General features: G+C 38.9%; 2 protein-coding genes across 2 annotated transcripts; one reads left to right on the top strand and one right to left on the bottom strand.

Annotated features, from left to right (window-relative positions):
- Positions 1-23,444: 23,444 nt before the first annotated feature.
- On the top strand, positions 23,445-133,550 carry nav2b (neuron navigator 2b). Its single transcript, XM_053631322.1, has 38 exons — positions 23,445-23,771; positions 32,765-32,882; positions 34,683-34,735; positions 35,195-35,267; positions 35,589-35,853; positions 39,578-39,634; positions 40,162-40,271; positions 48,027-48,999; positions 49,499-49,608; positions 54,303-54,414; positions 60,147-60,404; positions 73,423-73,518; positions 98,139-98,268; positions 102,035-102,332; positions 102,870-103,461; positions 104,739-105,026; positions 107,131-107,288; positions 108,410-108,592; positions 111,557-111,609; positions 113,593-113,616; positions 115,019-115,093; positions 117,967-118,050; positions 118,696-118,807; positions 119,081-119,226; positions 120,244-120,416; positions 121,245-121,325; positions 122,187-122,340; positions 122,955-123,102; positions 123,411-123,508; positions 124,341-124,436; positions 124,620-124,788; positions 125,948-126,183; positions 126,434-126,588; positions 127,533-127,610; positions 128,108-128,304; positions 128,530-128,648; positions 128,795-128,995; positions 130,443-133,550. Exons 1-38 carry the CDS (start codon positions 23,445-23,447, stop codon positions 130,524-130,526), a joined length of 6,684 nt encoding a protein of 2,227 aa, XP_053487297.1. The 3' UTR covers positions 130,527-133,550.
- A 2,468-nt stretch (positions 133,551-136,018) lies between these two features.
- On the bottom strand, positions 136,019-140,905 carry dbx1b (developing brain homeobox 1b). The gene is made up of 4 exons (XM_053630927.1): positions 140,059-140,905; positions 139,225-139,326; positions 136,720-136,922; positions 136,019-136,619 (listed from the first exon to the last, which is right to left on the bottom strand). Exons 1-4 carry the CDS (start codon positions 140,399-140,401, stop codon positions 136,323-136,325), a joined length of 945 nt encoding a protein of 314 aa, XP_053486902.1. The 5' UTR covers positions 140,402-140,905; the 3' UTR covers positions 136,019-136,322.
- Positions 140,906-144,179: the final 3,274 nt, after the last annotated feature.

Below are 144,179 nucleotides of genomic sequence, written 5' to 3'. Positions count from 1 at the left end.
ATAGTTTGTAGTTCTGGAAAGCTGGTACTGATGCAGATGATAATGCAGTCACAGTTTGAACTTAATTTCTATATTAAGTTCGGAATAAAATACCCTGGTGACATGCAGTTAGAGAGCACTTATCAACAACGGGGTGGTTGTCAAGTGGAGTTAAGCGAAGTTACTGTTACCACCCCAAAGGTATTACATTTTTGTCCCATAACAGCATGTCCTGAAGTGTTTATAGCTCAGTATTTGTTAAAGCATGACATGGCATACTTTTTTTCCATTTATAGATACATTTAGTATTGCAGAATGCCTGCGAAAGGAGTTATTTCCTCTTCGTAGTAGATCCTCTATTTAGTTTCAACACAGTAGATAGTGATACTGTAGGAATGCGCCAACATGCGGACACGTACTGTATTTATAGGTATGATGAATTAAGAGCGGCTGTGCATGGCCATGTTCACACACGTTTATCGTGTTGGTAAGGAAGTAGAGTGTTTGTGCAGTTCTCCTGTGGTTCAGAAGCACATTCATAATAACTGCAGGAGGGCCATGTCCTGGCGTTTACACAAAGAACAGGCTGTTCTCGCCATTCCCACTAACCCATGACTTATACTTTGTTCTCTGCATTTCACTTTTATTTTTATTCCTTGTATTCTGTGTATGTGTGTGTGCTCATACTGTATATCGCATATCCATGTGCGTGCTCTAGCTGGACTTACATTTAGAGGTGTTAATGCTCCTGTGAACGTTGTACAATAATGAATAGATGTCGAGATGATCAGGAGTTAGTCCTGTCAGCAGCGTTTTCTGTACTGTCTGACATTGAGTCTAATCTTTTTATCTGCACTGGAGAACCGAAGAGCTCTACATTTCTGTCGAAAATAGACTGTCATTGCACATCAAGCCCTTTTTTTCACATGACTCTCAAAGACAGCTGAGATTCTTAGGAGAAGCGTCATCAAACTCCAGCACGAGAACGGCATGCCGACAGTTCTAGGTTGAGTTTCCCGAAAGCATCGCAGCACAAAGATCATCTTCAAATGATAGAGGCAGCATCACATTGAACACACTCTTTCTCTCTCAGTTAAGCTGTTCTTAACTTTGCAGTGCTTTGGGGAGTTTTTGAGTTTTCCTTGCGTGACGACTTGGCACACAGTTTGAAGGCTCGGCGCAAAAAGCTGAGCAGTATAAGGTAGAACCCTGGAATTACTATTTTTTCAGGTTTCTTCAGCCTGTAATTAAAGGATATTCTGAAGCTATTCTGATATTTCTGAAGAAACATACGTCGATTGTGGGTCATTTGAAAATTTTACCGTTAGTTTGTGGTCCAAAACCTCACCATAAATTCAAACCAAACACCCCTGCTGTCTTAGTAAAAGGATATAAGCTATAAAAAAAATACTACCTTTTATAAGCCCAGCCTAAAATAATAGTTAAGGAGAGGAAAAAAAAAGTACACTATTTTCCTCTTACCCCAAAAGTAGTCAATCAGCCAATTCATCTGCTGTCATTCTTATGCTTTATGAGCAAATGTATTTAACCAATAATATACTTTTATCTGAGCCAAAATCATTTATTCAAATATCTGCCACTCAGTGATTTAGGACACAGTGTGAATTACTGTAATCCATAAACCTGAACACTGTGTGGAACACCGTAATGTTATGGGGGCGGCCATCTTGAAATCCAGAATCTCTTTTTTTCCCCTTAGTGTAATTTGGTGTCATTTAAGACACCCATTTTCCGTAACGCTTATCCTACACAGGGCTGCTGGGGAGTCTGGAGCATATCCCAGGGAACTCGGGGCACTTGAGTACTTTTATGCAGATTGATGTTGAAAATGCGTAATAGCAAATTAAACATAGCTCCAAATTGAATGATTTGCTTTCTCTCACCTTTGAATCCTTTCAATCCTCTGTTCAAACATCACAAAAATTATTAATGAAGATGTCTAATATAAATTCAGATGACCTTTTGAAAACATTTTTTTGTCAGCCAAGTACATTATTTATTCATTCGGTTGATTTAACAGTGGGGAAAAAGAGATGTGGTAACAGGCCCCTTGGCCACCTTGGCAGTTACACTGTTGGATTTGTCAGTGGAAATCACCATCTGGAAACCCCCAAACCAACCCCTGACTCGTTTGTGTCTCTAGGATCCAAAATGTCTAGGAGAAATATAAAAAAAGTGGGTACACTATGTTTGTGTGGTTACGATCCATCAGTTAAATGTTATATAATCACAAAGCAATACTCTATTTAATACTGTACTTGTGACACACATGAGGTCAAACCAAGGTGAACATCGCTGGCTTGGTCTCAGTCCTGATTTGATCTACTGTTGAACTAAAAAAAGATCTCTGATTCAGACAAGAATAATCTTGACAGAAATGCCATGCTAAATGAAGGTGTTATGTACCTGCTTGGGTGGCAAAGTGGGTATGCTGCCAGCTCACAGCTTCTGAGGCACTAGTTTGATTCTGACCTTGAGTTACTGTCTGTGTGGAGTTTTCTATGTTCTCCATGTGTCCACATGGGTTTCTTCCAGGTGTGTGAATGTGTGAATTTGTGTGTACATGGTGCCTTGTGATAGACTGGTGTCCCATCCATGGTGTATTCCCACCTTGTGCCCAGTATTCCCAGGATAGGCTCTGGAACTGTGTGACCCTGACCCGGGTAAAGCAGTTAGTGAAAAGGTATGTATGAATGAATGAATGAATGAATGTCTCTGGTCCTGCTGTAGGTATCAGATGCAGTAAGTAAAATATTCGAGTGTAGGTTAATATATTCCTGTCTAAGTTAATATCAAGGAATGGAATCTAATAGAATAATTGAGTCTCTGGTGCTTTCACACTTGCTGTTCTTTCTTCAATGCCAGCATGTTTTACACGTCATCTTGCAGGAAATCACTGCAAGGCAGGTGGAATGTTGCTGCTTTTATAAACCAGATTTATGACATGTTGAAAATTGCCAATATTCCAGCGTTGCAACATAACTAAAAATAACAACTTGGCTATATTTGGGCTGTTCGCTGGTTTGCGATATGAGCCAAGTTAAGTCAAGTCAGCTCAAATTCTCTTGATTTTCTGCCTCCAAAGCTACAGCAAACCCAAACATTGCCAGAGTTACACCAATCTTTATTTCAACTTATTATTGATAATAATAAATCTATATAATAGATGGAAAATAGGCTAGTTAGTTAGTTGATACTAGGTAGGATTGATAAGAGCGTTGGTATGGTTACAATGTGAGCGTACAATGTGAACGCTTTTTTCATATTAGCACAACAACTAGTGTTTTAACTGAAAATAACATTTAAAAAACATTTTCTTAAGTTCTTTTGGCTCACAGGTTATTTAAGTTTAGTTTATTTAAGACTTACATAGAGACTTTTCAAAACACTAAACTTTCTATAATAGCAACACAACACACACTTGCACAAAGCCAAGATATATATCTTTTAATAGATTATTAAAATGTATGTAGTTATATATAACTAGATAACTATATGTAGATGTAGTTATATATAACTAGAATCAGTCCCTCCAGGATTTTGCAATCACAGAAATGAATGCAAAATCAAGCACACTCCACAATATTCAGAGGAGTTTACAATTTTTCAAAATGACAGCAGATTTTCCACAGATTTGGGCCAAGATGTGGCATGTGACATCATTCAAAGCCCTCTTTGATTCACATGCGTGGAACACGAGTACAGCTAAAAGGTCTCATTTACCAACAAACATCATTGCAAAAGATTGTGCAGAACAAATTTGTGCAATTGCAAGTTTCCCAACTCAGGTAAAAACTCCTCAAGTTGCATGAAAAAAAAGCAGCAGAAAAATCAAGCATTTTTGGCCACAACAATCACAAAAAAACTCTGCGAAATCCTGTACGGACTGTATAATATAAATTGTAAAAATCTTGTCAAGGATGGCTAGCTGCAAACCATGGGCACTGCTGCCTGACGTTGGATGAGCAGCAGTTTGGAAAGATGTGGTCGATTGGCTTCACGTGTCTCAGAGGAAGCATGTGCTACCCTTTGCCCTCCCTGGTTGGTAGCTATCATGTGATAAGGGAGAGCTGCCTGATGGGAGGAAATTGGCCATGATTAAATTAAGAAGAAAATGGAGGGTGGAATAATGATAATTAAAAAAAAAGGATGGCTTGCTGACCAGTGTTGAACATTTAAATGAAGTTCTTGATTTGTGTGTTAAGGCTACACTCACTCATTTCAGACGTTCATAAAACTCTGTCCTCACATATCTGAATACTGTTATGAAAGACCAATGTTAGTCTTTTATTTGTTCAAACATAGAATCCAAAAAGGATTTGTGCTAGCATAGCCAAATAGTTAACGGAAGAAGGGAAAAAGGGCTTTTTGATGAGACAGCACTCCTCCCTGTGGGAAGCGACGGCTGTGGGTGTGTGGTTTTTCACACGTTAGCCATGATCCCCATTCTGAGTCTTTATCCCTGGGGTCAAGCTGAGGATTTCATTATAACCTTCTACATTTATCACTGAGCCGATTTGACTTTGTGAAGGGGTGTGGCTCTGTATCCATCCTCAGCTAATGTAGACACTTTTCTAAGCAGATGCATATCAACACAATGTCATGATACAAGTTTTCCTTGTTTCTTAGTGGATTTTTTCTTATACTACTGTGTGTGTGTGTGTGTGTGTGTGTGTGTGTGTGTGTTAGCTACATTTTAGAAAAGTTAAAAGTGTCCATGTGATCAAAGGACAATTGGGTTTTTGTTCAGTTAAAATATTAATAGTTTATGTCTGATTGTTTGATCTAGTTTTGTATGTGTGTATTGGCTTGCTCAGTCTGTGAGATCCCCCACTCTGTTGTGGTGGTTGTTACCCTCTCACCAGGGCACCATTGTGATTTCAGTCCCTCGCTCTTCTTGTCATGCAAATTCAGATCATTTTTCTTCATCTTTTTTTTCTACATCAGCTGAAGTGGAAGGAGGTGAAAGGCCTTTGCAGTTTTGGCCATTTGGATCTTATCAAATGTTATCATTATGCTTATCACTACATCTCAATAAACACTTCTACAATATTAAATATGTAAAGTATATTTAGAAAAGTGGTATATTGTTGTAGGGCAACACACTGGATGTATAATATAAACTTCTATTGCGGATATATAGAGTTATCTTTTTTTTTTACTGTTCACAATAATAACATAGGTAACTATTCTGTTTTGTTATGCTTGTTCTTTATGTTCTTTGTTTTAAATTTACTGTGAATTAACTTATGTGGCTCACCATTTAAAGACTACTCATTTAACGACAATTATTTTCTGGTCATTCAAGTTATGAAACATTACAGATTCTCCAATGTTACAGCTTCATCAGGAGTTACTGAACAGAGTTACTGAACAACATCTGAATAACCAACTGTAGCACATGGCATCACAGTTACCATGGCGACACTATGTATCCATTTAAACATTTAATTTTACTACTGATCATTATTTTATATTGATGCGTAAGGTCAGTGTTTAGTACTTAGCTCTTTCAGGCTTGATATTTTAAAAATTATTATTCTATAATGAGTTGGACTTTCCTTTATGTGGTTAAGACCTGAGCGGAACAACTTTTGTTGTGCATTTACTAAAAAAATAATTGCACACCTCAGAACGTCTGTCAGCCAATCCGAATAGAGAATTCAACTGCGCTGTGGTATAAGCAATCATTACTACTAATGACTCACCCAGTCAGGTGTAACAGTCATTCCGTCGGCCCTGAATGACCATCCATGCCCTCTGAAGGTACAGCAATGGGGAGTGACACAGTAACCTGTTCTACATCATTAATCAGCTGCAGGCATTTCTATAAAATTACAGCACCTCTGAAACATTTCCTAGGCACATATTTTCCAAATGCAAATATTTTATGGTCTTTATGGTCTTTATGGTCCTTGGATAAAAATTGCAAGTTTCAGATCGTCTTGAAGAAACCATGATCCAAGGCTGTAACCACATCCTGAACATTGGGGGGGGACCAAACCATTTGGTGGGGGTGAGGTAACAAATGTAATGGTCCTTTTTAGTTCTCTATGTAACAGATATGGAAACTGGAGTATGCGATTTGGACTCGAGTCGCGCTCAAAAAAAAGACTTGTGATTTGACTGAACAACTGATTCGCGACTTGACTTGGACTTGAAGAAAGACATTTTGGTTTGGCTTTCCAGATTATGTTCTCTCTTTACTGTTCATCACCCATTGAAAAAGTACCGTTATATAAATGAACAACAAACAATAACAATATAGCCAAGACTTTATGGCTATATAAATTGCTTTATGTCAATATAGCCAAGACTGCTATGTAATAAAGGCCCAAATATTTATATATACATTATTTATATATACAATGCAAGACCTTTATATTTAGGACCAAAAATAACTATAGTAAGAGTCCAGAAAAAAGATTTTGATTTCCCTGCTCAAAGATACTTGATACAACTCGCCAAATTACCAATCATAACAGTGTGTTAGAGCGAGGAAATCACCAAAATAATCCAGGACTGGAACTGGCCTTCTGTGACTTAACTTTTGCTTTAGCCACGAATAATGGAACTAACATTTGCAAGATGGTTTAGATGCTACTTCAACTTGGAAATTAGAGTGCATGCTCAGTGAGTTGTGTTTTAGGATAGCATTACCTCTTCTGAAGATCTTGAACCTAGCATCTAAGGGGGATTTAAATACTGTCATTGCAGTTAGTTGAAAACAGTGGACATAATAGCACTATTAGTCTGAGTTTTTCATCGGATGTGACTTGTGAGCTCAAATCACAGGACTGTTAGAGTCACTGTTGAATACGACCCTTAACCCTCAGCTTTCTGCTTGGATTGGACTTGAAAGAAACTAATAAAAGTATCTGCCAGATTTATAAATGCAAAATTAGAATAGTCCTGTTTGTTGTAATAATATAATGCATAGTTATTCATATGCAGTTTTTTCCTAATACAGAAACTTAAAGATACACATAAGAGTAAAAAGTCTCCGATGTTGCTTGAACTGTAACTAATAAGCTCCAAGTCCCTGTCCAAACCAGTAGAGTCTTTCAAGTTCCACTTGCTGGCTCGTCTGCTTTGATCAGTCACTGGGTCCCCACATGAGCAGGACATGACTACTCAGGCATGCAGGGCACACTTGATCACTGTACTTGCACTGAAAATGTCTAGGTTTGAAGATTTTCCAAACTTCTCAAGCTAATCTTTGCAGGACTAGTTCATTCTGGTATGATGGTTCAGAATCGACTGATGGATGGTGTCACCCAGACTGACCCAAATGTTGTGGAGATTGCAGGGGCCAGTTATCATTATTGGGTGATTTTGCATTAAGTGATGATGTGCAAGATGATGAGTTAATTAGACACGCTGGCCAAATTCCAAAAATAACCATTAATACTTTTGTTGGAACCATGGTGACGCAGAGGTATCTAGTGCAAGATTGAACACTAGTAGAACCTCCCTACCTGATGTTGAATCTTGATGATGGAAGTTTATTTTGGGAGAAGATTTAGAAAGCTTTAGAAGGAGAAGATTTATGGAGGAAGTGTTTGATTTTTTAAATTAATTTTTGCTAGCTAAAGTTTTCAACTCGCTAAAGTTGAAGGATCACATCTGATCTCAGATCTGATAATACGTATTTTGTTATCTTGTTCTGTCACACACCTGTGTTCAAACAAATCTCTCCTCGTATATTGTGAGTGGTTAGTAGTTTAGTGATTGGCGAGTAATATTTAGTGTTATACCAATTAGGGCTGTGTGATATGGTGATACATATCATAGGACGATAGAAAACTGTCCATTGATAGATTTTGATTTATCATCTACTGTATAATCACCATATATATATATATATATATATATATATATATATATATATGTATATGTATGTGTGTGTGTGTGTGTGTATATATATATATATATGTATATATGTATATATATATATATATAAACATATATAATGTCTTGTACAATGTCAGCAGTCATGAATGCATGCGGTTATTTGGTATAGATAATTCTTTCACAGTTTTATAGAAAATGTAATATATATTGTGATATGTATTATTTAAAGATATAAAATTATAAATTATGTATAATTTTGTCCATAATAACCAGCCCTAATACCAATGATTGTTTGCTCACTTCCCAATGATTGCATTGTCAGGACTGAAAATTGATGGACTTGCACAACAATACAAATCTAACAATACAAAGTTGACTAACAATACAAAATTGTGATATCTGCCAAAAACACAGAGGCTGGGAGATGTAATAATGTGCTATAGAAAATGTTTAACTGGTCAGGAATATGTAAGGAATAATACGGCACGATGTGTGATGTTATAAGAAAGTAATAAGTGATGAGGTGATGTTTGGAGGACTATTACCACCCCAAATAACTCCAACAACTGCATGCCATGGTATTTTATTTACCAATGCTAGCAATTTTTTTATTTATAGTATGTTTAATAAATGTAAATATCAACACCATCTTTTGTTGTTGTCGTTGTTGTTGTTGTTTTTGTTTTTGGTGGAGCGTCTGCTATGCAAGTCCCTTAGTAAGTTACTATAAAGATGATTACATAATTAATATAAACAGCCGGAACTGATATTAGAGCTGCTGTTATAGCAAATGACTTTCTGACCAATCAGATTTGAGAATTCATTAGTGCCTTTAAGAGCATGCTGTTATTCTAGAACTATGAGGAAGTGCTGGTATTGATCTAGGATTAATTTACTCTTGTCATTGGTTTTGTAAATTTTTTCTCAGAACATGAACTGTTCAACTTAATTTCTAATCCTCTATATTTAATTTATAATCCTCTAATTTGGGTACAATTTTTAAGAGATGTTTCTGAAAACAGCACTTGTCTATGAAATGAAGTGCACTGAATTTTGACTCGTAATTTTCCACCCTCTCTTCGGGAGTAGAGTGACAATAGCAGAACAGGCCTGGTTAATAAATAAGAGACTCTTGGTTTGGAGGAGGGGGTTTAAGAGTGAGTTTTTGTGAGATGATCACCTCGGTGGTGCTTGGTTTTAAAGAACAGCCCCTCCCTACATGGCTTTCCTTCTCTAAATAATAGATGAAGCCTCAGGAATGTCTGACAGTCCGATTAAAGGAAGCAGAGATTAGTTTAATCTGTCTCAGAATGTGTGGTGCAAGTATTGTAGTGTGTAAAATAGCAAGGATATTTAATTAATGACCTTTGAAACAAAACCAGCTTGAATCATTATCCTGATTTAAAAATCCCAACTAAGCAAACTTACGATGGATCCTGAGGTTCACATTTAGAGTATCTGCTTCCTCATCACGTGCTTCATTAGGGGTCTATTTGTAATCTTAAAACTTTGGCAGACATGAAACAAGTGAGGAAATCCTGCCTGTAGATGGCACTAGAGTAGCAATTGAACTCAGGAAGTGGACTGTGTTTATATTGTGCATATTTGTTGTTATTTTTTTCCTCTTTTTTTACGTCTTGATCCCAAAACCAGCAACTTACCTTTTCTAACTCGAGTTATGCCTGATATCAGATTATGTGAATCCATTAGTATAGAATAGACTGCAAATTCACCAAATCAAAACTGGATATATTTGGCCATAAAATGTTAATTACTATTTATTATAGAAATGCTATAAAATGACTTTCCTTTGACTTTTTTTTCTCCACTATGGAAAGAACATGGCCTCTGTACTTCTGTTCCAGTAAAGTAGGCATGGCTATTATGTCTTAGTCCCAGTGAATGAGGTGTGGCCTTTGTGCTTCAGTGCCAGTGAATGAGGTGTGGCCTTTGTGCCTTAGTCCCAGTGAATGAGGTGTGGCCTTTGTGCCTTAGTCCCAGTGAATGAGGTGTGGCCTTTGTGCCTTAGTCCCAGTGAAGGAGGCATAGCCTTTTTGCCTCAGTCCTAGCGAAAGAGGTGTGGCCTCTGTGCTTCAGTCCTAGTGAAGGAGGTGTGGCCTATGTGCTTCAGTCCTAGTGAAGGAGATGTGGCCTCAGTGCTTCAGTCTTAGTGAAGGAGGTGTGGCCTTGGTGCTTATCAGTCCCAGTGAAGGAGGCATAGCCTTTTTGTCTCAGTCCTAGAGAAAGAGGTGTGGCCTCTGTGCTTCAGTTCCAGGGAAAGAGGTGGGGCCTGTGTGCTTGTCAGTCTCACTGAAGGTGTGGCGGCCTCTGTATTTTTCAGACCTCTGTACCTTATGGTCTCTGTACCTTATTTTCAGTGAAGTAGGTGTGGCCTCTGTGCCTTATTCTCTGTGAAGGAGGTGTGGCCTCTGTGCCTTATTCTCTATGAAGGAGGTATATCCTCTGTGCCTTATTCTCAATGGAGGTGTGGCCTCTGTGCCTTATTCCCAGTGAAGGTGTGGCCTCTGTGCCTTATTCCCAATGGAGGTGTGGCCTCTGTGCCTTATTCTCAGTGAAGGTGTGGCCTCTGTGCCTTATTCTCTTTGAAGGAGGTGTGGCCTCTGTTCCTGTCATTCCCTCACACTCTCTTAAAGATGTTTATAAATGCCATAACATCTTAACCATAAACCTCAGAACAAAGAGTTCGTTGTTAGCAGCACACTGCAGCAACCAACATAAATAGAGTTAAATAAAATGCTCCATGACTCCCCTGACTGATTAATACTAAACAGGTTACACATTTCAGTATCAGTACCAGTACTAGTATCAACAAATACCAACAAATGTACTTGTACTCCTACTGGGTCTGAGTAAAAGGTGTCGATGCAGCCCTAGGTTTATGTTTGTGGATTTACGAGACCAGTTTGAACCTGTAGTTTTATGCTCTGTGTAAACGTTTGATCTTTTCTGTACTTTACTTTATAAGCATTACATTTTCTACGAACAGTATAAAACACGTCTAATCTGCGGGAAATTTTTTAGAAATACTTAAAAATGTTCCTTTACATGTCAGTTATAATGTTAAGGAGGAACATTATAATAAATACGGTGTAAAAAGTTTATGATCGTATTTAAATTTCCTCACAAAATGTGGTAATGTGCGTTGTTCCACTTACCCTGGCATTCTTTCATGTCCTGACTGTAATACACAATGTGATTATCAGCTAATTTTATTGCATCACTCACCACCCTTTGAACATTTGGCTACAACACACACACTCTGCATAAATCTGTTCCCTGTTTGGCCCACACAACTCAAGTAATGACTTCCTAGAGCTTCCTAAAGTGTACATTTGTATACTACACTTTTGTGTGTTTCGGTTGATCCACTGCCAATGAGGTAAGTAGCTCTCGGGCATGACATCATTCGTTGATGGTATTTGAATTTTGTGTGTTTCCTGCAATTAGGTTTTAAGAGCATTGCTGAGCTCAGAATTAGCCATGTGTCTTAGTCAATATCAAAAGCCTTGAGCGTTTGGCAGTGTTGAAGCCTACAATCGACAAACCCAGAACTCGACATTAATCGGACGGTTTGTTTTTATATTGCCGTGCTCACCGGATTAGCTGGAGATCGATTTAACATGTGTGCTTTTCTCTTTTCCACCAAGACTTAATTCAGCTTTCACTGGCAGAGACAGTAGTGCTATTCACAACTACTTTGGATTCTGGCTCCTCCTTTTTAATGATTTTTTTTTTGTCTGTTTTTAAGCACTTCGCCCAGCAGGTCTGCTGTTTCTCGAGGATAAGTGGCAGGTTGCCCTTGAAATATTGTTCCAGACAGCATCAGGAATTCCAGCTCAATGGGTGTTTTTAAATCCAGATTTGAAATATAATTGTTTAACTCTGCCTCTTCTATTGCTTGTGAAATGCCGTATTGGTTGCTCATTCAAGATGGACATAAAGAAAAATGGCCTTTTAAAGCCATTTTTCATTCGCGTGTACACGCACAGTCCAGTGAAATGCATTTCTTTGAATATCTCGTCTGGGCAGGAAGTTGAGTTTAGAGTTCAAGGTCAGCCATGTTACAGCACCCCTGGAGTTGTTGGAGGTCAAGAGATTCACTCCAGAGCCCAAAAATAGCAGCTTGGAGGAATTGCTTGGATTTGATCTTTCATCGTTCTGATCGATCCTGAATTTTTAACCTCAAAACCTCCACTTTACTTTTTACGAGATATGATTGGCAGCGTACTTTAAGAAGATCAAAACGTAGTGTGGATTTCTTATACGTTTGGACTAAATGACTGGATAATGAAAGATTTGTCATATTTATAATCATGTATCAAACTGGAATGAAATCAAAACATCCTAAGAGTAATATTATATAGTCGGAGAAACAGGTACTTACTTGTGTCCTTCTGTTTTAATTGTTGAATTTCATATGACCTTCTCTCAGACGTACAGTCTAGTGCACTACTTATCTTCCACAATGCCATTCCCATGTTATATCCCATGTCGTGAGCATTATACTGTATACTGAATATGATTTCATGTGGAATTGGGTCTCGCTGTGTGTTGGAGGAGCGGCAATTAAAGACAAATAAATTGATGTGTGGAGACAAGTTGAAGAGGGCAGATGTTTTTTGGATCCCTGTTAGAAACTAGATATTAGCAGCAAAAACATACTATGGCTAAATGCGGGAAATTTAACACAACTTCTGTGCATTCTGCTTATGGAAATCTAAAATAACTTGCATTAAATCAGGTTATTTTTATAACTTGCATTGAACCCCAAATCGCAGACTACGGCACTCACAGTGTAATCTGTTAACTGTTCCACAAACACGCTTAAAATCTATGGGTGGCAGGGCTTTTTCTGCCTACGCTCCTTCCCTTTGGAACTCTCTTCCTATCGAACTTAGGGAAGCTCAGACCTTTGCCATTTTTAAAGCTCAACTCAAGACATACTTTTTTAAACTTGCATTTGACTGTTGATGTCTACTTTTTTTATTATTATTATTATTATTATTATTATTATTATTATTATTATTGTTGTTGTTGTTATTCTTATTAACTTTTATAATTTTTTTTTCTCTACTGCTTATTTTGTGTACAGCGCTTTGAGAAGCTGCTTTTAAAGGCGCTTTATAAAATAAAGGTGTTTATTGTTATTATTATTATTATTATTATTATTATTATTATTATTATTAAAACTCTAATGCATGTTTTTCAGTGACTTTGACAGCACTAATTTAAAGTGGATAAGGTTTCTATGGGTTTGCAGGGTGACTCATTACACATAGTTACTTTATTAACTACATAAGGAGAGAGAGAGCGTTATCCTGTCTGTACTTGACACTGAGAACGAGTGAAGTGTAGCCTTCTTTTCAGGGACTGCTTGTCTAATCTCTTCAACAGAGCTCATGAACTGTGTGTGTGTGTGTGTGTGAGTGTGTGTGTGTGTGTGTGTGTATTTTTTTGCACATCTATTTCCTGTGGGCCAATGCCTCCTCACGTGCCGCTGGGCTTTGCTCAGTTATCTTCTCCTATTTATATATTCTCTCTATCGATGGCACTTCACTTCCTCTGACGCAGACACTAAAAGTACAAGTCCCTCAATAGACTGCAATTCATTTAGATCCAAGATCCTGCTTTACTTAGATACTGCAACGTTTTCAAGTCTAACTTATCATTTAGCCATTGTTGCTATAGCGATATGAAGACAAAGAATACTCACTAAGCTAGTGTGATATCGGAATACTTTGAGTATATTGATTACCACTCAGGTGACCCGAATAACCTTTTCAGGCTAGAGATCGTAGGCTCGGCTGTAAGGGTTGGGAATGTGGTGGCGAACTTCCATGTCACGTCCATGTGTGTGAATTTGTTAGCTAAACTAAGCTTTTTTGTCCTTTCTTCTGCTTCTTTTTTCTGTCGTACTTTATTTTTAGTCTAAAAGGAAAACAGAAATGTAATTTGACTTTTATGTTCTGCTAATAAATAGTCGTGTATGTTCATTATTATACTGTTGTTATGCTTTTATTATAAAAATGGCATTAAACCAACAGACATTTAAATCAATAATCAATCAAGAATGATGCTTATCATATCATATGTCATTCAGCCAAAATGTCAGTAACACCTCTTGAATCCTCCTTGCATATTTTTCTTTCCTGCATCTATTTCTTGGTAATAACTTGACGCACGTAACAATCTTTCGCATTTAGACAGAGCTCCACTGATCTCTTTGACACTAATAGCTCTGTTGAGATACAGTATCTCTCTCTGTCTCTCTCTCTCAGGCTGCATCCTGAAGCACTGTAGGCTGTCACTAACAGCGTTCACCTGATCAAGAGGCCTGCTTATTGCTGGACATACGGACAGCATGTGCCAGTGGTGCTGCAGGGTTCTGTCACGTAATACACACAAGAAGAGTTAACAAGCATCCAACCAACCCACTGCCCCAGTCATGTTTCCATACACACACACACACACACACACACACACACACACACACACACACACAGTGACATGAACGGCTTGGATTCACACTGTCAGAAAATCATTAAACCAAGCAGGGCAGAATCTGGGTCACTATCGACATGTCCAGTTTTATCAGAAAACTTGATTTCGGTATTGTCCAACATCATCTATATTGCTGCTTTGTATGGAAACTAGTGGTGCAGCCAGGACTTCATTTCAACAAGGGATGAGGAAATATACTAACTAAGATCATCATGTGACTGTCAGACAGCAGTAGGAGCGGTGATAGCACCAATTTTATTTGACCATTTAAGAAACGATCTGCTGTCAGTCACTCTTGCCATATTAATAACATTGCCAGATACCTTTATGACAGTTCCCACTGGAAATGATTCAAATAAGATGCTAGTAATAGAGGAAAATGGCATTTTCTTTTTCTACTCCTACACCAAACCTGCAGTACTTCACAGGGTGTCAGAATAACGGATGCGTTCATTTGATGTTTGAGAGTGGTTAAATATGGAATCTTAATCATGACACAGTTGTTTGTGAACAGCGTTAAAGCTACATTACTGTGCAAAAATGTTATTTGGTGTGTGTATACTCAGCTGTGCTGTATGTGTGTTATGTAACAACCCATGAATAAGGATAGTCATAAGATCGTTTCGGGGGTGGATGGGGGTGTTCACACCCACAGCTATGCCGCTTGTTGCTGGTTGCTAGCTGGTGCAAAAAAAAAATCTTTAAAGAAGTGGCATCACTGAGGGTGACACTAAAGTCACCATTAAACTATTAGAGACACACCACTGACTCCTATTGGAACACCAACAGATGAGCTAGGATCAGTCTCACACACACACACACACGCACACACATATGTACATATATATATATATATATATATATATATATATATATATATATATATATATATATATATATATTCATTTAAGTCCTATTCATAAATCCTCACTGCTAAGACGACTCAACAAGCTAACATTATAAACTGGCAGGATTCTTGAGCCGTATATAAGTCATACTCATGAATCTTCACTGTGACTAGCCAACAAGCTAGCCTGCACTAACCTGAGAGGATTTCTGAGTCATATTCATAAATCTTCACTGCTAAGACTACTCAACATGCTAATGTGCTAAATTGACAGGATTCCTGAGATGTATATAAATCATATTCATACATTTTCACTGATTTTCACTAATGCTAGGCAACTACCTAATTTGTGGTAACCTGACTGAATTCCTGAGAGGAAATTAAGTTGGACAATATTAGAATCACACTATTAATATAAACTGGTGGCTTGATGGACCATTTAACACAAACATTTCAGCACATTTAGGTCACACATGGTTTGCTAGGTGGTTGCTGATGTACATGTTACATGTTGCTATTTTGGTTTATAACACTAATATATAAAAATGTGCTTTCCTCAGAGGGTGTTTATTATATGGTTTATGCCACTAAACCCATTCTATTAACATCATTTGACATGCTTGGTCAAATTGATTCCACATTGCATATTGTGTTTATTTGAAGCGTTAACTTAGCAACCTACACCTACCTCCCACAGTTATCATTATGGTACGTTTTTATTACTCTATCCTTTGCCATATTTGCTCATAACCTTATTTTTACGATCTAAACGCCACCTTGTTTATTTCGAGTTTGGAGGTCTTATTTGGAGGGTAGATTTAGATTTGGATTACACCACAGTTTTGGGTGTTGATGGAATAATTCTTCTATCATGGTTGGGTGGTCTGAAGGATGTACTCCATGTGGTTTGAACTATTCTGTATTTGTCAAAGGTCTCAAGAAATATAACATTTACTGTATAATCTACTTTATAGCATCCTCTGTTGGGCTGAAATCATGTCATGTTATTATTAGCCTGCTACTGGTGGCATCCAGCTGGTACGTGTCCTGGAATGGGTGCCAAGCTGAAACTGTGCAAAGTATTGATTACCTATAGTGAATTTAGGTATAAAAATATCAATATGGAGGACAATGAGTGTATACTACACCTACAAACTGCAGAGAGAACACAGTACATTAAAATTATGGAGTCACTCTGATGTATTTAAATGCCTTTGAATGCCAAATGTCTGTCATTCATTATTATACTGCGTTCATGTCATGTTGGAATTATAGTAATTACAAGTTTGTGACTTATAAAATCCATTCATGTCTTTGACAAACTTGTAATTACCATTTGCAAATTCTGAAATCCCACTTGACAGTTGTGACATTATACACAAACACAACCTAAAAATTGCAGTGGTTTTCACCTGTTTTACAAAAGTCCACTATAATTTTCTAGAACGTTTAGTTTTCACCTTGAAAAACTAGCTATTCTATTTTATTCTATTTTAAACCAAACCAATGAAAGAACCTTATTGTCTAGCTTATTGCTAGCTAGTACTGTATACTGGACATTGTATCTGTTTTTGGTGTGATGTCCATTGCCATAGAAATGTACATTGTACATAATGAACAGTTCAGAAGACAATCTATTTATAGTGTTAGCTTGCTTTATTTATGTACTGGTGATGCATTGTTAAAAACATTCTGAGGCCCATATATTACATAATTAACATTAAAATGTGCACACTTATTTTCTAACAGGGTCTATGGAACATTTTACCCAGTTCATGTTTTAGCTATCAAGAACAATTTACATGTAGCCTAATTTATGTAATTACTTTTTGTAAATCACCTGCAATACTCAAATTAGCAAATTTGTACTCTGTACAGTTCCTTGCATAAGTATTCACCCCCTTGAACTTTTCCACATTTTATAGTGTTATAGCCTGGAACTACTCTGGTTACTTCACTGAATAGTCTTCTCTTTACCCAGCCACTGAGTTTTCTTGGACAGCCGCCTTTAGGCAGGTGTTTCACAGTTGTGCTATACAGTTTCCATTTGATAAATAATTGATTTAATGGCGCTGTTCAGGATTTTCCAAGTTTGGGATTTTATTTTTAACCAAAGCCTGAGTTTGTTTTGATAGCTCCTTGGTTTTTATTAAGCTGCTTGTTTAGGTATGTTTTCTAACAAACTCTGTGGTATTCCTGGAACAGGTGTATTCATATTGAGATCACGTGACACTTTATTTGCACACGGGTTGACTTCATTTACTTTGTTCAATTATGTCAATATTGATGGAAAGTTGTTACACCAGCATTTCACAGCAATTGGGGTAAATACGTATACAGTCACAACTTTTATTATTTATTAGTAAATAATTTTGCAAACTATATTGATAACCCCCCCCCCCCACCACCACCACCACCACCATGCTTGACTGTAGGCAAGACGCATTGTCTTTGTACTCCTCACCTGGTTGCCGCCACACACGCTTGACACCATCTGAACCAAATAAGTTTATCTTGTGCTGCCAGCATTGCTGCAGAGGTTGAAGGGGTGGGGGGTCAGCCTGTCAATGCTCAGACCATGCGCCGCACACTGCATCAAATTGGTCTGCATGGCTGTCGTCCCAGAAGGAAGCTTCTTCTAAAGATGATGCACAAGGAAGCCCACAAACAGTTTGCTGAAGACGAGCAGACTAAGGACATGGATTACTGGAACCATGTCCTGTGGTCTGATGAGAGCAAGATAAACTTTGGTTCAGATGGTGTCAAGCGTGTGTGGCAGCAACCAGGTGAGGAGTACAAGTGTGTCTTGCCTACAGTCAAGCATGGTGGTGGGAGTGTCATGGTCTGGGGCTGCATGAGTGCTGCCGGCACTGGGGAGCTAATGTTCATTGAGGGAACCATGAATGCCAACATGTACTGTGACATACTGAAGCAGAGCATGATCAGTATGCAGTATTCCAGCATGACAGTGACCCCAAACACACCTCCAAGACAACCACTGCTTTGCTAAATAAGCTGAGGGTGAAGGTGATGGACCGGCCAAGCATGTCTCCAGACCTAAACCCTATTGAGCATCTGTGGGGCATCCTCAAACAGAAGGTGGAGGAGCACAAGGTCTCTAACATCCATCAGCTCCGTGATGTCGTCATGGAGGAGTGGAAGAGGACTCCAGTGGCAACCTGTGAAGCTCTGGTGAACTCCATGCCCAAGAGGGTCAAGGCAGTGCTGGAAAATAATGGTGGCCACACAAAATATTGACACTTTGGGCCCAATTTGGACATTTTCACTTAGGGGTGTACTCACTTTTGTTGCCAGCGGTTTAGACATTAATGGCTGTGTGTTGAGTTATTTTGAGGGGACAGCAAATTTACACTGTTACACAAGCTGTACACTCACTACTTTACATTGTAGCAAAGTGTCATTTCTTCTGTGTTGTCATATGAAAAGATATAATCAAATATTTACAAAAATATGAGGGGGGTACTCAATTATGTGAGATACTGTAATCCTAAGGTCCATTTCACTTATTTGTTGTCATATCACAGCAAACCCGTGACTACATTTCCCATCTTGCACTGCGGCCTACAAACATGGCCGCCATGGACTGCAATTCCCAGAACACTCACATTCCTTCTACTCACGCACACCTGCATCAAATTCACAGCACTCACAACCACAGGATAAAGAGACTGTTTGAACACAATGACTTTGCGAAGTATTGAGTGTTATCACCGTACCAAGCGTTTGTACCCTGTTCCTCGTTTTGTTTCATGTTCATTGATCTTGCATCTTGTTTCTCGTTCTCGATTCATGCCTTGCCTAGTTTATGCCTGTTTACCAATGGCCTGACCCATTGTCTGTTTCTTGACCTCACTATTGTCTCATGTTTTGGATTTGTCAGCCTGTGTCTCTCTAAATAAACTCTTATCTGCATTTGCATCCGTTCTAACCTCCATTATGTGGATCTCGTGACATGTGTTGTAACATAGAAAATGTGGAAAAGTTCCAGGGGTATGAAAACGTATGCAACGCACCATATCTGTACAGTATTAATGGGCAGGTTTTTTTTGCATAGTTACTCTAATTGCAAGTACCATCTTTATATGGTTCTTTATAGATTATATAAACTTTGAGGTCAGACGTCATTTGAGAGAGAATGTGTAATCGGACTTTAATATAGGACTGAGAGTTTTGTAAATTTTAGATCAAGCAAAATTGTTCTAGTTTATGGACACTGAGAACACATCTACCATTTATTAATGCATGGTTGGTTTGACTCTCAGAGTAGATTCTGACATACTTCTGAGGACAGCATTGACAGCCTGAGGTGATTTTCTCTGTGACTGGATGATACACACTTGGGAAATTATCCATGAGTGCAGCGTGTCCTTCAGCTCACACACACTCTCACCTAAAAGCTACCATTGTTTGCCACCACTGACAGCTCTACAGCTCTGGTTCGAGCAAATCACTGGTATTGATGGAAATGACCAGTCATATATATTATCTAAAATAGACAAATAAGGAAAATGAATGAAAAGGCTTTCACACCTGAAAGAGTGTGTGTGCATGTGTGTATGTTTGTGCTTTCACTTTTTCTTTTGTCTCAGAATCTCTGTGTACTCTGGTTTCCTCCCCTAGTCCAAAGACTTGCATTGTACAGTAGGTTGAATGACATTTCCAAATTGTCCGTAGTGTGTGAATGTGTGTGAGATTGTGCCCTGCGATGGGTTGGAACCCTGTCCAGGGTGTCCCCTGCCTTGTGCCCCGAGTTCCCCAGGGATAGACTCCAGGCTCCCCCATGATATTGAAATAAATGATCCGTCTGCCTCCATGTCTACACTTTTGCTGACTTGCAGAGCTCTTTCTTGAATAGCTATGCCAGTCTAGTTGCTTTAACTGAACATTTTTTAAAAGGTTCAAGCAGGAGGACATGATGACGGCACTACTCCTCAACTCAGTAGGGGTTATTTATTTCAAATCCACAGCCACAAAAAAAAAAAAAAAATGCTGCTTAGGCTCAATTTTATTCTCCCAAAGCTCCAGAGAAGGTTATCAGGGCATGAACAAGCACTGTCTCGCTCAGTGTGTTAAAGAAAGTGTGATAAGGCACAGGAATTCGCCAACATTCTTCCTTAAATTCAGAGAAAGAAAGAAGTAATTCAGGCCCATATTGTACATCCTAAACACATACATCCTTCCCCTTGAAAGTTTAAATTTGTTATCGTGGATTATAAAGTGCGGTGTGAGTGCGTTCACTCGCATCAAAACTCTATTACTATAAAACGTTGGAAGACTTGTGAGGCAACTACAAAGAACTGTTGTATCAAATTTTCTATTTCAAAAATGATTCCATCATTTTTGCGCTCAAGAGATTGTGGGATTGAGAGGAGTGAAAACTTGTTTGAGCTGGATTCAACTTTATGCAAATCATAAGCAACAGCCTTGTAGTGATCAATCGTGACTCAGGAGTTTAGTTGCTGTTGCCATACTGCAAATAATGTGCCATGTAGATAAACAAATCATGCATAAAAAGTTATTCATAGTATTTAAGTTCTATGTAATGTGTGACCCCAATTGGCTCAATTGTAAAAGTAAACAAATAAAAAAGACATCACCTGGTAGAAGGTTTACCAAACCATCAGTGCTCTTGCTGAGGTTATTTTTCTTCCATTTTTGCTCTCTAATTTGTTCACCTGTAAATCCCCACCCAGATCTCCTCATCAGATGACAACTACAGATGGAAATTGTGAAGGCTAACATGCTTTCTCCAACACACTCAGACAGCGCTTTCCACCCTCTTCCACATACAGTACATGAGCTCACAGAAGGCTATGATTGGCTAGTATGCTGTGATTGACAGGCGGAGAGACATTATTCCACACCCAGTTTTGCGCTCTTGGTTCCTGGCCAGGGATGGTTGCGGCATCATCAGGATATGATTGTCAGGGGCATGGTGGCTTTGTAGTTAGTAAGTTTGCCTCGCATCTCCAGGGTTGGGGGTCTGAACCCTACCTCCACTATCTGTGTGATGAATTTGCATGTTCTCCCCGTGCGCCTTGGGTTTCCTCCGTGTACTCTGGTTTCCTCCCCTAGTCCAAAGTCTTGCACTGTATGTTGACTGACATATTCCAAATTGTCCGTAGTGTGTGAATGTGTGTGAGATTGTGCCATGCGATGGGTTGGCACCCTCATCCAGGGTGTCCCCTGCCTTGTGCCCCGAGTTCCGTGGTATAGACTCTGTGTAGGATAAGCGGTATTGAAATAAATGATCCGTCTGCCTCCGTGTCTACAATTTTGCTGACTGAGAAGGCTGTTGCAGATCTTGATGCCCATGCCTCATCAGGTTGTCACTTAATTTTCCCCCTAAGACACATTCTCTGCTTCACTAATGCCCACGTCTGAGCGTATGGTATGTTTCCATCCAAACAGGCAAAAGCTAATCGGATTCATATTCTGAGACGAAGCAACAAGATGACATCATCAAAAGAGCGCCAGCCAAACACACACAGTCATGGGGAGACTGGAACACACACTTATTCCATCAGTGTTTTATCAGATCATCTCTTTATCCATACGCCAGCTTTCCCACCTCTGATACTTAGCCATAATTTATAGTGTCAGGGTTTCTTAGTGTCAGGGATTTGCAAGTTTGAATATCCATCAGCAGTGATGGAAATCCCTCTTGGGTAGATCTTTGAAACATAAACAAGGTAGCAGTGTTGGTTCCAGATCTGACTAATCCTAACCATTTTGTGCTTCTTTTCTTTTTTTTTTTCACCACAAAAAATGCAGTTCTTGGCCAGTGATATCGATTCAGTTCCAGCATGAAAAATGTTGCTGGTCTGGAACCAAGAACAAGTAATGTTTGATTTAGCTCACAAGATCAGAGGTGACAATTTCATCTGGCTGTGCAAAGAACGCTTTGTATAAGGTTATAGCAGGAAGAAAAAAAAAAGACTAACTAACTTGTTTTGTAGTGTAATTGTAATGTAATTATAAATGGATGCGTCATTCATGATGCATTGTTCTGGGAAGAATTAAAATTGTAATCATTAGCAAATTTCTGTGGTATGAGTGGAATAAATGATGTGGCATGCGTTTATAGGAAAATAATCAATGATGGTGTGATGCAGCTGTTACCACCCGATCATGCTTTATTTCTTACTTATCACACAGATTAGTTCAATGGATTTTAAGATTTGTTCAAAATGATTTCTATTAAATTATAGTACACATTGGGCATTGAGCATTGCTGCCTCACAGCTCAGGTGTCCCATGTCCTCCCTTTGGGTTTTCTCTGGTTTCTCCAGTTTCTTCCTACTGTCCAAAAACATGTCAGTAGCTGGATTGAATATGATAAATTGCCTCTACGTGTGAATGTGTGTGTGTGTGTGTGTGCATGGTGCCCAACAATGACTGGCATCACATCCAGGGTGTATTCCCGCCTCATGCCCAGTGTTATTAGGATAAGCTGCGGATCCACTGTGACAAGGTCACAAATATAAAGTGGTTAAGTGATTGATTAAGGTAAAACCGCTCTGAAAAATGTAGCTTATGCGAAGTAAGTTGTATTAAGATTACCAGAGATGAATCTCTAAGAAATCACTAAGAAAGGCAGAGATTATCAGCAAGGGAACCGTGATGAACCCTTTATACTTGCTATTGATGCTAATAGAAACTGAGCTACAAAATCCTTCACTTGCGCAGGTTGCTCAGGTTTTACACCTTTAAATGATTACAGACTGGTGCAAAAGGGCATATAATAGATGGTAAGATCTTGCTGAACAGTCTTTCATCTAACAAGTGTTGCACTTGTCACTCCCGGGTTCTCACACTCTCTTTGAGAAGTGAATTCCTCTCGAGAGCTCTTTGGGATCTGAACAGAGGCTGAACATTATCATTTCAATGATATGCTGTCTAATCCAGCGAGAGCAGGTGCTGCAGAGCTGCAGCACTCGACCTGTACAGAAAACACAACTAGCTGAGGAACTCCGAGCTCGATTTAGCAAGCTGTGGTGATCTTTGTAGAGGTCAAGACTGTGTGTGAAAGAGTGTGGCTTCCCTGCGTCGCGTCTGTCTGTGTGTGTGAGTGATTGAGCGTCTAGGGGCAGTCCACTGACTCGCACCAGCTGTTGAGGCAGCACGCGAATGTTCCGTGTCCCACTCCTACTCCTACTCAAGTAGGAGAGTGTGTGTGCTCGTGTGTGTGCTCGTGTGCATGTGTGTATTGGTGAGTGCTTGTGCCACTGTAGAAGCACAGCACAGCTCTTCCAGTCCTGTCTGCAGTTGGACAGCAGAAGACAAGACAAGTGGACAAGAGCAGAAGAAGATGCCAGCCATTTTGGTCAACCCCAAGATGAAGTCAGGATTGCCCAAGCCTGTGCACAGCGCTCTGCCCATTCCTCAGGCTCACGTTCCGACACGGATGACTCAGAGCAGCGGTGCGAAGCTCACACACTACTCCAGTCTGAGGAAAAGCAGCCAGAGCACCGGCGCACTGCAGAGAAAGAGGCTCACGGATAACAAAACGTCTACAGATCCACAGGTTTGAGCGACGTGATCCTCCTGCTTCTGTCTCAGAGGTTTAATTGACTGTTTTGTTACAGAGTGTGTGTGTGTGTGTGATGAAAGAACTTAGATTAAAAATCAGAGCAGCATGTTTTGCGTTAAAAGGCGTCAGTGCTCCTTACTTACTGCAGTTTTCTCAAAAATATAGAAAAGTGCAAAAGTAAGGAGCCACAAATGTGGTAATGGAAGCGTAAACTCAGCAGTGTCTGCTGATTAACTCGCACCTGCAGGCAGTTGAGGTCTTGGTTAAGCGTTGTAAAGTTTTAATGAGGCTCTTAGGTTTTTCCTGTGTGTATATGTCTGTATATGTCTTTTATTTTAATCAAATATGACAAGTAAGGAATCACTTCTTATAATTGTAGTGAACTCATTCTGGATGTCGGAGTATCATTGTCAAATCGTTGTCAAAGTTCATTTACTCATAGTGTAATCTGTTTTCACATTACGGCAGTCACATGAATTATTACAGCACTGTAGTAGTTCCATTATTTTACATGTGGTGTAGAATCGGATGTAATTTCCCATCGAATGTTGTTGTCCCTACGAAGGTCAGTCTGATCATTTCAGTCCTATTCAAATAGGAGCCAATCGTTTCCAAAAAAAAAAGGTAAAAAATGAAGGTTTTTAAAATGTACACGTTTATATAGCAATTATGAAAGGAGTCTCCAGTGTCAGCACTTTGTTAAAGTCTGAAGTTCCTTTAGTTTTCCAACATGGGAAAGTCTTCAGGACAGATGGCTTTGTGATTTCTTAGTAACGTGACTTTTTTTTATATTAAAAACATACAGAGAGGTTTTTTTTATTTTTAAATGAGAGGATGGTGAGGGAATGACTGTTTATAGCTACTACAGTGTAAGTAATAACAGGAACTTGATTTAGTTTTGGGGACGTTCCATGAGATTAAAAACTGTAAAAGTGTACGACTTAAAAAAACACTTTAGGACATGCTGTTATAGGAAAATACTCAACCTCAACCTCACATTGCACCACCGTGTTTTTGATTATTTTCCGACAAAAGCACACCTCGTGTGTTTTATAATAATGAGTCTTTATTTATCACATATACATTACAGCACAGTGAAATTGTTTTCTTTGCCTACCCCAGCATGTCAGTAAGCCGGGGTCAGAGCGCAGGGTCAGCCATGATACAGCACCCCTGGAGCAGAGAGGGTTAAGGGCCTTGCTCAAAGGCCCAACAGTGGCAGCCTGGCAGTGCTGGGACTTGAACCCCCGACCTGCTGATCAGTAACCCAGAGCTTTAACCGCCAAGCCACCACTGCAATATGTGCTGTTAGTGAACACTCGTGGCCTGCCTAGGAATAATGGCCAAATAACGGTAAAGTAATGAATGAATCTGGGTAAATTTATCACAGTAGAACTATCCATTTGATTTTAAAAATGTAGTGAAGTAAATAAATGTTTAAGTTGGAAGAAACCTTTCTTATTGATGAATCAGGTATATCCTCAAAACACACTTAAGCACAGTAGCAAAGAATTTCTTCTTTTGTACTATGGACCACTGCGTAAAATTACGCTCTTTGGTGATGCAACTTTTGCCTTGTTGAGAAAATCTTGAGAAGAAAGTGTCCTGACAACTCACTCGAGACAGCATAATGAAATAAATATAGACAAATAATTTCTAGGGGTATAACGATTTTGACACAAAATTCAAATTCAATATGAGTTTGATATGATGGTGAATGTCAGAGCTAGTATGCTAGCATGCTAGTGTGCTGTCACGTGAAAACAGTGTGTATAGGAGAAACATGTTTTAAACCCATGAGGAAGGATTAAGCTTAAGTGTTTCTTACACCTCACGTAATACAAACAGTGTTTTCTAATGAGCGGTCTACTTTATTATGCAGCGTGTATTGTATTCTTCGATACCTTTGATGTATCTAATCGAGAGCCTGATATCAAACGAAATGATACGATAAGTCGTATCGTTGCGGCCATAATAACGACTATTGTAATTGTACTTTACAAATAAGTTGTGTTTACATGTTTCCACAAATGTTTAGCGCCCTCTGGTGCCTTACTTGTTGAAAAAGGCTTCACGTTCATACAGTACATTCAGTTTACTATAAACCATTTACAGAGACATAATTGACATGCTTTCGACCTAAGCTGATCCGATAAGTCCTTTAATATTGGACGACTTGCTACATGATAACAGACTCTAGTTCAGATAAACATCTCTGTGATTCTACAAGCAGGTTTGATTTATTTATGTGTTTATTTTGTGTCACACTAAGGGGAGTTCTTATCATGGTCTACCGCTATGCGTAACATAATGAAAGGTCTATTTTGTGTAAAAATGCAGGGGTGGAAACTAAACATGGATTTATCAGATTTTGTACAACATATCACATCACCACATCATGCTCAATGAGGCTTGTTTCTTCCTCTTAAAGCCACTTGATCTTTAAAAGTTTGTTTGTGCTGGAAGACTAAGACCTGACTATTTTCGTGGCCACTGAATAGTTCTAGTAGAAAGTGTCTTTTTTTAGGACTAGAGGAGGCAGCCCTGGTCAGATGTGATGTTCTGTCTCATTGCACACCAAGTCTGCAGCTGCATTGTGAGTGTGAGTGTGTGTGAGTGTGAGGAAGAGTGCATGTGTGTTTATTTTACCCTGCGCTCCTGCTGCAGTGAAGAACTTCGTTCTTCATGTGGTAAGGAGGATGATGAAACACTACACCACTTGCCCTGTCATTATAGGATTACAAAACACACAAGCGCACATGGCGGTGGAGAATTTACTACAGCGCTGTATTAGTAGCGGCCCGCCACACTGCAGGTGGGCACACGGCCATGTGGGATCCATAGTAGGGAATGTCACTGGGGTTGGTATGTGGAAGCAAATATCATCCGTTAACCCTTTTGAGCCCTACAATAAGGATCTAGACCATGGGTTTCATTTAATACACTAGATATGAACTAATTTATTTGTAAATTGTTCGCAGGAGCATTTACATACGAAATGTGGTTCGTGAAAACCCAGTTAGTTCAGAACAACTTTCATATCCTGTGAGAACTCCTTAGTTTGTGTAAATTTACATACAGTATAAGGAGAATCACCAATATGAACGTCAATTGTAAGGCCTCAGTTTGTATAATTGGCGTGAGGTGCTGCAAATTTATATATAGATTGTGTGTGAAGTTTAAATAGCATATTTATTTCCGTTGCACAAACACTTTTAAATGTTGTCAAATAATTCAACTGTAGTCAACATTCAATTAGGCCAAAAGAAATGGCGCCGTATAAAAAAGAAGGAGGGGTTAGTAGGACTGTGCTAGCTGAAGCACTGCATTGGCCGAGCTACATTATTGGAAGGTTTAGATGCTGGGGTGTCCAATCTTATCCGGAAAGGGCCGGTGTGGGTGCGGGTTTTCATTCCAACCAAGCAGAAGCTACACCTGAGTCTATTGAAAGCCAAGATCAACTGATTAAACAGGCCCTTTGCGAATAAGATTGGACACCCCTGGTTTAAAGTATACAGAATTATAGAGGGGTTTTTTTGGATGTTTTTAGTCATTTACAGCTGGCTGGTGTTTATCAACGTACGCAACATACGAGTATGAAGAAAATCAACGATACTGAAACTATTGGTAATCTTACATGCATATTTTTGTGCGAAAACATTTACACACGTTACTAAAACATTGATAACGGAGGCCCTATGTGTGTAACTTGCAGGTAGACTGCATCAAAGTTTGAGCCTCTGATTCACTACTAGTGCTGATAAAATACACACATGGTTTTGGTACTTATGAATAAGATGCTTGGATTGGCTGTGGTGGAAGTAAGAAAAAAAAGTACATTTAAAACCGCTTCTAAATAGTCACCTGTACATCTCCAGCCAACACGGTGGATGAAAATGGATCTATATACAAAATAATCAAACCAGCAATGAACCAAGCAGAAGGACAAACTACAAAAGGACAATCAATTTTTAATCCCACTGGAATGATCGTTGTGTGATCAGGTATACTGATCCGGGAAAAATGTGAGACTAGTTGAAGTTTGTGAGCATCAGTGAGCAAAAAAAGCCCCCCAAAACTAGAAAGGCAGCATGTGTGTTTTCTGTTAAATGTTACTCATCTCAAAACTGTTGAGTAAGATGTCTCAATGGAACAAAATTGGGTGTTTCTTCCATAGTCGGATGTGACTGGCTTGAAACTAGGGCAGAAGTCAGAGAGAGATTTGTTTACATGGGAATTTAAGGGGTTAGTGTGAACACCTAAGAGTTGAAATCCTGATAAATCCTATCAAGATGTGAAATTGTTGGGAGAGATAATGTGCTATCAGGTCTGATTTCTCAACAAAAAAATGTGCTTAGTCACAAAGTGCTTTAAAGTGCACCTATTATGGTTTTGAAACGTGCCTAATTTTGTTTTAAAAGTCTCATACAATAGATTTACATGCATCCAAGGTCAAACAACACTTTAATGTGCTCATAATTTAAATTGCAGCATTACCTTTTTCCCCCCAGTGTCACAAACGATTCGTTCAATGATCCGTTCTAAAGGATTCATTCTAAACTCCTCCTTTCAGAGAGCATACTCTGCTCTGATTGGTCAGATGTCCCAGTCTGTTGTGATTGGTCTCATGCTGTCAGCATGTTTCAAAAAGGAAACGCCCACTACCATGACGAGTTTCAGCTCCGTCTGTTCGCGAGCAGCCAATGAAGACCAGAGGCGGGGCTTTTTATTACAAACCTACGTAGGTTAATACGGGAAGTGAGTCTGGAATTACTAACGACTCGTTTCAGCTGTTCAGAATCGATTCCTTCTTTTGGGAGTCAATAACTCCGTTTGTCGTGTGCTTTGATTTTTGGAACTTTGCAGACTTTTACATTCACAAACAGCTCTATAACACACTACATGAAAGGTAAAATTTGAAAAACCATAATAGGTGCACTTTAAGATAACGCCCACTAAACTTTGATTACATTAGGCTGTTTAAAATAAGCACAAAAAGCAGATCATTTCTTTTGTCAATTCGGTTTTGATTTGTGGAGACCAAATTGTCTATAAAAATATATATACCATGTTGTCCAAAATTGTGGGAATTTTATGATATAAAATAAATTCTGGCTGGATCACTACACTCTGCCAATCTCCAGTGGAAACCTGACCTCACACAGGGCCTTTTATTTTCCAGCATAAACTCGATTTGATCTCATATATATATATACTCCAACACAAACCCGTACACTATATATAGCTCTGAGTTTTGCACTTCTGTCCCCTTTTATGCTGGCACAAGTAGCTGGAAAACTTGAGGCTGTAAAAAAGTGGTGTAGAATTTGTTTTGGTGGGAGACGGCTTTTAAGCTCAGAGCTGCACTTTTTTAGAGCCAGCTGCTTTCCCTGTAAATAAAAGGCAATAATTAGTTAAATATCATATCATCTGTCCTTATTGGAACTAAACAAACTGGGTGTTTGTTAGGGTTGTCTTCATTCATGACATATTTGGACTTTAGTAAAGATACTGAAAAAAAAAAACCCAGCCTGCTAATACTGATGTGTGGCCACCATTTCTTTCGCTAAGGTGTTAAACCCGAGCTTAGTACATTTTCAGAGCTTATGTTTACAGGTTTGAATCCATGTGTTCACTGATTTCTGTGCATGTAAACGACACACACAGCCACAACCTACCACAGGCTTGAGGCACGGATCTGGAGATTATTAGAAGCACCGCAGGGGAGAGTCGATGCCAGGCCGCGGGTTTTTCTTTCAGAGGATGGGTGGAGTATTCCAGAGCCTCAGAGCTCAGAAATAAACAGAAATAAACTGTTTCCCCCACAGAGACTGACTGTATATATGTGTGTATATATATGTATATGTACATGCTTGCTTATGTGCAGTGTAAATGGTTAAAACTCTTGAGAAACAATTGAATTAGTTCATATGGTTATGTTATGTGTAGGTAATAAATGTTATAAATATGTTATAACCAATAATCCAGGGTTATATGGATCATAGATGGTTGTAAGGTAAAATCCTATTGATATAGTTGTTATAGAAGCATCAACAGTATTTATTTTGTCACATATACATTACAGCACAGTAAAATTCTTTTTTTTCCTCATATCCTAACTTGTTAGGAAGCTGGGATCAGAGTGCAGAGTCAGCCATGATACAGTGCCCCTGGATCAGATAGGGTTAAGGGCCTTGCTCAAGGACCCAACAGTGGCAGCTTGGTGGTGCTGGGGCATGAACCCCCAACCTTCTGGGGGCGACTGTGGTGTACACTCAGGTGGTAGAGTGGGTTGTCCACTAATCATAGGGTTGGTGGTTCGATTCCCAGCCCACATGACTCCATATACCAAAGTGTCCTTGGGCAAGACACTGAACCCCAAGTTGCTCCCGATGACAAGTTAGTGCCTTGCATGGCAGCTCTGCTACCATTGGCGTGTGAGTGTGTGTGTGAATGGGTGAATGAGACACAGTGTAAAGCGCTTTGGATAAAATAAGTGCACCATTTACCAATAACCCAGCTGAGCCACTACTGCCCAGGCTTTTTGCATATCCCAGCTTGTTAGGAAGCTTGATACACCGCCCCTTGAGTCACCACCGCCTAGGGTCAATAAGGTAAATAGGACCTCAATAAGGTCAATTAAATTTAATGTGTTTAAAATTATGTCAATCACACTTAATTTATTCTAATGTGCATGTTTTGGAATAAATACAGTATAAATGCCGTCAACTTGAATCTAGCTTTCATTTCAAGGATTTTAGTATGCTGACCTTCCGGCTTGTTTTCTACATTCAAAGGTTTTCCACCGTCACGTAATGGAAGTTGAGTTGGATGCAAGTGCAGAATTTTCCAGTTTAATAAAGAACAAAAAGAAAATACAAAAGACACTATGACCTTGAGGCAAAACACTATGGCAAAACTAAACATAAACCAGAGACATAAACACAGCAGCAAGAACTACGCCAAAGAAAGACAAATGTGAGACAGAGTGCAGTGCAAACTGTGGCTATATACACGAGTGCTCGATTAACAGGAACATGATTCAAGTGCAGGTGGTCATGTGACTGTGATGCAGTGGCTGCTGGGAACTGTAGTTCAGAGTTCCTTCTCTGATTACATGACATGCGCACACCCCTATCATTACAATTTTCCTCCTTGCAGGGAGAAAATGTGTGCTGGACCAACACCTCAGGATTACTACTACAAGCACACATTAGCCAGGTGCTGAACAGGCAACCCAACAATGCAACGGCCTGCAGCGCAACATACCCTGTTTCACTACTATTGAGTTGCAATTCCCAACCAATGTGGCAATGTGGGGTTGCAATTTCATGACTATATCCGTAATTGAGATGGCTCTATCTTCCGTCAATTAAGCTTGTGTGACACGCGTGTTCTGCCTCATGTCACTGAACAAAATGCGATAGAGTCGAGTGACTCTTTTCCTGATTGTCTTATGTCCTGATATCATATGTGGAAGCACTAGGGCTCATGTCTGGCCCATCACTTGCTGTTGGGAGTGTCCAGCCAGCAGACAGTTTTCCTGATAAAGAAAAGACCCTGGCCTTGCAGAGGCTCTGAGGCAACTCACATACACTTTGCGAATATCCTGGGTGCCTAAGCTCACCTAAAGCGAAGTTTTCGGGGCAGATGTAAAAGCAGATTCTGTGCTATGGTCACCACCAATCACTTTTGTTCACCGCCCACACTACAGATGCTTTTTAGACTCACAGTGGACTGGATTCTATCTATTTGTGTTTGTTGGGGGTTGACAATGGTAATTTTAGATTGTAATTTTAAGATGCTTCGGTACCGAATCGTACTCTGGAAGCAAGGCCACACTTTTTGGGCAAACAGAATAAGTCATTTACTTAATTCTCACAATACTTAAAACTCCATTGACTCATCACTGTATAGACCCGAGCATTTCAACTTTAGTGACTGCAGACCGTCCTATCCAGATTATTTCCATCCTGCATCTTTGTCCATTCATCCATCCATGTGTCCGATCGAGATCCTTGTTAACGTGATATCTCAGGAGCAAGTGGTTGAATGCTGAAGGATTCATATGGACATATCACTTTAAAAGGCAACTGAACTGATCAGATTATGGAATTAATTCAAACAGGGTCAAGGTTACAGCAAGGGCAAATATCTGAGAAATATTCTTAAATAGTTTCCTTCCTGATAGTCATACAGAGATGTTACTTACACGTTCATGCTCAGGAACTCAAGGCCCATATTTTTTAGGCTATCTAGGATTGGTCAGATTGGTCTATCCGTCTGTCTGTCTGTGCATCTGAGATTCTCGTAAGCACGATATCTCAAGAACGAGTTTTTTAAAGCTTTGTAGGACTTATATGGAATTATCATTGCAACCAGCAGATGAACCGATTTGATTCTGGAATTGATACAAACAGAGTCAAGGTCAAAGCAAGGTCAAATGTCAGAAATAGTTTTTCTTCAATAGCATCCTACCTGTTTGAAGTATATTTTAAAGATATTTGAGTCACACAAATTAGTAACAAGAAGGAGTAGACTTGTCGGCAGCTGGAGAATCCCTCTCGAACACCACTGGCGTCAAGTTCAACTTGTTTTTCTTATCGAGTGATATGGTTTAATATCACATGATAGATTATTCTAGCATTATGTATCTTTTAACATCACATCTAGCCAGCTTGTTTCTTACTTGTGCACCAGAGTACATCTTCATGTTATTTGGACAGGGTAATGAGACAGTTTAGCCACTGAAAAACCTTTCTGTCTGTTTGTGTGATGTCATGCACTTTGAGAAATGAGTGCTCTTATTGACTGACTCCACAGGAAGGTTAATAATAATGCCAGTCTTTGGAGGAAGGACTGTGGTTTGCATTTTCTTATCCTTTCATCCCGGGTGCTTGTGATCATCTTGTACCAGTGTGCTAGTCTAGAAAAAAAGAGAGTATTACTCATGTCTGGCTGGCTTTCTCTTTTTCTTGAATGGACAGATTTACACAGACTGGGCAAACCACTACCTGGCAAAGTCGGGTCATAAGCGTTTGATCAGAGACCTTCAGCAGGACATAGCAGACGGAGTACTTCTGGCTGAGATCATCCAGGTTGTAGGTAAAGAAATAGTCTGAATTCGATTTTTTTGTTGTTGTTGAACTATCCATTTAAAGAATATATATCCAAATTCCTAGAGTCAGATATTTGTCCTCTCGATGTTCAGTTCATTTGCGTGCTCTGAGGAGGGTGTGATGCCACAGACACATTCATCGTGTCTATTATGTTATTTAATGTAACTAACAGAGAACAGCTTCATTTGGGTGAAAACGCTGCTGCTTTGGTTTATTTATGAACAATTTGGTTTTGGTTTATTTTTGAATCTGGTTTGGAAGCACTACAGTCAGCATGTTAGGTCTTTTATGACATTTTGACATGTTTGGTCTGATTTATAAAGCACCTTTTTACATTTACAATGCGGCTTGAAGAGTTTTAAACTTCTTTGATGTTGCAGATTTAAAAATAACAAAATTAGCAAGAAACAAAGGATTAGCATGCTAAGCGTCCTTAATTATCGATTTATAGCACCTTTTACATATTTATAATGTGGCTCAAAGTTCTTCATATGTTATGCAAAGAACAAGGCATGGAAAACAGGAAGAATAATTCAAATAAAATAAATAGAATCTCCACAATACTGCATTTAGTCTGAAGTAGAATACATGATGCAATAACTAAAGTGGTACAATAATAACAGTGTGATTACATTACAAGTATTCCTGTGTATTTTTTATTTTTTTTTACATTTATTAGATCATAAGCATAAAAACAAAGTAACATTTATGTAATAACGCTATTGTTAAGTGTTTAACCTTTTGCGATGTTCAGTTCTTAAAACTGATCTTAAAACAGATCTTAAAACTCAATTTGGAACACAAAGTTCAGTGATGTATAAAGTTATTAACCCATTCTGAGCTTTTGAATCCATCCATACATCCATCTATCCATTCATCCATCCATCCATCCATCCAGTTGAGTTTTCTATTAAGATGTCAATCTAGTTTTCCACCAGTCCTCTCATCTATCATCTTTCATCTTTCCATTTATCTATATATACACTCCCATTTTCAATCCATTCTCCCATCCATCCATCTGTTCATTTACATATTAATCAATCCATCTGTACTGTAGATCCTATAATTTTTTAGTCTATTCTTCTATCCATTAGTGCATCCACCCATCCACTCACCTATCCATCTGTTCATCTTCTATCTATCTATCTATCTATCTATCTATCTATCTATCTATCTATCTATCTGTCTATCTATCTATCTGTGCCAGCCCTTCATCCATCCATCCATTCATTTGTTCTTCCATTTATCTATCTATCCATCCATTTATTTACCCACCTATAGTATTTCCTTTTATCTCTATTCACTATTAGATATTTTGATCCAGTAATCCACCCATTCATTCATCCACGTATTTATTTGTACACCTATCCTTCCATTTTCTATCTATTCATTATTCATCCATCTATTTGCCCACCTATCCTTTCACTCATCATCAATGCTGTGATCAATTCATTGGTCATCAGTCTAACAACCCATCCATTCATTCATCCATCTTTTATTCATCATTTATTTTGTGATCCATTAATCTGTTCATCATTTCACTGACCCATCCATCCATCTATCCATCCATCCATTTACCCACCCATCCTTACATTAATCCACGTTATGATCCATTAATATTTCCATCAGTCTACCAATCTATCCATCTATCCGTCTATTCATCCACATATAGTCCACATACTATATATATTTCTGTATTGAAAATCTTTACTTTAAAAATTCCAGTATAAATCTATCCAAGTTCGTTTGTCACAATAACTCACCCTGACTCTGTGTCTCTTCCAAGCTAATGAGAAGATTGCTGATATCAACGGCTACCCTGAAAACCGCTCTCAAATGGTAAGCTTCGATTTTATGCTGTGTATTTAACTACAAAGAAGGGAATAAAACTATAAATATAAATATTCCCAGATTCTGTGATTAGATACCAATCATCCTACCATACATAGAGCTCCCTCTAAAGAGGGGACAACTTTTAAAAGTGATCTTAAAGGCCTTGGTATTAAAGGAACACACAGGCATCTGTATTCCTAAGGGAAAGAGGGATTTATGTCGTACTGTCACACAAACACACACTCACTCACAGTAGGAGAGGGCTAAGTAAGAGTCATAAAAGCAGAGGCGTCCCATTGAGGTCCATCTGCCCTTGACTTCAGACTGGCAGTTACGGTGTGTTATATTTTAACACACATGGCTGTATTGGTGGATGAAGCTTTCTGAGGTCTTTCTGCTTGACGACTGCAGATTCATAGCACTTGTTTAATGGTGTGTGTGTGTGTGTGTGTGTGTGTGTTGCAGATTGAGAACATAGATGCCTGTCTTGGCTTTTTGGCAGCGAAAGGAGTGAATATAAAGGGACTCTGTGCTGAAGGTAAGTGAATGTATGTATGTGTGTGAGTGAAAAAGTCGAAAAAAGCTTGAAAATGTTGTGCTAATGCTAATTTCACTTTTACAAGCTTACAAGCAAGATTTGCAGTCATGTTAATGCCTTGCTATGCAAATGCTAGTAAATTAACATTAGATATATATTTTAATATGATGACAAACCTGCAACAGACCGGCGTCTCATCCAGTGTGTATTCCTGCGTTCACAGAATAGGCTCAGGATCCGCCACCAGGATAAATGAATTAATGTAGCTGCCAAACTGCTCCTTTATTGATTCCTATATTTATTTATTTATTTTCCTCCCAGAAATCCGCAGTGGCAATCTGAAAGCCATCCTGGGCCTGTTTTTCAGCCTATCACGCTACAAACAGCAACAACATGCATCACTAAAGCAAGCCAACGAAGAGACCCACATCCTGCAGGCAGCCCGTGTCCGGAGTGCCAGTCCTGCCCAGGCACACTCCCCTTGGTGCACTCCCCATGCACCCCCTTGCCTGGTCCATATCCATGAGAATGAGCAGAACAATACCAGTGAATCTGTGCTCAAGATTCAAGAGGACATGCAGTCCAGGTGTGTAGGGATTAAACACACTGCACAGGACCACACACACACACACACACACACACACACACACACTGCATTTCTAATTCAGTATTTTAGGATAAGTATCCAGCACTTATACAGCAAAGGTATGCATTTACACAAGTAGGTCCTGAGATTATTTTAATTTGTAATTAGATTAAAAATCATGCATGCATGTTAGTTCTTGTCTAAGGGTATTTTAAAGTATGACCTTTGGTAACATCATGACTCCAACTTAATGTATCATCTGGAGGGAACATGGGGCCATGGGAACATGCGGCCTTAGCAAAATAGGACCCTTGAAACTTCTGGCCCTGGGTACATAGGGTCTAAACAGATTCCATAGCATGGGTCCAGACACAGGTAGGCAAAGTTAAACAAGGATAGAAGTTTAAAGTTCATGGAGGAACACGCTAAAAGAGTTAAACAATCTTACACTGTTTTGTTGTCATTGATTTTTAAATGTTTAACAGTCAAGCATGTGATGGTTAAAAGGCTAAAAGGTTATAATGGTTAATGGTTAAAATGTTAAAACATTATGTTTAAAATGTTACAAACCTTAAAACATTATGTTTAATGGTTAAAATGTTAAAACGTTAAAAGATTACAGTGTTAAAGAGAATTCAAACAATTGTTATTATTAGAAGAAGATATTATTATTATTATTATTGTTATTATTATTATTATTATTATTATTATTATTATTCCATCCATCCATCCATCTTCTATACTACTTATCCTTCCTTCAGGGTCACGGGGAAACCTGGAGCCTATCCCAGGGAGCATCGGGCACAAGGCGGGGTACACCCTGGACAGGGTGCCAATCCATCGCAGGGCATATAATAATTATTATTATTATTATTATTATTATTATTATTATTATTATTATTAGAAAAAGCCAACAGTATATTGGCTCTGTCAAGCCAAGATAATTAAAATGCGAGGGAGCGGTCTAAACCAGGAAAATATGGAGCAAGGAAATATTTCTGAGGGCGTTTTCAGACCCTTAGATCTGTGCTTTGTTCCGAAACGGGGACTTCAATTGTTACAGTTACATTTTCTCTTTGGCTCAGTTCGCTTTCACAAGGCAACATTTAAAAGCGTACCGAATTCTGTTTATGCAAGTCACATGTGAGTAAACTGTCCTCTAATTGGTCAGAGTGCACCTGTTTATGTTCCGGGGGTACGCTCATAGCGGTCATCCATCAAGACGGATAGACAGCAGCTCCGTGAGCTTATTATGGCTTTCTTTTTAGCTGTACTTATTATAATTGATCTCATTTATATGTTCTACGGAGCGATTAAAGCCCATCTCCTTGAGAAGCTCGCTAAACTCCTTGTAAACCTCAGTGTTTTTATCTGTTTTTGAAAGTTGTTCAGAAATATATTTTAACTCGTCTTTGGTCCAAGTTAAACCGTGATTTATGTTGCGAGCCATTAGCAAAACAAACACGCTTTTTATGTAACGCAGTTCCCATCATGCATTGCTATACAGGGTGGTTTGTTGGTCCGTTGGGTCGGATTGCTTTCTCGCCACAAGCGAACCACTCCAGAGTTCGTTTGCAATCGGGCCGATTGTTTTGGTGCAGATCCGAGCATGATCGGCGTGTTCATATACGTCTAAACGAACCGAAACAAGGGAGAAAATGTAGCAGGTTCTGCCACAAATGCTCCAAACGAGCCAGGTGTGAAAACACCCTTAGATGGGAAACAAAGATAGGTCTTAATGACAATAATGCATAGTATCAGACTTTGCAACAAAACAATGACACATATACTGTAAGATCTAAAACTAATCAAGAATTAACACAGAACAGGTGAACACAATCAAACAACAGGCCAAGACCAATGAGAGACAGGACCATAACAGAAACCAAAATCATACAAAAGCACATGGAGTTTGTCACGATTCAAATGGAGAAACCGTGACCATCAATTATCAGTAAAAAGACAAATGTAATACAGTAAAATAAATACACAGGGGCAAATGTGTATCTTCACAGTACACAATAACAACACTTAACAAGATGAGTGTGAGATTGTGGAAGATGAAACGAATTTCATTGAGTATCATGATCATGATTATCAGATGGCATTATTACTATAGGCATTCAATTATCCTGTTCATTTTGTTATATAGTATATATACAGTATATTGGCCAAAAGTTTGTGCACAGATGACCATCACACCCATATGTGGTTTTTCCTTAAACCGTTGGCACAAAGATGTAAACACAAAATTTCCCCTCACTGGAACTAAGAGGACCAAACCTGGTTCGCCAAGGTTGGAGTGGAAGAACTCGAGTATCCTGCACAGAGCCCTGACCTCAACCCCACTGAACACCTTTGGGATGAACTGGAACGCCGACTGTACCCCAGGCCTCCTTGCTTGACCTCAGTGCCTGACCTCAGTAATGCTCTTGTGGCTGAATGAGCACAAATCCACACAGCCACGCTCCAAAATCTAGAGGAAAACCTTCCTAGTAGAGTGGTTGTTAATATAACAGTAAATGGGGAATAAATCTGGGATGTAATGTTCAGAAAGCACATATAACTGTGATGGTCAGGTGTCCACATACTTTTGCCATATAGTGTACATGTGTGTGGCGGCAAGGAAGAACCCTCTGCACTCCGTATAAATGACAGCAAATAAAGCTTTCAAATAGTTAAATTACCTAATAAAAATATGACGAGAAATATAGCCAAAAGAATGGACTGAATAAATTCGTGAATATTTCAGCACTGGTGTTATCCTGAACAGGGATCAGTAGAGATGACGATGGGGCTCCAGGTGATGAGACAGAGACTGATGTGGTTCATGCTGATAATCAGAATGATAACTCAGTTCTCAATGTAAACTCATAATTCTTTGAGAAAGAATTACTTATTAGTTATTGACTACTAAGTTAGTTAGTAATTAGTAGTTACTAAGTTACTAATGTCGCTTATTAGGTTGTTAATGTCAAGGTAGCCTGTCAGCTGAGGATAATATTAAAATCAGGTTAAGTTCATTTCAGCAGAGATAATCCTGTATAGAGATTGCATCAAAGCTTTTAAAGACTCTTAGACTAGTTAGTGATGTAAATATAATGATTTCTTATATAAAAATAAATGACACAGTCATTTAATATGGGATGAATGAAATACTGGCATGGCACGTCTGAATTGCCTGTCAGTCTGTTGGCTATGAATAGAGATTGCTGTAAAAATAGTAATGGTCATTATAATAATTTATATAATTTGGGGGCAGTGGTGGCTTGGTGGTTAATGCTCTGGGTTACTGATTAGAAGGTCAGGGGTTCAAGCCCCAGCGCTGCCACTTTTGGGACCTTGAGCAAGGCCCTTAACCCTCTTTGCTCCTGGCATGCTGTATCATGTACCCTGCGCTCTGACCCCAACCTCCTGACATGCTGAATTATGCAAAGAAAAGAATTTCACTGTCCATATGTATATGTGATCAATAAAGACTCATTATCATAATCTTGTGCATTACTTGTTAAATAATATTTTAAATCTCACCATATGAAGGGTTTCCCAGGCCGCCACACATACATATTAACATTAGATTTGTATCTACCATTGCTTTTCGTGAGCTCTCTTTTCTCATTTCTAACTTCTTATCACATAAAACAATTTTTTTTTCATGCTGGGTTGATCTCTTCTGATCTCTTTCTTCTCTCCCTATTTCCATCTTTATATGTCATCCATCCAGAGACTCATCGCTGAGTAAATCTCACAAGCTGTGTGCTGCTCCAAAAAAGTCCAATAGGTCAGCTCCACAGTGTTCAGTAAACACCACAGTGCCAAATAATGCACGACCTCCTGCACTTGTACAAATGCTGCATGTAAGCAAGATCAGTGTGTGTGTGCTCAAGTGTGTGTGTGTGTGTGTGTGTGTATGTGTGTGTGTTTCCAAGTGACTGCTATGCCCCTGCAATTCCTGGTACACTACCTCCCTCTAGCTGTGATGCCGTGCTACTGTAATGCCTTCAGGTCCAGAGAAGCATGCGGAACTTCTGAATGGTCGATTTGTTCATGTTCATATTATCAGAAGGTGACTTAGAATATGATTCAGAAAAATAAAGCTGCTGAGGTTCTTTTCTATGATTAGTAAGCTAGTCTAATGTCATTACAGAGGAGTAGCCAGAAGGTTAGCGTCAGCGAGAGGTGATTTTGCAAAGAAAAGTAGAAGAACAGTGTGGTTTTGTAGCTCTGAAGCTAAGGTGATTGTGTGTTTGGCTGTTTTGGTTTGTGTGTGTGTGTGTGTGTGTGTGTGTGTGTGTATGGGTGTTGTAGACTACCAGGTCCATCGATCCAGCCCAGGAGATCCAGCAGCAGACGCAGCCAGAGCTTCATACATCGTGACGAGTCTAAAACCCCGATGTTAACCTGCACGCAGCGCACAGGTACACCAAATTCTCCACTCAACCTCGTACTAAGTGAAATATCAGTGCTCGTTTATTTTGCTCAAGCTTTACAGCTGTTGGAACCTGAAGAGTTACAAAAAAATGTAAAAGGGCCTTCCTAAATGTACTGAATGTACCAAATTTTATTTTCCCTTGTTCAAGATCTACAAAATAAAACTGTCAATAAATTCACTGTTAATTCTAAGTGAAATAAAGATGGGCATGGCATTTGTACTGTACGTGAATTTGAGTTCTCATATAATCATGTGTCAAGTTCAAGTAGGAACCTTATAAATGATACACAGCAAATTAGATCACATCACTTAGCCAAGATTTTTATCCAGACCCCTCTCACTTTAGTGTTCAAACTTTAGCATGGAGTGATCACATGGACCAATATTATGGCTACAATGATTCATGGTATATAAGTAGGGTTTGCACCTCTATTTGTTTTTATTTGTTTTTCCATAGTTAAAGCAAAAAAAAAAAAAAAAAAAAACTCAAGACATTACAATTTTTAGGCTGTTTTATTTGTGTAGCCAAGAGATACATCAAACCACACTTTAACTAACAACCATACCCAAGTTTCTAATTACATTTCCAGCTTCAGTGCTTATTAGGCTGCATATAAACAAATAAAATAGTGCAAGAAATGTGCAAAATAATGAATCTATATATATATCATATAATACTATTTAAGACCGTTCCAGTTCTTTCAAGTGCACCTATTATGGTTTTTCAGGTATTACCTTTCATGTAGTGTGTTATAGAGCTGTTTGTGAATGTAAAAAAGTTTCAAAAATCAAAGCGCACAACAAACGGAGTCATTGACTCCCAAAAGAAGGAACCAATTCTGAACAGCTGAAACGATTAATTAGTAATTCCACACTTACTTCCTGTACTAATCTACGTAGGTTTGTAACAAAAGCCCCGCCTCTGGTCTTCATCGGAAGCTCGCGAACTGACAGAGCAGACGGTTTCCTTTTTGAAACACGCTGACAGCGGTAGACCAGTCACAACAGACTGGGACATCTGACCAATCAGAGCAGAGTATGCCCTCTGAAAGGAGGAGTTTAGACTGAATCCTTTAGAACGGATAATTGAACGAGTCGTTTGTGACACTGGGGAAAAAAGGTAATGTTGCAGTTTAGATTATGTGCACATTAAAGTGTTTTTTGACCTTAGATGCATGTAAACCTATTGTATGAGACCTTTAAAACAAAATTAGGCACGTTTCAAAACCATAATAGGTGCACTTTAAATAGCGTAATTGGACGTACCAATGGACCTGGCAGTTCATCTGAATTCGCTGATTCTGGAAATAAAAGCACACAGAATGTTAGCTCATGTCCATCACAGAGCCCTCCTTAAACCTCAGTGACCAGTCTTCCTTGAATGGAGGATGTGCTGCCCAGGAGGTTTTTCCACCACGTTCAATTCCAGCCTCGGTAGTATCCAAAAATATCTTTAGATCGGCATCTTTGAGCTGGCATGGGCTGCTGATCTGACTCTGAATGAGCTGAGTGGGATTGGATAGTGACTCTGAAAGTGCTCTTTCACACAATGCAGCTTATGACAGAATTCACTGTGCTACAGTGTGAGGGATTTCTTTACGATTATATTTAGCTTTTAAGAACACCACAAATAACTGTGGGAGGAATTCATTCAAAAGCAGCTGCGAGTGAGATTTAAAAAAAAAACAGCCTTGAGCACATACTTTGCACAAAGTTGGGGGTTTGAATCCCACCTCCGCCCTATGTGCCTATGGTTTGGGGGTTTCCTCCGGGTACTCCAGTTTCCTCCCCCCGTCCAAAGACACGCGTTGTAGGCTGATAGGCATTTCAAAATTGTCCGCAGTGTGTGAATGTGTGTGTGATTATGCCCTATGACAGGTTGGTAACTTATCCAGGGTGTCCCCCACCTTGTGCCCTGAATTCCCTGGGATAGGATCCAGGATACCTGCGACCCTGTGTAGGATAAGCAGTGTGGAAAATGGATGGATAGATGGATGGATGGACTACTCCCAGACTTACACAATGTGCAGTTGATTGTAGAATTTGGCTACATCTAGTCTGAAATATTTTCAGACAAGCAAATGACTGCTTTCCTTCCTGTCTGCCTTGCTGTTTTTTCCCAGTCGACAGCTCCCCACTAGAGGCGACTAGTGAACGTATTAGTCGACTAGTCTATGCAACCTGTAGTATGTAGCTGGACTGAAGAAACGCCAGTATGAGAATGCAATTTATCCATAATGACTAAACAATCAGCATTGTATTGTTAATGCTATGCTGACATCCAGCACCTGGTGTGTGTGTGTAGCTCTGTGTTGTGTTGTTTCTGATCCCATGTACTTTTCAGTAGCACCTGGTTGGCCCTCCATTTGAAGGCTTTGATTTGGAAGTTGTGCATTGTGTGTGTTTGTGTGTGTGTGGTCATGATATTTGCCTCACACTTTTTTTTTTAAGTATGTTAAATGTCAGGGTTGTTCAGAGTCACTCTTTCGTTTCGCATTCTCTTTTTCAACCTAAAAATTACAGACTGTAAATGAAAGTTGCTTTCTTGTGTGCATGTGTGTGTGTGTGTGTGTGTGTGTGTGTGTGTGTGTGTGGGTATGTGTGAAAGAGCACGTTCTCTCAGCTGCAGCTGGTTGTGGTATGCACTCCTTCACTGTCCTTTGATTCAGCTTTAATTAAAGAGCGAGAGAGATAAAGAAAAAGGAGAGAGAGAGAGAGAGGGGAGCTGGGATAATGAGAGCGCATAATGGAAAAAAAAGAAGGGAGTGAATGAGGTTGGAGAAAGTGCATTCATACTCTTGGACTAATTTATGGAAGGATACAATGGTGCTATAATATAAACTGGGACTTTAGCCCGAAATACACCATGGTCAGTGTCCTCTAAACTACACAGAGGAAACTACACAACGATGTCAACCAGTACACACACGACATCACGGCTGCTCTGACACAGGGTAGACAGTTATTCATTGATTTTCCAATGCTGAATCAGGACCTGATTTATTGTGTGTGTGTGTGTGTGTGTGTGTGTGTGTGTGTGTGTGTAAGAGAGAGCACAGTGGCACGCTAAGTTAAAAATAAGTGAAATTCAGCATGAGTGATAACCACAGGTAAGACCACACCTGACTTCCAGCAGACTGTAAAACTCCTGCTCGGGCCTTGTGCTTGTCTTAGTTTGGATTATAGGCTTGTAAATTTCCCCGTTGAAATGATATTGGGTTTATTCCATGTCCTGAGTGATGATGTGCCTCATATGTAATTTGGACATTTTTCACAACCCCTTGAGGGTGAACCTCAAAGGCACTGTGTGCTCTTTAGCTTTTGGCTCTAAGAGCTCTAAGATGCTCCAGGTGTTCACTAACTTGCCCAGATCTGTGTGGAATTTAACCGTATGATTTATCCTGCAATGGACTGTGCCCGGGATTTCTTCCCTTTTATTTTGTTTGGCTCACATATTGGCTTTATTGGCTGGTGGTTTTTTCGTGTTCTGCATAATGCGAACAATTGTTTGTTTCTTTCTTTTATGATATGTGTTTTTATGCAGTATATCTGTCTGCAGTCATCTGACCTTATCCTTAGTAAGGAATAAAACACTTAGGGGCATGCAGTTATAGGAAAATAATCAATGACTCTGTGGTGTGATGCAGTCTGATTTTATTGCTGTTATACAGCAGCAAGTTGCCAACAATTATAAATGTTCTAGGTTTATAGTTGCATATAATGTTGTATAAACTAATTAATTCCTGTTATCACTTATGTACATTATAATATCTATAAACGTAAGTTAACAAGAAATGCAGGTAGTTACTGAGAAAACACAAAGTGCTCCATCCTGAAGACATTCACATGGTGGAAAACCTCCTAGTGTTAATAATGAAAACAAATAAATGTACGTTTTTCTTTAGTTGTTAAATAGCCTTTTAAAAATATATAAAATCCATGTAGTATTAGTTGAAGTTGATGTGGAGTGTCCTGTGGATTTGCTGTTACTCTAGAAAGATAACATATTACAGCTGGAGCATTAACATAAAAACGTGATTTGTCTTGCAGCCAGAAAATTAGTTTCCCCTTCTGACCAATCAGATTTGAGTATTCAACAGAACTGTGGTACAAAGCTGATTAGCCTACATACTTATAGCATTTATAGGTGAAGCGCTTCAAATGGAACTTTTTCAAAGTTATTCATGTTGAAAACTGACGACTGAAATCTGTAAACGTTTTGGATTTGAGAATAGATTCGGTGTGTTAATGGCTTCGAGTAACATTACTAAACAAAATCGATTCTCAGCTAATCGTTTAGGCTAGGTTTAGGTTAGCAAAATGTTTTCTGAACGTTGTGGAGGAACTTTTGTTCATGAACCATTTTGAGGCATTCCTACAAGTGTTGTATATTTAGCTATAAAAAAAATAAAAAAAAACATTAACAGAACACTTCTGTAACGTTATTGCTGAAACTGTTTAATGACATATTTGAATTACATTTTGAATCAGACTCATTGAATCATGTCTTAGCGGTTACGGCTCTGGGTTACTGATTGAAAGGTCAGGGGTTCAAGCCCTAGCACTGCCAAGCTGCCACTGTTGGGCCCTTAACCCTCTGCTCCAGGGGCGCATCATGGCTGACCCTGCGCTCTGACCCCAGCTTCCTGACAGGCTGGGGTATGCGAAGAAAACAATTTCACTGTATAAGTATATGTGACCAATAAAGACTCATTATCATTATTATGTTTTCAGAACGTTGTTTTTCTAACCTTTTTAGAACCTGTTGGATTTGTTATATTTGTAAATATTCTGATAACAGTCGATGTTAAAGCGCACCTATTATGGTTTTGAAATGAGCCTAATTCTGTTTAAGCAGTCTCCATATAATAGGTTTACATGCATCCAAGGTCAAAAAACACTTTAATGTGCTTATAATTTAAATTGCAGCATTATCTTTTTCAACCCAGTGTCACAAACGATCAGTTCTATAGGATTCATTCTAAACTCCTCCATTCAGAGAGCATACTCTGTTCTGATTGGTCAGATGTCCCAGTCTGTTGTGATTGGTCTACCGCTGTCAGCAAGCAGCCAATGAAGACCAGAGGCGGGGCTTTTTGTTACAAACCTACGTAGGTTAGTACGGGAAGTGAGTCTGGAATTACTAAGGACTCGTTTCAGCTGTTCAGAATCGGTTCCTTCTTTTGGGAGTCAATAACTCTGTTTGTCGTGTGCTTTGATTTTTGAAACTTTGCAGTTTCGCAACTTTTGCAACTTTTTACCTTCACAAACAGCTCTATAACACACTACATGAAAGGTAATATTTGAAAAACCATAATAGGTGCACTTTAATGTTGGTGGGAATTTTAGTTTTTTTTTCCCCCAACATAACACTGTAAGCCAAATCGTCATTACTTTACACATGAATTTTTTTTTCATGAATAGTATATGTTTATAATATATTATATAGTCTAAACTTCATAGAATCTGACAAATATATTATCAAGTATGCTGATTATATTCTTTGATAGCTGGTTGTGTTTATTGCCTTCTGATGCTATTCTGACTGATTTTTATTTATTTTTTTCTGGCTTTTTAATGATGTTGCTCTTTATGGTCAGTTGGACAATGTAGAGGAAAAGCAGTGCTAGTTCCACCTCCTCGGTGCTTGATCCTGATTCATGCTTTTGGGTCCATTTACTCGCTGAAGTTTTCTTTTCTCAATGGTTCAGTAAACACTACATTTTCTTCACCAACATCTTCTGGTGTGTTCAACGTATCACCACATTCTCAAACCCTTAAAGGTGCCTTTGAGCATTTTAACTCCCATATAGTTAAGCAGTGCTTTTGAACTCCAATAGAGAGCAGCTTTCATGCCCTTGTTAACATTTGAAAGTGGGCATTTGACCCACTTTCTCTGTGTGTGAATGGGCTACCCATACAGCAGCTGCCAAAGTGTCCTTTTACAGTAGCCGAACATCCAAATGTGAGCACTTAACATTCCTTTCTAGTCCATCTTATCAAACACTTTAGGTCCATTGTGGATTCTGTGTCTTCTCATTACAAAGGTAAGAAAAAATCATGAATATTATAATCAACATCTATTGGATGTTTCATGATTGAAAAGGCTGGACAGTATACCATCTTTAATTTTTAAAGAATGCATTTGTCAGGTTGTACTACGTTTTAGTGGTGATGTTACAAAAATAAAATGTTTGCAGTGTTCTGAAAACGTGATTGTAGTTCACGTCACAAAGTGGTTCTTGTTTGGAACAATATGAGATTTTAACATTATGGAAAATTTTTAATGGTAGAAGGTTAAAGGTGGTTAAAATTCAAGTTATTGTTGTTAAAACGTTTCAAAATGCCACAAAGAAACTCTCAAAATATCCTGAAAACTTGCCTTGAAGTGTTAAAGGGTCCAAAACAACCATAATGTTCAAATAAACATTCTGCTAACCAAAATCTATTTGGTGGGTTGATAGATTCAATTAATAAATATTTCTAAACTTATGATAATACTTTTTTTTTTTTTTTTTGCAGAGAGTGTGCCAGAGCCACACCAATAGTTTTGTTTATTTTTCCTGACGTTCACATGAACACAACGCTTTTTTTCCAATTAAATTAAATAGACCACCTCATTTATTCCCTAAACTGACCCATGAGTCATCTGCGTTCTGTGAGCGCTCTTTCACTTGAGGAACTGAAAAAAAAAAACCCTCGCAAAAACAAACACACTCCTGCTTGCTGTTTGGGTTTGAATTTGGACTACTTGGCTTATATACTGTACATTTCCTCTAACTGCCTCACTCGTGTGAGAATAATAAGTACGTAGTGGGCTGAGGAGTTTGCCAATCTTCAAGGAAAATACTGGGTTGTTACCAGATGTGTGATTTATTAAGCTCAGAAACAGGTCTGGATGGCTGTGAGGTGAGTTTAAAGTATTAAATTATTGATGAATGTGTTTTAAGTTTAATTTTATGTTACCACGACCACTAGAGTGGCCCGTGTCTATCAATAGTGATTATAATTGTTATTAGTAATTGCTCTATCTGCAAATTGTTAGATACTTGTCAATGTGCAAGTGTGAAAATTATCGAGTATTAAGTCCTGGTAATGCTGAGCACTGTACAGTTTAAAAGATCTGTATCTCTCTGTAAATGCGAGAATAGAAATCTAACCTACTGGGATCCTCTCTGCTGGCTGTGTGTACATTTATATTTTTAATTTTTAACTTTTAATAGTACGTAAAGAGGGACATGTTTTTCAGTTGCCTTTATTAGTCACTCATTGGGCACATTCCAGTGCAGGTGATTCCAGGAAGACTTATAGGAACTCAAGAACCTTTATTTTGTAGTTCCAAGAACATGTATAGTTCCTGCTCCAGGGTTTTATACTATTTTCTATAAAACATGAATTATTGGGGTTGGAGTTTGCTGTATTGAGTCTTGTAGTCTGGTTAAATGTTTCACAGTTTGATAGAATCACAAACCCACCTTTTCGTAAAAATATTTCATGTGTAATTACTGAAGTTTAGTTTGTATCAGAACGTGAGTCCCACTGAGGTTCTGGAACCTTTTGAGGAACTCCCCTGTACTAGAGTTCTTGGATACCGTTAACTCCTTTACTTCCTCAAATGGTTCTCGAAGCTTGGTGAAAACACATGTTATCCCTATAATAATATAATCCTATAATCATCATGATCATCATCTTCATCCAGAAGTCAGTTCAATTGTACCAAATATCCCATTTCCTCCTACAGATAAATCAGGTTCATCTCCAATAATGGTTGATGAAGGACCTCCCAGTTCTCCTGTTCTTCCATCTAGCAGCACCACTTGCACCACCAACACCAAAGGATGGAGGAGCAAGTCTCTCAATGCCAAGCACAGTGCCACCTCCTCTATTCTTTCCATCAAACCGCCCTCCTCAGCTTCCCTGGAGGTTCCTCCCAAAGTCATCGCCCAAAAGTCCATGCTAGACAAGCTGAAGCTCTTTAACAGCAGACCCTCTTCTCGAGCATCCAGCGTCGCATCTCTAGAAGATCCTGAAGCTTTAAATCCAGATCTGAATGAAGCAAACATTTGTCCTTTCCACCCTGAAGCCCATTTGGGAAACCAGCAACCTAACATGGCAAGTGACTCCAGTCCTAAGTTGGCTCTGAAAGGTATCGCACAAAGAACGCTGGGCAGGACTTTCGTGCCCAAGGTCAAGACTGCTGAGAAGGACAAAGACAAAGTAAAGACAAAAAGTAAAGCAGATAAAGATAAAACAACAAAACGATCTTCTGGCATTGAGCAAGACCGGATTATGGAAGTACATCAAGAAACCAGGGCTGAACCTCCAACATTGGCTGATGGTAAAAAATCCAGTTTGATTCCCAAAGGAACCAAGGGCCATAGCAACGCTAAGAAAGAAGGGTCATCACAGAGCGGTATACCCAAACCGGGGCAAACCAGTAAGGCCTCAGGGATGGTAAAGAACTCAGTTGCAACCCCTGGTGGAAAAGTAGAACATTCACGTGGTTTCAGGGCCGGAGGTCCTGCATTGGCGCATAAATGTCTGATGGAGAACAAGAACACGAACTCGGCCTCTAGTTTGGTGTCGACAGAAGGACGATGCAGTCAGAACAGCTCGAGTAGTATCACTCAGACCAGCAATAACAACAACATTCAGCTTCCTCAAACACAGCACAGCCATCCCAACACGGCTACAGTCGCCCCCTTCATGTACAGGTCAGATGTTAGAGTTATGGTGTCTACAGCTTCACACTGCTAATCAGAATCTGTGTACAGATGGGGTAATAGATTTATTTGAGTGTGTGTTTGTTTGTGTTCAGACGTGCATAGAGTTTCCAAGAAATTAAACAACAAAATAATGACTCGAGTAGAAGCAACAGTTATTGGCACCCTTTTACTCAATACTTTGTGCTACCTCCCTTTGCCAAGATAACAGCTCTGTCTTGTGCTAAAATGTTTGCTAACATGAGCTAAGTCCAATTCATAATATGTTTTGAAATGAATTGAGAAATGGGCTAACTTGACAGAATATCGGTGAAAATCTGCCCATCTAGAATTCATAGAAATGACAAAAAAGGAATATGATGTTGAAATATTTCATCATGAACACTACTAAAAGCAAAGACAAAACCTAAAAGCAGTTTTTGAACAATGTCTTAAATTTGCTAACAGTGCATGCTGAATAAATTTGTTATTTGCTTCTTGTGCACTGTAGGTCTCAAACAGACGTGGATAAGACCAGCATGACTGAAGGAGGAGAAGGAAAGAAAGAGAGATCAGTCCTTCACAGCAAATCCATCCACACGTCTCTGGAAAGCCTGAGAGGTACAAGGCCTTTAGCTCACACTGATCAGATGTTTATGCGTAGACTAGACAGAGATCTCAAACTCTAGCACCACAATACATGAGGTCAGTCAGGTGTGTACTGCTGAACTCTGAGTTGTTTATCTGAACTGAGTAAAAATGAAGCCACGTCACGATGGACTAGGTTGTGAGATCACGTGTTTTTTTACCTATATGTCAGGTGGTATCACATTATGTCCTAGACTGAAATAAATTTAGCTAGCTGTGATAAACAACGCTAGCTCGCAATGACTAGTTTGTGTTGCAGTTATGGGGTGCTGTAGTACTTTAGTTAAATGTACATAGCTAGCTTGGGGAAAGCACCATAAAAGTTATGTCGGTATCTGTTTAACATAACACCAAGAGGTGGTCACTGGACAAAATGTAGCTGAAGATAAATAGCTAAATAGCCGGCTAGCTTTGTAGGTAGCTACTATCGCTATATATAATATGTTGGTACATCAATTGGTACGCTCACTCATACATACATTTTATTGCTGCAAGTCGCCAGTAGGCATTCCTACCACTGGTTGCCATAATAACATTTATCAGTGGGTGGCGCAACTAGCATTCAACTTTAGTCAACAAACCAGTTTTCCTGGCACTAAAATGAAACATTCTGGAGGGAGAGTGTTTATATATAATATTCACCAAGGTATATATGCATCATATCCTATGAGATGAAACAGAAGCAGTGTGAGCTCTTTGTGAAATGTTGCGGCCATCTACCTGCGGCAAAAGCGCAAGCACTGGACTGTCTGGGTCCACAAAACATTTCGGACTCGCAAGCAGCATGGCGGATTACAGATCACGTGCGCTCTACTGACTTCCCTGCACCAAGTTGCTCGGAATTTGCATAAAGTTAAACTTTTCTCAACTTTGTCACATCACTGGACACGCCTACATCTAGTCGCCAATGGTCGCTGTTGCTCATGTCACCGGAAGTCGCCGTGTCTGTCTGAAAACGAACGGTCTCCGGTCGTGTGAACGTACCTCATCACTACAGTAGCTGTAGATTACCTTTGTAAAGTGGATAGCTAGGTAACTCCACACTGATGAGATCCTCAAGGGGTATAAATAGAAGATACAGCAGAACTAAGTCTTTAGCCATGTAGATTTCACATATGGGACAGAGAACGATGTTAACGTTTTACAAGCTGCAGTCTGGTCAAGTGACCCGTCTGATCTAAATTCTGCAGGACAAACATGGACTTTAGTTCTTTGCGTGTCCTGCATCTACAGTAGCTGAGCGAATCCTACAGCGCTGGTGTCTCACTGGACACAGAGAGAAAAGGAGCTCATCTGCATGATAAAGGCTGTGGATGTCAAGGAGTTGCCAAGGCCGATCTGTGTGTGTGTGTGTGTGTGTGTGTGTGTGTGTGTGTGTGTGTCCTGGGATCATGTGAGGTCATGTTTGAGAGATGAAATGCACGCACAGTTTATATATGTGTAATAATTTGACTGAATCCAAGTGTTAATTAGTGTGAGGCTTGGCTTGTACTGTATATGAGGTAGTGTGTGAGTGTGGGTTTGGAGGCGTGGAGGTCTCTTCTCAGACTGACAGTCTTCTGTGAGAAGAGAAAGTCACCCTGCAGGGGAAGTGTGCTGGCGCGGAAACTGGAACGCCACTTAGTTTGGCTTTTCCCCTCTCCCTCTCTCTCTCCCTCTCTCTCTCTCTCTCTCTCTCTCTCTTTTCCATGGAGGAAAGGAAAAGGGAGGACCATCCTTGCAAGTGCTTTTCCTACTGATCCCTCGTTTTCTTTGGAAAAAGCAAGCAAATGTGTCAGAAAACCCATCCGTTCCTACCGGATATAGAAGGGACATAGAAGAGTGGAGTCAGAAGACAGAAGACGCCTCAGCCAAACAATACTCACACACTGAGAAGATCACTGACTGTACCAAGATGGAGTCTGAAATCCACAGAAAACCTGATCCTGAAGATCCAGGAACCAGAGACAGCGTCTCGTTGAGTCGTGCATCTCCGAGCCAACCTGGGAGTCGCAGCACGTCTGAGATCTCAAAAGAAAGTTTTAAGGATGAAGCCCCGGAATGGAGTATCTCAACAGGAGCAGAAGAAAGTTCCTGCAGAAGTCCATCAGATGAGAAGAACCTGTCTGAGAAAGCTCAGAAAGAAGACAGGGAGTGTGAGGCCATGCACACACACGGCCACACGTACCAGCTGCATCTAAGCCAACACACAGGTGCATGGGAGAGCATTGCACGTGTTAATGAGGAGATCCTTCTGACCATGCTGGATATTTACGAGAAATACAAGAGTAAGACGATACGATAGTGTGTACGACCACACAGTCTGTGTGTATATTTCTGTAAGAACTTGTGGTTGCTGTAGACATGTCAAGACTTATCTTGTTTGGTTTAATTTTAAACTGGTTTATGTTTGTTCTCCATTACTTCAAGTTAACAATTTGAGAAATTAAGGAACCTTCAAGTGGGATCTGTGCCAATGACCAAGGCTAGGAAAAAAGCTCTCAAGTATCAGTTTCTACTTAAAGTTAAGAGGGAAGTATATAAAAACAACACTTCTTAATATCTCACCCTGTAATTCCAAACTAAATGTGCAAATAATTGTTGATAAATTCTCAAATCTGATTGGTCAGAAGTTATTGATTAATATTCTTTAACAGCAACTCTGACAGTAGTGTTTGTTCTAATACGCTATTGTTTCTATAGTAGCAACTCATTTACAGGGACTTGTATGGTCTTGTATGGTCTTCTAAGGCTAATAGTAAAGAGGTAAAAATGTGTTGTTATTTAACAAATAAAAACGTATAATCGTTGATAGGGTGAGGCTTTCTGTAAGGAAGTGTTTATATAACATTTTTGGAAGGAGACTCCAGTGTCACTCCATAAGAGACGGGACTGGAGACTCCTTTCATGAGGTTTTCCTCCATGGGCGAGTCTTCAAGACAGAGTACTTAGCGGTTTTCGATTTCTCTGTAACATAACAAGCTGCGTTTTTGTCTTAACTTCAAGACAAAGATACAAAAAACAAATGGAGGTTGGGGAGGCTGCTATAACTGGAACTTACTAATGGACGTTCCACAACATTAAAAGTAACTATTGTATAAACTGATAAAAAGTATTATTTGTCATTCTTTAAAAATTTAAACCAATTGCTGTGGTGTAAGAGGAATAAAATACAGCAAGCCACGTCATTCTTACATTTTATCACTTGTTAGATTTAAATCCTACCTTGATCAGTTAGGGTTAAAGTTCTTGCTTTACTAGCTTTGATAGTGAAAAACAAAAATTATACGGATGTTATGTGAAATAGAGTATAAAACAAAACCCTAACTACTTCCCTAAGACCAATGCTAGCAGTCTGAAGCTTAACTAGCTAATTGATTCATTTTAAATCAGCAGCAAGCTGATGATACCGTATATACTGTCTCCTTTAACTACAATCTAAACGTCATGCTGTTTGCGCCACTTGTCATTGCTCTTGAAATTAAATCTGTGAGGGGGAAAAAAACAAACAAAAGCAAAAATGCTAGCTACCACAGCTGGGGTATTACTAATATTATCTACTGTTAACTAGCCAAGTAGACTTGAAGCAGTTAGCATAATTAATGCTAGCCACTACAGGTGAAATAACATCAACAATAGATAATGTTAACTAGCCAGCTATAATTACAGCAACTAGCATTATTAATGCTAGCCACCACAGGTGAGATAATACTACCATTAACTAATATTAACTAGCCAGCTAGTCTAGCTATCTAGCTAAAGCAGATTTTATAGATCGTATAGTAGCTATGCTGTACCTACTGTAACTTTTCACAGCAATATATACAATTATGCGCTAAAACCATTAAAAAATACCATTATTCATATCAAATATACAGATTAACCTGACATATTTGAAAAATAAACTTCAGCAGATGACATACCTTTGTCATGATTAAATGGAAAATAATGACTTTGCTTCTCAGAAGAAATTATTCTTTGATGTTATTACTAGGTCTCTATCCCTTTCACTCTGTACGTTCCTCTCATGCTCCAAACCAGCCTTCTACAAAGCTGTAAGCAGGGTGCTAGCCAAATGTTAGCATTAGCTTGACATTCTGAATGAAGATGTTTGTGCTAGTTTGCCAGAATGTACACGCGGCCATTAGTCTTTCCTGAATGTGCTTTACACAGTGTGTGTGTGTGTGTGTGTGCGTGTGCGTGTGTGTTTGTGTGTGTGTGTACAAGTGTGTGGTCTTCTGAGCTCTTTGTGGCCTCCTCATGATCGGCAAGCGGCTTTTAATCCAAGCAGCCAAATCCCCACTTACACACCAGTACACAGTGTGTGTTTATTTGCAGAAGTCTTATTCGCTCACACTGGGGCTAATCCTGTTAGCATTAGCGCACTCTTACTAAAGCACAAAAAACTGTTTTAGCTAATGCTGGGAGATTTACCTCATATTTCTTCATTAGTTTAAAAAGAAAGAGAGCGAGACAGAGAGAGAGAGAGAGAGAGAGAGAGAGAGCTAGCATTGTGAAAATAATTCCTTAGCATTTCTGGTTCTCACTAGGAGCCGGAATGTTTTGAGGATATATTAGCGCAATCGGGTTTCACTTTAGGAAAATAAAATTACATACTGCCTTTTTTCAGTGTTTGGGTTAACAGAAAGTAGTGGGGTGGCTTAAACCTAACTTGTTTGTCTCTCCAGGTGAGGATTCTGAGAGCAGGAGACTGAGGACAGTGAAGAACATCGCTGATTTGAGACAAAACCTGGAGGAAACCATGTCTAGCCTGAGACAGGTCACTCATATCAGTCACAGGTAAGGCATACATATTACATTATATTTACACCATTTGGTGACCTACATTTATCCATCTGAGTAGTTGAGGGTTAAACACCTTGCTCAAGGGCCCAACAGTGGCAGCTTGGTATTGCTGGGATTTGAACTCGCCTTCTTCTGATCAGTAATCCAACGTCTTAACCACTGAGCCACTTAGCTACCCCTGTCATATACCACATACGATATACCACATACATCTACTCTAATGGTGTTTGAGAGTTTGTTGTACATTCATAAACAGGAAATACCACCAATAGGAGCTGAACGTTCTAGTCCTGGGCCATTTCTTTCTAATCTGAGAGAAGTGACAACAAGTGACTTGAATTTAGATTTAATGCAAACTAGCTTTGATGCAGTAAAACAAAACACTATTGCCTCAAATGATTCCTTAGTCCAATCATATAGTCAACATTTTTTAGTTCTCCACTCCCAACCGGCAGTTCCTACCTGAAGTTAGTATGCAATTACCTTTTGCTGTGCAAAATCTATGATGCATATATACTCTGATGAATGTACTTAGCTAATATGGTTCATTAGCTTTGGTAATCTGTCAATGAAGCTAATACAAGACCTAGCATGTAACATAAATCAACCAACCAACTGTCACACTGATTAGTGCATCATTTAATTTGAGTTTAACTAGTTAGCTTTGGAAGATATATATATATATATATATATGTAGCTACTACCATTTGTTGTTAGGGGAAAAAACACTGTTGTATGCACATATGGTGTTGCATGTTGCTACGCAGTATACCTAACCAATTAACTACAGTGCTGCTAGATCTACCCCTGAATACCTTAAAGTTTTGTTGCTGCCAGTTTTAAACAGGTATCCAAAACCATAGAACTGGAACCTAGGACCAGTGGCCAATGACAAACTGTTCTGGTGCCAAAGTTTTTGGTCATTTGTGTTCGTACATACTATAAGCTTCTACACGAGAGAATGAATATGATGGCTATGAATGGGGGTGTATGGGGTGTCTGAATGTGCATTCTTCTTGAAGTGATGATAGCAATTTTACAGTAAAGCCTTCTGCGTGAATGTAGAGCCAACAGTGGAAATCTGTGCAGCAACTGGAACCATATGGTTTAATATGCAGACTGTTGTCATTTGTCTAATCCGTCAGCTGATTGAGCCACAATGCTTTAACGTAAATTCTCCTGAAGATCACCCAGACTGAACTTATTAAAACAAAGAAGCTAATAGAGTGTCAGTTTCCTGACATTCGGGTTATTTCTAAAGACTACCTTTTATGGTTTATATTTAATGTCTGAGAGCAGCTCCCACTAGAACATTTATAAGTTCAACTTGAGCTAAAAATATTTCTTTTAAATCAACCAGAAGACCCAGAAGCCAAAAACCCATTCTGAGGATTCACTTTAGCTTAATTTCAAAACAAAATCTGTCATTCTTTTTCTTTTGCTCTTTTTGACCATTTTTTTCCTCAGACACAGTTTCAATTGCACACCGTAATTCACCATTTCTAACAAGTTTGTGGCCAAGAGAACCAGAGCATAACCTTCTCTGATTTAGTCTCTTAACCAACTGACCATTGAAAAAATCTGGTTCTTTATATGGTTCTCCATTAAACTTGCTCTGCCCACAACAGGACAGAGAAGAATACTCAAATCTTGAGTACACTATATGTACACTATGTATGTGGGTTCGAATCCCAGGCAGGGAACCAACCCAGCCGCTGGGGGTTTCAGTCAGTGCCAGTCTCAAGCCCAGAGAAAATGGGAAGGTTGAATGAGGAAGGGCATCCGACATAAAACCTGTAACAAATCAAACATGCGGACCAATGATCGGCTGTGGCAACCCCTTACGGGAGCAGCCGAAAGAAGAAGAACGACAACAACAATGTATACTATGTATGTGATCTACTATGGTGAATGTACTGTAGTTTTCAAACATTTTCAAACTTTTGCAGTAAGTAAACATGACAAATTACCACATGGTACTCACATCCTTCATTCAAATCATTCACCCTTTACTCTTTGCTCCTAATTTGTGTCCACAGTGTAGCTCTGTATACTCTTGAATTGTGCCCTTGCTTTGTACACCCCCAGAAATAAAGGTACCAAACTAGACTTTTCCTTGTTGATGGGGTTGTACCACCCATGGAACCTTTAGTATTTTTTTCTGTGTGTATAATATACGTTTATGTCATATCTGGTGTGTCTTTACCTGATAGACTTTCTAATATATTTATTTGGTTGGTGGGATATTTTCCCAGAGCGCACGGTGGCTTAGTGGTTCGCATGTTTGTCTCACAAGTTTGTCTCAACTCCAGGGTCCGGGGTTCGATTCCTGCCGGGGCCATGTGTGTATGGAGTTTGCATGTTCTCTCTGTGCTGTGGGGGTTTCCTCCCCCCAGTCCAAAGACATGCATGGTAGTTTAGACACATGTGTGTCTAAAGTGCCCGTAGTGTATGAATGGGTGTGTGAGTGTGTGATTGTGCCCTGTGATGGACTGGCACCCTGTCCAGGGTGTACCCTGCCTCATGCCTGATGCTCCCTGGGATAGGTTCCCCTGTGACCCTGAAGAAGGAGTAAGTGGTAGAAGATGGATGGATGGTATTTTCCCTGATTTTACCAAGATTTTCTCCCATATTTAGTCTTGGCCAATTCCCACCCACCAGTCAGCTCTCACCAATGGGAATTCGAGCTCATACGATATCTCTGCACGATAGGGTGAATGTTTCCATTCAGGAGACTTTCCAGTTGACTTGGCAACCATAGGTATGACTTGTGACACTTCCTGGTTCTGGCAATTGCTTGGACACCTATAAAAGGTCTGGTCACACCTACACACTCTCTTACTCTCATTTTGAATCTAGCCCATGTTATATTCTATTCTCTCGATTACTACGTTTATTTATACGTTTTGTCTTTTTTTTTAGGGTTTATTTATATTATTATTTATTTTTTTAAAATTGAAATTGTTGTTTGAGCCAGGATTGTAAAATATTTCAAGGTATATAACTTGATATACTTGATATAACTTTAAAGCTTTCCTCTAAAAGCTAATTCAAGGTACACCACACACAACTTCTCAAAGATGCATAATGGTTACAAAAGATTTACCCCTAAAGGTACCACCAGTGTGACAAAGAAAGGTACAGTTTGGTAACTTTATTTCTCAGGATGTATGTCAGCATTTGAATGGCGTTCTGCAAATAGGCTGTGGCATTCAAGTGCAAGTGTCAACTGTACTAAATTCTTGTTTTTTGCTGATTCTAGTATAATATACAGGCATTATTACTGCACTAGATCTAGCCACATTTCTAAGCATAAACATTAAAAGTATTCAATTTGAAATATAGCAATACTTGCATAGCAAAAATTATCTAATGAGTGACAAATTTGAACACAGCAAATCAAATTTTAATCTTTGCTTACTTATTGCCCCAACTTTGTCCATCATTATGAATATTGCATCATATTGAAATTTCTTCTGGGTAAACTGTGCCTTAAATTTACAGTTATATTCCCTTGAGCCTTAAAGGGCTTGTCTATCAGCAAACTGTGGGAACTGCTAAATGAACAGAACAGCCCTTAAGATGGTGATGGGAATTCCCCCAAAGGGAAATGGCACTTTGATGAGGGCACGATAAATATAGAATTGCATCAGAGCCAGCGACTCACTAGATACTTTATCATAGTGTTTCCCATGATTGTCCTAGGGTGACAATTTCAACACGATCTCAGTGCCAAACACACCCGAAGCAAGTACTGAATATTGGGTACAGGTGTGTTTATCATTGCTTTTCATGTGACAGCACACTGTGCATTTGCTGCATATTTTAAAGACTGAATAGGAAACTGACTGCATTAATGATATTATCTCTGTTTCTCATTGAGAGTTATTTTCATTTATATTGATAATGCAGTTCACAGGATACAATACATCTTCAACAAGCAGTAGTGCAGTGGATCCTCCCTGTCATACATAGTTATGGGACATAGTTATGGGACAGCTGGGAGGTTTAGCTCAGCAGGAAGTATTGCTAACCTTAGCAAAAGTTATTTATTTATATCGATATCAACATACTCTCCCTATAATGGCAAAAGTTTCTCCTCCTAATACAGCAGTACTAGATCCTTTTCCCAGCTGGACATGAAGTGGTAGGCTTCTGTGCTTTTATATTCGTTGAGGCACTGTCCAGAATAGGGAGATATATGAGATAAGATAAATATGACACCTGGTCTTTATCCAATCTTCAACTTCCCAGTTTCTCTAAATGTGTGCCCACTGTAGCCTCAGATTCCTGTTTTGGCTGACAGGAGAGGAACCCGATGTTGGTTCCTGCTGTTGTAGCCTCAAGGTTTGATGTGCTGTGCATTTTGAGATACTTTTCTGGTGCCCATGGTTGTATAGAGTGGTTATTTGAGTTACCTAGCCTTTTTATTAGCTTGAATCTGGAGGAGAATCTGGCTATTCTCCTATGACCTCTCACATTATCAAGGCATGTAGAACCACAGAACTGCAGCTCACTGGATGTTTTTTGTTTTTCGCACCACTTTGGTGTAAACTGTAGAGACACTTGTGTGTGAAAATCTCAGGAGATCAGCCGTTTTTTTTAAATAATCAAACCAGCCTGCCTGGCACCAGCAACCATGCCACAGTCGAAGTCACTGAGATCACATTTTTTTTCCCCCATCCTGTATCTGCATTATTTTTTACATAAAGATCATTGTCTATTTTTTCAACTTTACTGAAGTTCCATTTCTTCTATTTCAAAATAAGACAAGTCATTTTAGCCATCTTTCTACTCTAGATACTATACAGTATGTAGTAGCTAAATTTGAAATGTAGGACAATCTCAAATCAAGCACTAATATTTTGCACTAAATGGAAATGACAAGTTAACTGGCAGTACTTTGCAGCATTAAGGCACACCAAAAGGAACCTAGAGGCAATTTAGAATAGCCAGTCCACCTACAAGTTTTTTAGAGGTGAGAAGAAAGAGGAAGAACCCAGAGGAAACATGCTGACACGGGGGGAACATGTGAAACTCCAGTAACTCAAGCTCATGATCAGAGCAGGAACACTACAACATGCCTTTCAGCATAAATTTACGTGTTATGTAGTTCGTTACGTTTCCGATTGGTCAAACTGTTCATTTCCCTCTAGTGGATGTTTGGTGTTAAAGCATACAGTAAGTGTTCGGATCAAGCCCTATCGATTACTTCAGTTCAACAGGGCAGCAATAAAACATGACAGTTATTACAAGATCACAGCAAAGCCAAAAGAATACGTGCCATTGTAGCATGCGTGAGAACCATTCCATCACAAATTGTTGTAAAATGTGCACGGCCAACAGGGGAGTTGATGTGATTGACATCAAGAGCTGTTTCAAAGAGGGACTGAATGTTGTTTTCTTCATTTCTGCTGTAGTGAGTTTGATGCATGTCTCAGGCCTTTGGAGGCATGAAATCGGCTGGTGAACCCCCTGCCGTTCGCAAACCCCCGAATTAAAAGCAGGATCTTGATTCCCAAGTCAATTAAAGGAAGAAACTGAAGCCCTAGCCTGGTGGGGTGCTCATTTAAGCCAGGAAACACTGCCATCGCCTTTTGGTGTTTTGTTTCTTGCTTTCTTTATCTCCCACTCTGTCACAGAAAATCCCTGTGGTTTATATTAAAGCTGATTGGTTGTGCTTGTGTGCGTGTGTATAAAATCTGCCACCCCTGCCTCCCCTTCAGCACCCTGCAGACAACTTTTGATGCCTGCATAACCACAGAGATCAGCACGCGGGGCTCGCTCGCCCTCACTCCCCGCCCTGTCTCGGCCGCTCCATGGCAACCGGGTACATCTGGTCCACGTCTTCAGGCAGGCGACGCCCCCTCGTTAACTAGTGGCTACGGCTCCAATAAGGCGGAGATGTTGGAGGGCAGTGCAGGTTACGTGAGCGATGGAGACATCCTGGGAAAGAGTGTCAGGATGGACAGCGCCACCAGCGGGTGAGTGTGTGCGTGTATGAATCAAACACCACAACTGATTGCTTGAAGAATTATGCATGGGAAGCATGACCTCTTGTAAAATATATATATATTTTTTAAACTAAAGTAATAAATTATTCACCTGTTTTACTGATTATTCACAATGCAAGTCATTATTCTAGGGAATTAAAATAATACTTGCAATATTTCACTGAATATGGAATTTTACAGATGAACCGTGGCATGGACACACCATATGAAAGTGATCCTCTAGTTTATGCATATAAGTATATCTTATTTATAAAGCAGCATTATTTATAAAGCTTGATGATTGGACAAAAGGATTTTAAAAATGTCACTTGGCTTCTGTGGGACATAATACAGCAGGAGCAAGCCTATAAAAGATGTAATCGACCATATTTTTATTTACCATGACAACTTCCATGTCATTTTCTTCCTCACTGAGATTTTTTTTCTCACTACTGTCACTTCTGGCTTTTTCATTATGGACCATAACCTACACTATATGACTAAAGGTACATGTACATCTGACCATCCCCACGACCCATACGTGCTTGCTGAACATCCCATTCCAGATTTAGTCCCACCTTTGCTGTTATAATAACCTCCACTCTTCTGGGAAGGCTTTCCACTAGATTTTTTAACGTGGCTGTGTGGATTTGCTCATATTCAGCCACAAGATCGTTAGTGAGGTCACTGGGTGAGGAGGACTGGGGTGTGCAGTCAGCATTCCAGTTCATCCCAAAGGTGTTCAGTGTGGTTAAGGTCAGGGCTATGTGCAGGACACTCAAGTCCTTCTACACCAACCTTGCCAAACTATGATGGGTTTGGGCCCTATAGATCCAGTGAAGGGAAATTTTTAATGCTACAGCATAAAAAGACATTCTAGACATTTCTGTACTTCCAACATTGTGGCAACAGTTTGGGAAAAAACCACATATGGTTGTGATAGCCGGGTGTCCACATACTTTTGGACCTACTGTATAGTGTACATCTGGATTTCTGTAAAGCTGCTTTGTATGATTATATAATGTTAAAAAGTGCTATACAAAGAAAATTTAATAGTAGCAATTAATTACTAAAATTGAGTTACTGAATAGTTTAGAACAAGAGTTGCTATGAATTCTATGGCTTAGTAATACTCATGAAATAAATATTAAATTGGTGAAACTTATTTTCATGTAGGAAAACAAATAAAATGAGTTGTGTTAATGTGACAATAATAGATATAGTTTATTTAATTAGAGAAATGATTTCATTCCTTATTAAGCGACTCATCTTAATATATAAGATTCAACAATTGTTATGACTTATACAGTTAAACAAATGGGAAAAGGTTGATTGCTTCATGGGATGGATGGATGGATGGATGGATTTTAATGATCCCCAAGAATAAATTTTTACTGGTTAGTAATACTTAATCTGGGATTGCTTAAAGAAATACATGCACATTATTAACTTTTCTGTCAAATAGATCCTGATAACTATTTTTACTTTTTTCCCAAATGTAAAAAGGCACAACTACTGTCGCTGTAATTTTATGAAATTTCTGACCTCCTCTTTCTTATGAGAGTCTCAAACTGGGAGCCAGACCACTGGCCGACGTTTATTCAGTTCTGCTTTTAGCTCTCTTACATGGTGAAGAAAAACATCTGAGACATGAAAGATGACAATGCTGGTCCAAGCAGGTTTGTGCTATTTTTTTGTGCATACTTGCTTGACTAGCAAAGCCTTGATTCTGAAAGCTAATCTTGCTTGATTGTGAGCATTTAACATTTAATGACCAGTTATTACCTTTAAACTTTTTTCAGCTAGTTTTTCTAATTGCCATAACCTCCACCGTAAAACACGTAGCACGTTCAGACACGCTAACATCAGAGAATAAAAGAGGGGATATTTATACGTCTGAACGGAAACCCTGACAATTGTGCTGTAATTCAAACACTCACTGCTTCTCACCAGCCTCTAGATGGCTCCAGATGTGTATTCATGTTATCCAGTGCATTTTTTTTTTAACCGTTTTTTTAGCTCTAGTTTTTCATAAAGGCTTGAGTTGTCATAACCACCATATTCATTTTTCATGGTCTGTGTAAAATTTGAATTTCAAGTCAGGCTTATTATACCTTTAAGCTCCGTAACGCAGCCAAGTCTACAGTGTGTACGGTTTGATCCACCCCGAGCGGGTACCTTGCCCTGAGCGGTGGTTCTTTAGCGTGTAATTATCCGGCGTGCATGCCAGCTTTGTTTTCACACTTTATTCTTTATTTGTGCGTTTTTCCCAGGAGCGCTGCCAGAAGCCTCTCGTGTGTTTTAAGCTCGGCAGTCCTGAAAATGATCAATTACATGAGTTTAGAGCTGCAGAGTTTGGACCAAAAAAAACCAGCACATTGCGATTATATTGCTGCACATTTCAAATTCGATATACCTTGCAATATGTGCAATAATGTGCTCTTGAACATGTAATTTGAAACAATTAAAATAATCCATGTTAAATAATATGTTTTCCTATGGTCAGGAAGGTACTAAAAATATGACCTCTATGAAGCATTGCAATACATTTAACCTAAATTGAAAATGGCAGGGTTTGTGAAAAATTGCATACACACACACACACACACACACACACACACACACACACACCCTCCCCCAGGTCCTCCAGCTGTCCCAAATAGCTATCCCAAAAAAAATTCCTGATGATTTGGAGTCCTTATGATTACAGTCAGAGTTTGTGGAGCAATCAGTCAACAAAGATCAACTGACAAGTGCTGCTCCATGTCTCTGAGCATGTGTACGTGTGTAGCCGTGTGTGTATGTGTAAGTGTGTCTCATAAACCCTCAGGGCACCAGCGTGTGGCCTGAAGACACGAGTGAAGGGTCATGAGAAATATTCTGGGTTGCCTCCTCAGAGATGAGCGCAGCGAGGAAGAGAAGAGAGAGAAGCCGTGTCTCAAATCCTGAACTATAAGCGCAAATTGTTTGCTTACACAGGGGAAATTCAGTGTTATGAAGTGTAAACACTCATATGATCTACTAGAACCAATAAACTGAAATGATCAAAATGGTGGATAAAACCCAGTGAGACTGTTGCTATATGGGTTTGGGTTCTAATTGAGATTCTCGTGATGTGATGATATGTAAAGCCTCTAATCTTAAGGTTTGACACAGTAAATTCCTCAGACCGATGTTATGGTTTTCTGAAGTTTCCTCAGTTCCTTACTTTCATTCAACAGTGTTCAGAGCAAAAAACTTAAGAAACACTTTGAAGAATAACTGCCAGGCTTTGCAATGCTAAGAGGTAGCGGTGTAACGATACACTCAGTCACGATTCGAATCACAATACTGGCCTCGCATTTTGATTCAATTTGATTCTAGGAATATTTTGAAAAGCATTTCAATGAAGAAACATTCTGAGTGAAAAGACATTTTTGTCTGTATTATAAAACTAACTAAATAAAAAATTGTTATGAACAGGGGTTTACTGTTGTAAACAAAATGTACTACACGTTCACTATATCTTAAAAATAAAGAAAGAAATATATGAATTCTCCCAAAACTCTGTTTGAATAAACAAATTCTGTAATCTGTAGAAAATGATAGATTAAAACATAATGAGCTCTGTAGCAGAAATAGAGCTCCAAAGTCGGCTAAAATGCCCAAGGGCCTCTTTCTTGGGCACTGTAGATCACAGAGGCATGGGACGGATGTTGTTTGAAAGTTACTGAAGAGTTCTTTTTAATGGTTATAATATGGTCAAATAACATATAATGCAGAGCTATGGGGCTCAGAGTGCTTGATTACATATTTTTATTCTGTGTATTGTGCAGATTGGGACTGCTGGTGTTCAGACAATGCAATTGCATTAGATGCATGATTAATCGAATGCTGATTTCCACAATGTGAGCTGCACATTTCCATGATGTACATCGTCACATTTATGCATTGTGATGTGCTGTCACCCTCCTACTAAAAAATATTTAAAGAATAAAATTTGTGATATGTGTAGATTTTTGGATACATTATAAACATGGCTGCTGCCAATTATTAATGTCGATCTATCCATCCGTCCATCCAAACATCTTGTGAAACTGCTTTGTCCTGGTCAGGGTCACTGTCCCATGAACATTGGACACGAGGAAGAAATACTGGAAGGGACGACAGTTCATTCCAGAGAATCACACACAAAATATATATTTACACATTTACTCACACATAGGGGCAATTTCGAATAGTCCAAGTCCAGTCCAAGAGCATGTTTGGGGAGGGTGAAGGAAACCAGAATACCCGGAGGAAACCCACTTGAAGGAGCCTCCAGAAGACCAAAGACCACAACACTACATGGTTCCATGGTGCAATGGTTAGCACTCTAGTCTCTGAATCCAGTGATCTGTGTTCATATCTTATAATGATAATGATTGAGTCTTTATTGGTCACAGCAAAGTGAAATTCTTTCCTTTGCATATCCCAGCATGCCAGGAAGTTGGGATCAGAGCACAGGGTCAGTCATGATACAGTGCCCCTGGAGCAGAGAGGTCTATCTTGGATATCTTGGTGAAACCTGTAATCTGTTTCCCAAATTTCCTCTAGGGATCAATAAAGTATAACTATCTATTCATTTCTTTATCTATCTTCTATAAAGCATGCCCACAAGAGACAAACTTGGAGAGGCATAGTGACAATGCAGGCTTACACTCTTGCTCTCTTGTTTAATTTTAGGCTTTGAATCGATCAAAATCTGGTCAGGAAATGTTTGGCCCAAGCTCAGTGGTATGGTCCAGTGAAAATTTAGTTCTGTGCTACAGAGAGGTTTTTAGTCCTCACATGTACAAATAGCTCTTAATTTTGATGATGGTATAAATATTTAACTTATGCTTTTAATGATCCTTCTATATTCCTCATCTCATGAGCCATACCTACCTACTGCAAGCCAGTGTACTAGGTAGGCAGGTATATAGTGTATGTATAGGGCATGAGTGATTTGAGACCGACAGAGGAGCAGAGATTTCTGCTGAGACAGAAAGAAAGACAGAATACACAGTTAGAACCTACTTCATGAAACCAATAGCAACTTTTGGACTGAGTGGAAATACGTGTTTAGTCATGATGAGGCGTACGTGAACAGAGGAAGATATAAACCACAGATATGGCACATTTTCCCTCTGACGTCATCATCATCCTGGCAGCACTGGTTTCATTCATTACTATGTGAGAGTCCAGATGTCTTAGTTTCTATCCGACACAGACAGGGTGACTATATTACCTTAATACCACAGCACTGTTGAGTTCTCATTTCTGATTGGTCAGAAGGTGTTGATTCATTTTCTATAACAGCAGCCCGGATAGTAGCGCCAGCTGCAATGCAAATCACAGGTTTATATTAATGTGCTCATTCTGATACATTATAGTAGGCTAACTGCTAATTCACAGGAACTTGCATGATTTCCACAAGGAGTCTCCTGTGTAAGTGTTTTGTACAGTACCAGTCAGTAAGTTTTCCACTGTGGGAAAGTCTTCAAGGCGGAGGAGCGTTGTGGTTTCTCTGTAAAGTTACAGTGATTTTGTCTTGTTAACTTCAAAAGAAAGAAAAAAGACTGGTTGCTATTGGATCGACTGTTTATAGCTGCTAATAATAATAAATAATAAAGTAAATAATAATAAATCTAAGTGTGGGCAATTTGCTGTGGTATAAGAGTAATAAAATTCTTTGTGACATGCTGTTATTAATAAATAATCAACTTTCAGTGGTAACTGTAATTGTAGCTTCGCATCATGGCTGAATCACTCCACATTACTTAGCAAATATGTATGACGCTTTCTTTATGGTTTCCTTGTTTCGTTTTCAGTTCGGAATGGTTTAATATGAAGCATGACATTCATGGCATTCAGATTACACACAACATACAGCAAATACAATTTGAAACAGTTAAGGTCATTCCTAAACAGGAACGAGTTTTAACAGGGAATGTCTGCAGTTGTTAGTGTAACCTTAGATGCCCATTTTATCTGGGATCCTAGTTTTCTGCGAAACCACCAACCAGTTCACCACATGATGACAGGTCACGGTTCTCTGTAAGCAGGTTTCCATGTGAAAGATTTTATCTAAAAAAGATTTAGAGCTTTTAAATGTTTGCCAGTGTTGATGATGGAAATAAAAAAATAAAAAAAAAGGTAATATCTTACAAATATTGGCAACAATTTCCTGTGTGTGATTTTTACAGTCAAATTTATGAAATGTTGCAAGAATACACATTCACACAATGCAATTGAACATAAATTTACTGAACTAATGACACAATTAGGTTTTCCAATGCTGGGAAAAGCAAGATGATGGCAGAGCATTGACACTGGACTGGGGGAGATAATAATAATAATAATAATAATAATAATAATAGATGAATAGATAGAATGATGGATGGACTACAGTGCTACAGTAGGGGAAAAAAAGCTATACAGTCACTTATACATGCTACTCATGTTTACACCCCAGTGCACCTCAGTTTGTTTCTAGGGAATAATACAGAGCTTATATTTTATGGAAAATTATGCCACATTAAAGGGAAGTTTTTTTATAGTTTCATGTGATCCGTTTCATTTTTACAACTGTGGATGTTTTAGCTAAGAATGATGGAAGAACTTGGTGGTTCAGTGGAAGAATCAGTGGTCCATTTTTGAAAAGTAGCAGAAGCGAATGACAAAACACCTCAAACAATTTGTGAGGTACATAAATTTGTGATGGAAATGAGTTAAACAAAACTGATTCAGTCATTCATTATTCTATTATTTATTATTTATATATAATTATTTTGATTTAGCCAAACCCATCCATCAGCATTTTTTTTTTGTTGGCAACGATATCCATCCATCCATCCATCCATATCACTTATCCTACACAGAGTTGCAGGGGAGCTTGGAGCCTATCCCAGGGAACTGTCCAATGGACAGGGTGCCAACACACAGCAGGCACAATCACACACCCATTCACACACTATGGGCAATTTGGAAATGCCAATCAGCCTACAGTGCATGTCTTTGGACTGGGGGAGGAAACCGGAGTACCTGGAGGAAACACCCAAAGCACGGGGAGAACATGCAACTAGGGCGGAGGCGGGATTCAAACCCCCAACCCCAGAGGTGTAAGACAAACATGCTAACCACTAAACCACTGTACCCCCTGACAATTAACAATGTCATTAAATAAAACATTTTTATACCAAAAAATATACCTTTTTTTTTATATACCAATCTGCTGTAAACAGCATCAGAAATTTGCTAAAGTATATTTAGTAATGGAAACTTCTGGAAGCTTCTGATGGCATCCTAATCCCCCTCACTCAGTCCTCTTGCCCTTTTGAACTGCAGTTAAATGAGTGGTGGAGGTCAGGGCCAATGAATAACCCAGTTTGAACATGTCATGTTACTGACAAACTAACATCTCACTGATTCTCTGCTGCTGTGCAAGTTGGCAACACAATCATGTTCTTAAAAACTGACGTTTACGGTTTACCATAATCGGAGGGGAAAATCCTGTCTGAGTTTAAGGTTAAGAATAGCCTACATTACTTTTTTTTTATTATTTTTTTTAAGAGAAGGGACTGGTGGCAGATATTTGACTCCACTCCAGCAGCGCTCTGCAAACTTGATGCTACAAGAACACAAGTTAGACCTCAGGCATTTCAGGGCTTTTCAGTTAAGAACCAAAAAAAATAATTAAAAAAAAATTAAACCTCTTTACACTGAATGTGTATGATAGCCCTGACACAGATGCTTGATTTATTTAATTTTTTTATGGTTTGAATCAGAAAACTTTGGATTTACATTTTTATGAAGTTCAAAAAAAAGTTAACATCCCAAAGAGTTGGATGATAAATGACGTGTATCTAAAGCAGCTCAATAGATAAGGAAAGGTTAAACCCTTCTTACTAATTTTTTCTGTCTTGTTATCTCAAGGTCATGACTTTTTCTATTTATTTATTTTTTTCAAGATAAAAACTTTCTTCACAAAGAAAAACATTGTGATCAGACTTGTAGAAGTGTGTTGGTCAAAAGAAGACATCTAAATCTGGAAATAACTGTCATAACGGGGCAAGGTGAAGAATCCTCATTCTCGTAAGTGGAAGAAAACATCCAGAAACTAGTTAGGTATAGCATTATTTTTACAAGCCTATCTATAGTTTCAATATCTGGATTGGAAAAACAGCATTTTCTTAAGATCTTGAATAATAATAATAATAATATGTGATTTCGAGGTATCTTAAAGGAAAGATAATAATGGCGAACCATTCTGGACATCTGTATATGTAGATTCTCAGATGTTAAACTTAACATTTATAAAAGTTGATCAAATTGTATATCATTATACTGTCAATCTGCATATATTTACATATTATGTTATGGAATGTCTGAAAGATAAGTTAGTTCTTGTTATCACTTATGTTATAGCAGCTATAAACAGTCATTTCCTCACATTCAAGAAGAAAAACAGTTGTTCCAGCAAAAAAAATGCAGCATCTTACAGAGAAACCACAAAAAACGCACACACGCACATACATTTTCTGTCCTGAACACTTTCCCATGTTGGAAAACTTAAAGTTACAGATTTACATCTGACACTGGAGACTCCTTCCAAAAAAATCTCCTTACAGAAAACTTCAAATCCACATTTATACATTTTTCTTGTTAAATACCCATTCTTTAGTTTGTTTACCATAAGGCGTAAATGATGTGTATTCACTATATAAGCATCTATGAATTAGACGGTACTATTATAGAAACAATGTGTTACAAAGAGTACATTAATAAAACATGTGACTTGCTGCTATAGAAAGTTAATCAACACCTTCTGACCAATCAGAATTGAGAATCTACCAGTGCTGTGGCATAATGTGTTACAGAGCATGAACCATCACTTTTTTATTGCACAAGTCATCCATTAATCTCTTTATCTATCTACAAGCTCCTGATGAATCATTAGCGGCATACGTGCAGAAGGTCATGAATTATAACGTCATCATAAAAATGACCTGCTGTTTGGACTTTCTCCTTACCTCCATTTTTAACAAGTCTGAGCTTCGTCAAGTCTACCCAGTGTTTAACAAAAGTAATCAGTAGTCACACATTTAAGTACAGGAGACAGTCTGCTTTAGCCTTGAGTCATGGACATCATCACAAAAGGTGTGTGTTACAAGCTTCCTGTTTCACTTTAAATAGTCACTTCCTGTAATTTTGGCTTTTTTTTTTTAATTGTTTTGCTTTGAACTGACTTGAAATATGCTCTCATATCAGGACGCCTGTCATGTTCCAGATGAGGTTAAAATCTATATTACATTAGGAAAAAAACAATAACAGGAATATAATATAATTTGTGCAGTGTCTGTTTTATATACTCGCCAACTCGTGTCATCCTCTTTAACCATTTAAGTGGATTTTCCCCTGAGGGTGGCTTTTGAGAACCCGTTTACAGCTGAATAGCACAGGCCGCTCTGGTCTATCCACCCATCCATCAACTCCTCCATTCACCCATCATCCTACAGCCTAAAGGCTTTCCCTACTGTTCTGTCCTGCTGTACCTGGGCCCCTTCCTCTTCAAACACACACTGTCTCACTCGCTTTTCTTTAACCACCTGCGCTTTTACTTATTACTTTTTTTTTTGTTACATATTATAAAGGCTTAAAATGTATTGTAGTCAAGATGTCACTCTATTCTAGTAAGAAGCAGATGCTGAAAGCTGGCCAGAACTATAGTCTGGTGTTGCATACATATAACATATGTGGAGTGCAGAATAAAATTCAAAGCAAAATGTTTCAGAAAGATATATACAATGGTTTTGGTATTTAAGCTATATACAGTACCTAAAGCATCCTGGAGCACAATTACCAAAAGGCACAATTCACTGACTCTGTAGTATATAGGATGGAGGTAGGAGATAGTGTTTGTACTGTTTCATGCTTTTTTACTTGTACGAAATCAAACATTTGTTTATTTATTTATTTATTTTTTAAATCAACAACTGTGACTCAAGTGAAAATCCTGAATATAGTCAATTTTACAGTTAAGGCCAAAAGTTTACATGCGCTTACTGCATGCTAAAGACATTCACATTCAATTTTACATTATACATTCATATACACGTTACCCGTTTTAATTAAGTTAGAGTAACTACTTCGTTTCCATAAGAGGTCCTTTCATAATAATTTCATAATTCATTAAAACCGAAGAAACAGATTTATTTAAATGTTTATTTAATAGATCAGATTTTCAGTTGGTCAAAAGTTTACATATTCATGGTTAGTAACTGGTGGCATTGCATTGTAATTGCTTGAACTTGCTTGAATCAGACTATAGGGCTAGCCGTACACAAGCTTCTGACAGTACTTTGCCGGAATTTTTGCTCAGTGCTCCTGACAGAACTGGTGTAAATCAGTCAAGTTTATAGGCCTTCTTGCTCGGGCACACTTTTTCAGTTCGAGCCACAGATTTTCTATGGGATTCAGGTTGGGGCATTCCAATACTTTGTTGTCTTTATGCCAGTTTGTTACCACTTTTATAGGTATAGTTAGGATCATTGTCCTGCTAGAAGACCAGTTGCGACCAACTTTCACTTTCTGGCTGATGTCTTGCATGAGGTGTTGCATCAAAATTTCTAAATAATCCTCCGTCTTCATGATGCCTATTCCTGACACTATTTTCTGAAGTGCCCCAGTGTCTTTTGGAGCAAACCATTCCCATGACATGATACTGCCACCCCATGCTTCACAGTTGAAATGGCATTCTTTGGATTTCAGGTTTGAAATTAGTAAAAAAAAAAAAATGTCTAAAAAATGGTTAATAATCGTAGATCGTATAATAGGAATGTTTTCATTTGCTAAGATGTCATTTTTTGTGTAAAGTGTAGAGTATGGATAGTCTGAAAGTATGAGAGTGTATGAAAAGGTTAAACTCTCAACCTTACACATATTTCACCAAAAATGTTTATATTTATTTTTTTTAATCATGCCTAGGCTTTCTAAATTGTACCAAATTCAGTGGTAAAATCAGTCATTTTGGCTAAAAGCGCCTAAACCCTCACTAGCTAAATGTGTGGTTTCCTCACAGTGCATGTCAAAATGGGCAAGTTGATGGAAAGCTTGTGGTTGTGAATCATGCAAAAGAAAACCATCTTTCAGTTCACAATACTCTATACTTATCCAAACTATATATAGTAGAAAATGTAACACTTTCACCATGGCAGAGGTTTTCCCAGGCCACTACATTATATATAATGCTGATGACAACCATGTGATATTACTTGACCTTGATGTAAACGGTGTAGGGTAACCATGTGAGTGATTTCAGCCAATGGAAAAGTTTCCCTCATGTTAGGGTGAACCATCATGGCCTTTATCTCAGCACTGTGGCCAGCTGTGTGTCATTGCATCATGACTTCATGAGTAATTGCCTGCCCTGTTGATCTGGAGCACATGTTGCTGCTCGTTGCATCCCAGTGGCATCTCCATGTTACTTTTTCTCCTTGTTTGGGTCTCTTTTACTCTAACATGGACCTGAATTTCTTGCGACTTAGACAACACACTCATTCAGTTCACCTCCATTGTATGTGCCCCAGGGTGATTTCTGCTCTCCCTGCCTGGGATTATGTTGGATTATGAGATGATTGCTGAGGTGCTCTTTAAATAGGAGCACTTCATATATGAAGAGTTTGTGCGTGCACAGAAGACAGCTGGAAGTTAGTCAATATTTAGAAAGAGCGTGTGCCGAGGCAGAGTAAATAAGAGTGTTTGTCGAGCAGCTGTGGATCGATTTGTTGCACCACCTTCAGCATACAGGGTGCTTTTATTTTTTTGGAGGAGTCAACAGTAAAATATTAGCAGACTAATTACTGATAAAACGTGGCATTATGCCTGAATCATTCTGCTTATAGACGTGTAATAAAAGTCTGATAGAGAAGAACCTGTGTACAGTGCAGGGTTCGCCGGGGAGTTTTTCATCTCTAGGTCTCTTCTTGGACCTTCAGTGTGTTGCGAAAAGCAGGTAAGAGACTTTGTGTTGTACCACAGGTTTGTGTGGGCCTTGTGTTATCAGAAACTTCAACAGTACCGTGGTATGGTCTATTTCTAGATAAGGAGTCCCACAATATTGGCTTTAATAGGTTTTAAATCGCTTTATATTTCTCTGTGTGTGTGTGTGTGTGTATGTGTGTGTTGGGTGTACAAGGTCCTCTATAATGGCTTTTGCTCTTCAGTCATTCTAGACGATTAAATATGAAACATGCAGAATAAAACAGTTTATTTCATTCAAATTGAAGTAGCTAAAGCCAATTACAGTCAGATTCAAAAAGTACTTTTGCATGCTAATTGTGTGTGTGTGTGTGTGTGTGTGTGTGTGTGTGAGACTGTCTATAAGACAAAATCTGTTTTCAAAACAGATGTATGTTATATTATTATATTAATGTAATATTCTTAGATACAAATATTATATATATATATATATATATATATATATATATATATATATAATATTTGTATCTAAGAATATTACATTAATATAATAATAATATATTACATTAATATTTTATATATATATATATATGTGTGTGTGTGTGTGTGTGTGAGAGAGAGAAGTGTTCTGTGTATCATGTTGTTGCTCACATTACACATCACTCTTTTTGTGTGTGTGTGAGTGTAAGTGTGCATGTGGCTGTCAAAAAAACTAATATTTTTTTCGAAACAGTAACAATGAAAGAAAACTGATATGAAAAATGTAATATTTTTACCTACAAATAAAAATACATTTATATTTCATTTGGAATTTTATTAAAATTCGTAAATGTAATATTCTTAAATATGATTTTCCAGTGTAATATTTTATGTCTTACCAAATGTCCCCACAAGGGTAGGAATATCTGAGAGTTTTGACGTGTGTGTGTATGTGTGTGTGTGTAGTGTGTCTTGTATATCATGCTGTTGCACACAACATCACTAATTTTTCTTATTGTGTGTGTGTGTGTGTTTGTATGCATTTGCGCAGCTACATGACAGACGGAGGGCTCGGTGTGTATACACGTCGGACACACAAACACTCCTCCACGCTCCCCCACTGCGAGAGCCACACTGACATTGACAGGTAGGACTTGACCTTTGACCCTGTCAAACTTGACATGTCGATTCAAGTTCATGTGCACTGTCATACTGCTTCAGTCCCTCACACACGAGTTTTAAAATTTTTTATAATTCTATTGCATTAAAAATGATAAAAGCTGTAATGAAATATTAGAGTTGATTTGAATATCAACACGGCCATAGTGAATATTAACGAGGCTGTTGTGAATATTAATGAACCCGATGATGAATATGGATGTCTCTGAGGTTGTATCACATAAACCGTGTTTCGCTTTGCTTTGTGTGCTTTTTGTTTTTTTGGTATTTTTTAAATTTATGCGACAATTTTTTACAATAGTGATATCATTTCTCTCCTTTAAAGCAAGTGACAAAATCAATTTTGTGCAAAGTGTCATATCAAAATAACAAATTGTATAAAATTATATTTATTGCATAACTCCAAACACTGTGCAACAACAAAAACAGAAGGAAAGGATATATTATTTATTATTTGTTATTTTTATGATTAGCATGATGTATCAGGCGTACATATCAACACATGCCATCTTTAACTTCATCTTCACAAGGAAATACAGTATGTTCATAACATCTGTATGATCATAGCACGTTCAGTCCTCATGTTGCAGTGTGTCTCTTTGTAGTAACAGAGCCTCTATTGTTTGCCTAAAAAATTTTAAACGCACACACACACATAATCATCAGCTTGTATTTTCCCTCTTTTGGTTCTTAAACGTCTGGCTTGGCCTTGTTATGTCTATGTGTGTGTCCGTGTGTGTGTGTATGTGTGTGTGGCTGTGTGTGTGTGTGTGTGTGGCTGTGTGCGTGATTGCCTGAAGCATCTTTACCAAATAACAATCCACAATGCACTCAAACCGCCTTTTCAGGAACACACACACACTCATTACACACGTGCATAAGTGAAACTAATTTGAGACAGCCGTCGGTTTCTTCGTTATTAAAAGCGTCTGAGGAGAGCGTGACTCACTGACGGAGACACCGCCGAAAAATAAGCAGATTAAACAAGAAGAAGAGATGAAAAGATAAAGCTCAGTGCATACGAAACATTCCGATTTGTGTGCGTTTGGGTGTGTGTGTGTGTGTTAGGGATGTCACAATACCAAAAATGTAGTAGTTGGTACCGATACTACCAAAAGTACACAATACTCGATACCAAAGTCGATACCACGTTGTGGTTTAAAAAAATATAAATATAAAAGATAAAAAAATAAAAATTAAAAACTCCTGGTAGACAACATCCTCTGGCTGATACTGGCAAAAAGAGAGAGAGAGAGAGAGAGAGAGATATTTTAGTTATTAAACACTTTCTGACAATGACTAATAAAACAGTGGCGGTGCTAAGGTGTACTCCTAAACGCGTGCGCGCACACACACACACACACACACACACACACACACACACACACACCCCTTATACTCTGAATGCAAGCATTAGTTTAAATTCACTGATATGGTGGCAGGCCAAAAAGACTTATTAAAAGCATTAACATTTCAATAATTATTTCTGACATTCTACATTTTACTGACAGGACACGGGCTGAATGGCGATGCATGGTGGTCCATTAGGAGGTAGTTTATAACATTGCAATGCGTTAGCGTCGTTAACAAATAACTGGTTATCGCAAACATTACGTGGAGCATAACGTTAGCTGGTTTCGCTGCAACAATGCCAGCTGCTGCAAACAAACATAATATAGGGCCGTCTTTCAGGTGCTTCACCAAATTCCAGGTGTTTCCTCACTTTGTTTGAAATGAACGATAACATCGGTTGCACACCGGCAACCGATACTAGCTTTCCTCTCAACAAGCTTTCCTCTCTTTTCTTCTCAACGACTCGGGGGGGAGCTAAAATTGTCGCCATTTTCTGTAGCTTTTCCCGTGTGCTTGTAGGCGTTCTTCTTCTTCTTCACCACTTGTGGACTGACTAAAACACTTACGCGTATTTGCTGCCCCCTTCAGTTCCAGAAGAATTGCAACCTCTATACCTTCATTACCAACGGTACTAACGCTACTGCAGAAAAACAAGTACCATCAAGTTTTAAGAATGTTGGTACCGACTTGGTACCGAAGTATCGGTTCTCGTGACATCCCTAGTGTGTGTGTGTGTGTGTGTGTGTGTGTGTACAGTGACGTAAAACGGATGTTTTATTAGAGTTATTAGATCTTGATGGGATGAAAAAAACGTTGAGGATTTTGTTCATGCTCCATACCTGACCATTATATATATCAAAAGTTATTTAAAAAACCATAAAAGTTATAAAAAGTCATTTTAAAAAGTCCTATCTATCTATCTATCAAAAACAGATTATAGATTAGTTATATATAGATAGATTTTATATAGAATAGATAATCATTATTCCTGTCTCTTTCAAAAAAAGGGGGGGGGGGTTGCCACATGATAGGAAAGGCTTGTGGGGGCTTTAGTTACAAAAGGTTGAAAACCTCTGGTATATCTTTTAACTATGGACATTGTCCAAAAGCAGCTTGACAGAAATAAATAAAATCAGGATATAGATTTTAAATGTATGAATTTGTCCCTAATGAGCAGGCCAGAGGTGACGGTGGCAAGGGGAAAAACTCCCTGAGACGATATAAGGAAGAAACCTTAAGAGGAACCAGACTCAAAAGGGAACCCATCCTGATCTGGGTGACACTATCGGATAGTGCTATTATAAATCAGTTCCTTCTATAGATGTGCTGATACTACATGGTCAAATAGTGCAGGTGTGTAAGCAGGAAAATTCATTACAGTTTTTACATGAAGTCAGTTTTGTTGAACTTATCCACTGTTCACTGAGTGCAAAACTGTGTGTGGTAAGTGCAGTCCTAAAGCCATCATAGCATAACTGTTCATCACTGTAGAAAAACCATGAACCTCAGCATTAATAACAATAAATACTATTAACGATGTAACAAAATATGTTAACTCATGTATTAATTGACGTTTATACCACAGCGAGGTTGAATTCTCAAATCTAATTGGTCAGAAGGTGTAACAGAACGGTTCAGACAGTGGTTCCGGCTATACCATGAACGATAGGTTTATATAATGTGCTTATTCTAATATGTTGTTGTTTCTGTAGTAACAGATCATGCACAGGGACTTGTACAGTGGACACTTCATGTTATCTAAAACTAATAATAAATAGATTTTTTTAAATGTGTAGTTTAACAAAGAAAAATGTATAATCAATGATGTGGTGATAGTTTTTTTGTTAGGAGACATTTATTTAACATTTATGGAAGGAGTCTCGGTTATAAGCGCCTTATAAGAGTCACTGTGTTTTGCAAAGTTTCGCAGCACAGGAATGTCGTTCAGGGTGGAGGAGTTTATGCTTTCCGACTTTCTGGTTTCACAATAAAAGGACAAGTTACGTTTTATTTGAGAGAGAGAGAGGGAGAGAGACGTGTGGTGATGGAATGATTGTTTATTGCATCTATATCATAAGTAATAACAGGAACTAACTTGTCTCCCAGATGTTCCACAACCTTAAATCTAACTATAAACCATTAAAGTGTGTTACAATTCATTAATAAATTAAAACTGTGATTAACGTGTTAAAAAATATCAGTTAATGGAACTTCAATATAAATCATTTTCCCAGTCCCTTAAATGATCTGCACTTATATAGCGCTTTTTTAACCTTAGCGGTTCCAAAGCACTTTAAACTGTGTCTCATTCACCCATTCACACTCACACACCAATGGTAGGAGAGCTGCCATGATAGGCGCTAACTTGCCATCGGGAGCAACTCGGGGTTAAGTGTCTTTCCCAAGGAGACTTCGGCATGTGGAGTCATGTGGGCCGGGAATCGAACCGCCAACCCTATGATTAGTAGACAACCCACTCTACCACCTGAGTCGCAGCAGCTTTAAAACTAAATTCTTTTTGAGTACCGATCTACAGTAGCAGGTAGCAGCTAGTCAAACGACCTAGACACGGCTTTATGAATGATTAATGCTATGAACACTTTAAAAATCTGAGATAAATAATGCTTTTTCTTCATTCTGACTAAATCGGAAGTGCAACAATCATTTTTACAAGTAGAGTACAGAGCTAGCAGGAACATTGACTAGTTAGCTTGCTTGTTCACAAGCTAATTTTCTTGCTAGCTGGTTATAAAACTGTTCCAGAGATGAATGATGTTCACTTTAAAGCGCACCTATTATAGTTTTGAAATGTGCCTAATTTTGTTTTAAAGGTCTCGTACAATAGCTTTACATGCATCCAAGGTCAAAAAACACTTTAATGTGCTCATAATTTAAACTGCAGCATTATATTCCCCCCCCCCCCCCCAGTGTCACAACGATTCGTTAAATGATCCGTTCTAAAGGATTCATTCTAAACTCCTCCTTTCAGAGAGCATACAGCTCTGATTGGTCAGATGTCCCAGTCTGTTGTGATTGGTCTACCGCTGTCAGCATGTGTCTAAAAAGAAACGCCCACTACCATAACGAGTTTCAGCTCCGTCTGTTCACGAACAGCCAGTGAAGACCAGAGGCGGGGCTTTTTATTACAAACCTACGTAGGTTAATACAGGAAGTGAGTTTGGAATTACTAAGGACTCGTTTCAGATGTTCAGAATCGGTTCCTTCTTTTGGGAGTCAATAACTCTGTTTGTCGTGTGCTTTGATTTTTGAACTTTGCAGACTTTTACATTCAAAAACAGCTCTATAACACACTACATGAAAGGTAAAATTTGAAAAACCATAATAGGTGCACTTTAAAAGCTGTATCAACATCAGTTGTAAAATTAAAAAGATGACAACAGTTACAGTTTAGCTATAGTTTAAGCAGCGGTGAGGCCACACACAAATAAAATTCACTTGGGGGAAAAATAGGATTTCACTGAAGGGGAAAGGACGAGGGACGTGGGAAAGCCATGGATTTGCTTTTGGTAGTGGTTCCTTTCACGTCGACATTATCTAGGTGAAGTTTGAATTCACGGTGGGTAAAATGGTAAGAATTGAAGAACTGCTTATTACTAAGTAGCTTTATATCGAACTTTAATCCCGTTGGCTTCTTACTGTTGCTTGGCGTACATCTGCCTCATCCACCAATACGCGCTTATGATTTTTGTGGTATTCTTTTGTTGGTTTTTTTCTCTCTGCCTGCCGGGATTTTCATGTTAGCAATATTCGCACCTCTGAAATTAGCTGATCTTGTTGACTTCATGGAAGAAGTAAGTTAACAGGTAATTTAAGATGTGTGTTCTAGTTTTCTTATGCTAGTTCAGGGCTTAGCAAACTGAAAGAACATCTAAAGAAAGCAAATATAGTCCAGGAGGGGGAGGGATGGGGTTTTTTTAGTTGTTTTTTTTAGACAAAATAATCCCTCCATATGTCACCTATCCTTCTGGAACTGAAATATTTAACGTGATTACACATCACCGAGTATTTGAGGTGTGCTCCCCCGGTTTGAACTGGTATCACGCCCCGGACTCCTCTGTGTACTTTGGAGAGTGAACACACACCTTGACATGATAAATATTTGTTTCAGAGAGCACCAAATGTTCACCGCTTACCTAATAAGGGCATTTTCTCCAGATCGTCCAGGTGTACTTCTGGGAAATCAGTGCCCAGTATCTGTCAGTGTCTGAGTGCTCTAGTCCGAGTGATGCGCCCGATGCAGAGATGATCTAAGTCCTGTTGAAATGTTGCTCCAGGGCAGGAATCCAGCAGGAATTCCTGACGTTTCTGATATCATGTATAATTTAAAGATCTGGTTCTCTAAGAGCTGCCTGATAACAGGTGGGGTAATACATCATGAGCGCTGTGTTGTCCTTCCAGCACTTATCCACTTGGATGGGTTTGATGATGAAAGAGTGCGAGCAATAGTCATCCATCTCCTCTTCTTTCCTCTTCTTTTCTCTTCTCTTCTTTTCTCTTCTCTTCTCTCCTCTTCTTTTCTCTTCTCTTCTTTTCTCTTCTCTTCTCTCCTCTTCTTTTCTCTTCTCTTCTTTTCCCTTCTCTCCTCTTCTTTTCTCTTCTCTTCTTTTCTCTCCTCTTCTCTTATCTTCTCTCCTTCTTTTCTCTTCTCTCCTCTTCTTTTCTCTCCTTCTTTTCTCTTCTTTCCTTCTCTTCTCTCCTCTTCTATCCTCTTCTCTTCTTTTCTCTTCTTTTCTCTTCTCTTCTTTTCTCTTCTCTTCTCTCCACTTCTTTTCTCTTATCTTCTCTCCTTCTTTTCTCTTCTCTCCTCTTCTTTTCTCTCCTCTTCTCTTCTCTCCTCTTCTTTTCTCTTCTCTCCTCTCCTCTTCTCTCCTCTTCTCTTCTCTTCTTTCTCTTCTCTCATCTTCTCTCCTCTTCTATTATCTTCTATCCTCTCCTCTTCTCTCCTCTTTTCTTCATTTCTCTCCTCTTCTTTTCTCTTCTTTCATCTTCTCTCCTCTTCTCTTCTCTCATCTTCTCTGCTCTTCTATTCTCTTCTTTTCTCTTCTCTTCTCACATAAACGGATTTAAGCCATGTGGAATTTTTCTGTGAGGAGACATAAGGAGTCTCCAGTGTCAGTGCTTTCTAACAGTTAGAGATAAAGCCGTAACCTTACGTTTTCCGACATGGGAAAGTTTTCAGTACGGGGATATTCCGGTTATCTCCGTACCGAGCTGCATTTGTTTTTTGTGTTTTTCTTATCAACTTCAAAAGAAAGCAAAAAAGAGAGGCTGGACGTCCCATAACATTAAACGTAACTACACATGGATTTTTAAAACGTATCCAGTACCCAAGTGTTTTATTCCGTGCATCACTGCGGTGAAGGCAGTGGTGTGTATTGAAAGGCAGTGTTTTCAGCCTGACGGTGTAATATTTGTTGTGCTGTGTGTTATAAAAAAAAAAAAAAAAAGAGGTGTGTGCTTGTGTGAAGAAAAGGTTTGTGGAGAATGTGTTTTAGTGTTTAGGGGAAAAAAAACCTCCAAATTTATTGTGGTTTTGGGGAAATTATTTAAGGTAAGAGGTAAGATGGTGTAGGCTTAGGTGGTAAAGCTGGACAAACTGGAGAGTGTAAATGGTATTGAGTGTTCACTTTGTAGCGTATGTGTCTCCCTTTGTCTGGTAAACTGAAGACGAGCCCTTCAGCGTAGGTTTGTGTAACACACTAGAGTAACTGGTAGTGGGGGTGGTGAGGGTGATTTTCTTGTGTGTGTGTTTTTTTTTTTTTTGCTGCGGGTCTATTTCCTATTTTTGAATATGGCAAAACACACACACACGCGCTCGTGCAACACACTCAAATACACACCAACCATCACACACACTCTAAAATGACATCATATCTTGCATATGGTAACTGAATTCCTCTCTAACATCCTGTCCATATAGGGATGTTCATATTTCTGGGCTTTAATGTTGTGTGTGTGTGTGTGTGTGTGTGTGTGTGTGTGTGTGTGTCTTGGAGTGTATCCAGTCTGGGTGTGTAAGGATTTGCCCCAGTTTTTTCTTTCAGTCTTGTTTCCCAGACCCCTTAGTTAGCCAGACAGGAGCTCACGTTTCAGAAAAGTGTTTGAACACACACACACACACACACACACACACACACACACACACAGACACACAGACACAGTAGTTCCTCCAAAGCTCCTGTCAACAGCTATGGAAAGTAAATACTCACCTCATGACACCAGCCACTGCAGCTCAGTGCGATCATCTCATATTAACTACAGCAGTATTGGCTCAGCTTCTGCACCAGTGACCGGAACGTTCTGAGTTCAAATCCCACAGCTGTCACAGAGCCGCTATTGAGCTTTTCAGCAAGACACTTTAGCCAAAACTGACATTTACATTTGCCCAAATGTTATTGATTATTCCAGACATGTCTGGTGTCTGAGGTTTAGTTCTTGTTTTGCTAACTTTCTGGAGCTACCAGGCTAATATTTCTTAAGTCTGGTTTATACGTGACGTATGACTTTGCATGCAGAAGTAGCGGTAAGGCACTAAGTAGCGGTAAGCGGTAAGGCAGGCAGCATTGCTCACATACATGCACACTTTATGTACATCTGCAGGATTAAAAGCGATGTCTGCTAGACGGGACATCAGAGCCACAACAACCCTGTTCATTAGGTTTCCAAGTCATACTGTAAAATGTTTAGCAACACAAAGTCATGCACTTCATGCAATTCTGGGGGGCAGTGGTGGCTTGACAGTTAAGGCTCTGGGTTACTGATCGGAAGGTCGGGGGTTCAAGTCCCAGCACTGCCAAGCTGCCTCTGTTGGGCCCTTGAGCAAGGCCCTTAACCCTCTCTGCTCCAGGTACGCTGTATCATGGCTGACCTAGCTTCCTGACATGCTGGGGTATGCGACCAAAAGAATTTCACTGTGCATATGTATATGTGTTCAATAAAGATTCATTATCATTATGCACAGCGAGCTCTGTTAAACACACTGACGAGCTACGTTCAAACTTTCTGCCGTCATCGTGATTGTTGTCATGATCTGTATCACAAATCGAAAAACTCTGACCTTGCTTTCAAAAGTATTTGCTAATCTAGAAAATCTTTAAGACTGGTACAGAAAACAGAGCATTGGGTAGGTTTGAAGACTATGTGAGAAGCTTTTAAAGTTCAAACCAGTACTCAATAACAGTCTAGAATAGTACATAAGTGTGTGCTAGTTTGTTTAGTCAGATGTGGATACTGTGTCATAAGGCCAATTCTTTTTTTTTTTTGCTGTAGACTGAAGACGTTTGGGTTTGAGATCAAAAGATGAATATGAGGAGAGTTTCAACTTGGTATTCATATATAGATGTGTTAAACCACATAGAACATAGTGCATTTTCTATCAGACCACCCAATTTGTAGGCGAGCAAAAATATTGAAACGTGCTGGACAGGTGTTTCTTGTTACGCAGGTGTGTCTTGTTAGATTGATTATTTAAACAATAAATAGTTCTGAATGTCTACTCTTGGTTTTAGCCTTCAGTTTCACCTTTGAAGACTGCATTTGTTGTTAAAAAGGATAAACCAACATGAAGATCAGAGAGCTGTCTATGGGAGAAAAGCAAGCCATTTTGAAGCTGAGAAAAGAGGAAAAATCAATCAGAGGCATTGCACCAGCATTAGGCATAGCCAGTACAACAGTTTGGAATGTCCTGAAAAAGGAAGAAACCACTGCTGTACTGAGTAACAGACACCAAATGGGTCAGCTAAGGAAAACAAGAACAGCTGTTGACGGAAACTTTGCGAGAGCTGTGAAAAAACCCCCAAAAACAACAGTCAGTGACATCACCAACAACCTCCACAGAGCAGGGTATCACAATCCACTGTTCGAAGAAGACTTGTAGAGAGCAGAAATATAAAGGCCATACCACAAAATGCAAAGCACTCATCAGCATTAAGAATCAGAAAGCCAGATTGGAATTCACAAAGAAATACAGAGATGAGCCACAAATGTTCTGGAACCAAGATTAACCTCTAACAAAGTGATGGAACGACCAAAGTGTGGAGAAAGAAAGGATCTGCTCATGAACCAAAACATATGAGCTCATCTGTGAAACATGGTGGAGGTAGTGTCATGGCTTGGGCTTGCATTACTGCTTCTGGAACAGGCTCACTAATGTTTATTGATGATGTAACTCATTATGATGGCAGCAGAATGGAACATTTTGTCTGCCAATTTACAGAGAAATGCATCTAAATTAATCAGGAGGAACTTTATCATGCAGCCAGATAATGATCCAATACACACTGCCAACTCTACAAGGACTTTAACAAGGGGAAAAAGTGGAAGGTTTTAGACTGGCCAAGTCAATCACCAGCCCTTAACCCTAGTGAGCAGCATTTCACGCTGCCTACTCAGCGTGGCTCAAGGTGCCTTTCCAGAACCATCATACTAACCATCCCTCAGTGGTGGAATAAACTTCCAACCTCAATCCGGACAGCAGAATCGGTCACTGTCTTCAAAGAGCATCTAAAGACCCACCTCTTCCGTGAGCACTTAACTAACCCCTAAAATGCCAAACCCACATTATTTAAAAAAAATTTTTTTTAAAACTTACTCTGGCTCTTACACCTCTACTCTGCGCACTTTGCTTCTCTAGAACTCACTTAAAAATCTTGTATAGTAGCACTAGTTGTACTGTTCTCCGTTTGATATATCGCTTTGCTTATATTTCCTCATTTGTAAGTAACTTTGGATAAAAGCGTCTGCTAAATGAATAAATGTAAATGTAAATTTCACCTCTGAAGGGAGAACCCCCCGAAACAAACAACAACTGAAAGAGTAAAATGGACAACCCAGAAAAAAACCTATGCAAACGCAGGAAGAAAATGCAAATGCAATACAAAAAAAAAATCATCCCAATCGTTACTACTAACAAACAAATACTATTATTATTATTATTATTATTATTATTATTATTATTATTATTATCATGATTATTGCTGTTGTTATTGTTGAGGGGGAAAAAAATACCTACATGAGACTGATGCTTGCTTGGACTGATAACAAATTATATGCTGAGAAGTAAAGTGATTCAGCTTCAAAATAGAGCTGTGACTGTTTTTGATAGCAACAGTGTGTCACAACCCACATAAACAGGTCTACTTGAAATAAAACTGATGAAAGTACATTTTAAAAATACAGGTGTGTGTGTGTTTGTGTGTGTGTGTTTCTGTTTGCTGAATCATAGTGAGGGTTAGAACAGAGTGTGCTGTGGTATTGTGGCTGGTGTGTTATGTCATGTGAGGAGTTTTCAGGAGCTCCAAAAAAAAAATCCCCACTAAATTATGATTTTGATCTATAAGCCAAACTACAACTGAAAATGTAACAGAAAGATTAAGATCTCATCAAAACAGACGAGAATTCCTGGGAAATGAACTTGGGTTTAATGAAAGGAGGAGTCGATGGAAATGAAGAAAGAGCACAAGATATAGAAAGAGAAGGAATGAGAGAGAAGGACAGAGGGGGTTAAAGAAAGAGAGAGAGGATGAAAAGGGAGAGAGATGATGAGAGAAGGAGTGGGAGTGAAAAAGGGAATGAGAATTGAAGAGGGGCACAGAGATGAAGAGTGAGAGTTGAGGAATAAAAGAAAGGGGCAGACAGTGGAGGATTGGAAGTACGAGAAAGAGTCAGAGAGTGGCAGAGAGATCAGGGGAAAGAGAGAGAATCAGAAAAAAATAGAAGCGAGAGAGAGGGTGAGAGGGATGGCAAGCTCTTCAGACTGAGAGGAGATGAAGCAAACCTCTTTCTCTGTCTCACGCTCCTGTGGCATCCAGGGGCTATGCTCACTCACACACACACACACACACACACACACACACACACACAGACACACACACACACACACAACATGCAGAGTGTGCTTTAGCAGTGAGAGAGAGCGAGAGAGAGAGATTGGGGGGAGCAGATACATTCAGAAATACACACTTCTCTCTGTTTGGACCTTTTGTATAGAGCTGTGTTGGCCTTCAGAGCTCAAAACACACCAGAGTGCACGAGCAACACCATCCACATTATTCATACCGATCTACATCATCCTGGAAGTGGCGAATAGAAAGAGTTGTGCTTTCTTATATCTCAGTGTGGAACAAATGTCTGACAGGTTTGATTTTGTGGGGACTTTTGGCTGGTCCCCACAAGGAACTCTTTTTTTTCCCTGCATCTTTTATTTATAAACAAACAAATAAATAAAAGAGCTCAAATGTTTTCTTTAGGTTACTAAGGATAGGGTTGGCTTTAGGTGTAGCATAACATGAATTAGCTGCATTAATAATGCTATCAGTGGAAGGTCCTTACATAGGATATTAAGACAAATCTGTGTGCATGTCTTCGTATGACTTCCTGTTTGTCAGTAATAGGAACATCAACATGTTTGTGAAATTGTGCAGATGTGGTAAAGGGTAATGGAAACAGATTTTTGGAGTAAATAAGGACGTCTCCATTACTGCATGTGTTTGCCTGGAGCTCATTTGATGACATCATCTTCTCTTTTTAATGTTATGATTTGCTAACTAGGTGTTTTGTTAAATCTTCCAGCGTCTCTACATGGCAAAAAGACATCAGCAAGCAATATGCAAGATGTTTTATATATTTTGCGAGAGCATTAGACACTCTCATACTAGAGTTTTAGATATTTAGAGTATTGATTTTCATTTTCTTTCAGTAATATTTTAACTGTTGATGTTTTTATAATGGCGAACAAGCTCACATCAAGGTAAGTTTCTTAAGCTGTGATCACTACCCCTAAGGTCTGATGGTACCGGCTCTTCAGTTGCAAACACGCAGCTCAGAAACACACCTGCCAACTCGAAAAGAATTCTGTTGCTGGGGAAAAGTGCGGAAAGGTCCAGTTCCGAGCAGGTTCCTGCATCATAACTGTGTAAATGAGCTAAGAGATTCTTAAAGTGATCAGATCCAGATGTGAGTTGGGGTGTGAGGGTGTGTGTGGGCTTGTGCGGGTGTGTGTGTGTGGGAGGGGGTGACCCTGAATGCTGCCTAATGTTGGTTGGAGCCTGAGTAAAAAAAGCCCTAAAGCTACTGTTACTGCTTCAGAGAGAAAGAAACTGAAGCGATAGAGAGGGAGAGAGAGAGGGAGAGAGAGAGAGAGAGATCTTGAGAGATCGCTCTTAATTCAGTGCAGTGCATTGTGTAGCTGGGGGGACTTTTTTAAAATTTTTTTTAGAAAAAGCTTTGCTATAGACAATAAGGCTTTTTGTGTTGTAATTTGTCTTACAAAAGCATCTTGAGCTTATTAGAGTTTAAACTGGGATAATGAGAAACAAGCGAGGTGGCACACACAGTCCAACGTGTTTTGCTCTGCATGAGCCGCAGCCTCGGCTGAACAGGTCCTCCATACGCACCGGTCACATTTGCACGTCTGTTGGTCATGGAACCGAAGATAAGGGCAACAAAACTTCCTCCCTGCGGCCAAACTCCGGACGAACGAAAGAGAGCGTCTCTGGAGGGGGCTTAACAAACACAGCATGGCGGACCCCCTCTCTAAACAACGGGGAGAGAAAGAGATGGAGAGAATGAGGCAGTGTGACCCCTCTTATCTGTCATCAGCTGGAGGAAATGGCCTCTTCAGCCTCTTCCTCTCCCCCTGCTGATGCTTATTCTGAATGAGTGACAGCCAGGCGTAGGCACTACAGAACTCGTCATCAATCAGGCCTTAATCAGATTTAAATCTTGCAATGCAAATGAACACCATTTACAGGGCAAGTGTCGAGGGTGTGGGAGTTTCTTGCTTGGTTTTGTTGAAGAAAAGTAATCAGTCATTTGCTAATCTAATAACCTTAGGACCCTTGATCACAATATGCTCATACTGGACATAACACCGTACCGTTTGACTTTATCCGTCAACACTTGTATACTGGAATGATTTATAATCCCACTATACTATAAGATTTCCCTTTTTGAGTCTCATTAGAGTTCCTCTGATTTCCTTTGCCCTTGCTGGATTTCTGTAAAGCTGATAAATGCTGCAAAGTTGATTCTGCTCCAAATTGAATACCTGTTTACTGAATAAGCCTTGCAACTATCCAAAGTACTAGAGCTTTTCTGTTGGCCACCAATTTAATACAAAAGGGTGCAGGTGTATGAGTTTTGGTATGAGTCAAGCTTAGCACCAACAGGACCTAATGATACTCAGTGGCTAGCTTGCAGCACTGCTTTTTGCTCGTTTCTGATGGATAAACGATCCGTATATACATACAAACAAAGTTTGTTGATGCTAGGTTTGTACCATCGAAAGCAACATGAGGATATTTATTTAACATTTTATAATAATTACTATTTTTTGTCAACAATTACTGATTCGTTCATTCATTCATCTTCAGTAACTGCTTCCCAGAGCCTATTCTGGGAACACTGGGAATATATACTGCATGGGTCACCAGTCCATTGCAGCACACCACTCACTCATACCTAGAGGAAGTTTACAGTCAATCAACCTACTGGCATGTGTTTGGGAGGTAGGGGGAAACCAGAGAACCAAGTGGAAACTCACACAAATAGAAGAAACCTACATAGCCCACATAACTTTGGACCTCAGAACTCTGAGGCATCAACATTACCTTCTGGACCACTGTGGTGCCTGTCAGCAATCAGTTGAGAGTAAAATTGTTGTAATTCTGTCACTGTCTTGGCATTATCATAGCCTTTTGTTACAACTAATATATCAACAGTTGATCGGGCAAAAGAAGAATGTTAATACGATCACAATTTTGTGAACTAAATAGTGGCGTCATTGTGGGGCATTACAATGATGCAGTCATTTGCCACATTTACTGTCATCTCTCAAGTTGGTGGACAATAAGCTGGAAGGAAAAATTCTAGGTGGCAGGGTTACTGTCTGTGAAATTTTGCATATTTCCCTTCCATGTGAGTTTCCTCCTAGTTCTCTGGTCTATTTCAACCAACCAAAAACGTGCCAGTAAGTGGATTGCCTAAGATAAATTGCCCCAGGTGTGAATGAAAATTTGGGATGTGTGTACACCAGGGTGTATCCAGGATGTATTTTTGCCTCACACCAAGTAATATGCTTCAGATCCACCACCACCCTAACCAGGATACAGCTGAAGATTAGCACTGACTTCAGTTCTGAGTTGCGAGAAGCTTACCGTATTTATCTTTAGACTCTTGTTGTTAAGAATGGATGGTAGTGACGTGTGTTGGCTTTTCCATAGCCACACACCCCCTGATCTGATGAGATACACAAAGTTCAGCCTGACTCCAGTTTTGTGTGTTCATGCAAAGCTCTTTACACTCCAGAAAGAGACAGTGGAAGTGTTTCACATTCTGGGCGGTGCTAATGAGGACCTTCAAACAATAGGCTTAATAACACTCAAGTGCCAGCCCACGCAACTGCCTATTCAGGTGCTAATCAAAAAGAGACAGAGAAGGAATGAAGGATATTCCTTTCGCATCCCCAATGGGTCCAGTTGTAACATATGACTTGTAAAGCCTCGTGTTTGTTCACATTTTTTCTCAGTGGATAAAGGGTGAGTACATTCAACTGACAGGGGTATTGTGGACATGTGTATTATTTCCATTGCATTTATATTTTGATCCATTAGTCTCTTTTACTGATTGAGCCCTTTGAGACAGAATGATCCTATCAAGCTTAACCAGTTAAGATAAACAAAACGTTTGGCAAGACTCACTGACTTGGGACTTGGTAGATCTGTGGCTAAGGTTCTTAGTTAGAAGTTGAACAAAAAAGCCTTGTAATGTTCATGACTTTTCAGAGCAATAGGAGGTTCTTAACTTTTTGCAGGCTGTCCTTCAAACAGAGAGACTGGTGGGATAGTAAACAGGGAGTAATAGTAGGTGAAAGTTCATGTTTTGTTGTCTATCCAAATAAAATGTCAGGAAAATTTGACAAAGAAGAGGATTTTACTGTTTTCGGTTGCTTATGTCCTGTGTCAAATGTTGCACTTCAATTACCACCATGCTTCATGCAGTCTGGAGATTTGGGGTACAGTCCACTGTCCTAGCAAAATTGGGTTCTTAAGTATAACCCTTAAACCTGAACTGGTCCAGGGGTTCCCAAGAGGCAGAAAATCTCTATGATGACTCAGTAGTTGAGGATCTGAGCTAGGGTTCAGAAGGTTGTGAATTTAATTCCTAGAACGGTTGGGACATTTAGCAAGACCATTACCCAACAAGTGCTAAGAAGATCAGATGGACTTTACATGCCATTCATTCATCTTCAGGAAGTGCATTATTCTGCTCAGGGCCATTGTGGAACTGAAGCAGGAACACTGGGAAAAAGGTTAGCGTGCACACTGAATGGGACACGTAGTATGTCACAATATGCCATACGCACATATTCATGTCTGTCGCAATTTACAGTCGATCCACATACACATGTTTCTGAGAGGTTGGGGTAAACTGGAAAACCCAGAGGAAACCCATGTGGGCATGGGGAGAACATGCAAAACTCCACACAAACAGTAACCCGAGTTCAGGATCAAACAGGGAACCCTGAAACTGTGATACGGCAACACTACCCACTGCATCACCGTGCCACCCTCAGGCATGTTAGTGTAAAGGTTTTTCAAAAGCAGAACATTCCACAGTGACCAGTGTTTAAATGATGTACATGATCCTGCAGCATCAGGCCACTATATGGAACTTTCTTCTTCACCCAATGCACACGCTGGCCTTCACACTGCTAGCCTGTGTTAATACAGCATGGATCATTGTTCCTCAACGGTGTACAATTTTCAAAGACGGTCCTCTGTAGCATGGCCGAACCCTTGCTCCCACTGGTCATTTTGAAATGATGCCACATGAAACCGTGCCATTGTAAACAATGTCTCTTCCAAACAGTTTCCATGTTCAAAAGAACAACAGACTAAGCATGCGAATTACACCTTGCCTTTCCCAGAATGGAGAGAACAAAAGTCTTTAAATAAGAACAGTGTGGAGTGGGACCTGTTGGAGTGGAGATGAGAGAGAGAGAGAGAGAGAGAGAGAGACAAAGACAAAGTGTAGACAGGAACTACTCTGGATTCCACACACTCATTCGGCTCTCTGGAATCTATGTCATTACACATGCTTGGCTGAGGAGGTTTGGACACAAGCACTAGATTGTGTTTATGCGTGCGTGTGTGTGTGTGTGTGTGTCCGTGCCTGGTTGTTTTGTTTTATGATGGCGAAAACCTCATAACTTTGCTAAATATACAGCAGTAACTGTTCTCCACGTTCTGCCTGATTACATCCCAACGCCTTTATTTTTAATTTTTTTGTTTTTTCCCTCATGCTGGTTTGCGCTTCTAAAACAATTCTGCGTTCTTGGTCCGTCTTTATCCCTCGCCAGTGTTTAAAACTCAAACTCAAAGCTGCGTGCTTTTGCCGTAAACATTTCCAACAGAGCTGCATCCTGAGCGTTTGTTGGTAATCCTACTCTTCCACCAGCGCTCAGGGGAGTTTGAACTTTGACCTCGTGAAGTGACCCAGAAAAGTCCTTTTTAGGAAAAAAGAAACAAGGCTTCGTAGAGCAAACTAATCGGGACGGGTTTCTATAGAGCCAAGCAGCTTAAATATTTACTAGTGCATAATTTATGCTATGCAGAACAACACGCAATTCCACAAACTTTAAAGACACAAAGTGGACATTATGTGATATTAATAAAACGTTATTATTTTAATGTTTGCGTTAACTACGCCATAGAAGCCATCCCACTGGCAAGACAAAATTCCTTCAAGTTTTTGGGAATAACAGCTTCCCGTTTTATTGTGTGAAAGACACTAAGTCTTGTTCATATTAAACCAGAACAGTGACTTGCCTAGTTGATAGTTGAGTGTGTACCATTTCCTTCCTGTGTCAAAGTTTATGCATGGTTGTGTATACAGTATGAAATAATTTTGATCATCGCAGTGAATATGTGTCTTATATATCTATATATGAGTCTGTACATTAACATTTTCAGATTGATTTTCTAAGCATTGAATTATGTAGTGTGAACCCCTCTGTGACTAGTTGTAGCTAATAGCGACGACAAACAGCCAACGAGAGTCCGAGACTAAATCAAATTCATCTGCTGTAATGTGCCGCAAATGCATGAATCCACCCCTACAACACCAAACAGCTGGTTACAAGCGATTCAAGTCGTGTGAATCAGTGGATCAGCAATTTTGAATGTTGTGTATTGTTCACTCAGCCTTAGACTGGCTCGATGACAGTATAGTCCGGTACGTCTGACTTATAGCTTCTGCTAGAGAGTCTGGTACCTTTCAGTGCTAGTCGTGGTCAAGAATCACATATTTTCTTAAGAAGAGGTCATTGTCTGCCATTGTAAATGATTATGCAGTGACGTACGCACCAGTAATGTATTCAAATAAAATTCCAGTTTGCCAAAATTTATCTAGTTGTAAGTTTTCGAACTTTTTGTGTACTAAAGATATTCGATGCTTCATGGCTATGGACGTAGCATCTGAGGCTAAGCGACTACGTACTCCAACTTTTATAGACAGGTTACAGGTTTCCCTCCCTTCTTACTGGCAGAAAAAAAACACATGTTGAGTGCAAACATAAACGTCTGAAAAGCAAAGTCATGTCAATAAAGATGTTTTCGTGACCACTGGTAACAATTAATCAGTGTCAGGGTTGTGAGACACTCTTACCACTGTAAATTTGATTTATTTCCTATAACAGCATGTCTTGAAGGGTTTTATTCCTCTTGTAATACAACAATATCCTGCCGGTTATTGTTTTTATTTATTAAAGCGTGACACGGCATGCTTGTTATCTGTTTATTGTTGCATGTACATGCTGTGGAACATTCATGAAACAAGATATTTCCTGTTATCACTTACATTATAACAGCTATAAACAGTCCTTCCCTTTTCTTTCCCTCCCATCAAAGTTATTACACTGTAAGACCAGACAAAAACAGCTTGTCATGTTAACCAGAAAGCTTAAAACAGCTTTACAGTGTCAGAAAACTTAAAGTTCTGACCAATCAGATTTGAGAATTCGGCAGTGCTGTGGTATTAAAGACCAGGATTAAAGAGTTAAGTGAAGCAGCCTGTTTATTTGATAAATGAACTAATTCCATCTCTCTCTGACCTTCGCATTCACATACAAACCCACACTGCCTGTGTTATTTACTGTCCTAATCTGCGTCATGTAGAACCCGTCTGCCTCTAACCTGTACTGCCACTTTAGATTTATGTCAGGTGTAAAAGTAGATAGTCACTGACTTATTTATCACTGTTCACTACATTTTATTGCACCACACTGTCTTTCCAGATGTTACATTGTCTGTAGAGCTTCGGGAACTATTCGTGATTTAAGTATCTTACACTTGTCCCACTTTTTGGGCAGCGGTATTTATATAAAACTCCTGTATCATCTTTTAATCCATTGGTCAGTTTATTAGGTACGCATATCTTGTTGCTAAATTCACTGGCTGGTACTTCCACCATTAGTAGATGCATAAGTACTATATGTATGTGTGCTGTGTGTGTGTGTGTGTAATATATATATATATATATATATATATATATATATATATATATATATATATATATATATATACTTGATGTTCCAGATGTTTAGCTCTGTATTGTCTTTTCTATGCAATTAAAATAGGAGTTTAGAATTCTGAGATTTATTAAACCCGATCAGATCCCTATCTGAATTAACTCTACTAACTCTAATATCAGATTACTTCCTTTTCTCTCTCTCTCTCATTCAAGCCACACCCCTCAACCTGTGGTTGGCTCCTGCTGGTGTGTGTGTGTGTGTGTATGTGAGAGAGAGAGAGAGAGAGAGAGTGTCAAGGGAGGTTAGTTCTCTTGCTCTCTATTTCTCATTCTAGAGAGAGAGAGAGAGAGAGAGGCAAAGGGAGGGAGGGAGAAAGAAAAGGCAAGAGAGTGGAAGAGACAGTGGGACAGAGAGAGGGAGGGAGGGAGGGTGGGAAGGCGAGAGATAGAGTGGAGGTGAACTCATGAAGCTCCCCGGCATGCAGCTCAGCTTCAGCGGCCACTCCACCGCCATCTCTCCAGACTAGTGAGCAGGATTTTTCCTTTGTTCAGTGATTTATGAGGACGCTTTCCTTTGCCACGTGGGACTGTTGTAGTGTGTGTGTGTGTGTGTGTGTGTGTGTGTGTGTGCATGAAAGGGAAAGAAGGAGTGAGTGTGTCTGATGGCAATGTTCATTTTGACTCTTCTGTTGTGTTTATGTTGTTTAGTTTACTTTAGTAGTTTGCTTTAAAATACTTTAATGCAGCAGTTTTGTATTCACATCACAATACTGAATGTTGAGTACTGCTCAATGGGTATAGATGTGTGTGTACTGACTACTAAGTACTAAGTGCTGAGTACTGAAGCTGAATACTGTATATTACATATGAATGACTGCATATTGAGTAGTAAACACTGAGTACTGAATACTGAGTATTGTATATTGGGCATGAAATTACTGAATGCTGAGTACTAAATACATTCTACAGATTACTGACTTCAGTACACTACTTCACTACAAAAACTGAATCGTGAGTTGTGTATATTAAGTATGAATTACTAAACACAGTAATACATGGGTATAATATACAATGATCCAACCATATATAAATGGGTGAATACTGAGTGCTGAATACTGAAAACCAAGTACTGAATACTGCATTCTCAAAACTGCATCCAGTAACTACAGAGTACTGAATACTGAGTGTTGCATAATAAGGGACGAATTACTGAATACTGAGTACTGACTACTGAGTACTGTACATTAAGTATGGATTACTGAATCGTGAGCTCTGTATATTAAGTATGAATTACTGAACACAACGCTGTATATTAAGTACTTGGAATTGGTGAATACGGAGTGCTGAATACTGGAAACATATTAAGTAATGAATACTGAAAACTGAATATTGTGTCCTAAATATGCCCGAGACCCCTCTGGAGTTGATTGAGAGTGCGTATAATTTAAAATTCTGCAATTCAGGTACAAGTGGTCAGGTAATAGTGTTAGGCTTAGTGGACCGTTTGACAGCTTATCCGTTGTTTTGGCTGACAAACTTATATTCCAGAACTTCCTTCCTTAGGTAGGGCTCGGAGATTTGATACTGATGATATGATATTGATATTGCAGTATATTTACTTCGTGTTGTGGGTATTGACGGGTGTCACTACTTTTATAACTACATTGTTACTCACTATAACAAGTAACTTGAATTGCCTGAATGTTAGCATCTATTTGTTCTAGTTATTCATTAATATTCATTGAACGTTAACATCTATGTTCTATTTTTCTCCTTCTCCCTTTTTAAATCCTTTACCTTTTTATAAATGTTAAATAGAAAATCTCTGAATGTACAGTCTTTCTTTACGTGGCTGTGCTGTATTCTTAACAAAACCTCCCTAAAATTAGTTTCGCTACATTCTGTGTATCATGAAAATGTCAAGCGCTGCGTACGGTTCTCGCTTCTCTGTTATTCATTCCTCTTTTGTTTAGCTTTGTTCCTCTGAGCCCATTGTAGTGCAACTTCCAGAGTTGTGCGCCGATTCTCACCGTGGATCCTGACACATTCGGAAAGGTTATTCAGGCTGTTTCTGGTCTAAGAGATAGCGATCGGTGCAGAACTAATTAACCTTCCATCCAAAGCAAACCAGACAGGGCAGTGCGGCTGGAACTTGCCGGATCTTTAATAAAGTTCTTTAACAAAGCAGCCCCCCCCTCCCCCGTTTCCTGCCCAATGGACTCCCCCGTAATGCTTTCACTGGATTTGACTTTAGGGCATGGCAGTAATCCTGTCTCCTAAGTGTGGGGGGAGGTAGGTGTGTTTTCTTGTGCGTCAGTATGGCACTGCATCTGACCACCTGTCTTCTCCATTGTTGGAGAGTTAATTAATTTTCTGATTCATTATGATGTGTGTTATTGAGTAATGTCTGGTTTCTTGATGGGTAACCTGACAGGATGAACGGACACAAAGCTTTTTTTGTTTTGTTTTTTACAAAGAATAGGGGTCTGTCTTGTTTGTTCCGATGTTTCAAAATCCCTTGAGGTAAGGTTTACCATATAATAACGGTCATAGTGGTTCGTTTTTTTTCGCCTGTTTATCCTGTCAACTAACCTATATATGCCCAGTTGGACGTTTCAGGAAATTCCCTCATCTGAGAACTCATCTCTGTGTTCGAGGCTTGAAAAGACTTCAAACAGAGTTTAATATACACTCTCATCTCTGTGTTTTCGAATGCATATTTGAGGCTCAGCTGTTCTTGCACAGAGCGGCGAGAGAGTTTATTGGCCATATTAGAAAGAGAGACAGACAGGAGACGGACGGGAAGAAAGAAGGCGTAATTCTTCAAATGTGTGGAAAAGTACCACTCTATGACACACCTTTGGCATCTCTGACACCCACACCTTCCTCTCACTCCTCTGGCTTTCCTTTTCACTTTGTAAGATTGTTTTTTTTCTAGAACTCTCTGAACCAGAAAAGAACAACCACAGGCTTCTGTTTGAAAAGCACCCTTATTCTGAATGTGTCTAAATGGTTATGGATTCAACATACTCCAGTACTTTTCCCCCACAATATACTCCTAATATGTGCTTCTCTTGATCCCAATCTCATTTTCCGCCTCACTGATTTTGTTTGTGTGTGTAACACCTGACGGCACACGACATGTGATCGCCAATGGACCCAAAACAAACATGCACGCAAAGAGAAAGAAAGAAATAGCCCCTATGGGGACAGCATTTCACACAGCAAAAACAGGGAAGCCAGGCAGACGTGCTATTCTGAAGTTGGCTAAGCATAGCTTTTTCCTTGACAGGCATCAGCCAAGGGCAAGTTCTTCAAGACATAATAATAAATAGACATGATGGATTTGGGAAATTCACTACAGGCACGTTGGGTTGTACTTCTTTTGAACGTGTTAATGTGTGAAGAAGATCCCTCGTGGCACCTCTTTTTTGAGTTACGACTAAAAGGCAGGATTGTTTGCTAATCCTTTGCACTTATTAGCTCGAAGTTTTAACACATTGTGCTTGAATACCTCTGACTAATGGACAGGATTAGCAGCTAGCGCAGCTGTTGAAATAAGCTAGCATTGTTATACGTTTAATCGCTTCAGTGGCTGGATATCCAGCGTGTTCTTCACGCTAGCATGTGCAGCTACTAATTCACACCTTTTACTGGCTCTCACAGCGGTAGTGAGTCTTTATACAGTATATGGTGAACTTTGCAATGCTCTGTCTTAAGTGCCAACGAGAAATGCTTTCGAAATTGTTCACTTGTCTGATGAATTGTGTGTATAACTGATAGAGACTTATAACTAGAGATGTCTGAAATGACATCTTTTCAAAATGGATTAGTCAGTGGATTGCCCAAACAATTTATTTACATGATGGAGATCCAGTATAGCTGTATATTACTCGGTAGGATAAGAGCCATGTCACATGATACCAGTCTAACATGTTCCTCTTGTATACCCAGCCCACTTTTTAACAATAAAAACAATAATTAAAATCATTTGTACCACATTGCTTTGGAATTCCTGATTTTGATTGGTCAGAGGGTGTTAATTAATTATATAAAACTGCAGCCCTGGCAATACTGGCTGACGCAGAGTAATTTGAGTAATTATTATCCTGAACGATTTCAGATGTTCTTTTAGGGTCCATGCAAAAAAAACAAAACAAAACAAAAATATCCTCATGCTAGTAAAAGTAGATCAAAGTTTAAAAATATCATAAAACTCTGTTAGGGTGGAGGTTGAAGTTGGTACGATTTTATTCTTTTAATTAGTGCTCATTTAAGTGTTTAGTTCTGTTTATACACACACTTTGTTTATCGATAATATTCAGTGGTGGCTTGACTGGTAAGGCTCTGGGTTACTGATCAGAAGGTCGGGGGTTTAAGTCCCAGCACCGCCAAGCTGCCACTGTTAGGACCTTGAGCAAGGCCCTTAACCCTCTCTGCTCCAGGGGCACTGTATCATGGCTGACCCTGTGCTCTGACCCCAGCTTCGTAACATGCTGGGATATGCGAAAAACATAATTTCACTGTGCTGTAATGTATATGTGACTAATAAAGACTCATTATCATTATCATTATAATTAAGCTACCCTAACAGAATATTGCGTGGCAGGTAGCATTGCTGCCTCACAGCTCTCGGCTCCCCGGTTCGATCTTGAGCTTGGGTTACTGACTGTGTTGGGTTTCTGTGCATGTATTCACCCTGTACCTATGTGTGTTTTGTCTGGGTTCTCTTGCTTCCTACCACCTCTGCAAAACAAGGCAGTATGTGTATTGGCTGCTTTAAATTGCCGCTAGATGTACCGTAGATGAGAGTGTGAATGTATGTGTGTGTGCATGGTGCCATGTGATAGACTAGCAGTTAGTACTATCCAGTGTGCATTCCCACCTCAGACCTAGTGTTCCTGGGATAAGCTCCACAATACTGACCAGGATAAAGCGTTTATTGAAGACGAATGAATAAATTAATTGACTGAAACTTCTGAAATGCACACACACAAAAAAAAAACCCTCATTAGTTATCAGGATTAAACAGCTGTTTGGTCCTGGAGTATGCCTGTTCTACATATTTTATTGCTTCCTCTGCTCTAACACAACCAATTAATTGGAATTATCAGCTAATTACAAATCCCAGAATCTAATGTGAGTGTGAGTATGAGAGCATGGAAAACAATAAACAAACAAAATGTACAGGACAGGGGTTTAAGTTGGATCAGGGTTGGAGACAATTAACTGAATTAACTGATCTTTCATACGGCAGATTTATATATAGGCTATATTAAATCAGGACTTAACGTGGACCATTCTTATCTGCCTGCATCTGTCAGAGTGAATATAAGCTTTCATATGGAACAGAAACAGCACCTGTCCTGTTTGACAAGAGCTGAGGACTTTGCTGAACATTTTACTGGATCCTGACAGGCTGGGTCTTGTTAAAAAAAAAAATGGCTGTGTTGAGTTAAATGAATGGTTTTAGAAGGATAAAAACAGGTCTAATGTCACAAGTATGTAGAAATGCAAGTAGTAGTTTCCCTTAAGCAGACTGCAGAAGCAATAACATTTTCATCTCCTGTGAATTTGTGAGTCACATTTACTGCTCATAAACACAGCATGTAAACAATATTATTGTTCAATTACTGAATTTTTATTGATTAATTTCTGCATTTTTTTTCTCTCTTTCTCTCCAAGCTGGGACGACAGCAGTTCAGTCAGCAGTGGGATCAGCGACGCTCTAGACACAGATGAACTCAACACCAGCTCGTCTCTCAGCTCCTACGTCAACACTCCATCTGCTCCACGCAGGGACATAGAAGAGCAGGTGAGTGATGGACAAAACTGAGTATCACACCCTGGCCAATCATTCTAAAAATCTCAAATGGTTCTGCTATACCTAGACCTCGATCTAATACTCAAAGACCAGATGGTCCGCATTTTATTCTGTACCTGCTCCGCACACACATACACGCACACCTGTGCTAGATAACACACCTGGGCTGGACTAGCTGTGACTTACAGAGGACTGAATTAAAAGCGTGATAGCTGCAGAAAAGTCATTACCTCAGCATTTTTAGTGAAGACAGAATACCAAATAGAAGGGGACAAAGTGACTTCCAGCACCATCTTGCAGGAATATGGGCTTTGATTTGTGTCAAAAGCATCAAATATCAAAATTTTTAGGACGTAATTATGCTGTGTAGCTCGCTTTTTTTTACCTGATAACTCACTGGTGCCTAACTGGCATATGACCAGATGTCCTCTTTTCCCAGACACGTCCTCTTTATATGCACCCATCTGGTACATATAATACATGTAATACAGCAAAGGAAATAACACAGCACAGACATCACATCATGCCGGATCAACTGTCTAAGCCTGAATGTACATGAATTGTAATAGGAAACAGACTGCTGTTGTTGTCACTTAGAGTTCATGAACTATAGGCTGAAAGAAAACAGAAGATTTGGACCATTGAAAATCCTACTCCTGGACAATTTAACTCCACGTTCAATTGCCAACCAAGGTCACTCAAGCCTCAGAAGGCAGGGTAACAGCGGAGGTAGTTTCTGATCACTAAAACCAAAGTGGAGCCCACTGTAAACAAAGACTGATTTTATTTTTCACAAGTCATGCTTTTTTGTTCATTTTCCATTCAGCTTAATCACTGTAATTGCCCACTAGTTAGTTTTCACCATCACACAGCAGCCTCTAAGTTGGGATGGTCAAGGGTAATACAGTATGTGCTTCCTCCAAGACATGTAAAGCAAAAGTTAGAATGCAACACAATGCTATAGTACAGAACTGCTCAATAGGCTTGGCAGAGAATGCTAACAAATCTATTGTTTATGCATAAGTATACATACATATTCTGTATGCACCCTGGAAAGAGGAATGCCCATACTGAGAGTAGGGACAATCACAGATGGCGATCATCTGGATTCAAACTCACAGTAGGGCAAACGTTCAAAAATCCAGCTTGGTCTGACCGACTTCCAGCTGGAAACGTTCAGGCTGAGTTGGTCAAACTGGATAATTAAAAGAGATCATTAGTAACTGGATAATTAGAAAAGATCATTCTAAATTATCTCTACTAATGCAACTTCATAGACCAGTTGTTGTTTAAAAAAAATAAATAAATAAAGCACAACAGTAAATCTAAACGTTTATGCAAGTAATGAGGAAGCTGGAAAATTACTTACCAGCTGGCAAGGATGGTCGACCAGCATGACCAGCTCAGTCTGTGTTTTGGCAGCTGTTAGCTGGTCAGATCATGCAGGCCCATTAGAACATTGCTCCACCATGTTTTCCTTTTAAGGTCATTTTTCAAGTTTCAATGCATTTTTGATACCCAGTTCACTTTTTTGTTTCTGTCCCGAGTTCACCTGGAGTACATCAACTAGTCATTTGTGTGTTGTTTGCAAATGGGTTTGCTCTTTCCGTCAGCTCTTTTGGGTGAACCATGAGAGCTAACTCACATATAACTGTTCCTCAGTGGTGGAATGAACTTCCAACCTCAATCCGGACCGCAGAATCTCTCACCATCTTCAAAAAACAGCTAAAGACCCACCTCTTCCGTGAACATCTAACCAACCCATAAAAAAAATAAAATAAATAAATAAAATTACTCTGGCTCTTACACCTCTACTCTGCGCGCTTTGCTTCTTCTGGAACTCAATTAACGGATCTTGTATAGTAGCACTACTTGTATTGTTCTCTGCTTGATATATCGCTTTGCTTGTATTTTCTCATTTGTAAGTCGCTTTGGATAAAAGCATCTGCTAAATGAATAAATGTAAATGTAATATATGAACCTTGAACCTTCATTAGCATGACTGGTGAGCTGTGTGTTTGATTCTCTGCAGCATGACACGAAGGTTAAAGATGCATTTCTATGTAATCATTGTATTAGGTGAGGTGATCGGTTATCTGGCTAACGATATCAATCATAGTTAGGCCAAAAAAAAACAAAAAAAACAATCACTGGTCATAATATTGTCTACTTTGTGATACGGTCTTGAAAGAAAATGTCAATGAGCCATTTAGGAGCCAAAATTGCCAGCTTTTATCAGTGAGCTGAGCCAAAGGATCTGACTCACTGAAAAGAGCCAGAATTCCCATCACCAACATTAACAACAATTGAAGGCAAATAAACCAGAAATCTGGACTCTTTGGTTTTATTCGCCTAAGGAGTCCCAGTGAAATCACATGTGGTCTCAGCTTCCATCTGCTTACTGCTGGTTTTAGTTATCTCGGATTGGTCATCAATGGAAACTTGATTTGGGTTTAGGGACATGATAGGCATCGTAAACCTTTAACTGTTCTCACTTTAATCTTTGAATTTAATCACTGTTTGTTATTACATACAGAACAAACCTGGCTTTGATCTCCTCAGAGGTGCTCTGGTGGAGGTTTGATGGTGGTGCTACTTAGTGGATTAAACGTTGGTGGGCTCTTATCAGCAACTGTGTCTGGTACATGTGCTGACTTTTTTTTAGCATGATTCATCTGACTGGCTTACCTGCTTCCATTATGAGGTCTGGGCTAACTGGCTGGTGCAGTGGAGACAAGCACAATCCATCTGTGTGATGTTGTTGCATCAGGGACTTGTACCGCTGGCCTTGTTGTGGACTGGTTTGTTAGTTAAATAGTCACAAATCCACATGTTTAGTAGGATGGCTAGCTATATATATTTGACACAGAGAATGTCAACGTTATCTACAGCCACTGGTCTTGATTATGCTGTCTACAAAATGCTTGACTGTGATGAACCTCTGTCCTTATAATGCAGAAATGCCTGTAACACACCTTTTCCGATCAGAAAGAAGACAGACACCTCCATGTTTAGATTTTCCTGGCATCATGGTCTCAGGTGTTGCTCTGAGTGCCAGCATACTGTATGATTTAAAACTCAAACACTTGCAAACCTAGATGCAAGCCAAAAATCTTTCACCTCTGACCTCCAAATTTCTCTCTCTCTACTCCTCTTTCACACTTCTTCCATTTTCTTTCATATTTTCTCTAACTCTTGTTCTCTCTCTCTCTCTCTCTCTCTCTCTCTCTCTCTATCTCTCTATCAGTTCCCTTGCATTCCCTCATTCCTTCCCAATGAGCCAGAGTTTGAATTTATTATAAGCTAGTGTTGAGATAACAGTGTTTTGGATTTGGCCTGATAACAACTGGAGGCCATTAAAATTCTTTCCCTGGCAATGATGTTTTATGAGTATTTTCAGTAGCAGTTGAACAATGACCTGCTCTGAGGCAGGATGATGTAATCTTGGCCAGGTCTGAAGAAGTGCTGAGATATAGTGGCACTGTTTATTTGACAAGCCATGTAAGGGGTCTGGGAGCTCCCGCTTCGCTTTGCACCACATCATCTAAACCTGCAATGGCATTTGATCGTGTTGATGCAAGACACAAATTACCCGTTACTGCTAATATCCGGCTAAAAACACTGCTCTCGTGACTCATTTCTAATGTGCTGATAGAATAAATCACTTCCAGCAGATATCTTTAAGCTGTTGTTCTATAGTAGTTTGGCTAAGGAAAATGATCTTTGGAAATTCTCATGGATTTTTATTCCTGATCAGCTCCAGACAGACGCAGAGAAGCGTTCTGCCATTGGATGCAGTTCCACCTGGAACGACGACCTCAGGCGCCCAGACGGCTGCTCGGACCCAGGCGTTCAGATGGAGTCCAGCTCAAAGTGGTGCAATCCATCTGATTTCTCAGACGAATCAGAGCGCAGTTTGACCGGGCGCAAACCGCATACCATATCTCAAACAGGTTCTTGGAGGCGAGGCATGAGCGCCCAACTGGGTATCACCTGTCCAAGGACTAAGACTCCGACTCCAACGAACTGCAGCCCACTGAAAATCCACAGTAATGGTATGTTCAACAAAACATAAAACAATGGCTAGCAGATGACATAGATGCTTGGGGTAAAAGCAAAATAGTAGCAAGAAGCTAAAATAATTATGAAATAAATCATTTTGAGCTGTCTCAAGCATTTGTAAAACATTCAATTTATGGGAGTAGATAAGAAATAATTTTAAAGATATTTAATGTGCAGTAACAGTGAGCAAAGGATTAAGCTTGATATGCTTTTTTTCTTTAAGACAAGTAGTCTCACAGTGTCAAGTCTGTTTTTTGTTATTAAATTACATGCTAGGAGTAAAAATACAAGCCTTCATGTGAGGTATTACCTAGCAGACAAGAGCTGCCCACATCGATACCCATCTGATCTGACGATATGACACTTACACTGTTTAACGTGTGGCAGTTGCAGCGTGCATACGATAGATTTGTCACCATCAGTGAAGTGTGAAGCCCATAGGTCCAGGCATATTCCAACTCTGTTCGTGCTACCATGATCTGTTAATGGGGAAACACAGCTCATAGCCTGTGATGTTTATCTCCTTGCAGGCAAAACAGACGATGCCAAAGTGTCAGAGAAAACTCGTTTCTCACCACAGATACCTACATATGAAAGCAAGAAACTGCCCTCAAGCTCCGGCTCCCACACACCCACCAACACATTCGGCTTCAAGAAAACCTCCAGTGGAGCAACAGTAACTGCCAGTGGTGCAGTCATTACAACTGGCTCTGCCACTATGGGGAAGATCCCTAAGTCGATTGGCTTTGGCTCATCGCGTCTAGTGGGCAAGCAAACTAGTGTCGATGACGGGTACCTTCCACCGAGTACTCGAACCACCCTCCAGTACCGGAGTCTGCCTCGGCCTAGTCGTTCCAACAGCAGCATGGGCACCACCCGTGGTACCAGTCGCTCCATAGATGCTAGCCCCATTAGCAAAGGCACAGCCACGCTACCCAACCCAAAGAGCCGCAGCCTGGCCAGAGCCAGTGCCAACCAGACAGACCGGGAGAAGGGAGTGTTCTCGGACACGGACAGCCTAGCTTTGGGACTACTAAATAAAGCCACTGGTGGTGCTCAGTGCCTACCAGGTAGACAGGCAGGAGGGAAGAGCTCGGATATGTCATCTCCTACTTTGCGCAGGTGAGTCTTTTCCTCACAAATATGCTTCTCATATTAAACTAGCAATTCCAAAAACTTAAAATGTCAATGGTTCTTAAGCACAGGTTATCACTAAATTAATTGGCACTAATTATGTTGCACATCTGCAGTTACATAATGAATGGCAAACTCCAATTCTGAAGACAAAGGCAAAAATTTAAAAAATTTCTCTTGATTCAACTGCTATCACTTGATGAGTTTATAAGGTGTAAACAGTGGCACATAAACTGTACAATCCTGGGGCTTCTACATTCTTAGAAAATCAGATTGCTCAAGGTTTCATTGGATAGTTAGGGTTCCCAGCTTCCTAAACAGATTATATTTGGAACACTCTCTGAAGGGAAAACCCTCTGTTGTAGGGTTCTATGACAAAACTGAATGAAGCCCTTAGGGTCCTAGATTTAATCTTTAGCTATTTCACATCACCTTTAATAAGTTGCTTTGGTCCAAAGGCTTGAAAAGCATCCTGAGTTCACTGTCTTCCACTTAAGTCAGTATTCACCACTACTTTACCCTACTAGACATTTACTATCAGTTTGAATGAAAGACTGATCATACCACCAACCGTAATATTCAAAGGCCATAAAAAGCACTGACCAAATCATATGAACCAGTAGGGTGGAAATCTCTAAGGTGCTTTCACATATGCAGTGTTAGTCAATTTGAATCGAACCTTGGTGTGTTTTCGTCTTTGGTGTAGTTCTTTAGCAAACGAACCAAAAGTAGCAAATTTTGCTCAGATTTGGATTCCAGACTAGTAGGTGTGAAAGCACCTATAGAGAACTTTCAAAATCCTTTGACTCGTTTAGATTTTTTGACTGTTTAGGTTGGCATGTGTTTAGTCAGCAGTGGAAAGGGGTTATGATAGAAGCTGAGATTTGGAGTCCAGTATTTGCTTGGGCTTGGACTGATTACTTTGTGTATCAGCGGTGAACCAGACCTAAGATAAGCTTATGTTATCGACCAGGCAACTCATGAAGTAATGAGAAAAAGGGGTCGCTTTTTAACTTATCTAGCCATGTTGTCTTTCTTATCTCATGTTTTACTTTGAAAGGAAATGGCCTTGTGTACAGTCATGTGCAGCCTGCATATAAAGAGCCAGAGAGACCTCTGGACAGTGTGTGTTCCCTAAAATATAGCTGTATTATACCTTTAACAAATTAAGTTCTGGTGATGCTTAATTTGAATACTTAGTGGCTCAGTTAGCTGTCATATCTCAGTATCTCCCCTTTCTTCCTTATCTACTTGTTAATCACAAGACTCTTTGGGAGTAAACCAGGCACCAAGCCGACCCCTGTCACCACCTCTGAGAATATGAAGAACTCCACCATAATCTCCAACCCACACACAACTTCCATCCAGACTTGCGCTCTCGAGGCACCACCAGTCAGTAGCGGAAGCACACGTGGTCTCCTACATGGGGAAAATCTACCGATTATGCAGAACTCAACAAGCAATGACAGCGTGAAGGTGTCTCTGGGCAAAGAGGAGATGCTTTCAACGTGCCTTGAACGCACTGGCACCATCCGGACTGGTCAATCAGACAGGTGAGACTTAGGATCCATAGATTTGATATAGGATTCCATAGATAGATAACAACCAAACAATCAGCCCCCATCTACCACATCCATCAAGAATACTGGACAAGCACAGAATAATGTACAGTATAAGGATGTAACACAGTGGCACTATATAATGTACAGAATAATGTACAGTGTATAGTGTAGGGCTGTAACACAGTGGCACTATCTGTATCTTTATCTGTTTACTCCTCCAAATATCCATATATGTATCTTTTCCTCAACCTCAGGTACAAAACTAGAGATGTACTTAGGACTGTGTGTGTGTGTGTGTGTGTGGTTTTTTTTTTTTTTTTTTAATCCTGTTTCTGCAGTTATTATTTTTGTTTGTACCTTCCTGTACAAACAAGAAGTGGGCAGCTGTGGCTCAGGTGGTAGAGCGGGTTGTCCACTAATCGTAGGGTTGGCGGTTCGATTCCCGACCCTCCATGACTCCACATACCGAAGTGTCCTTGGGCAAGACACTGAACCCCAAGTTGCTCCCGATGGCAATCTAGCGCCTTGCATGGCAGCTCTGCTACCATTGGTGTGTGAGTGAGTGTGTGTGTGTGTGTGTGTGTGTGTGTGTGTGTGTGTGAATGGGTGAATGAGTACAAGTGTAAAGTGCTTTGGAACCGCTAAGGTTAAAAAAGCGCTATATAAGTGCAGACCATTTACCATTACCATCTGTAATAATCTTGTAACACAATCTTGGTTCTGTTTCCCAAAATGTAAACAAACTAGTAGCCTAATTTAAACCACCGTGACCCTGGCCAGGCAGTTACTAAGGAAGAAGGAATGAAAGCTGTAAATGCTTGGCATGACCGCTTGCTCGAAAGTAAAAAAAATCTCCTGCTACCACATCTGTTTTGTTTCATTCTGTAGGATCCCAGTCCCATTGAACACGTCTAATCTTAACCAAATACCTTTGTGAACCTTTCTGGCAAAAAACAGTAGTGTGCCTCCTCGTATTCGTATCTATATTTGTATCTGTTTAGAACAAATCATCTGTTCATTCTGAATTAAGTATGTATAATTAGTTACATCCCTAATACAAGGTGTCAGGTTCTGACCATAGCACTATTATCGGCTGGACATTTTGGGTTGGTGGTCTTTTTCTCAACCCAGCAGTGACATTGAGTTGATTAAAATCTGATCTCCTCATACCAGCACCACACACTTCCCATATCAGTCGCACTGCTGTGCTGAGAATGGTCCACCACACACATAATATCTGCTTAGCGGTGGTCCTGTGGTGGTTCCTTTCCACTGATGGACAGGGTACACCTTTGTGTAGTGGTACCTGAAAGACAGGAATGCTGTTCTTAAATGTCTTAACCCTCATGGTTATTTGCACTGTGCACACTGTGTATTTTTGTTCCTCATAAGTCGTGTAATGGACCCCTATGACATATTATCTCTTCGTTTTTCGTGTAAACCTCTTTAATCTGTCTTTGTTTGGTCTTGGCTGTACAGTACATGTAGTGTCGCGGAACATGATTCTGCATATTCCACAGTAATGATCCTTTCAGGTGTTGGTGAAATGAAAAAACAGCTTATATCAGTTTATGATCTTTAATCCTCTTTTCTGTATTTTTTGATCTTCCTCCATCTTGTTCTTTATTTGATGTTCTTTTCTTCCTTGTTGTGTCTACCCTTACCCCATTCACCCGTTAGCCCTATCTCTTCTCCTGCTGTTAGCCCTAAATTCAGCCGTAACACCTTGCCACGGAGACAGGACAGGTAAAAGTGTTTGTGTGTGGTCACACTCCTAAGGCTGCTTGCGTTTTATGTGTATACTAAAATTTGTGTGATCGGAATGTCTGGCTTTCTTGTTTATGAAGCAAACAGAAATGTGTGTTGTAGTGAAAATGACCAAGACAGTGCTGTGGATCAGAACAAGAAGTCTGCTCACATGCTTGTGCATGCTGTGGAAGTTGAGTAACATTGTTCTGGCTCGATTGTGTCCCTGTCCTGCAGCTACCGTTTGCATTTGTTGTTTCGGTGTATTTGAATATGTGTGTGTGCGTGTGTGTGAGAGAGAGAGAGTTCTCTGTACTTTATCTGTCCAATCAGTGTGTAATTTCATTAGGTATGCTCATCTGCAAGGGCGGGGCACAGAAGATGCACGTGATTGGCTGAACTGTCATCCCAATGGTGGAATTCAGGACTCACCAGGCTCCTCCCCTTTTTCACCTGCCTCTACTCTCAGCTCACCTTCAGCAACACGCTTCAGCTTCACCACTATTGGTACACATACACGACACTTACCAAATTTACACCCACAAACACATTTAGAGAACTTTTATACTAATACCGATATTACTATTTAATTCAACTTTTTTTATATACCACCAAACATTTTCATCATGCTTCACAGAGGACTTGTACCAGATTAATATTCAAGTAGAGAAAGCAATTAAATGAGCAGTTTATTTTTGTTCTCTATAGCTTGCCAGGTGAACTAAAGTTTAAGCAATAAAAACATTTAACAAGCCTTTCTTTACCTTCAACTTACCTTACTTTCTCTGTTGTAACTTTGTATAACTCGTGAGTTGCCTTTATGGGGTTGAGCAGTTGTTCTGGCTGGATACCGAGCTCATTTTAGAGCAAAAAATGTAAATGAAAGCCTGGAACACAAAGCAAAACAAAATCAATTGCAAGAATGCTTTTAGCTTGTTGTTGTTTTTTTTTGACCAGATTTTTGTTTGATAAACTGAAGGATTTAGCAGGAACTACAGAACTGTGCAAAAGTCAGAGATCACCCTTTTGGTTTTAATCAAATGGTCCTTGTTATTTTTTGGTGGCAAACCAAATGATGGGGAAAATGTGCACTACACGAATTCTGTTTTCAGTCAAACAGCCATGCACTTTGTACTTATTTATGCAGTTCTATATTAAAGTAAAAGAAATTAAAGGTAAAATATTTACAGATTCCATGTCATTTTTATTGTTGAAGACCTTTGTGTGAATTATAAATAATAATAATTAATAATAATGAATTAAACAGAAATATCTATTAATAATGACCTGTACAGTATATACATATCATATCCTAACACACAGAGTGAATTGTTGTCATCACTGAACCCCTAGTATTGACCCCATACAATTCTCACCACTGCATTCAGTCAATAAGCACACACGTTTCTGGTCTATATTTAATGAAGAATGATGAAATCTCGCTTGAGAGTGAAATAAAGTTCATTTGTGATATTCAGTGTAATAAGATTATTGGTGTTGGACCTTTTGAAACTAACTCTACATCAGACATTTCAACTCAAGACATTTGAAATGTTCTATGTTTAAAGCAAAGACTAAGAATCCCTTAGAGTTGAACTCTGACCTCTATGATCATCCTGCTCTTTCAGGCAGTCCCACCATGACTGCACAGAAAAACTTGGCAACCCCGCGGCCCCCTAGCAACTCTACAAATCATGACGGGCCACATGAACAGCACGGCGACTCTCGTCTACGCAATGCCACACTCACTCTGGTGGAGAAAAACCGCACCATGAGCAGCTCTGGATCTTTCCGTGAGGTGCTGGAGGAAGGTCAGACCACTGCCGTTAATCTACATAATTCATTTCTAAGGTTATTTCTTTATCTGTAGTCAAAAATTAATTTGACTATTCACATTCATGATACATTCGGTTAATTTACATATATTAGTATACAAAATAGAGTGCAATCTAGCTAGTGTCACTGTGCAATTATTGAGTGTAATAATAATAATAATAATAATAATAATAATAATAATAACAATAATAATAATAATACATATTCTTATATAGCAGGTAAGTATTGGCTAATATAAATACAAACCCTAAAGGAATTTCCCAGCTGTTTTGACCTAATCTACCACATCTGCAGTAGTGTGTGATTAGAATTTCACTTATAATAGTGTAATAGTCATTTCACTTACAATAAATGTCTAAGGGCAGTTGTTGATCTCCATCAATACATATTTATTCTAATACGTCTCCACAAATTTGCCTTTACCCTGATATTTGTAAATGAAGCTTTAAATCTGTAGAATTCGTTTTTTCACAGGAATAATCTGTACTTATAATTTGCTGACATAGCTGTGAAAGTATGAATAGTGGAGCACAATCTCCACTATTTTTTTTTTTTATTTAAAAAGAAAATTTGATAACTAGTGTTAAATGGAGCAAAGGTTTGAACATTAATGAATGGCTAAACAAGATAACCTGTGCTCTAAAACTCAGGTTATTTGTAGTTGTGTTGATGTTTGCTAAAAGTCCACTGTATAAACTCCGATATGATGAAATGGAGGCAATGCTTTTTGACAAATCAAATCAAACTGATGATATAACTGTATATCAAGAGAAAATGATGAATTCCCAAGGACCACTAAAGATGCTTGATTATTTTTATTGGCTCATCATATAGCTGACACAAAAACTGAATGTTTAATGTTGTATTAAATGCAATGCTAGTATTTCTTCTCACACAGCACTAACCTGATATTAATGGTTGTTTGCATTCAGTTTGTGCCCATAGATCAGCCAACTCAGACAGGCTTTGTCCCTGCACCCGGTCTAGCTTTATCAGTGAAAATTACAAAGATTTACTAATGTGACCTAACAATTTAATGTCATATTAGGTCATGTTATCTAGCTAACTACAGAGGATTATGAATATTTCAGAATCACTTTTAAAATCCTCTCAGAAATCTTGTCAAATTAGCTCATGTTATCTAGCTACTATGCAGACTTCTAATAATAACTTAAAAATTCTCTCAGAAATCCTTTCAAGTTAGCTCATGTTAGCTATCTGGCAAGATTAGCAGTGACGTCTATGAATATGTATGGATATGACTTAAATGCGCTCAGAAATTCTGTCAGCTTGGCTCATTTTAGCTACCTAGCTAGCTTTAACACTGAATAGTACAAATATTTATGAATATGACCTAAAAATAATAATAATAATAATAATACCAGGTAAAGTCATGTTAGCTAGCTAGCTATTGAGGATTCCTGACATTTATGAATAATTTAGAAATTCTGTCAAAATTGCTCATGTTAGCTAGCTAGTTGGCAATAGCAGTGAACTTATGTTAGCTCCTGTTAGGAATATTTACAAACTGTTATGTACATTTACAAATATAACTTTAAATTCCTCTTACAAATCCTCACTTTAACTTGCTGGCTAATGCTAGCTGTGAAGATTATGAAGAAATCTAGTCAGGTTAGCTCATGATAGCAGGATTGGCAGAGATATCTATGAATATGATTTAAGTACTGTCAGAAATCCTGTCAGTTCAGCTCATATTAGCTGTAGCTGTCTGGCAGTAATAGTAAGCTCATGCTACAGTGAAGCACATAAAACATTTATAAATATGACTTTAAGTTCTTCTCAGAAATCTTCACATTAGCCAGCTCGCTAGCCCTAAGAGTGAAGATTATGAAGTTTTGTAATAATGACTTAAAAATTCTCTTACAATTCTTTTCTAGTTACTTCACTTTAGCTGTCTGGTAGCATTAGCAATAAAGTTTAGAAATATTTATAAAATATTATCTATGAATTATCTATTATTTATTATTTTTTTAATTCTGTCAGGTTTGCTGACTCGACTCTGTCAGCTAATATTAGCAGTGAAGTTGTAGAACAGACACTGTTGCGTGATTCACTCCTCTCTGACCGAGGAGCTGATGGCGGGTTTGAAGTTTCGCTACGTTGTGCAGATGCAGATGGATTAGCTCCTTTCCAACTATTCACCTCTGTTCCATTTTCTTTAACGGCAGAACAAATCCTGTAACTCGACTACACACTGAACTACATTCTCACAATAATTCCTACTGATTTTTAATGATTGGAGGACTCGACTTGGCCTACACTCAGAATGATAATAAACAGATCTGATTTCAGTTCGCTATTTTCTCATAGGTTTTAGTTCGCTTGCTGATTTCACAGTGCTGCCAGGACCACAACCTTATCCTCACGTGTTTAGTTACTCTCAACAAAACAAACGGCAGGCTTAAAAAATTCAAGCATTTGTGAACTTTAAAGCTGTATTGTGGCTCTGAACAATCCTGTAGCAGTGTCTTGCCATGCTCAATGAGCTCTTTTGTTCTCTCCTTTTCATTAAAATGAAAGTGTGCTTTCTTATCGGCTTATTAATCTGTGTGGCCGTCTCTGAAGAGAGGGTTTATAAACCCTGTTATTCGATGATGTCATTTGGTCTGCTTAGCAGGTTAATTGGGAAGTTTCCTTTAAAGGGCCATATGACATCCATTTTCATGGTGATGTAAAGACCCCCCCACCCCCCCATACACAACACTCTTTTGATCATTAGTAAAATGGAATTTTAATCCTCTGTCATTTTCCAACCGGCAGCTGACTAAGCACTGACGTATGTCGACACGCGTCAGCATGTGGTATCCTCTTTAAGCTCACTCATGCTTATTGAATTAGTCATGAGATGAATGTTATCATGTTAATCATTTGGTTTTGAATCTTGCACATCATTTACATTCGCTCTCTTTTCCTTTCAGTGCATGGTTCTTCTCTGTCTCTGGTGTCCAACACGTCTTCTGTCTACTCCACGGTGAGTCACGCTCAGGACAGACACTCCTGTAACTTCTTAAAAGAAGAAGTTATATATGATAAGTGATAAATGATTATGGATGTGGTTGTATATAATGAGTGTGTTTTGTACAGCTGAAACAGAACATATCTTTAGTGATCTATCACTTGTCACACGGGAAATGTTCTGTGGGTGTGACACATGGGGTTATATTTGTTTGGATTTTGAGTTTAAAAACAGCTAGCTTCAGCTAACGTTCATTTAAAAAAAAAAAAAAAAACTGACTACTTGTGTAAAGGAGTTTGGTGTCCAAATGGTGCTTTTTTTTCCATAGCAGCTACAAGACAAATATTTGTAACAATATATATTGAAAGCGTATGACCACCAATTAGTATCATGTAACCAGCATACTGTCAAATTTTTACCTGTTTTGGTGAAGTGAAAGCTCCCAAGTCCTGTGTTTTGGTTGCCTGGAAACCTAATTGGCTAGGCTTAAAAATGGTAGCTAATATAATAGAATACATATGGTGAGCTAGTTAACAAGTTAAGTATATAAATACAGAGACAAACAAAAATATAAATTATTGTGTAGGGCACATCTGTGGCTTAGGTGGTAGAGCGGGTTGTCCACTAATCGTAGGGTTGGCGGTTCGATTCCCGGCCCACATGACTCCACATGCCAGAGTGTCCTAGTGCAAGACACTGAACCCCGAGTTGCTCCAGATGGAAAGTTAGCGCCATGCATGTCAGCTCTGCTACCATTGGTGTGTGAATGTGTGAATGAGACACAGTGTAAAGCGCTTTGGATAAAAGTGCTACATAAGTGCAGACCATTTACCATTTAACTTTGCTATAGCCAGTATACAAGTGTCTGAGGTAGCAGGTCATGTTTATATACTTGGCAAAAACTCAGTAATATTTTGGCTATGAGCTTTGAAGTTCAGTCCTTACACATACCAAATAAGCACTCCGTTTTTTTAAATGTCTATAGCTCTGGTCAATACAGTAGCTCTAGGCTATAGCTCTGGACTATAGCTCTGTTCAATAGCTCCGGTCTGTAGCTCTGGCCTTTAGCTCTGGTCTATAGTTCTGGTATGTAGCTCTAGGCTATATCTCTGGACTATAGCTCTGTTCAATAGCTCTGGTCTATAGCTCTGGTCTGTAGCTATGGTCTATAGTTCTGGTATATAGCTCTAGGCTATAGCTCTGGTCTATAGCTCTTGTCTATACAGTAGCTCTAGGCTATTGCTCTGGTCAATAGCTTTGGTCTATAGCTTTGGTCAATAGCTCTGGTCTATAGATCTGGCCTCTAACTCTGGCCTCTAACTCTGGTTGTTGTCGAAAGAAGAAGAAAAAAATGCTGGTGACCTACAGAGCCTACTTGTCCACGGAGCAACTTTAAATAAAAAAAATGAATAGCTCAAACGTGTAATTTATGTCCACTTATTGTACTGCTTTGTCCATGCAAGCACTATTGTGTGTAAACAAAAGTATACCTGCATTTATAATCTTAAAATATACATATATATATATATATATACACACACAGTGTATATTTCAATACAAAACAGTGCGTCATAGTCTCAGAAACCACACATGCACGCTTGTTTGAGATTCTTCTATCAATAGCCTTGTAGCCACAGTGCAAAACTAATGAACCAGAATGTGTACCCCAAACATTACCTTACCTGCTCTACTTTATTTAGGATAAATGGAAAATTTGTATAAATCAATATGTTTCATATACCCCTGAATAGGGTTCAGTTTTATAGGGTTAAACGTAACAGAATATCACTGCTCCTAATGTAATAAAAGAGATGTTTTCTGCAATCTTGTTTGTTTGTACATGTCTCCAGGGTGAAATTTAATACATTTGATTTCCCTTTAAGCCTGCATGATGAGATCATATAATAAAGAGTTATTCTACGATTTCATTAAGTAGGCCCAGTGGGCAGATATTCAACTCTGTAAATAATCAGCTTTTCACTTTTCTTTCTCCTCAAGCCTGAAGAGAAGGCTCAGTCAGAGGTGAGATCCTTAACTTCTTTTTTTTAATCATTGTTTATTTAAATACTGCTGTTAAACATGCTGTGTAGCATTAGAACTTTAAAAACATTAGAACACTGTTTGTGCTTTATTGGGTGTTAGTATGTCATACTCACTTTCATGTAGCTGTGTGAATCTATAATATCTCACTGTTTATAGTTTTATATTAACACTAGCTGACAGAAGCTATGTGTTTCCCTGATTTGTGTACGCAGTTGAAGTTGTTTAAGAACAAGCCACCGCGAGCCTCTAATCCTAATGACCCTGTTATAAGCACAACAGCAAAGAGACCATTAGAGGCAAGACTGAGGCCGTAGTAGTTTTTATAACAGGTTAAGAATATATCCGTAGATCAAATTGAATTCATTATTCCTATATAGTAATAGACATTAGTGCTCAGAAGCCGTTGAATAATTGTCTTCACGCCACAGTGTGGTTGAATTCTTGAATCTGATTGGCCAGGAAGTGTGTATAGCAACTCGGACCGTAATTCCATCTAACTTGAATGACAGGTTTATATTAATGTGCTCATTCTAACACGTGATAGTGAGTGTTGATCGCAGATATTGTCTCTCGGACAATCCATAACATTCAATCTAACAATAAAGCATTTAAATGTGTGAAAATGTTGTTCATTAATAAATTAAACATTGTAATTGTTGGCAGATTGCTGTGGCATAAGCGGAATAACAAACTATAGCTGTTATATGAAAGGAACTCACTTAAGGGGGGTCACGGCACTCTGGTGCACGTTGTTCCGTGGCACACTCACACAGTGTGCATTACTTCCATATAACAGTAGCAGAAAAGTTAGATGCATAGAAACAGCAGAAAATTAGATGCTTGTTTTGTTCCACAACATTGAATGTAACTACAAATGGATAGAAGTATAACATGTCATTCTTTAATATATTAACAATTATAATTGTCAGAAAATTGCAATGGTAAAAGAAGAATAAAACATTGTCTATGTGACATGCTGTTGTAGGAAAATAATCAACTTCGGGTGTTTACAGTAACTCCACTTCACGTTAGGTTGCATCTCAGCACCCGTCTTTGGTTATTTTCCTATAACAGCACACCACCAAGTTTTACTCCATATATATCAAACATTTTGGTCCAGCTGTAAATAATACATATTTCTGCCCATTTTTCTCTATACATTTAAGTATAGACAAGTAATATTTCCTGTAAAAAATATTTGGAATAGCTTGTCTCAGAGGCTTTTATTATAGAATCATGACAGAATTTGAATTTTGCTCTCTCTTTTTTTTTTCTACCAGTGTGATTCTGCATAAATTCCTTGTGCGCCAAGCGTGTGATTGCTGATGTATTTGGATGATTCAGAGTTTCGATCACACAAAAATGCTTGTTGTTTGTTCAGATCCGAAAGCTCAGGAGAGAGCTGGAGGCGTCTCAGGAGAAAGTGTCAACACTCACCACGCAGCTAAGTGCAAACGTGAGTACACACTCTGCAATGCATGTATAAGAGACTGCAGAAATCAACTACAACTGCAAGAAAATCCTAGCAAAAAGGGAGATAAACTGAATTTTACCATAGAACCCTAGTCTATTATCATCATCATATGTCATCATTATCATCTGATAATACACTAGGGTTCTGTGGTTCTCCCTTTTTGCTCTGATTTTCTTGTTAGTGTTGTTGATACCTCTGAGTTTGTATATTAGATGATGATCGGCTCGCAGCCAGTCAATTACATATACTGTACTACGCAGTGTTAATTTTTTTAAATACAAAAAAACAAGGGGCTCTGTTTTTATGAAGAAGCTGGCATAATCTGTCTTTTTTTAGTTTTGTCTTTGTTATTCAGAAATAAACAAACCTCCACAGCTGTTGGTGAATAAAAACTTAACAGGATGTGACTTTTAAAATCCGTTGGACCACACTTGAAGAAAATTAGGCTTTGGTTTATCACTTGTCAGTATCAGGATTCCCTCTTAGCGCAGCCACAAGGACAAAAGCATATTTTCCTGTCTCATTTCTTACAACCCACTGTTATAAATGTCGAAATGCATCTTATCACCCAGGGCGAGAAGAGGAAACACACACAATGTACTCAGTGTTACTCGTTGGCCTTGTCTCCTGGCAGTGTGGAGATCTGTAGGTGTTTGCTTTAGGTCGTCTGAAGCGTGACACACACAAGCGTGCCTAAACACAACACGCCTCTCGATAGTGATAAGATTTTTGGTGTATGAGTGTGTACGTGTGTTTGTTTGAGACGAAGACTTGTTTGTTTGGCAAGTAAATTTTACCCATTATTATGCAGCTCTTCTAGCAGTTATTTATTTCTGAGCTTTTTAGATGTATATGTCAGAATGCATTTGGGAATAATAATAATAATAATACATTTATTTGGGGAGTATTGGGGGAGATATCGAGGTTAAAATGGGGAGAAATGTAAGTTTGGTTTGTTTTCCATTCACTTACATTGAATGAGCGGGGTTAAAAATTGTACTCCAGCCAGCCACTAGCTGGCAAGCTTTATTGAAAAATTCAACAATTATTGCAAATAATTTCTTTACATTTTTACAGATATACACCCATATATACAGTCATTGATCGATACACATTACATTTAAACATACATGCTAAATAAAAATGTTGTTTTGCGGAAGTCGGTAAGGGTTTGGTTCATTTTCTTTTTCTGGATGCTGAACCTACTTAGGGGCAACTCTGAATGAAAAACTGTTTTTCCCAGGCACCCAGGCTACTTTATAATATAATATAACCCAATTATGTATTGTTCATTGAATGAGGTTCGAACTGTTCAAGGAACTGTCCAGTGGTTAGCATGAGGCTTTTGGCTGGTTCTACTTTGTGGTTTGTATTTCTTTTTCTTTGTGAGTTGGGACAGTTCGAGAAGAGTTTGAGGTGCATACGAAGGGCAGAAGACAGTTCTTAACATCGCCTGCTGCAATGATCCTGAAGACAAGATCAACGTTTATTAAGCAGCTCGGTTTTAAGAATTGAAATTAGGAGATAAAGGAATGATGGAGCACTGCTCTACCACTCTGTACTTTTCTCTGTTCTTCACATATTATCATTGTTTTTACAGTCTATTTAATTCAAAAAAAGACAAAATCCTACAGTTACAGAGTGGATGTGTCCTGTAACAAGACCACAATCAAAATACGCAATTCCACAGAAAAATATTTGGAAACAAAGTTTTAACTCAACTATCTCAGTCTATACACATCATCTAACAGGTTAACTCACCACTGTTCACAGAATATGGAAGAGGATGACATCAGATAACAAGGAAAACAGTGGACGGTGGATGCAAGTTATTATATTTATAATATTATATTATAAGTTATTAATATAGAGAATATTTATATCACACTCGTGAATCTAATTTTAGTTAGATATATTTTTACTAATTATTTCTTAACATAGAATATTTGATCATTTTTCAAGCTTGTATGGAGTATTTAACATTTGTGGAAACTGGCAATGGTGTGCAAACTTTTGCATTCAGCAGACTAATGAGAAGAAATGAGTGAGTATATGAATTCTCAGGCGATGACTCAGTGATAATCCTTATCCTAGTACATTTGAGACCTTGAGAAAGTCAGCAAATTCAGCTAGTACTTGGCGAACGTCTTGGCTCTAAGCTGTGCTGTTCTGTTCTTGTATCGCAGGTTAAAAATGATATTTGTGTCTGGTTGGCTCCTTTAATTTAACTCGTTATATTAAAAGCTGAGGTGACTGTTTATTGCAGATGATAGCTTTGCGATAGATTTATCCTGGCAAGAGAACAATGTTCTAGAGCATTCTATAAAGCAGTCAATTGGATACATTTTTACTTAAAACAGAGTGTTTATGAAACAAAATACTGGACTATCAGCATATATGAGTTCATCATAGCAAGAGACGCACACAAAATAGTTATTAAATGCGTGTTTAAAATCTATAAACATTATAAAGGAACAGAATAAAGTGTCACAAAAGTGTAACCAGAGCAGCACGTCCTCTGCCAGTGAAACGTCCTGCACCACTTTAAGTGGACATGAATGCAGTGATTTTGCTGACAGCTTAAGGCTGTTCATTACAAGACAAAATGTTCTACGCAAGAAGAGGACTGAGTATGTGCTGGTACTTGCTCAGGCAGGTTGCAAAAGGTTATCATTTCCCAGCATGTTCCTGTGGCCAAACAAACCAAAGTCTGTTTGGGCGGACAGGGATGAGTTGTTGTTGTTGTTGCTTTTGTTATGTTGTTACAAAAGTGTGATGAATCTGATAATGGACCAGTATTAGGTTCGATGACAACAATAGTGTGTGTGTGTGTGTGTGTGTGTGTGTGTTTTCAGGCTCACCTGGTGGCGGCATTTGAGCAGAGCTTGGGCAACATGACAGTCAGATTGCAGAGCCTAACCACGACAGCAGAACAAAAGGTAACCGTTTTTTTTTTTTTTTAACAGTTATTAATCCCACAGCACTGTTGAAGTCTCGATTCTGAGATGTACATTTAGCATTTTGTGGAAGGAGTCTCCAGTATCAGAGCCTTGTAACTGAAGTTTTCCACAATGGGAAAAGTCTTCCAGACGAAGGGCCTTATGCTTTGAGGTTTTTCACTAGCATGGCAAGATGTTTTGGTTTTCTTTTGTCTTATTAAGTTGAAGAGAGAAACAAAGGGAGGTTGCTGAGGGAACAAATGTTTATAGGTGCTATAATATAATGATAACAGGAGCTAACATGTTTCTTTAACATTAAACATAACTGTAAACTAATAAAAACAAATGTTGTGTTGACCTTTAATCGATTAAAAATGGTCGTCTTTGGATAATTACTGTGCTATAAGAGGAATAAAACACTTCAGGCATGCTGATACTGAAAGGGTAACTTAGCTTCACATTGAGCTGCATCAAACTTTCCTGTTGGTGATTATTTTCCTATAGCATCATGCTCTGGACTGTGTTTTTCCTTACTTATATGTACTTATTGTACATGCCTATATGCATGTGTATGTGTTTGACAATATATGTACTGCTCACTCATGAAGCTCGAGTTAAGCATGGTGTGTGTGTGTGTGTGTGTAGGACACAGAACTGAATGAAATGAGAAAGACTATCGAGCTGTTGAAGAAGCAGAACACCGTCGCTCAGGCTGCCATCAGCGGAGTCATTAACACACCAGAGACCCCGAACAAAGGTTTAATCTAATGTTGTAACAGTTCTGAATGTTTAAAGAAGTATTTGTTCTTTTTTCTTTTTTTTTTAAAAAAACCCCTAAATTTTCTCTCTCCCTCTCGCTCTGTCTCTCTCTCTCTGCTTCTCTCTCCCTCTCTCGCTCTCTCTCTCTTTCTCTCTCTCTTTCTCCCTCTCTCTTTCCCTCTCTCTCCCTCTCTCTCCCTCTCTCTCTCTATCCCTCCCTCTCCCCCCTCCTCTCTCACTCTCTCGCTCTCTTCCCCCCCCCCCTTCCTAGACTCTTCCAGCGGTTCTCCTCTCTCATCAGGAGCAACAGCAGATCTGCAGATCCAGCGCCAGGCCTCCTCTGACAGTGTGTCGAGCCTCACCAGTCACTCCAGCCTGGAGCTTGATGCCAACAGTAAGAAGAAGAGGAAGAACTGGGTGAGCCTTCGTCACTCTTCCTGGCCCACGGCCACCATTCAGCGCAATTGCTGTGTAACTACAGAGGATGTCTGCGCTGTACAACTCGATTCCAGCGTGTGTACACACGTTGCGACTTGTGTAAATACGCAAGCCTGTCTTGACCGTTGTACAGGGTCGTTCTCTCTCGTGATTGACTGAGTAATATAAACTTCTGCTACACTTTTCTATAGACGTTATGCCGTTTAAAGTTATACATGATTTATTACACAATATTACACATATCCTGATGCAACTAGAAAGAAAAACAGTACTTTATACAAATATAATTATAGTCACTGTGTTACACAAGCTGTAGTGCATGTGTATGTGCATATATGCTGCGGTTACATTTTATTTCATTTATTGCACGGGTGTTAGAAAGACTATATAGAGTGGGCCCGTTTCTCCTAACTCAGCTGTTTTGCCGTTTTGTGGATCAGCAGCTCTGTTGTTAATTCTGATCTCACCATAGTTCAATGTAAAAAAAAAAAAAAAAAAACACCCACAATGCATTCTTCCATTATAACATAAGCTCTTAACTGCTCCAGCTAAATGTGGTATATTGAACTTTTCTCATTTCCTCTGTGCTTACCTCTCATCGGATAGGTTTGTGAGGTAAGTCTTTGCATCTGGCTCACTGCACTGAGATGTAGATCATGATTAATTACTCACCGTTGAGCTGTTTGTAAGTCTGACGAGTTTGGGCAGTTTTATGAAACACACATGAGTCTGTCTTTTACGTTTTTGATTCTTGCAACCTATGAATCCAATTTTTTATGCAACATTAAAGGATGAATGTACAGGGTGTTGCAATATTGGTGTTGCAAATTGAGCCAATATTGTGCAGCACAGTAAATCAATCAGCATGAACAGAGTTATTAATTTCACTCGTTTAGGAAGAACTAATCTTTAATGCCTGTGTTTAGGAATATCAGTTTGAGTTCCTCCTGAACACCAGTGCACCTTCAGAAAAAGCTGTATTTTTCTCTCCTTCAGCTAAGGAGCTCCTTCAAACAGGCCTTCAGCAAGAAAAAGTCACCAAAGTCGGCCTCGTCTTATTCAGACGTCGAGGAGATGGATGAGTCCTCTGTGCCTTCATCACCCAGACTGCCGTATGGCTGCCACTCTGCTGGGACATCACTGCTCCGACACTCACACTCCAACTCACTGTAAGACGTCTTCCTTACACATACCTTTTCAGCAACTGTATACGATCACAACTGGAGTCTGAACTAAAAAAAAATCATTTTCCTTATATAACTAGTGCCCCCTAGTGCTCCACAACATGTTACATAGACAGTCCTCACAGGATTCCAACGATCTCAGAAATCGTCCGCAATATTTCAAAGAGTTTGCAGTTTTTCACAATTGCCGGAGATTTTCCGCATATTTGTGCCGAGACGCGTCACGTGACGTCAGCCAAATCCCTCTTCGATTCACGTGCATCAAACATGAGTACAGCTAAGGATGTCTCATTTACTAACGAACATCACTGAGAAAGACCATGCAAAACAATTTCATGCACTGGCAATTTTGCCAATTCAAGTAGTTTTCCGGAAAAAAAAAGCTACACATCGCAAACTTTGAAGAAAGCTGCTGCACAATCGAGCATTTTTTGAGCATTTTTGGCCGCAGCGATAACCAACAAACTCTTCGTACAGAAATCCTGAACCGGTCTGTATAGTGGGTCAATAGCATGGCATTAAATGTGGTTTAGTTATAATTATGGTTTATCTCTAATGTCATATATTATCAGTGTAATTTCCACCAGTGTCAATAAGTCTGAGGTACCTTAATATTGGCCAAGAACTGAGTACTAATTAAATGCAACATGGTCATCAGTGGTGATATAAAAATACATTATCAGCACAAAACTGTAACACCAAATAAAGTCTGTATATGTAAATGTAACATTGGTGGTCCCTAATGTTCATGGTTGTGTTGTGCATGCATACGTGTGTGTGTGTGTGTGTGTGTGTGTGTGTGTGTGTGTGTAGCCCTCTCCTTTCATCGATCTCCATTTATGGAAATGGTTGGGGTTGTAACAGTGCTCCCATCAGGACCAGCTCTCTGGCACGGTAACAGAGACGAAACGAGGCAAAAATTTCAATTCAAATGAAAATCACAAAATGATCAAAATCTGCTGTTTATAAATCACGAGAGCTGCTTCAGTAAGGTGCCACAGCATGTACTTCAGTGACGACTCACTTCCTTGCAAGTTTGCGTTAAAAAAAAGCACTAGGATGTGCCTCCTGGTTTGGTGTGATCACATGACCTTGTTATGGCACTCCTCAACTCTCAATGTCCAGAACTGGGTCCAAAATTCTGAGTCCACTACCAAGTCTTAGTCATAAAGACACGCAGTGTTGTTACATTATGTAGGATTCAGGATGGAGTGAAACTCGGGTACATACTGTATTGGGCGTGTGGCAGCTAGTTGTCAGCAATATATGATATTATGTTGACTAAGGAGCAATACTTATCTTTTTACAAAATTCAAGTTCATGTTTTCCTGACATTTTTTTGTTTGTTTATTTATTTCATTTTTCTTATAAAATTTTTCATATATTATTTATTTATTTATTTATTTATTTATTTTGTGGGGGTGTTCACTCAGATACTACAGCAACAGCAATACCATTGTCTTTGGAATGTACATTAATATATAAAATTATGGAATTTTGGACCCTACTGTGTTTTAAAACCCACTTTTTTTTCAACAGTCTTACTAAGTTGAAAGTTCAACTGACCTACTAATACATGTTAAGTCTGGATGATTTGCATAATTATATGCATTAATTATGTGCCTTTAATTGATTACTAACTGCAGTACATGGAACATCACTGTTCTAAGAGAACCTACTACATGACTTCTGTATTGTTTGTTTGTGTTTGTATTTGTCTGTGATGTATCTTTGGTGTGTGTGTGTGTGACCCAGGATCTCGGAGTGTACGGACTGTGAGACAGAGACGGTCATGCAGTTGCGCAGTGAGCTGCGTGATAAGGAGATGAAGCTGACTGACATCAGACTGGAAGCTCTAAGCTCCGCCCACCAGCTCGACCAGCTCCGAGAGTCCATGAACCGCATGCAGGTTAATTAACTTCCTTATTAACTTCAAGAGAGGAACAAAGAGAGGCTGGTGAGGGACGTTCCACAGCATTGAAATTAAATACACATGGGGGAAAAAAATTATAACATCATACCTGTAAGCTCAGGCATATTGCTGTGGGATGAGAGGAATCACACACTTCAGGAAGTGGTAACAGCGGTAACAGTATCCCGTCTCACGTTGGCCCACGTCACGCCACCCTGTAAATTGATTATTTTCCCATGACACCATGCCCCCAAGTGTTTTATATTAAGTGGCAAAATTGATATTAGTATTGATGACAAACATTTCCTATCAATCAAACCTTTATAAAGATAAGCTAAGATAATACTTTATTAATCCCCAGATGGAGAAATTAGGGTGTCACAGCAGCAGGAAGACGAAAGAGATAGTAAGGAGAACAGGGATATATAAAGAGTATAAACAAGATGTATAAATATGTATAGAGTATATGTATATATTTACATAGGTATATGTAAAAAGCAAGCCTTATAATCTGGGAACATAGGAAGTAAAATAATCTTAAGGATGTGTGCATTGTGGTGAAGTGTGTAGTGTGGTGTTTCGAGTCGTGTTCGTGTGCCGTGTTTGTGCAGGTGGAGATGGAGAAGCTGAAAGTGGAGAATGAGCGTCTGAGAACAACCAGTAGGGGGAGCTGCAGCACAACCACATCACAGGCGTCTGCGTGTCCATCGGCCGTCGGCGTGTCTTCTCAGTCAAGCCTCACTGAGTCCACCAGCCTAGGTACACACATACACACACATACAAACACATGTACACACACATACAAACACACACAAGCAAGCTATATATTATAGAGAGTCAAACAATGTGGTTCTAAATGTTTATATATATATATATATATATATATATATATATATATATATATATATATATATATATATGTATGTATATATATATATATATATATATATATATATATATATGTGTGTGTGTGTGTGCTTATGTATGTATATATATGTATATATATATATATACTCTGACAGACTGTGGACTGACAAACTCGTGTGTGTGTGTGTGTGTGCTTTTAGACATGCTGCTGGAGGACAGTGGTGATGGCAGCTCTCGTAAAGAGGGACACCACGTTAAGGTGGTTGTGAGTCTGGACAGAGACCCAGAGTGGAAAGAGGTCAGACATTTTTCCGTCTCTTCATTATACACAAAGTTTAGTTTTATCTCTCTTCTAAAATTTAGTACAGAAGTCCTAATACCATCTAATATAAATTGTAAGAGTTTTTTTTTTTTTTTGAAACAGCATTGCCATCAGCAGCTGCAGTAACTGTCAATTTTATACAGTTCTACCTAAAGATTAATCAGTAGCTGTTTAGCAAGTTAACTTCACCGAGTAACTATTTATCGTCTGATGAATTACCATCTTATTTAAATGTCTGTTTTTTTGTTTTTTTGTTTTTTTCAGGCTTTGTCAGTATTAAGAATTAAAGCCTTAAATAACGTAAAAGAAATACAATTCTATTCAAAGTAATTTTTTTCAAAACGTTTCGTAACGGAAAATAGTGATGAAAATGTTCTCCATGATTTGTCAGATACAGAATCTTGACCACTAGATGGTGCTGCGTGTGTGTAAATTTTCCCAGTTAGAGAAAACAAAGGGCAAAAAAGATATCAGGACTGCATGTGTTCAGTGTTTCCTCAAAAAGTCGCCTCCATCTGGGAATGCTAATGCTGGAAGATGGCCATTGTTCCTAAATAATTTCGCTAAGTGAAATGTTCACGTTATGAAATTCTAGTCTATGATTGGTCAGATAATTACCTGCTAGATCGTAAAGCCAATCTGATTATCCCAGATTGAGAAATAAGTAAATGAAAAAAGCAGTTGTTGGCAGCAGTTTCTAGCAGTGTTGCTCGTTGTATAATGGAGATTAGATTAGATTTGTGTGGGAACTGAACTCTGACGGAGTGTGTGATCGACTGGTCTGCGTTTCTGTCTCTTTTCCTCACAGGAGTGCAGGCAAAACGACTTCCTGATCGGCTGCATCGGTGTCAGCAGTAAAACCAAATGGGAAGTTCTGGATGGTGTCGTCCGACGCCTCTTCAAGGTACGGTATGCACTGGTTGCGTTCATCTCCTCACAGAAAACTTCAGCATAATTCATGAAAAATGAAACCAACACCTCCTGTCAGTCAGACCCGAAGAATGTCGTATGATGGTGGATATACTATTTAGGGTCGATATTCCCTTACGTTTGTGTGTATTGGCTTTGTGTCAACGCTCTCCCGCAGGAGTACATTATCCATGTGGACCCGGTCTCACAGCTGGGCCTGAACACAGATAGCGTGCTCAGCTACAGTATCGGAGACGTTCAGCGCACCAGCGAAGCCGACATGCCGGAGCTGCTGCCCTGTGGCTACCTGGTGGGAGACAGTGACACCATCTCCGTCAGGCTGAAAGGTAAACTGATAGACAGGAAGGAATGACAGCTCTTACGTCTGCGTTTTCCCTTTTCTGATCCTGTTTGCTCTCTTGTCCTATTGACGCATGCCATCTACTTAGATTTTATAACAGTGGAGATATAACATGTATTTTTAAATATTTTATTTACCTTAATTATTATGAGAATTAATATTTATGGAAATGGAGCCCCAAAAGTGGGTTCCTCCCAATGGCCAGAATTTGCCTAAAGTAAGGTTTACCATCAAGCTATATATATATATATATATATATATATATATATGCATTTTATTTCAAATGACCTCATTTAAAGTGCTCAACATTGTGTAAGCCAATCCAAGGGTAATAATGTGTATTAGACAGATATTCCACTTGAGGCCAAACTAGAGCAATGCATTCAGGACAATAAAAACAGCTACTGAAATGATGTGCTAATGAGGTCATTCTCCATTAACGAGCTACAAATTGTAACAATTTCCAAAATAATTCATTAAAGGATATATTATAGGTTGTCTCGTGTGGCTTAATGACAGAAAATCCCAATTAAGTCCATTTCAGTTCCAAGTTGTAAAAAATACAAAATATGTAAACATTCAAGGGGGTTTGTACTGCACTATACATACATACATACGGAAATGCTGTAGAGCAAAGATGACTTCAAAATAATGAAATTAAATGTTCTACATTTAAAAAAAAAAAAAAAACGACAACATAAACAGCAGTAAACAGTAGTAAATGAAACAAAGTCAATATTTGGTGTGACAAAAAAAATAAAAATACTAGTCTCCGGTACAATTAGTGCAGTTGTATAAGGAAATGAGCTGTAAGTTTTATTGAACATCTTGCAGAACCAGCCACAGTTCATCTGAAGACTTTGACTGTCACACTCGCTTCTTATTTTTGCAGCAAAACCCAGCAGCCTTCAAAGTGTCTCTTATGTAATATGCCGCTTTCTTTAATGACATACAAGCATTTTTCTGTAACATTTCATTTTGTGCTAGAAAACTAAAATGTTTTTGTTCTGACTTGATAATGTAGAAATAAGAAATAAATAAGAAATCGAAAACAAAGTTTGTACTAAAAAAAACTAGGGTGCCTAAAACCTTTGAGAGAGAGAGAGATGGAATTTGGATTTTGTGTTCTCTGTGTCCCTCTGTAGGTATCGAGGAGCACAGCGAGGATGCGTTGGTGTTTGAGACGCTCATCCCGAAGCCCATCCTGCAGCGCTACGTTTCTCAGCTCCAGGAGCACCAGCTCATCATTCTGTCCGGACCCTCGGGCACCGGGAAGAGCTTCCTGGCCGCGAAATTGGCTGAGCATGTGGTGCTGATGGAGGGACACTCACTGAACAAACAGATCATCACGTCTTTCAATGTGGACAACAAGTCCAGCAAGGTGATACGGACTTAAAATCTGTTTTTTTGTTCAATTATTCAGCATGTTTTTGTGGAAATGAATTCAAATGCGATTGTGACAAATATTTATTCAGTGTTTTTATTTATGCAAAGGGTTAGTCCTGGCCACTCCTTCCATTCAGCTGTTACACTCTTACACCGCATGTCCCTGTATACTGCACTGACCTGAATACAACAAAATTGTTGTTAGCTATTGGTGTAAAGCTAAACAGTGAAATGCTGTTATTCAGGAGCTGAAGCAGTACCTGTCTAACCTGACTGAGCAGTGCAGCAGCAGCACAAGGGCCGTGGAGGCGCCTCGAGTCGTCATTGTAGAAAATCTGCACCATGTCGGCTCTCTGAGCGAGATCTTCAACGGCCTGCTGAACTGCAAACATAACCGCTGGTTAGTAACACCACTGGAAAAACTGGATCAGTGGATCACATTTGACCTACATACCTTGACTGACACACACACACACATACACACACACACACACACACTCACCGTGTAGGTCACTTTATAGGTATACAGTGGTGCTGAAACGAGTGTATCAGACGCAGCAGCAGCATTGTTGTTTTTTTTTTTAAAACACTGCGTACACTCACTGCTTACTTTATTACAGTTAGACACTACAGATCATTCCTGGATTAATACCGTAGCATTTTCGAAGTCTGGATTCTGATTGATCAGAAGGTGTTTTTCTAAAACAGCCAGTAGTGAGCCCTCAGTAAGACAAATCACAAGCAGATCACATTAATGTGCTCATTTGTAATAAGTTTCTACAACATTATCTATAAGTCTAATAATAATCCATTTTTTAATAATGTGTTTTTATTAATTTATTATTTATTATTGGTTTCATTAAGAAAAGCTTATAATTGATACGGTGAATCTTTCTGTAAGGCGTAGAAGGAGTCTCCAGTGTCAGCACCTTGTAACAGTTAGTCACTTTTCCACCTTGACAAAGTCTTCAGGACAGCCCTGGTGAGGGAATGACTGTTTATAGCTGCTATAACATAAGTGATAACAGGAACTAACTTGCTTTGCAGATGTTCCACAACATTAAATGAATAAAACATGTCATTCATTAATAAATTAAATGTTACTCACTGGTATAAGAGGAATCAAACACATCAGGGTAACAGTAACTCTGATTCTCACTTGGTCTCATCCCACTATTTCATTGTTGATTACTTTCCTATAACTGCATGCCCCCAAATGTTTCGTTTCTCACTTAACAGCCAGTTCAACTTGCCTCAGCGTGCACTTGCCTCTAAATATGGCAGTGTGAACGTTTTCCTTTTTTTGTAAGGGGGTAATATAATGATCACTCTGTGTGTTCACAGCCCCTATATAATCGGCACTATGAACCAAACGTCATCATCCACGTCCACCCCGAATCTGCAACTTCACCATAATTTCAGGTAGGACTTATTCAGTGCACTGTTATTACACACGTTCCACAGCCTGACCGTTTTGTATTTGTTGCATGTCTAGGCATCTCAGCGACTGTCTATCACAAAATATCAGCACCTCTCAAACTCTCCACAAGAGGGCACTGTAATGCTATGCTATTCTTAGCTTCTAGCTTACGCCTCAATCCACACAGGCTATTATTAAATGATCTGTCAGAATAGCACACACCCAAAGGTTACCATACAGTGCGCATATATGTATCCAAATTTATCTTGTCTTAGACTTTACAGTCACAGAGATGTGTCTAGAGATCAGCACTTACTCCTTTTTAACACATTGAAATAAAAAAAAATTACTATATAAATTGTACAATTTAGAGGTACATTTCCTTCTTTTACCCAAGAAACCATGGGGTATGCAAACTTTTGAAATGAATTGCCAGTCTTATAGTACATTTGAAGCAGGTGTCAAACCCTGGTGTTTTAACTTTGTGTTTTTGTTTCAGATGGCTGCTTTGTGCCAATCACACTGAACCAGTGAAGGGCTTCTTAGGTCGTTTTCTGCGGCGGAAGCTTCTGGAAACTGAGATCAGCAGTCGTGTGCGTAACACCGACCTCGTGAAGATCATCGAGTGGATCCCGTGTGTCTGGCAGCATCTGAACCGCTTCCTGGAGACGCACAGCTCCTCTGATGTCACTATCGGTGAGTTCAGTTACAGCCAGACGAATCCAAACATCTATAAATAAGGCCGTGTGAAGACATCATAGGTCGATTTGAATGAAACAGGACACACCTGGAGCGCTGGTTGTGTTTTTAACGCGCCCTCGATGACCTTCGGTCTTGAGTTTACATTAAAGTATGTAACACAGAGAAATAGAAAGCGCAAGTTGGAACACAGGTTATCTCGACTTGTTTCTTCCTCCGCAGGGCCACGCCTCTTCCTGTCCTGTCCCATGGACGTTGAGGGTTCTCAGGTGTGGTTTACAGATCTGTGGAACTACTCCATCATTCCCTACATGCTAGAGGCTGTCCGAGAGGGTCTGCAGGTGAGAACATGCAGCTCATGTTGACACTTCTGTCATGTTGAGCATCTTTTATACCTCATCATGTGACTGCAAATCTTTCCTGATTATTTTAAGTAGCTTAGCGGCTTTAGTAAATTAACCTGTGTGTGTGTGTGTGTGTGATATAGCTGTATGGCAGAAAGGCAACGTGGGAGGACCCGTCTCTCTGGGTGTTGGAGAGTTACCCGTGGCCACCCGGCCTCCAGCAGGTCCAGTGTCCTGCTCTGCTCCAGCTGCGGCGCGAGGACGTGGGCTTTGACGGCTTCCCCCGTGAACCCGGCACACAGGGCACAGAGATCACGCTGGAGGGGGCAGAACATGACCCGCTGGTGAGATTACAACCCACCTTTTACTCTAACTATCTAACCTCCGTGAAATGCTTCACTTTCTGAGTGCATCTGCATGCGAATATTGCCATGTTAAGTATTAAATATACCATTCGGCTACTGCACTGAAATATATCTAATTTATAAGTATCTAATCTAGTATCTAATATCTAATCTATAAGTAATTATTCTCTGTAACATCTCCCTTAAATTATTGACACTGATTGGTCAGAAGGTGTTGATTCCTTTCCTGTAACAGCTGCTCTGACAGTAGTGTCGTTACAAGACAAGTCATTCGTTCCGTGGTGGATGCACCACAAAAAATTGTTTCTATAGTGAAGGGTTTATGTATATATATATATGTGTGTGTTTATTTATCATTTTTTGGAAGGAGTCTCCAGTGTCAGTGCTTTGTAACAGTCAAAAGTAAAGCTGTTCCTTTAAGCTTTCCAAACTGTTCAGGACATAGGGCGTTATGTTTGGCATTGTGAGAGGTTGGTGTCAGGATAATGTTTAGAGCTGCTATAATGTGAGAACAGGAAGCTCTTTTGCAGACATTTCGCAAGATTATATGTAACTATGCACTTCAGGATATGCCGTTATATCCTGGAAAATAAGCAACTTCAGGGTGCTAACAGTAACTAAACTTCACTCCCTCCTTGAATTTTACTCAACTTGAAAATATAATTTCACACCTTTGTATTTTTTTTTTTTTTTTTACAGAGCCTCTAAAGTGACAGGGTGATGGAAAAAATATGAGATGGGAGGAAAATTTATATTTATGCTTTTGCATTCACACTCAAAAATTTTTTATTTTTTTTTGCATTCTCTCACAAATATATTTGTGGGAGAACGCAAAGAAATTGCAAGAGAATGCAAATTTTGTGACAGAATGATGGAAAAAATATGAGATGGGAGGACAATTTATATTTCAATGCTTTTGCATTCGCACGCAAAAAAATTAGCATTCTCCCGCAAAGATATTTGCATTCTCTGAGAATTTTTTTGCGTTCTCTCACGAAGATATTTACATTTTTGCAATTTTTTGCATACTCTCACGAAGATATTTGCGCTCACATTTTTTTGCGTTGTCTTGCGAAGATATTTGCGTTCTCTCACATTTTTGCATTCTCTTGCAAAACTTTTGCGTCCTCTCGTCACTGAGCTCGTACAAATGGTACTCCCGGTTTAATTTCTTGCTGGCAGCAGGGCAATGTTTCAGATCACTCAAATGACGCTGTGCAAATACAAATACACATGTTTCACGAGAGAACACAACAGGTTTTATGAGAGGCAGCAACATATTCTCAGGAGAACGCAGAATTCTTTGTGCAAAAAAATGTTTTAGGGGCTCCGTAGTTTTTAATTAAAAAAAATTACACCAGTATTATTTCTGAATTTTTTTCACTGCTGATTGCATTGACCTTTTGACCTCTCCTTATCATCGCAGATGAATATGCTAATGAGGCTTAAGGAGGCAGCTCACTGCACCGGCCCACCGAGCGACGACAGCGACTCCCAGCAGCAACAGTGACAGCGCAGACATCCAGGATCCTTCGGTGGAATCTACACTGTGAACAACACAGCAATACGTCTTACTCTTCCATGAAGAGAAGAGTTTACTGTCAGTAACCGCATACAAAACAGGACAATCTGTGTAGAAGACATATATGGCTCATGAAAAAAAATAGATCTGGATTTATTTTGAAGCATCAGGCAATTGACTTTCCTAACAAATCCGAATTGTTTAATACCATGACCTTCAAGACCACTTGCATCACAATGATAGTATAAGAGAAATCTTTGCCCTTAATATCGATTTACGTAGCAATTTGCACACCATATTTCCTGTGAACTATATCTACACAAAGTGCCATAAAGCTGCCTTGCCTTAAAACTAGCCGTCATGCTAGCTTGAAATTTAGCCAGCGCAATAATGCAGCGTTCGACTTACCTCCGTTCGTATGTGGAATTATGCCGTTTTCAACCTCAGTGCTTTCAAACATACGAAGTGGAAAAGTCTTTTGTTAGCAACAAGCTAATGCGAACTGCAAATTCATAATAGTGTTTTAGATTTAACGAGCGAATGTGTCTGTATGTTGATTGAGCTTTGGGTGTTTTCTTTTGCATTTCCTGATTGGAGGTTGGGAATGACTCGTTGCGACCTGTAGTTGAACGCATCGTAAAGGTGCGATGTTGTGTATCAACGGAGGAGCTGGCTTAAAAAAAGAAGAGCAAATTATAATAATAATTTAGAGTATTTAAAGTCACCTTAAAGTTTTTAAAACATAGTTTAATAATTCAAACCTTTCTGGGGAATTCATTTGAGTGCACAGATTTACCAAATATGTGAAAGTGGAGTGTTCTTGCATCATAAACGACAAGAGCCAATCGTCTTACGGTATGCAAATGAAGGCCGCACAACACACCGGTTTTGTTTAATTTGCATACTGATTGAATTTTGATTTGCATATTCATAGGTTTTCTTAGTGAGTTTTAAAAGTGTAGGGCATTTTCTGTTGTTTGTGGAACAACCATATCAGGGTTTGTTTGTTTTTTGATGCTCTTCAAAAGCTTTTTTTGGCTGAATACATATTTTATTTTTATAACATCTATCCACTTTTTTTCAGTTTTGAAAAGGAACTTGTGTCAGATACATCAGAGACTTATGTAGCAGTGCTGACTTGATCTAACAAATTTCATGAATGGGAATCTCACACATAGAAATGTTAAGGTAAAAAAAATCAGCATAGGGTGTGTTCAAACCAGTACTGAAGTTTGAGGTGTAGTGCTTTGCACAAGTGCGCACTAGATGCCGCCAGAACCGTGTTTCTTTCTCAGTGCAGTTTCTCAGGACTGCTTTGCGCTGCAGTCTCTGTACGAATCTGTATGAATTTCATCACAATGCATATTTTTTTCATTCCGTGTTTAGACTCGACTAATCTTTTACATGCACAATCAAGGAAACCGTATCATAAGGACTCTTCTACGAGCTTCCGTGCACAATATGGAACATTTTATGTGGTGCTAATGTTTCCTAACGCCTTAGTACATTTGTATCTACAGTATGAATCTTAAATGCTGGAAAGGTTTACACCAGAATACCACACTTAATGTTGGAGACTTTAAGTGATATGTCTGAGTGAGCCACATTTGTAATCAAAGCCAATAAGAGAAATATGAGCATCTGGTGAGGAAATCACAATAGCCTTGTGTTTACATGAGAAGTGAAGAAGTGTAAAAGAAGGTGCTATGTTATACCTCTTTAAACAGGGTGTTGGTATTTTAATGCTGGAATACCTTTAATCATTGATGCTTCCAGTAGAGTGGTAGATTTCAAACAGTTTCTTCAAATGACAGTGCGTTAAAGGAGCAGTCGATCATTTAAGATCCGTCTTCTGATTGCGATTAGCAGTTTCAATTCCGATATTTACAACTCACTCGCTTTGTGAAAACGTATTATACCTTGTGTGATACATACGTTGAACAGCTCTAGAGCCATTTTTGGGCCGGAAAAAATATCAACAGAAAGCCCGAAAATTAAGAAACCATCCAGATCCATTTATATCAATAATGCAGATGACTATTTTTCTGAGGTTATATAGAAATGAGATGATTATTGCAGGTCTAGAAGCACTTTCAAAAATGACAAACTGCTCCTTTAATCTCAACTAGTTCTCTGAGTCAGTGATAACTGCCCATTTTGCGAGAGTCTCGTTTGTTTGAATAGAGACTCTGATTGTGTGAACTGATTATGTGAATTGCCAGGAGAGGAGAAAAAGACCTCTTGTTTTACGTCTCCATACATAGAAGCACTTTGAAGACGCTCACACACACACGCACACACTCAGTAGACTTTGGCAGTCTTTTGCCCAATCTAAAGATCCTCTGAGCCAGAGTGATTTGCTTTCTCCAGAGCCGATTGCCGGCGTGTCTAGTGGCCCGATCCGGAGAATTATCCCGCCGTCCATTTTCACGCAGTTTCAAAGGAGCACTCTGCACTGCTTTTGTTTCGACGTCTGCACTTTGTTCGCTCGAGAAATGAAGTTTTCCAAGCTTTCATGTGACGCACGACGTCGGACTTGTGATGCTGAGCTTTTCTCAATGGACCTTTTGATTAAAGAGGACGCTATGCAATTTTTTTTTCAATCGTAGTTGTGGTTTCTCATACTGATGCATTGTTTAGCACAACATTTTGTTGATAATTCTTTTTTCAAACACATTGTGTTGTTTTTTTTTTTTTTATATATGTATATATAAATGCTCAGATGGTGAATGGAAGAGGAAAGACACGACATGCTTGTAAAAGTCTGTGAAATATCCTGAATGTTATAATGCCATATTTTTCATATACTTTTTGTATACTTTCACTTGTACAATATGTGTGTAAATTTGAAACCTTGTACCAGAAATTGAGGATGTCGTCTAACAATTCTATAAAGTTAAATAGAGTAAATGATGTACAGATGACTTTTCTACCGCCTTGTACAGTTTGTTCGGTTTTATTTTTTCAACAGATTGTGGGTCTTTGGAGAATAAAGATGATAACCCTCTCGTACTTGTTCCTTATGCAGTGATATTTGTAGCTTCTGATAATAGAGTATACCATACTACAGGGGTTCCCAAACTTTTCCAGGGCAAGGCCCCCCAAATGGCATTAACATTTGACCGAGGCCCCCTTTTGCAAGATGTCTTTAAAACACATTAAGAATACAGACTTCTGAATATATCCCCCCCCCCCCCCCCCCATTTTTTTATTAATAATTACATCTTACATCTTTACATTGCATTACATTAGGAATTGATTGTGTGTGTGTGGTTGTCTGGAAAAAAATGTTTAAAAAATCATGTATTTATTTATTTTTCACACCAAATTGTTGAGGCCCCCCGGACGCCCCCTGGCGGCCCCCACTTTGAAAACCACTGCCATACTATATATTATATAGTATGATGATAAAGTCTGAAATGTAATGTTTATGGTTCTACTGTAGAGGAATAAGCATGATGTCACCTAAAACATACTTTCAGGTGCAAAATACACACAGTAATGTTAAAAAATTATTCTAGAAGTTTCCCGAAGCGAAACATTATAACTATTATTTAATTATATTCACTATAATATTGTGATGTGGGGTTATTCTACAGTTCCGTCCCTGGGGGGGGGGGGGGTACTTTTTTGTTTCGTCTCAATTTCATAAAGATGTGAATGATATCCTGTGCATCATTCTCATATCTGAAGTCATTAGAGCTCTGATTCATGATTTGTTTCAAATAAAATCAACAAATGAAACATGAAGGTCTTTCAAATGTTTCACATCTGACTAACCAGGGAAGTTGCCTCATGCCCAGGCCAGGTGAAGAGCCATGTAGATCTACAGATGAGGTCATGCTCATGCTCAAGAAGGCAACACACTACATTTAGAGCCAGGGGGTGTAAACTTTTGAACAATTAACAATTTACACCGATCATCCTGTTCAAAAGTTTACACCCCCTAGCTCTTAATGCATCAGTGGATGTTTGCACCTTTTGTAATACTTGTGAACGAGTCCCTCGGTTGTCCTTAGTGTGAAAAGACGGATCTCAACATCATATAACTGCTGTTGGAAAGGGGTCAAATATGCAGAAGATGCTGGAAACGCAAAGAATGTGCAGGACCTGGAGGATTTTTCTGATGAGCAGTGGGTAGTTTAACTGCGCAGGACAAACAAGGGACTCATGAACAACTATCACAAAATAAAAAAAACAGTCACTGATCATCCAGGTAACAACACATTATTAAGAATCCAAGGTATGTAAACTTTTGAACTGGTTCATTTGTGTAAATTAGTAGTTATTATTGGGTCCTGTAGACTATATATAAATATCTGTTATATGAGATAGTTTATTCAGTGCAGTATTAAATAAAAAAACAAAATGCAATTTTTATGAGCCGCCTTCTTTTAAAAAAAAAAAAAAAAACATTTTGCAGATTCTGCAAGGCATATGTACACTTATGACCTCCACTGTATTGGCAAAGGAATTAGGACTATTTGATTAAAATATTTTACTAAAAAAATTTTGGCCCAAGCCTAATTTGACTCAAACTTCTCATTTATATTTGCCTATAATTTCAAGTTTATTTTATATTTACGTATTTTTTGCCTATTTGCTCAAAAATATATTCAACAATTTCGCCTCACACCTCCAGGGTTGGTAGTTCGGTTTCCGTCGCTGCCCTGTGTGTGCAGAGTTTGCATGTTCTCCCCGTGCTGCGGGGGTTTCCTCCGGGTACTCTGGTTTCCTCCCCCAGTCCAAAGACATGAATGGTAGGCTGATTGGCATGTCCAAAGTGTCCATAGTGTATGAATGTGTGTGTGAATGTGTATGTGAGTGTGCCCTGCAATATATTGGCACCCCGCCCAGGGTGTACCCCGCTCGCTGGGATAGGCTCCAGGTTCCCCCGCGACCCAGTAGCATAAGCGGTATAGAACATGGATAGATGGATGCATGTGCTCTTGAAGTGATTTGAGAGATGTTCAAGAAAAAAAAAACTCATTCCCTTTGGATTTTAATATGCAAAAATATTTTTCCCCAAGTATATACATTTCATCCTTACAAACTTAAACACACATGACTTTTAAGTTATACATTTAGCATCTACATAGTTTAGATTCAACATGGAAAATCTAAACAGGAAAAAAAAAAAAATCAGCAGGAAAGGAATGAATCTTGTTCGGCTATAAAACGTTCCATACAAAATATTCCAAATATCTTCATACAAAATAGTATACAAAATGTTACGGCTGCAAAAAACGCAGCCTCATTAAAGGCCATTAAATTAGTAGCCTGAATGTTTCATGTATATTCATCATTTTTTGTTTTCTTTTTTTTCCATATAATGTAAAGATGTAGCTAATTAATAGCTGCTCATTGGTAACGTGGATATGTCTCTGATTCACTTTGCATTAAACAAATTTTTCTAAGTCATCTCATTGTCATCTAATCACATCCTGTACAAGATCTTAAACGTACGGGACAAATGCAAATCCTAATCGATAAACTGCATTGCAAATTAAGCCAAGAATGAAAAAATGATTCTGTCGAATCAGCAAAAACATCTCTCATGGTTGTTTCACTTTAACATTTTAAACATATTAATAAATCTTAATGTTGATGCATGACATTTATTTAGCTATCTGTTCATCGGTGCCAAAACGTATCTACAGGGGTTGAATGTCTCTCAGGTTGATTCAGTCTAGCCCCCCTTGTAGGCTGTATTCCATTTCAGGATTAATTCAACACATATCTCAGTCTGGGTTTTTTTGTTGTTGTTGGTTTTTTTTTGTATTGCTATGATACGGTGATTTCTTCATCATCTGATGAGTCTGAGTTCTTGCTGGAGTGTGATGGAGATGTAAAGAGTGAATCGGAACCGTTTTCCAAATCTTTGCCTATGTGAGGATGGTAGAAGGCACCATCTGGGCTGTCTCTGTCGAGACTCTCGTACTTTATCCCAACGTCGCTGAGATCTGGGTTAGGGTTCGTCTTCGTTGGCAGAGTTTGTTCTCGACAGCCACCTGAAGACAAAAGTTCCCTCTCTTTGGAATTCCGCCATTTCATTCTTCGGTTTTGGAACCATATTTTTACCTAGTCAACAAAATACGAAGGATTTTAGATTTGCCTCAAACATTTCAGAGAATTGGAAACACCTTCTAGCTTGTGAGCGTTTATCTCATGTAGGACCTACCTGAGAGTCTTTCAGGCCAAGTTTTGTGGCTAGCTTCTTCCTTTCTGGTTTGCTGATGTACTTCTGCTTCTGAAACATTTTCTCCAAAGCTTTGCGCTGCACGTCTGAAAACACGGCCCGCCTCAGCATACCTCTCCTCGGCTTTCCCCTTGCTGAAAGTGGCCACGAGAAGGTTCCCGGTATAGGAACCACCGAGTTTGAAGCTGTTAAAAAAGAGGCATCATTGAGTCCATCAGATAGAGACAGGCAGATGTATACAAAGTCAATTCTTCCTGCTCTAACTTTATTGAAGGGGATCCATTTGAGTGGAACGAGGCAACTAATTAGCACATTTGCTGGGCTCCCCAAAAGCATTGGTATGGTAAAAAAGGCCGAGTAGCTATTCAGTCTCCTCCGGTGGAGGATACAAAGCGCTAATGAAGCGTGCACGGTAATTGTGTAGTAATGAACTAACTGAAAAAAGGCTTAAGACAGGCCACTAAAGCCATATATTATGGCGACAAAAAGGGGATTTACACTTCGAAACTAAACACAATTGCATGCCAAGATCATTTGGAGAATACTGATGGCAGGGATTTATTTTAGCCTTATACCAGCCTATTCCAAGCTATTTTCAAAGGCCTATTTGCATCAGCTATAGGCTGAGTGATATAGACCTAAACCTACATTGTACAGACTACAAAAGCCTGATGCTATGTTTTTTTTTTAACCATTCATTAGAATCAGCAGGCTGAGTATAATGTCCTAAATAAATCGAATAACTCAATTATATTGTATTTTTTTGCACTTCAGGTACTTTGTAGATGTGGTCTATGAATGTATGACCCTTTTTAAAACAGAAAATAGTCTGATTCTGACTAACTGGCTCCTTTGCTAACTAGCCTTAATTTGTTTTAACACTAGATGCTTACAAATGTTTATGTCATAAACAGGGATTCATATTTTCCTAATTAATCTCAGTATATATTTCTATCGAGCCAAGAATGAGTCGTTCTTTTTCCTTTAATGTTTCTTATCTAGCTTTATTTGTTAATACACGTTCACAGATAGGTAACAAATGGCTAATATTCTTAAGGGCTAATATTCATAAGGGATCCTAGCAAATTTCTCTTATTCAAGCTAATCTTATTTGTCTCAAAAGAACGTTGAGTGTGATTTGTTTATTTCTTTTTATTATAAACTCTTGAGTTTCCAAGTTACATTTATGGACAGAAAGTTTTTGAGTTTTTGTTCAGTCTCCATTTCAGATTGCTAGACAATGCTACTCATTCACACGTTTTGTTTTTGGTATGGTTTTATTTTTAGCATCAAGTGTTTGTTTAGATGTCCTATTAAGGCCATTGAGAAGATTGTAGCCCTGAATAGTGACTAATAGGGTATTAGTCCATGACGGGTAAATGCCCATCAGTAGTTTTGCATAAGGAAATGCTCTGTGTGTGTGTGTGTGTGTGTGTGTGTGTGTGTGTGTGTGTATGTATGTTTGAGGGGGCAGCTAAAGGGGATCTGACCCAATTGGTCACAGTGATGAAGGCATTGTAGGCAACTGCGAGTCCGACTCTCGTGGTGGTAAAAAACAAACAAACAAACAAACAAACATATATCCTGTGTTAATGTAGAACATGCTACCACTAATGTGAGACAACAATAATGCTTAACTCTATATTTGGTTTCTGTACCACTTAGTGCATATCGTAGGCCAAGCTATTTACTCATTAAGTAGGCTTTTTAAAATCAAAATTAGCCCACATCTCAATAAAATATTATCTGACCAAAGATTACGAAGCTAGCGAGATACTATTTTGACATCTAATTAGCTATATATCATAGAAAATTTAGGAAATCTTGTATGTCGCCGACTGTTCAACTGTTCAACTGTTCTTCCTACATACATTATCATATAAACACAGCACATATGCATACCTCTACATAGTTAAGGCTTAACATGTCAGTGTTTGACAGCTTCTAGTTACACCATGTGTGTGTGTGTGTGTGTGTGTGTGTGTGAGTGTGTGTGGCTTCCCAGAGGGAGCTGCCCTAATTGGTCACAGTGCTAAAAGCTTTGTGGGTGATCTGCGTTTGGCTCGGTGGGAAAATGGCGGTGATGAAGAGAAAGGACCCGCCTTAAATTTGGACCGTGAAAATCCGGACTAATTTGTAGATCAGGAGGACAAAATGTCAGCAGTCACTGCACTTTGCTAAACAGGGCCTTCGAAATTGGCGAGACACGATTTCACAATCACGGCCCTTACAAAACTCCAGCGCTGTCAAGAGCTGTGTTAATGTTCAAAATGTCCTGATTGTTTTAGAATTATGATTTTGATTTTGATTTTGTATCTTCATTCAGTAAGTCAATATTAAACATGAGGACCGTGTTATGTTAACAAATCAGCATCGCTGAGGAAACTTGAAAAGAGGAACCATGAAAAGAAAAACGATTTTAAGTAGGCACTTGTGTGAAGAGTACTGATAAAGAAATGTAATAAAATAAGGAATAAAGTGACTCACCAGGGAAATAGGCAGCTCTGATGAACGGATGGAATGACGCGTCAAAGTAGGGGAAGGGAAAGTGTTTGGGGCTGATGCCATGCAGTGCAGGTGGAGATGATGCTGTTACACACACAAAATAAGCATACACAAGATTACAATCAGTGTGTACTCTACACTGCAGGGTTTTCAGTTAGAGATGTGATCAAATGAAATAAAATTTTAAATGACACCTTATGAATCTGTGAATGAGTCACTTGTATGTCTTTATCAATTTATTTAACTATGATGAACAATTGTGTTCATGTGGCTCATAATAAAACTTACTGGTCTATAAGTATATATATATATATATATATATATATATATATATATATATATATATATATATATATATATATATAGTTTATTTATATATACATTTATATATATATATATCAGTTTATTTACACCTATCTATAATTGATTATTCAATTTTAAACTAACTATATAGCAATTTATTATATAATCTATTCATTCATTCATTTGTTTAGTTAGTTAGATTTTGAGTTATATATCATGTATTTTATTATATGCATAAGAAAAAAACAGTTTACTTGATGTCTGTTATTAAATGTATTTATTATTATTATTTATTATTATTTATTTAACAATAATTAACCATTATATCTATGAAATAAAAATAACAGGTGTGTATGTTATTGATTTATCAACATCTATTACATTACCTGTATAGGCTAATAAATAATCTATTTAATTGTTTCATTATTTATTGAAGAGTTTATTATTATTATTATTATTATTATTATTATTATTATTATTATTATTATTATCATGAACTTTTCACAGACTTACCGTTTCTGGTATCTGGTGCGAGAATGGCGTTCACCCCGAACTTCAGGTATCCGGGCTCGGTGTGTGTGTGTGAGTGCGTGTGTGTGTGTGTGGTCGTGGTCGTGTTGATGGCGGTGGTCTGCGGCGGTGAGCTGCTCCTGTCGATACCGGAGGAAGCGCGCGCGGTCTCGTGGGAGTTGGGGCTCGCGGGCGACGGAAGCGGTGGAGGGAAGGTCTCGCGGCCGATACGCAGCAGGTCCTCCACCCGGAAACTGGACGGCGAGGTGAAGGCCGAGCGCAAAGTCCGCGGCAGAGACAGCAGGTTGGGATACATGGCAGGAGGAGCAATAACGCCGGGCAACATCTCTGCACCGACCCCGACAATATATACAACTAAAATTCAATAAAGAAAAAATGAAAGAGTGCAAAAAAATAATAATAATAAAGAAGCTGCTGCTTTTCACGCGCTGCAGTGGAAGAACTCCAGCCTTTCTCTCTCTCTCTCTCTCTGTGCGTGTGTGTCTCTCTGTCTGTTTCTCTGCCTGTCTCTCTACAAGAGGGGTTTTTATAGTGCACTGGCTTACTCAAGCCCTTTCAAGTCCCGAACAATGAAGTTCAGCAGAGTTTCTCCTCCCTGAGCTCTTTCACACTCACATCTGCGCACTGATTCGACCAGAAATGAAAATGCAACAAGTTATGACGGATCAGACTTCATAAGCACTAAGTGGAGTCATCAAATTCATGAAGCAAGTGTGTGATGAGCTTAATTATGCAAAGACACACACACGCGCGCGCGCGCGTTGTTGAACAAGGCTATACAGATGTAAGGTAGCGTAAATGTATATAAAAGCGTAGAGGAGGCTGGATCTTTGAGTATGTCAAGAAAATGAAAAAAGATAATCAAAACAGTATATTAATAATATTAACAACAACAACCGCATTAATAATAATAATAATAATAATAATAATAATAATAATAATAATAATAAAAAGAAGAAGAAGAAGAATACTAATAATAATAAGAGCTGTATTATATTTATTAGCTTGTTATTAGCATTTTTTTTTTTTGCTAATAACAATCTTTTCTAGGTAGATTGTTTATGTAGTTTTTAGGTTTTACAGTAGGCTAGAGTTTGACTAACTGTTTGATTTCATGCGAAGTCGTAAAAAAAGAATGAGCGCTAATCCCGAAGCTTATTTATTTGTTTGTTTGTTTGTTTTATTTGTTTATTACTACGGGTCAGCTGGAAATAAATTATCTTTAAATATGAACAATTCCGGGCCCGTGTTGTCGGACTAAATAGTGTGGAAAGCAACGAGCAAAGTGCTGAAAACATTTCAGATCATTAAAACACTCTAGTTAATAATAATAATAATAATAATAATAATAATAATAATAATAATAATTTGTATTAATTTGTAGCTTTTTATTTACTATAAAAAGCTACAATTTATTACTATTATTTATTATTATATTATTTATTACTATTTATTTACTGATGTTCTGTCATTTAGAAAATGTTTCTTAATTGTTTCATGCGTTATTTACGCATTATTTGCCTGGAGAGGTGTTTCATATATAAAAATGTAAAATGTCCGACAACAACAGCAATAATAATAATAATAATAATAATAATAATAATAATAATAATAATAATAATAAATGCATGGCCTCTATAAAGCGCGCTGATGGGATGTTATAAGGCCTGTGACTAATGCCACTTTGTCCCCAAGAGAGTGGGGGATCTGTCTTACGCAGATAGACGCGATCAACAGGCTACCTCTCTCTCTCTCTCTCTCTCCCTCTCTCTCTCTCTATCCTTATATATATATATATATATATATATATATATATATATATATATATATATATATATATATATATATATATATATATATATATAATCATTTTTTAAATTAGATTATAGTATAACAATACTGCCCATGCAGTGTGAGGGGGTTTAACACGTTAAGCCTCGGTGCGGTGTGTGTGTGTGTGTGTGTGTGTGTGAGAGAGAGAGAGAGAGAGAGAGAAAGCGAGTGTGTGTGTGTGTGTGTGTGTGTGTGTGTTGAGGAGATTAGAGCTGGAGCCGGAGAGCAGCGCTGCACTGACAGCCATTAAATCCATATTAACTCCACATTACACATTAAAGCCGGAGAACGCAGGACTATCGCTCCTTCAGCCTGATTCACTGGGCTGCACCTGTTCCTCCTGCTACACTGTTCACTCTCCTCTCCTCCACCTGAACTTCCTCTTCACCCTGTATTTCCTCCTCACCCTGTATTTCCTCATCAGCCTGTACTTCCTCTTCACCTTGTATTTCCTCCTCACCCTGTATTTCCTCCTCAGCCTGTACTTCCTCTTCACCCTGTATTTCCTCCTCAGCCTGTACTTCCTCTCCATCCTGTACTTCCTTTTCATCCTGTATTTCCTCCTCAGCCTGTACTTCCTCTCCATCCTGTACTTCCTTTTCATCCTGTATTTCCTCCTCAGCCTGTGCTTCCTTCTCAGTCTGTGCTTCCTCCCCAAACTTCTACTTTCTCCTCAGCCTACTTCCTTGTCTGGCTGTACATCCTTTTCAACCTGTGCTTCCTCCTTAGTCTGTCCTTTCTCCTACTCCTCTCCTATATATATAAAGATATATAACACAACAGTAGACTTTATCACCAATCTTTAATTACTGTATTGGAGGATGTTACAATGAGCTTTTTCTTAAAGTTATCACTGTGTGAAAAGCCCCCATGCTGTTTAGAAAACAATGTCCTTATTACTAATGTAAGTAAGTATGTAAATACACACACACACACACACACACACACACACACACACACACACACACAGAGACAGATTGAGAGAGAGAGAGAGAGAGAGAGATAAATAAACGTGAATGAATCAATCAATAAATCAATCAATCAATCAATCAATATTGTGTTTTGTAAATACCATACTCACCATAAGAAAAAAAATATATTATAGATTTTTCCTAGTCGTATGTTCTTCTTTAATATACACTACATATTTAAACATTTTATGATATTTTTGACATTTTATACATTTGCATATATTTATGTAAGGGTTTGCATTCTACGCAATTCTACAAGTGTCTACAGTTACACTAGAGCGATGACCAATACACACACACACACCAACTGAGGGATGTAACTATATACTATTTATAATATATATAAACATTATAATGGTGTCTTGAGTGTGTGTGTGTGTGTGTGTGTGTGTGTGTGTGTGTGTGTACAAAACACCATATACACACAAAACATCATTATAATATAATCTATATATATATATATATATATATATATATATATATATATATATATATATATATATATATATATATATATATATATAAGTACATAATGATATATAAACCATTGTATCATTTAGAAAAGCATTCTTGTATTTGCAGTCTATAATGCAAATGCAAATCTTGGGAACTGAATCATAGGCTTAGTCCTAATCTGAATGACACAATGCAAGGAGTCTATAATGCATTTAGGACCCTTGTGATTCTGACTAAATGATAGACTCATCTACATGACATAGTGTATTTCCACTTGCAGGCTCTATGGGCATTTCAAAATGTCACCATGTCACAGATCAAAATCCTTGACAATGCCTGTTCTTTACCTCCATATAGTTACCTACCTACTCTTCATGCTTGCTATGGTTATTCCACAAAAGCATAGAGGTGCTCTATTTACCAGCATTTAAAAATCCATGTTTAGATATTTTATGCAAATTGGAAATGCCCTCAACTCTAAACAACCTGACCTCCTTCCTCTGGTAAATTGTTGTTGCTGGGTCTTCATTTGCATACTGTGATAGGCTTTTTATTTTTACATTTTATGACGTAATAACATTCGTCTGCTGTGTTCAATTTGCAACTCCCCACAATCACTGTGCGTAATTCCAATCAAATTGCTTAAACAATAAAACACAAAATTTGTTGTCTATCCTCTTCTATCCTTTCATATCACATATTCATCTCTGCGCCCTTATTATGTCTCATTTTTAATTAACATCACATTAAGAGGTCTAGAAGAAACCCGATATCATATCTAAACTAGTCATGAGAGTGTAGCCCATGCAAATGTTGCACACTAATGTGTTATTTTTTCCTCAT

This window comes from Ictalurus furcatus, chromosome 8 (assembly GCF_023375685.1).
Source record: "Ictalurus furcatus strain D&B chromosome 8, Billie_1.0, whole genome shotgun sequence".
In the NCBI taxonomy this organism is placed as follows: Eukaryota; Metazoa; Chordata; class Actinopteri; order Siluriformes; family Ictaluridae; genus Ictalurus; species Ictalurus furcatus.
The sequence above is the reverse complement of the archived record's forward strand: the minus strand, read 5'-3'. Positions and strand labels throughout refer to the sequence as shown.

Bases quoted from the DNA above. Each gene is read 5' to 3' on its own strand.
- nav2b (XM_053631322.1), top strand. From the start codon at position 23,445: ATGTGTGTATTGGTGAGTGCTTGTGCCACTGTAGAAGCACAGCACAGC. The intron at 60,405-73,422 runs GTGAGTGTGTGC...GCATTTGCGCAG, and splicing joins ATGGACAGCGCCACCAGCGG to CTACATGACAGACGGAGGGC. The intron at 128,996-130,442 runs GTGAGATTACAA...TTATCATCGCAG, and splicing joins GGGCAGAACATGACCCGCTG to ATGAATATGCTAATGAGGCT.
- dbx1b (XM_053630927.1), bottom strand. From the start codon at position 140,401: ATGTTGCCCGGCGTTATTGCTCCTCCTGCCATGTATCCCAACCTGCTG. The intron at 136,923-139,224 runs GTGAGTCACTTT...CTTTTTTAACAG, and splicing joins CAGAGCTGCCTATTTCCCTG to CTTCAAACTCGGTGGTTCCT. The intron at 136,620-136,719 runs GTAGGTCCTACA...TTTGTTGACTAG, and splicing joins TTGGCCTGAAAGACTCTCAG to GTAAAAATATGGTTCCAAAA.